General features: G+C 37.6%; 12 protein-coding genes, 1 non-coding gene and 1 pseudogene across 15 annotated transcripts; 7 read left to right on the top strand and 7 right to left on the bottom strand.

Moving 5' to 3' along the window:
• Nucleotides 1–12,897: 12,897 nt before the first annotated feature.
• On the bottom strand, nt 12,898–14,302 carry LOC132188591 (protein JINGUBANG-like). The gene has a single exon (XM_059603091.2). The coding sequence runs from the start codon at nt 14,281–14,283 to the stop codon at nt 12,931–12,933; it is 1,353 nt and encodes a 450-aa protein (XP_059459074.2). The 5' UTR covers nt 14,284–14,302; the 3' UTR covers nt 12,898–12,930.
• Nucleotides 14,303–18,523: 4,221 nt separating this feature from the next.
• Nucleotides 18,524–19,821, top strand: DELTA-TIP (delta tonoplast integral protein). The gene is made up of 3 exons (XM_059600759.2): nt 18,524–18,790; nt 18,909–19,156; nt 19,234–19,821. The coding sequence occupies exons 1-3, from the start codon at nt 18,664–18,666 to the stop codon at nt 19,600–19,602; spliced, it is 744 nt and encodes a 247-aa protein (XP_059456742.1). The 5' UTR covers nt 18,524–18,663; the 3' UTR covers nt 19,603–19,821.
• A 1,062-nt stretch (nt 19,822–20,883) lies between these two features.
• Nucleotides 20,884–24,065, bottom strand: PNSB3 (NDH-dependent cyclic electron flow 1). Its single transcript, XM_059601880.2, has 6 exons — nt 23,807–24,065; nt 23,597–23,707; nt 23,455–23,511; nt 23,264–23,329; nt 21,218–21,280; nt 20,884–21,100 (listed from the first exon to the last, which is right to left on the bottom strand). The coding sequence occupies exons 1-6, from the start codon at nt 24,008–24,010 to the stop codon at nt 20,987–20,989; spliced, it is 615 nt and encodes a 204-aa protein (XP_059457863.1). The 5' UTR covers nt 24,011–24,065; the 3' UTR covers nt 20,884–20,986.
• A 19,291-nt stretch (nt 24,066–43,356) lies between these two features.
• Nucleotides 43,357–49,824, top strand: TRZ4 (tRNAse Z4). 2 transcript variants are annotated; one of them, XM_088517836.1, is made up of 13 exons: nt 43,357–43,832; nt 44,520–44,609; nt 44,897–44,941; nt 45,317–45,371; nt 45,562–45,605; nt 45,734–45,869; nt 46,104–46,219; nt 46,335–46,603; nt 46,689–46,836; nt 46,944–46,994; nt 47,760–48,163; nt 48,258–48,939; nt 49,452–49,824. In XM_088517836.1, exons 1-13 carry the CDS (start codon nt 43,482–43,484, stop codon nt 49,767–49,769), a joined length of 2,709 nt encoding a protein of 902 aa, XP_088373962.1. In that variant the 5' UTR covers nt 43,357–43,481; the 3' UTR covers nt 49,770–49,824. The 2 variants fall into 2 exon arrangements, with proteins under 2 accessions (XP_088373962.1, XP_059457193.1); XM_059601210.2 differs by having other exon boundaries at nt 45,734–46,219.
• A 2,580-nt stretch (nt 49,825–52,404) lies between these two features.
• LOC148584959 (uncharacterized) lies at nt 52,405–56,590 on the bottom strand. Its single transcript, XM_088517610.1, has 3 exons — nt 56,482–56,590; nt 55,104–56,347; nt 52,405–54,618 (listed from the first exon to the last, which is right to left on the bottom strand). The coding sequence occupies exons 1-3, from the start codon at nt 56,588–56,590 to the stop codon at nt 52,405–52,407; spliced, it is 3,567 nt and encodes a 1,188-aa protein (XP_088373736.1).
• A 2,103-nt stretch (nt 56,591–58,693) lies between these two features.
• On the top strand, nt 58,694–65,332 carry LOC132186707 (ENTH/VHS family protein). Its single transcript, XM_059600724.2, has 5 exons — nt 58,694–59,432; nt 60,188–60,937; nt 61,152–61,307; nt 63,024–63,986; nt 64,863–65,332. Exons 1-5 carry the CDS (start codon nt 59,226–59,228, stop codon nt 64,902–64,904), a joined length of 2,118 nt encoding a protein of 705 aa, XP_059456707.2. The 5' UTR covers nt 58,694–59,225; the 3' UTR covers nt 64,905–65,332.
• A 2,194-nt stretch (nt 65,333–67,526) lies between these two features.
• On the bottom strand, nt 67,527–72,274 carry LOC132186038 (uncharacterized). Its single transcript, XM_059599817.2, has 13 exons — nt 72,056–72,274; nt 71,859–71,953; nt 71,162–71,320; nt 70,694–70,991; nt 70,338–70,456; nt 70,199–70,271; nt 69,890–70,113; nt 69,733–69,789; nt 69,230–69,380; nt 68,865–68,978; nt 68,612–68,782; nt 68,196–68,255; nt 67,527–68,097 (listed from the first exon to the last, which is right to left on the bottom strand). Exons 1-13 carry the CDS (start codon nt 72,272–72,274, stop codon nt 67,969–67,971), a joined length of 1,869 nt encoding a protein of 622 aa, XP_059455800.2. The 3' UTR covers nt 67,527–67,968.
• A 2,008-nt stretch (nt 72,275–74,282) lies between these two features.
• Nucleotides 74,283–78,042, bottom strand: LOC132188804 (uncharacterized). Its single transcript, XM_059603355.2, has 5 exons — nt 77,854–78,042; nt 77,289–77,354; nt 75,816–75,904; nt 75,568–75,665; nt 74,283–74,568 (listed from the first exon to the last, which is right to left on the bottom strand). Exons 2-5 carry the CDS (start codon nt 77,296–77,298, stop codon nt 74,469–74,471), a joined length of 297 nt encoding a protein of 98 aa, XP_059459338.2. The 5' UTR covers nt 77,299–77,354; nt 77,854–78,042; the 3' UTR covers nt 74,283–74,468.
• A 7,949-nt stretch (nt 78,043–85,991) lies between these two features.
• LOC148584958 (uncharacterized) lies at nt 85,992–87,176 on the bottom strand. Its single transcript, XM_088517609.1, has 3 exons — nt 86,973–87,176; nt 86,655–86,852; nt 85,992–86,498 (listed from the first exon to the last, which is right to left on the bottom strand). Exons 1-3 carry the CDS (start codon nt 87,174–87,176, stop codon nt 85,992–85,994), a joined length of 909 nt encoding a protein of 302 aa, XP_088373735.1.
• Nucleotides 87,177–90,841: 3,665 nt separating this feature from the next.
• Nucleotides 90,842–91,441, bottom strand: LOC148584957 (uncharacterized). The gene has a single exon (XM_088517608.1). The coding sequence runs from the start codon at nt 91,439–91,441 to the stop codon at nt 90,842–90,844; it is 600 nt and encodes a 199-aa protein (XP_088373734.1).
• Nucleotides 91,442–91,636: 195 nt separating this feature from the next.
• LOC148584956 (small nucleolar RNA snoR27) lies at nt 91,637–91,726 on the top strand. Its single transcript, XR_015912772.1, has one exon. It is a non-coding gene; the product is annotated as a small nucleolar RNA snoR27 (small nucleolar RNA).
• Nucleotides 91,727–92,193: 467 nt separating this feature from the next.
• Nucleotides 92,194–94,290, top strand: LOC148584955 (uncharacterized; annotated as a pseudogene).
• Nucleotides 94,291–107,634: 13,344 nt separating this feature from the next.
• LOC132188240 (uncharacterized) lies at nt 107,635–111,890 on the top strand. Of its 2 annotated transcripts, none has more exons than XM_059602656.2 (9): nt 107,635–107,846; nt 108,536–108,612; nt 109,103–109,124; nt 109,472–109,626; nt 109,789–109,834; nt 109,919–110,010; nt 110,223–110,319; nt 110,876–110,932; nt 111,452–111,890. In XM_059602656.2, the coding sequence occupies exons 1-9, from the start codon at nt 107,697–107,699 to the stop codon at nt 111,599–111,601; spliced, it is 846 nt and encodes a 281-aa protein (XP_059458639.1). In that variant the 5' UTR covers nt 107,635–107,696; the 3' UTR covers nt 111,602–111,890. The 2 variants fall into 2 exon arrangements, with proteins under 2 accessions (XP_059458639.1, XP_059458638.1); XM_059602655.2 differs by having other exon boundaries at nt 109,103–109,331.
• A 15,117-nt stretch (nt 111,891–127,007) lies between these two features.
• Nucleotides 127,008–129,780, top strand: LOC148584954 (uncharacterized). Its single transcript, XM_088517607.1, has 6 exons — nt 127,008–127,224; nt 127,570–127,632; nt 127,714–127,836; nt 128,002–128,337; nt 128,432–128,669; nt 129,144–129,780. Exons 1-6 carry the CDS (start codon nt 127,008–127,010, stop codon nt 129,778–129,780), a joined length of 1,614 nt encoding a protein of 537 aa, XP_088373733.1.
• Nucleotides 129,781–141,810: the final 12,030 nt, after the last annotated feature.

Genomic DNA, 141,810 nt, shown 5'->3' with positions numbered 1-141,810 from the left:
GAAATCCTTGCATGGGAATCACACATATGATTTGGTGGAACTGCCTAAGGGCAAGAGAGCACTCAAGAATAAATGGGTGTTCAGATGCAAGATTGAACCAAACAGATCACAGCCAAGGTACAAGGCGTGACTAGTTGTAAAGGGGTTCGGTCAAAAGAAGGGCATTGATTTTGATGAAATTTTCTCACCCGTAGTAAAGATGTCTTCTATTAAAGTTGTTTTGAGTTTGGCTACCAAAATATATTTGGAGATCAAATAACTTGATGTGAAGATTGCTTTCCTTCATGGTGACTTGGAGGAGGAAATTTATATGGAGGAACCAGAAGGGTTCACAGCTAAAGGCAAAGAACAATTAGTGTGTCGGTTGAAAAAGAGCATGTATAGACTCAAGCAGACACCGAGACAGTGATATAAGAAGTTTGATTCCTTTTTGGTTGATCATAGGTATGAGAGAACTATAGCAGATCATTGTGTATTTGTGAAGAAATTCTCTGATGGGGAATTTATTATTGAACATGCTATATGTGAACAACATGTTGATTGTTTGTCGTGACTATAGTAAAATTGACAAATTGAAGAAAGAGTTGAGTAAGTCCTTTAATGTGAAGGACTTGGGACCCGCAAAGCAGATCCTTGGTATGAAGATCTCTCGTGATAGGAAGAAAGGAAAATTGTGGCTATCACAAGAGAGTTATATCGAGAAGGTATTGGACAAGTTCAACATTAGCAAGGCAAAACTAGTGAGCTCTACACTTGCAAGTCATTTGAAGTTGAGTTCAAAGCAAAGTCCTACAAGTGAGAAAGAAAAAGATGAAATAAATAAAATGCCTTACGCATTAGCCGTGGGTAGTTTAATGTACGCCATGGTGTGTACAAGGCCTGACATCGCTCATGCAATTGGAGTTGTCAGTCGGTTCCTTCCTAATACTGGCAAAGAACATTGGGCAGCTGTGAAATGGATTCTCAATCTCAGAGGTACTTTAAGAGTATGTTTGTGCTTTAGCAGTGGTCAACAGGTGCTTAATGGGTTTACAGATGCAGATATGGTTGGGGATATTGATTCTAGAAAATATACTTCAAGGTACTTGAAAACTTATTCAGGGGGAGTAGTGTCATGGCAATCTAGATTGCAGAAGTGTGTTGCTTTATCTACCACAAAGGCATAATACATTGTTATCACTGAAGCGGCCAAAGAAGTATTATGAATAAAAAAGTTCTTACAAGAACTGGGTCTATAGCAAGAAAGGTATGTTCTTTATTGTGACAGTCAAAGTGCCATCCATCTTGATAAGTGCCAAAATATTCATATTTTAGCCCTTAATTTACACTTGTTAATTTCTTAGTCTTGTTATGTTGTGCTATTTTATTTTCTTTTTGTGTTTTCTGTGTTTTTGTAGGTAATGGATGAAAAGAAAGCGTTTCCGGAAAAGTTCTAAGCTTAAAGTGAAAATTGGGAAGACCTAGAGGATATGGTTAAGCTTAACTAATCATAATAGAGGACCTATATGATGTGGTTAAATTTAATCAAATAAAGGAAATGATTAAATCGAAATTTCTCAAATTGGAGTCAAAATCGGATTGGATTCAAATTTGGATTATGCACACGTCTCGGTATTTTGACCATAACTTTCTGCTCAAATAACAGATTGAGTTTTCTACAAATCATTGTGAAATAGTATTTGCCTAATTCGGAATGTTGATATGCCAAAATCACCTCAAACGATAGGAACACAATTCTAGACGAATCCTATTCCGATTTCGACTTAGGTTTTCTTTATCCTAATTGGACTAGGACTTAAATCTCCAAATTTTATAGGATTAAAAGGCCTTCTAGGACTCTCCTAAGCCCTATAAATAGACCTCTAAGCCTCACAATTCAACACACAATTTCAATGAGACAACTTTGGGAAGAGGAATTGGAGGCTACTTCAAGGAGTCATTTTTGGTTCTTTCTCTCCCTTTTCTTTTTAGTTTTATTTTAATTATGTGTAACTAAATCTTTAGTATGGCTAGATTGAAGCCCTAATTATGTTTATTTAATATTTCAATATTGGCGCCTTTGCAATAATCATATTGTGATGCTTAACTTGATTAATTTTTGTTTTATTGAATTCCTCATATGTATGTGATTGGCCATTATATGCATGTAGTATGGATTAGTTATTTAAATCAATTTAGATGATCGAGTCCTTGGTTTAATAGAGTAACAAAAGAATCTCACCCTGAGTTCTTGGGTTAATCAACATGGGGAACCGGGAGTAGACACACATGCCCTAAGCCTCATGTGTTTGTCGATTTTCATAGATTTATGCTTTCTTGAAGAACAACTTAGTAGAAACTCATGTTAAATCTTTTAAGAAATAAAAGAATTAGAATAGACACTCATGCCTAATTCGTTGCTTAGGGAGATCAATAGCTTAAGAAGTAGACATTCATACCCTTAGGTTGGCAAACATTAGATATTCATAATATGATTAGAGCATTAACATATTGTTATATTATTTGAACATGATTAGTGGTGGATATCAAAGCCCTACCTTTGTCTTTATCTTTATTCATTTTCATAATATCAATTTCGTGACAAAGTTGATATTTTAATTAATTCTAAGCGAAATCAACAATCTCCATGGGAACGATTTCGTACTTGCTGCACTATATTACTGTTTTGATCTTGTGCACTTGCGAGTTAAAACATAACAATTATTATCTATTAATTTAAGTAATATTTGGCACAACAAGTTTTTGGTGCCGTTACCAGGGATTGTTTGATTTTGTTTGGAATTTATTTTCCTTAATTTTTTTTTTTTTTTCTAATTTTTTCACAGTTCCTGTTCTGCCTCCGGAGGTGCGCTCGAGCGCCCATTCCAGGGCGATCAAGCGCATTAGCAAGTGCAATCGATCACACATCTGGACAATAGCACAGAAACTGTTTTAATTATAGATCTAATTTTTTTTTTCTTTTGTTTCATGCAGGGTCGTTCGAGTCTGCATTTTCGTAAGTTTTAATTTTGTTTTTATTTCCCTTTTAATTTTAACTTCTTTTTGTTATTTTATTTTTGTTTTCACACATGTGGGGAAATATTCCGACACCCCATGGACCATGTTCATTTTGCCATGACCCTTATCACCATGTTAGAAATTGTCCCTCAATAAGACAAATTTCTAACGATTTTTTTGGTCATATGAACGCATCGGGGAATGACAGCTATTTTTATTCTTATAACCCGTCATGGAGCCAACAGTCTAATCTCTCGTGGCAAGCTCAAGCTCCTGGAATTCAAGCACCACAACTTCATGAAGAGGAGCCATCTCCACAGTTATATGGTCAATCATATTCTTGTCTTAACCCTAGTCTGAGGCAATCCATTTTCAAGATAGTAGCTCATGAAGAGGAACCATTTCCCATATATGACTATTCATATTCCTCTCCACCTCAACAATACCAAGAAGAGATTCCTCCTCTGAAGAATTCTGCGTTAGAAGAAGCGCATTCTAGTTTAGAAGAAACAATGTCAGCTTTTCTTAGCCATAATAAGGCCTATAATCAACGGTTGCAATCCACCATGGCCAAGACATAGGATCACTTTAAGCAAATATCATATATACTTAAAGAAGAAGAAGAAGAGTGTCAAAGTCAGTTGGTGGCCAATCCTAATGAGCACTACAAGGAGGATAAGTGCACTTACTATTATGAGCAAACAACCACCACATCTGGGAATGAAGAAATTGTTGAGGAGAGTTTTTGTGAGCCAAGTCTTGAGGATCTGATGGGAGAGCGTTTTGATCAAATTGGAGGTGACCTAGACCTGGAAAAGCTACTTGAGGATGCTGAAACTTCTAATGAGCCAAGTCTTGAGGATCCTTTGAGAGAGTGCTTTGATGAATTTGGAGGTGACCTAGACCTGGACAAGCTACTTGAGTATGCTGAGACTTCTAATGAGCCAAGTCTTGAGAATCCATTGAATGAGCATTTTGATCAATTTGAATTTGACCTGGATCTTAACAAGTTCCTCAAGCAAGCTGAGATGTATAGTGAGCCAAGTCTGGAGGATCCATTGGAAGAGCACTTTGCTCAATATGAATTTGATCTGGACCTTGACATGATACGTGAGCAAGCTGAGGCCTTATTGGATTCCACACCTGAGAACAACAAGGTGGAAGAAGAAGATAGCAAACTGAGGTTCTAGAGGAGCTACATCCGGAAAAGGAATAGAGCACTGAGACTTCTTCAACATCAGCTCCTATTCTCGAATTACCAAGAATCCAAGAGAGAATTCTGCTGGGGTTATGTGATGAGCAAATTGAGGACATCAAGATAGATGAATTCCCTGAGTATTATCCAGTTCATGATTTCCTCTCAGATGAGAAACTGTTGGAGAAAACTCAAAGTGGTTCTCCTCGATCTATAAACATTTGGAATCACCTTGCAATAGAAAAAATTCATTTCCTTTGGTGCAAGAGAAAGAAAGACTGGTGCTTCAAGTTTAAAGTGTCACAGTCTAGCTGAAGACATTAAACTTAGCACTCATGGGAGGCACCCCATAGCATATCATTTTGATTTCATGTTTGTTTTATTTTTCTGTTGGTTATTTTTATTTTGTTTTTGTTTTCCTTTGTTACTATAATGTTTTGTTTTGCAGGGACAAGTGTGCTTCAATTCAAGTTTGGGGGTATGTTATGAGCTATGCTATTCCAGACTGTTTCGTCCATCTCAAGGGTAAGATCTTTCCATGTTATACACACATTGGGGACAATGTGTAATTTAAGTTTGGGGGTATGAGAGACACTTTACACACACTTTGTCCAATTTTTTAAAAAAGAAAAAAATATGCATATTCATGTTGTCTTAAAATTTTGGTTGATCTTAAAAATTGTGATTTGATTCTAATTGGTGAGCTTAAAATTTTGAACACATAATCTGATGATAGGATTTTTCAATTGGTTAGTTGCTTTTGGCAGTTGGGAATTCATATGTTTGATCTGATCTACACAAGCACATTAGCATATAATTTGTAGGGTATGACATGAAAGTCTGATGTGTGTGTTTCTATGTCTTGGGTGAAACTGAGTGACTTATTAGATGGATACTTTGGCATATTCATATATATAAAAAGAGAAAAAGAGTATAGAAAAAAAAAATGATGATCATTGATAAGCTTTTTACTAAGTAACTGGTCCTCTTGCCTCAAAGCATTGAGTGTTCACGTCAAAAGGTGAAGAATTTTGATTTGGTTAATGTCATGGTTAAGTTGGTTTCGTATCCTTTTTTACTCAAGTTAGTAAGTCCTTATGGGTGTTTTACACCAAATGCCCTAAAACCACCTGGTTTGGGAGTCATTGGCCTAACACTCGCTACATTGGTCAATTAGAAAGCTTAAGGGAACCAAACATTGCACAACCTGACCAAAAAGAAAAGAAAAAAAAAATAGAGAGAAAGAAAAAGAAAAGTTATGCCATAGTTATTCATTCTAATGGGAATTTTAGTGAACTTTGAGTGACTTGAGATATTGAGGCAGTGCACATTGAAAATAATTGGAAGCTTTATATTGTGTGCTAGTCCACTTTACACTATTTCGAACTTGTGATGCCTTAATCTGTCTTTGAAAGTGATTAGACTTTAAAATTTCAATTCATTGTGAAGATGAAGTTTATCTTTTTAAGTTTGCTAATGAATGAAAATCATGGTTTTGAGTGACACTCAATTTTTGGATAACATGAATTCTTGCATAATGTTTGTGGGTAACATTCCTAGAAAACCCTCACGAGACTTCACTCGTCCACTAGGGAATGCCTAGAGGTTTAAAAGGCTTGTTACATACGCTAAATGCAATCGTACATCCTATAAAAGATGGATTTATCTTTTTGTTTTTTGTTTTTCATTTTGTTTTTAGTTTCGTATTGCTAAGGGACTAGCAATATGTAAGTTTGGAAGTGTGACAAGTGCCAAAATATTCATATTTTAGCCCTTAATTTACACTTGTTAATTTCTTAGTCTTGTTATGTTGTGCTATTTTATTTCTTTTCTGTGTTTTCTGTGTTTTTGTTGATAATGGAAGAAAAGAAAGCGTTTCAGGAAAAGTTCCATGCTTAAAGGGAAAATTCAGAAGACCTAGAAGATATGGTTAAGCTTAACTAATCATAATAGAGAACCTATATGATGTGTTAAGTTTAATCATTAAATCGAAATTTCTCAAATTGGAGTCAAAATCGGATTGGATTCAAATTTGAATTATGCACACGTCTCAGTATTTTGACCATAACTTTCAGCTCAAATAATCGATTGAGATGATTTAAGTGGTACTAGAAAGCTAACTCAAAATGCTAGAAATCATTGTGAACTAGCATTTTCCTAATTCGGATTGCTGCTATTCCAAAATTACCCTGTAAGATAGGAACGCAATTCTAGACGAATCTTATTCCGATTTGGACTTAGGTTTTATTTATCCTAATTGGACTAGCACTTAAATCTCCGAATTTCCTAGGATTACTAGGGCTTCTAGGACTCTCCTAAGCCCTATAAATAGACCTCTAAGCCTCATAATTCAATACACAATTTCAAGGAGACAACTTTGAGGAGACGAATTGGATGCTACTTTAAGGAGTCGTTTTTTGTTCTTTCTTTCCCTTTTCTTTTTAGTTTTATTTTAATTATGTGTAACTAACTCTTTAATAGGGATAGATTGAAGCCCTAATTATGTTTATTTAATATTTTAATACCGGCGCTTTGTGATAATCATATTGTGATGCTTAACTTGATTAATTTCTGCTTTATTGAATTCCTTATATGTGTGTGATTGACCATTATATGCATGTGGTATGGATTAGTTATTTAAATCAATTTGGATGATCGAGTCCTTGGTTTAATAGAGTAACAAAAGAATCTCACCCCGAGTTCTTGGGTTAATCAACATTGAGAATCGGGAGTAGACACCCATGCCCTAGGCTTTATGTATTTGTCGATTTTTATAGATTTATGATTTCTTGAAGAACAACTTAGTAGACACCCATACTAAATCATTTAAGAAAGAAAATAATTAAAGTAGACACTTATGCCTAATTCGTTGCTTAGGGAGATCAATAGCTTAAGGAGTAGACACCTATACCCTTAGGTTGGCAAACATTAGGTATTCATAATATAATTAGAGCATTGACATATTGTTATATTATTTGAGCATGATTAGTGGTGGATATCAAAGCCCTACCTTTATCTTTAGCTTTATTCATTTTCATAATATCAATTTCGTGACAAAGTTGATATTTTAATTAATTTTAAGCGAAATCAACAATCTTCATGGAAACGATCTCATACTTGCTGTATTATTTTGATCTTGTGCGCTTGCGAGTTAAAACATACAAATTATTATCTATTAATTTAGGTAGTATTTGGCACAACACATCTCAGTAAGAATTCAACTTTTCATTCAAGATCAAAATATATCGATGTTAAGTGTCATTGGATTTATGATGCACTGGCGGATAAGCTATTACAGATTGAGAAAATCCATACTAATGACAATGGGTCAGATATGATGACAAAACCATTGCCTATGCAAAAGCTTGAAATTTGCAGAAGTGCGGCGGGTTTGGTGGAGCCTCCCACATAGTCGGGAGGGGGAGATTTGTTGGGGTGGTCCCTCTTATGTGGGGACCAACCCACGTGGCAAGCAAAGGGTAAAAACCCTTTTGTTTGTAGTATAAAAGAAACCACTATGCGTGTGTGTTTCTTGAGTGAGACAAAAGAAGAGAAAAATAAGAAGAAAGAAAGAGTGCGGCGCAAGGAGAAAAAGAAAAGGAAGAAAAAGGGTTTCGCCTTTTTCACATCCGTTAGAGTTTGGAATGTCGTTTGTGGTCCGATCTTGATGCAATTTTAGTATGTTGCTCCTGATGATGAGTGCTACGTATTGACTGGTGTCAATCATTGGAATTCCTCTCCGGTCACTTGGTTGCTAATACCTACTTGGTGAGATATTTTTTTATTCTTGTTGGAATCCATTTTAGGGTGATGAATTTATGTTTCATCCAAGAATGCATGTATTCTTGATGTAGTGATAACCTCTAGATATTTCTCTAGGGAAGACAATTGTAAACTCATTATTGTTGATAGTAGAAGATTTAACTGGACTAGGTCTCGTGGTTTTTACCTTTGCATTGGAGGGTTTTTCATGTAAAAATCTTGGTGTCTTGCTTGTGGGTTTGCTTGATTATTATTTTACTACTGTGTGACTATTTAATTTGCACAAAGAATGGTAGATTAATTTCATTGAGCAGCTGAAATTGGTGTTCACCTCTAACACCAATTGATCTATTAATGTAATTGAGCAGAGAAGAATCTATTATTGCTGTTCTTGACTTGTGATAGTTGAGTTTTTTTTTTTTTTTTTTTGTAGGTTCTGTCTTTAGAGGCATTGTTGTAGTGTTTTGTAAAGATTTTGTTGTCCTTTACTCTTGATTCTTTTCTAGTTTCTGGTTGTGTTTTGTAACACGAACTGGGATCCTGGAAGGTGTTTTGTATTCTTGTTTAGTATATGAAATTCTTATTCATCCAAAAAAAAAAAAAAGAAGCGTGGTTCTTAGATAAAACTGCTTCTCATGATGCAACTAATTCAGATCTAGATTTGCATTCATTTTGGGTAGTTGTGAAAGCTTATTTTAGTTAGACATTAGCTTGATTGTTCTAACCCCAATTCATGTCATAGGGACAATGTGTTTATCATGGCTTAAGCTATAATTTGAAAATTGGTGGTGGAAAGGATAAGCAAAGTGCTATGGATGAGAACAAAAAGCGCAAAACAGTCACTCCTATATGGAGACCAATTTGTACTCAAGCCATTTCTAGTGAAGGTTATCTTCATGTACCATCAAAATATCGTCTAGCAGCTGGAATGATTGACCCAAAGAATTTGTCTGGTTCTATTTCCTTTTCTTTTCTTTTTTTTTTTCTTTTTTTTGTGGTCTTTATATTTGTAAACCCTTTGTTTTTTGTTTGCATAACAAGCTCAGAACAAAGATCATCCACTGCTTTTGATCTGATTATACAACGTTTCTCCAGTGGTGGAGTTTATTTATGTCATCACATCTTAATTAATCTATGGATTTTTAAAATTAAAATTATAATGGTTTGCATGTAGTTTAAATGGCATCTCCTCCCTTGTAAGAGCTGGGTGGAGGGTGAGATCCTGAGTTAACCAACCCATTAAGTGCATGTGCAACTTATTATGGAAAAAAAAAAAAAAAAAGCCATAAAAAAACCACGGGATTTCTCTCTGTTTTTGAATCATCAAGAGTAATAGAAGCATGGTATTATCCACTTTTTGTCAACTTGATGTTGACGATTGACTTTGACAATATCATAAAGCAGTCGCTTTGAGATTGTTAGAAGATATATTAGGGTTTGAGACATTAGGGTTTCAAGGGTAGTTTGGTCTTTATGTCAGTCGGATTTAGCCTATATATTTGGTTGTTTGTATTAAGTTTAATAAGTTGAATAATATTATAGTCTCCGCCTTTTGTGTGTAAACCGTTCATACAAACTATAACATGGTATCAAAGCCTTAGGGTTTGAATCCTTTGTAGTAGTGTTTTTTTCGCTATATTTATTTTGTTTTGTTTTTGTTTTTGTTTTTTTTTTCTCCGGTTGGTAGGATTGCCCATGTGGGCTTAATACCCAGACGGGCAGTACCTTCATAGAGCTCTCCAAAGCACTTTTTTTTTTCTTTTTTTTTTTTTTTTGTTTATGGTGACCGGAACTCTTCCGATGAGAAAAAAAAAAAGTGTTTAGTTTGTTTTTAGTGTTCTGTGATGTTGGTCAGCCTGTTCTGTGGTTGCTAGTGTCGTCTGTAGTGGTTGGTGTAAGGTGGCCGGCGTGGTACAGCAGCCATTGAAAAAAAAAAAAAGAAAAAAAAAAACCAGCATTGTAGTCGCTTCTGGGGTGCGAGTTTTTGTTGCTGGGTATGATGGTCAGCATGTTCTGTAGAGGCCGGAGTTTTATGTCTTCTCCGGCGATACCCCGGCAAAGGTCCGGCGTGCTTCAATTCCAGTGATTGTTTATGTTCTGTTTTCAGTGTTTTTCTTTTGTTTTTTGGTACTACCGGCCTGTTTTTTGAGTGTTTCCTGCCTGTTTTGAAGCTCTGACGAATTTCTGATGAAGTTCCGACGAAGTTTTTTGTTTTTCCAGTATCTGTTTTCCGGTGAAACTTGTTGGTTAATCATATGAAATATAATTGTTGTTAGTTGTTGGTTGTTGTTGGTGATCAATGTATCCGACTAGCCTAGGTGTTTTGTGGCGAGAACCGATCCATTGTTGTGATCGATGTATCCGACCGGCCTTGGTGTTTTGCGACAAGAACCGATCTCAAGTTGTTATTGATCGATGTATCCGACCGGCCTTAGATTCTCTGGCAAGAACCGATCCAATGTTGTGATCGATTTATCCAATCGGCCTTGGTGTTTTGCGGCGAGATCCAATCAAATCATGGTTGTTCAAGTTTCCGACATGTTTTCGACCGGCGTTGAAGTTTTATTTAATTATCTTATTTGTATTGTGTACTCCAAGCTGTTCCAGCTTGAGGGGTAATGTTAGAGTATGTTTTTCTAGTTGTTTTTATCATTTGCTTGTTTCTTCCAAGCTGGATTCATATGATGTATATGCTCCAGCTTGAGGGAGAGTGTTAGAAGAGATATTAGGGTTTGAGTCATTAGGGTTTCAAGGGTAATTTGGTCTTTGTGTCAGTAGAGTTTAGCCTATATATTTAGTTGTTTGTATTAAGTTTAATAAGTTGAATAATATAATAGCTTCCGTCTTTTATGTCTAAGCCGTTCATACAAGCTATAACAGAGATCATGATACTCTTTCGGTAACAATAGGCTTTTGTCAAAGGAATATTTGATGGTTTATTACCTCTACTGTGAATTTGCAGACTGCTTGGAAAAGGATGTAATAGCTGAATCAGAAGATAGAAGTCAAGTTCAAGAAGTTCTGTGTGGCACATCTAGCGATATTTCTAATGTCCAGCATGTCATAAAGGCATCAGATAGAGTGACTGAAATAACTAACTCGACTATCAGTTCTAGCATATTTCAGGATAATGGTGAATAGATAGTCTTTTAGGGAGAATCAGAGCTTTCTACAGAAAAGCATTCAATTTCAGTGGAGATGAGATGTTAAAGTTCCCATTTTTGTTTCTTCTTCTTCTCCTTCATATTTCATCTATCTATATGCACTTATGTTTATCAGAGTCATTTGTTAAATATAGTTATGCAGAAAAATAAAAACACAATTATGCAAAAAAATAAGATTTGAAAATTCTGCAGCAGTTAATCACAATCTAACCAAAAGATTATCAATCATCATTCTATCACCGCAAAGATTTGTTGATGACGTGGAAACCATTTGATCAGTACATTAAAGGTAAAACACTTTAGGGTAGTCAAACTCAGGATTTTAATTTTTTTCTATTACCCCGTTCCGTTAAATTTTGTCAAAAGTTACAAAATATCCCTTTTTTATATATATAAAAAATAAAATTAAAAATATAAACAAAAATAAAATAAAAAACAGGTATTTCGAGAATTTTGAGCATATTAATGGCAATGGGTGCAAGTCTTAATAATATTGCAGTGAAATAAAAGAAAATGAAAATTGTAGGTAAGCTATCAGTGAGCCACATGTACCTTGTTTGAATGTGATGAGTTACGACATGGACATCTTTTCTAATTACAAGAGTTGTTCCTAAATTTATGGACCCCTTCAGGCACAGGTCTGCCCCATTAATGTCCCCATTCAAGATTTAGCTAAGTTGGGTGAATCAACTTTCTTTCTTTGGGTTAAATAAAGGATGACGTCAAACTTCAAAATAGACAATTGCTAACAACTTTTATGGGGCAATTAAGTGGAGTGGGTAATTATTTTCAAAACAAAGAGCATTCACATTCAGCTCAGTAAACTAGTCAAGAGTTTGTTTTGAAGTTATAGTACTCAACAACTTTGTTGAGCGCTATAGCTTAACAATGTATAATTTTATTAATAAAAAAACCATTTAATCATCTCTCCTCTAATTAAAAATTATTTAAACTTCTCTCTCATTCCTCGTAGAACTACATAAAGAATAAAAAATAATAAAAATATTAAATATTAAATAAAATATTAAAATTTGATAGTTAAAATGTTGAGCCGGATGTAGGTACTTTAAAAAAGTTGATAGCTAAAATAGAAAAAAAAAAAAAGATATTTTGACTAAATTTAGTTAAACTTTTATTGAGCCGGATATGAATACTTAATACTAAAAGATTATCTCATTTTGTTACACTTTATTAAAGTGAGGGAATCTATGGTCCGCTGGACAATGGACTTGGAAGGTAATTTTTGGTTTGGAATTGATTGATGTTATATAAAGTAGATAAAAATTTAGAATTTTTTGTATGAAAAAAGTGAAAAAGTTATGTTTTGTGGTGAGTTTTTTATTTGAATAGTAATAAAAAGTGATTAATTTGATATGAAAAATAAGAATGTGAGGAAGTTGAAAAAAAGTGAGTCTTGGGAAAGTTCATTGCTAAACAGAACCTAATTACTCAAGAAAATATGAATTGCTAGATATGTTGAGAGAGTGAGAATTCACATTCCCTTACACTTGGAGAGTTTTCATCTTTTTGTAAATGATAAAAATGGTCACATTCCTTCTAAGCAAGTTTTATTTTGAAATTTTAAATGTTAATAATTTCTTATTTTCAGTGCAAAAGAAAAAATAATAATAATAAACTACATGAAATATTTAATTTAGGAAGATATGTTCACGGTTTAAAAAAAAAAAAAAAAAAAAAATTGAAGTTTTTCAGTTGAAAAAATATATATATAATGTAAAAACAAATTATAAACTAGGTCATTTTATTAACCACAAAAATTAAGCATACTAAAACTAAAGCTTACATTACAAGCTACTGAAAATGATCTCCTTGAAGCTTCTTTTCCACCCACGATGGCGACAAAACTGGACTCATCTCGAACTCCACAGTTTCTCTATGCTGCTGATCTGATTTCAATGGCTCCTCCAAGTTATCCTTGTCAGCAGGATATATCTTGACCCGCCATACCTTCAATGTTTGATCAAAGCTTGCACTGTAAATCAGCAAACACTTGACCAAATTATCAGACTCCAAAGAAGCAGCCAAGCATCTCACTGGCCCATGATGTCCTTCCACGACAGAAAGACACGAATGCAAGCAGTTTCCTTCCTCTCTCCTCCAAATCCTGATGGTTGAATCCTCTGAGCCACTAAACACTATGTCTCCTACGGCTACCAAGCAAAGCACAGCAAAATGGTGGCCTTGAAGAAACCCTCCATGGTTATATCTACCCGACAGCTTTTCCTTCTCCCAGAAGTTTATCAGCCCATCCGACGACCCAGAGTAGAGCAAGCAGGTGCCTGCTGACATGTTCAACGCCAGAGCATTAACAGGGGAGAGTTGAAACTTGAGGGTCATGGTGAGAATGTGGGAGTTTTCTCCAAATACCCTTCTCCAGATCTTCACTGAGCCGTCGGATGAGCAAGTGAAAACGCAGCCATCCTGCTCGTTGATGACAATTGCATTGACATGGCCGTCGTGGGCAACAAAGGAATCCACACATTGCCTGTCGGAGACATTCCACGCCTTGACGGTTTTGTCCCAGGAACCTGTGTACAGAAGCTTTTCTTCATGGTTGTAAGCAAGACATGAGATGATGTTCTTGTGCTGAGAGTTGCTCTTTCTTGAAAACATGTAAAATGGGTTTCTTTGAGGCAATGTCGTAATCTTCTTGGGTCTGAAATTTTCAGTGATGGACACATTCCATATGCGGATTTTGCAGTCACTGTGTGTGGTGAAGAGCATTCTCCCGTAGGACAGGAGGGCGCGAACTTGGCCGGAACTAGCCCTTATGTAGCCGATTTCGGTGCAGTCCGGCTGCTTCCAGACGTGGATGCGGCGGCTCTCGGAGCCGGTGAAAAGAAAATCTTTAGTGAGTGCGATGGAGAAGATGTTACCTTCACGGCGGTGGAGAGAGGCGATGCAATGGTAAAGAAGGGGTTGAGAGGGAGATGTGCGGATGGGGGAGAGCGCCCAGGGTGTCTCGGGGCTCATAGGGTGAAGTGGGATTGATGTTGCTGAAGCAGAAGATGGCCTTGGAGAAGAAAACTGGATGATGTTCGGCTCAGATGAATTCGAATGAGCGCCGCCGCCGCTATAGGAGACTACTCTTCTTGGTATATTGATGTTCTTCCTTTCTTCATCTGTGAAGCTTCTTAGGTCCATGACCAAAGAGAAGGGTGCAGATAATTGTGCTGTAAAAACTGATGGATCAATGGCTCTTTTGCTTTGTATCAACTTCAATGTTCGGGGCTGTCTAAACTCTAAAGGGACCAGTTAATTAAGGCTCTTTACAAAGGCATTCAAATTTACATAACTAATTTACTTTCATCTATTAAAATAAAAAAATAAGTAATAAACATTAATTAATTAATATGATGTTGGTGAATGTTGCTTAGCTCACAATTTTCATTCTTCTTTTCTTTACAAGAAATCTATGCTTAATTAATTAATGAGATGGTTGTTGGCTACCATTCTTACTTTTGCATACTAGTATATGTATACAGTTTCGGGTATGGTGTGAACACTTTCTTCTAAGCCTCTTCACTCCAGGTTTTTTGCGCTTCCCAATGCGTCTGCAACACAACGAACAATTAAGAGAACTTGCCAGAATGTTCCGGCAAATTTTTCTCCAATGCCTAAATTAGTTCATTTGATTCAAGCATATGCTCAAAACCCAAATTATCTATTCTATCCTTTCTACATGGTGTAAGGGCCAATTTGTAGGCTGGGTTGTAGAGTTAGACTTGAACTAGGTCTCTTTCTTCAAATTGATGTAAGAATGCTTCTTTCTAATTCGGCTACAACCATAGTCAGATTCTCAGCGTTGTCCTGATGGCCACATCCTCACCGGTTATCTTTCTAGTATTTCTCCCGCTGAGAGTTATCTTTGTGATTCCCCCCCTCTTGACGACCATGACCATTTGAGCGATTACTTAATTTAGAGTCATGATTGAGAGAACGCGGCGTGCTTAGCACGCTGTGAAGGAAAATTTTTTTTTTTAATATTTTAATGCAAAAAAAAAAATAAATAAATAAATTTGCACTGGCGTGCTTTGCACGCCTCGTGCCCTTTTGTTTCACCCCTTAATTTATCAACCTTCTTCTCCCATATGTATGTCCCGGTTGACCTCCGAATGAGATTGCGCCAAGATCTGACATAAAAGATCCTCGTTCCATGGGGTCAAATTGGCTATTTGAGCTTCCAACGCCGCTATGCGTTCTTGATCTTCGCCGCCTTGTTGAGACGGGGGGTGTTGTTGATTGGCTTGGAGTACCGACTCCCCCTGAGTGCCCCTCTACTAGTTGCTGTAATTTTGTAGGTGTTTGCTGCAATTTTGTTGCACTTTTGCAAAAGTTGTTTTCTAGGTTTCTATTTGATCGTTTGTTAAAGATAGAAAGAGATGGTTTTAATTGTTTAATCAATACTTTAGCAATTTATTCATTAAAAAAAAAAAAAAAAATTGTTAGATACTTTTATACATTGCCTACACAACTTTTTCCTTGTCATACTTAAATATTAAGTATGGAGTAATTTAGTATAGGTTCTTAGAGGAAATCTCGAACTCTTGATTTAAATAAACTTAAAAACGTCGCAAAACAACTCAAAAGACCCCTAAATTCTTAGTGGCCGAAAGACCCCAAAGTACAAAACAACTTACATGCGATTAAATATTAGTAAGACTTAAGAGCTGCCTCTGCCCACCACATCAATTTTCTCCTTTCCTTGCCAAACCCAACATGCTTCAAAAGTCCTTGAGTTTTTGTTGGTTAAAATTCTTCTGTTTTTTTTTTTTTTTTTTTTCTTTCTCTATTTGAAGCAAAAATATTAACAAATAATTTAAGTAAATACTATTTTGAAAATTATAAAAAATAATTTTCACCTGTATATAGTATCAAAACCTTTTTTAAAAGAAAAGTAAAAAATACTTTTCAAAACACATTAACCTTAGCTCTGAAAATTGCTTTCACTATTAAAGCTATATGTATATATGTTGCTGCAACACAATCCAAGAAGGGCCCGATCGAGCACTAGAATCCCATGGAAATGATGGGACAAGGCATTGCATTTAATTGGATCACTCAAACCCACAACAACTACATAGCCATACTGGTATTATTCCTGATGCCCGTACTAGGGATTAAGCTTTTCCACTTGTGTCTCCATCGACAGGTGGGTTTTCTGGGTCTCCACTCCTGCCTTTTCCAATTCACAATCAAATGTTTGAGAACAAAAACAATCTTAATTGCCTCCTCTAAACCCATACTGGGACCTTTCCGTTTTTTTGCCAACCCCAACCATATTGAAACTACAATAAATGTAGGAAATTTACGTCTACAACTACAAAACTAACCAAACCAATGCTCATCTCAGACTCTTCATCCAGGCCATAAAGGAGAGAAGAAAAAAAAAACAAAACAAAACAAAGATTTAATTTAAGGACTCCTTCCTACTCCTAACCTACCCTTACTTCTACTCGATCAACAAGCCATTATTAATTGGGCTTCATCAACAGGCCCAAGCTAGCTATTAAGCTGCTGTCTCTTTTGTTTTTTGTTTTTTTTTTTTTTTTTTTCTTACTAATTTTAGATACCCTTTTAGGTGGCGAGATCAATCCAAAAAAAAAAAAAATCACAATTGGAGTTGTCTCTTTTTCATTGAAACTGAACCAACAGATTCACTTGAAAGCCCAATAATCACTGCTGAGGGCTAGTTTTTAATACTATTGGCCCACGAGGTACGAGCCCATCGAGCCGAAAGAGCCCAACCTTAGTGATGCAACAGTCTTGCCCCAACCCAAGATATCAACAAAACGGTCCACCATGTTATATGTTATATATGGTTGGAAGATTGCAACCCAGCTGAAATGGTACTTCTGAAAGTCTTCGATGCAGGCACCACTGCTAAAAACTCTTGGACTCTGAGTCCATCCTTTATTATCTCTGGAAGGTTGCCGATAGGCCAGGGTCGATCACCTATCTCATATCTTATTGAAGAGTCGATGACTCACTTTGAGTAGGCAAGATCGATCGCCCATCTTATATTATCTTGAGAGAAAGTCAGACAACCGGGCCAAGGTCAATCATCTACCCATGTAACAGATCTAATAATTTGTATATGAAATGGAATTGAACTATCATAAATGAAAATTGGGATGAAAGAACTGAAATTATTGTATTAACAAAATAGACATTCGAGGTGCCTGGCCTCCATTGAGTATTCGAGAACTCCTCATCCTTTTACCAAATAAGCTGATTACATCTTCCATGCCTAAAAGCATTAGCCTATGGATCATACCAACTATAATATGGTAAGACCCATTACAACTCAAAGGTCGAAGGCCCACTAACCTTCCAAGGCCAAAAGCCCATTAACCTAATATACCCATTACAATCCCATATCTCTTCGGAAGGTCCCTCACCGACCCTGAGCAGTGAGCACACCTACACAACCAGCCAACTTTACTCTGACACACACATAATGCTAATTCACTGAACAAAGTCCTACACAACCAGGCAACTTTCCTCAGTCCCAAGAGGACAGAAGAATGATCATACACACAAACAGTGGATATCTAAAATCACCCTTTACTCAAAAAAATAAAATAAAAAAAAGAAGCACACATAATTACAAAGTGGTCAAACAATATTTAAGAGGATTAATTAATGAACCAACAGGCCAAAAGATTATTATTAGGGAAAAATTATAGTTTATCTCCTTGAAGTTTCAGAAATTTTTCAATTTTAATTTCAAAGTTCAAAAATTGACAATTTAAACCTTCCGTTACTAATTTCCGTTAAATTGGACCGAAATTTTTTTAAAAAAAAAGTCTGAGGATAATGATGTAATTTTATAAATTTCCGTTCATTTAGACGAAAAAATTATACGAAGGATTTAAATTGCCAATTTTTAAAACTTTAGAGAGTAGATTACAAATTTTTGACTTTAAAGTTAAAATTAAAAAATTCCTAAAATTTGAGAGGATAAACTCCATTTTCTCCTTATTATTAAGTTTCCTCTTCATGCCTTACAAAGGAAAAGTCATCAATCCTATCCACTGATTTTTCAAAATGCCACAACTTCTTGACAATATGGTCGGTGGCGTTTGTGGCCCATTGAGAGCAATCTTATTGCCGCCCAGGTCCCTTTCCTTTATCCATTATAATTTCCACCTCTTTCTCATGTCACTCACTCAAGCTACTCACATGCTGGAATCATTGATGAGCTTCCCGACAATTCTATTAAAGCATGTTACTGATGACAGCTAAGGGTATCTGATTGGCCTCATATGGGTCTACATTTTCCATTCCATAATTTATATATATTCCAAACAAATATATACTACGACAATAACATTACAATATGAACCACCCCATAATAATTATAAAAAACCACCTCAAATAAACCATATATTATCACATCTCTCTTACTCAACTATATATATAGTCTCTATATATATATATGATGGGAATATATGAGAGCTAGCTAGAAAGGGCATTTGTGTTATCTCAACTCCCAAGCACTACCTACTTAATTACTTCTCAATGGCCAGGATCGCCTTTGGAAGATTTGATGATTCCTTTAGTTTGGGCTCTTTCAAGGCTTATCTTGCAGAGTTCATCTCAACCTTGCTCTTTGTTTTTGCTGGTGTTGGCTCCGCCATATCTTACAGTTACTCCTCCTCTCTGTTTTTTTCCATTTTTTATTTTAGTTATTACCCTTATGCCAATAAAGCTATGGCCTTACAAATTTAATTAATATTTCTCTTTTTTGTGTGTGGGGGTGACAGATAAGTTGACATCGAATGCGGCACTTGATCCATCGGGGCTAGTAGCCATTGCAATATGCCATGGTTTTGCTCTGTTTGTTGCAGTCTCTGTGGGTGCCAACATCTCCGGTGGCCATGTCAACCCAGCTGTCACCTTCGGATTGGCTCTTGGTGGCCAAATCACACTCCTTACTAGCCTCTTCTACTGGATTGCCCAGCTTCTTGGCTCCATTGCCGCATGCTTCCTCCTCAAGGCTGTCACTGGCCTGGTAACTTCAATATATATATGATTTAACCTTTTTTTTTTTCTAAAAAATGTAAAATTAATTAATTGTGCATTTTTCAGGCAATTCCCACCCATAGCGTGGCGGCAGGAGTGGGAGCCATTGAAGGAGTGGTGATGGAGATAATCATCACCTTCGCCTTGGTTTACACGGTGTATGCAACGGCAGCCGACCCCAAGAAGGGTTCACTTGGCACAATAGCCCCAATCGCCATTGGTTTCATTGTCGGTGCAAACATCCTGGCCGCCGGCCCATTCTCCGGCGGATCCATGAACCCGGCCCGGTCATTTGGGCCTGCTGTGGCCAGCGGTGACTTCCATGACAACTGGATCTACTGGGTTGGGCCTCTCGTTGGTGGTGGGCTTGCTGGGCTTATATATGCCAATGTCTTCATGTTCTCTCACCATGCACCTCTGCCCAATGACTTCTGATCATTTCCTTCTAAATCCTTTGTCTTCTCTATCTCACTCCATATGTCTTTCTATTCTAATAAAGGGGGATAAGCAATTTTTGCTCTTCTTTCCTTTTTCTTTTTCTTTTTTTTTTTAGTTTTTATTTATTTTAGGTTGGTCTTGTTTAATTTGTCCTTGTAAAACCTTTGTTGGGTTCAAATGTTGCTTTATGGAAATGGATGAACTTGGTTGATGTTACGTGTATCAATGGTTTTCTCCTTATCGTCTTGTATGTGTTGTGGAGGGGAAGGGAGGGGAGGATGGCCCATCTTTGCAATAATGCAACCACTCCTTTGGACACACGTAAATGATGGCTTCCACTTCTTTTATTTTTTTTTTTAAAAATGAAAATAATTCTTTTACCAACTTTTTTCTTTTGTGTAATTGTGTGTGTTTTATTGTATTGTCTTATTTACACGGCAATGGTAGCCTTTTACATAGCATTATTGATAAGGAAAAGGAATGAAAATACGGTTAAATGCCTTTGAGGTACTTGTGATAAAACATAATATCAAACAATTACTTCGGTTTCAAAAAATATCATATGCCCTTTCAAAATTGTCCATAAAAAATATAATGACAATTTTATCCCTAAAAAAGCGGGCTCCTCTCCATTTCAATTGAGCCATCTCACAAGTAGTACCTATATACATCCAATAAATGCCGAAGATACGTCAAACCAATCAGCAGCAACTGTGCCATTATCCAAAAACTTCGCCATTATCCAAAAACTTCGCACAAATAGTACCTCCCGGTTTAGTTTCCCCCACCTTTATTCTCCTGTATTTACTCAAAAAAAAAAAAAACATATTTCCAAATTAAATGGTGAAGATTTTTCTATATCTTTATTTATTACATCATTATTTTCGAATCAATACCACCCTAAACTACCCAATAATGTCAATGTCCCTAATTTCTATCATTTACTTTGAAAACAATGGTTCAAATCTAAAGAAATTTATTCAGCAGAATATCCAAAGAATTCTAGAGAATTCTGATGTTAAGAAATGTCAATTAAATACACGTTGTTATAGACTTATAGTGTGAACAAAAGATGGTTGGATTCAATGGTGAAATTTCTCTTCAAGAAAGTCACAATAATATTTCCTATTTTATCTGCTTTATAACCATCTTTAATGTGATTTAATGATTTATCATGTAAAATATATAATTGCGCTAATGTTGGGAAAATTCATAATAACGTAAATTTACTTGATTGCAATAAAAAATAAAAATAAAAATAAAAAGGTCTTAGAAAGCTCCTTGAAGGCAGTATTTTTATATCATCTCCTAATGATTTTTTATATATGCACAATGGTTCCAAAACTTAACATTAATGATTAATAGACAAAAAAAAAAAGTTTTATGAGGACTCTGATCCAAACTCTAACTCCAACTCTGACTTGAGATCTGATGGCGATACTCTTTCATAATTCCATTCATGCCCTTTCCATTCAGGTAGCTGTTGGACCACAACCTGCACCAGAGGAAAAAAGAACCCATATTTCATATTTGATAACAAAAATTCTCTAATTAATTTAATTAATGTCTAATTTTCTGGACCATAAAAAGATGTGAAAGAAAGATCACAAACCAGCCCTGTAGAATCTGGTTTACCCACTGTAGTTTGGCAAGCAAGTCTCCAGTTCTTTCGTTTCTGCATGCAAAATTACCCAATGAATATATATATATATATATATATATATATATATATATATATATATAATGTTAGGCCTTGACAACATTAATAACCTGAATAAGCAATAATCGTCAAAAGAAGTAATGTAATAGTCCTAAGAATTATAAAGCATTTCAATTAAACATAATCTGTTAACCCCGCGAAGAGAAAAAACACAGAGGTGTCTTCTTTATAGTTTCTTACGGTCTCCAGTTTGGTGGTTTTGTTTTAGATCTAGTTCTTCATACTCATATCTACTTGTTCCGGCCGGCATCTCCGCTTCCATTGTTTCTACGCCAATTTACCAACGGAGTCTTGCATGCCGAAGCGTGTTTCTCACGCGCCAAAATGTGGATCTCACATGCCAAATCATGTCTTCTCGGGGATGTCTACAATGTCATGTTCCTCTACTACTGCTTCTGGTGGGTTTTGTTGTTTTTAGTTTTTTGCTTTAATTTATTTTTCGTTCTTTTTGTCCTTTCTTTTGAGCTGAGGACGTGAGTTGACTCCTAACCTTTGGACTGAGGAGGATTAGATAGGTGTGGGAGATTATTTTTTCACGGCCGAAAAATAAGTTTTGAAAATTTTGGTTACCCATGTCTTAAATCTAGTATGTCTAGAGCATATATGTTTTATAACTGAAGTTGTACATGGGTTAGCGGAAGCTGATGTCATAGATAGGATTTGATTATAAGAATTTTCTGATTGTATCTATGACTTTGTAATTTCATAACATTTAGTTATGTTTTATCAAAGCTTTATACTCTGTGATGTAAAAGTTTTTTATGCTCTTGATTTTTTATCAAAGAATTTTGAAAATTTCCCTTTTTTTTTTTTTAAAAAAAAAAGGCATTTCAATTATGATTATACTTAGGGTTGTAATTGAATCGAGCCGAGTTGAACTTTAGGATTTTAAGACTGGCTTGTTGACGAAGATGCTTATTCGAGCTGAGTTATGAAATGCGTGTTCAAGACTAGCTCGTTAGACGCTTGGGCAGGCGAGCTCGAGCTCATTGAGAATGCTATTCAAGTCGAGTTGGGCTTAACTCGACCTTGAGTTAAGATATTAAATATTAAGTAACTAGATAATATATTAGTTTATGAACTAACTAGATAGTATGTTAACTAATACACACATATATAGAAATATTAAGTAAGCTATATAACATATATTACTTAATTACTAATCTGCATACTTAAATTTATATAACTAATTTTTAGTATATATATATATATATATATATATATATATGCTATTGAGTTTTCTCGAGCAAGTTAAGTATATATCATTTACTAATCGAGTGGGTTTCTATAGTAACGAGTGAGTTTGTATAGCATCAAGCTAGAATTCGGGTCAAGCTAAACTGAGTGGGTTGTCGAACGAACTAGTTTATTTACAGCCATAATTACACTGATGGTAATTTTGTTAAGAGTGTATTGATTATCTTATATTATGAGATTTGATATTGTAATCAGATTAATTTCATGGTATCAAATATATGATATTACAAGATTTGATTGTAATCTTCTACCTTTTAATTAGATTGTAATATTGTATGAGTAATGCTACAAGTCTCTCATGTGTCTATTCAAGAATGATGCGGCTCTTAAAATCACTATTTAGCTTGTAATTGATAATTATTAAATTTTGATTAAATGATGATTTTAAAAGTCACCTCATTTTAAAGTGGTACAAGAGTGACTTTTCCAATTACTTCATCTACCTTAGTTCTCCTATAAATAGGAGGAGATTGTTATATTGTAAAGGACACCAAAAAAAAAACAAAAAAACAAAATGTAACCCTTTGGGTTTGGGCTTTATCCGATAGACGTAAGTCATAGACCAAACCTATTTTATTTTATTCGGCATTATATTTTTTTTCTTTCAAATTTTTTTATTGTATTAATAATATTGTAAACATAGATAAAATGTTACTAGGCACTAGTACCTTATCTACGTACCTTCTTAGTTAGTTTTTCCTTCTCTTTGTCCGTGCGAGGGTTTAGAAGCTCCTCCCCTTGAATAATCTAAAAATACACCAGAAATCAATCACAATAATATATACATTTGTAAATATAACCAACTGTTTTTTTTTTTTTAATAAAAAAATAATAATAATAATAAATATGGAGATTATGGAAATTAAGCTCACCTCCACCATACACGTCGCACAGGTTCCACCTCCCGCACAATTCAACAGAGGTCTAGCCTGATCAACATATATATTATATATGTAATTATAAATATTAATAAAATAAGATAAATTTAATTAAAGATTATAAAATGAAACTTACGTATGGTCCATACAAATCAATATTAGAATCCAACATTATGTTCCTAAGTTTCTGGCCACCGCATGCTTTTCGAAAATGTACGTCAGGCGTTCCATCCGGTAGCAACACAGACTAAAAAACATTAAGGAATTAACACAAATAATACACGATTTAATTAATTAATTAATCAAAGGTTTGATGTAATTATAATTATTTATTATTTGAACTTACACTGACAAAAGCGAAAGCCACCGCAGGTGGTTCCTCTGCCTCTATGCCTTGGGATTCACCTCCGGTGACTGTGCCGACAGCTCTTATTTTTGAGGTTTTGAAGGTTTTGTGGGAGTTGTTGGTCGTAATGTATTTGATGTTGTTGTTAAAAGAGGCTGAGAAAGAAGATAATGCATAACAAGAAGCAAGTTGGAAAGTTCCCATTTCTGATATTTCAAAGATAAAAAAAAAAAAAAAGAAAAAGAAAAAGAAAAAAAAGAAGCTTCTGTACAAGAAATCCTTCCTTGGTAGTATTATAATGGTGGGTGGTGGTGCTTCTCATTTGTTATCTTATCTGATCTGATCTCCAGAGTCTAGTGTACAAGTTTCAGTGGGCCTATTAACCTCAAAGTCCAGCCAGCACGAGCACTCTATATAAAAACATGGCCCAACTATTATACTAAGACGTTAGAGATCCCTTCTAAAAAAGGAAAAATATATTATAAACCCTATAGAGAAGGGCCCTTGATCCGAAAGAGGAGCGGTTAAGGATCAGGATCGCCCCGGCTATTGGTAGAAAATTGCCAGCCAAATTTTCTTGAAATCCTGGCCTTCAGTATCATCCTGGCCCTTCTTTAATATTTTATTTTATTCTTTTGTTTATATTTTCTTTTTAAACTTTAAATAATATTTTATTATTTGTGAGACACGTAGTGGCTTGTAGACCCTTAGATGATATTGAAGGGTCAGGATTTCAAAAAAATTTGGTTGGCAATTTTCTCCCCATTGCTTGGAATCCTAATCCGTTAGACAAAAGGATGGAACAAAATTGTCTTAATTTTTACACCTTTTTTGCCAAAATAGCTCCTCTAATCCATTTTCCCCTTAATCAGCCTTCCACCTTATGGTTTACGACCCCATGCACCTTCATGATTTTTCACTCTTTAACCCTCATGCATGTGTATAATATGGCATACACATCTATATAATGATGAGAATAACTTTAATCATGATGTGGTATAAATCTATTAATTTATAGCATCCAATACAACTTTGACAGATCAGCTTATTTCACTAAATAGAATAAACACAAAACACTAGGAGCTTGTTTGGCAAACTACAACGCAGCTCCCAACATGCCAACGCACTGTTCCTATTTCAGACCTCATGCAGTGCCATCCTGCAACCAAAGCCCAGCTTTTGACTTGAAACACCTGCAGCCTTGATAAACAAAACATGCAAAATGACCCAAAAGCCCTCAGGTCAGAAATATCCAAAGTGGCTTGACCTTTCTTCTATTCCTCCTCTCCTCTTATTCAACTAAACGGAAAGTCGCAACTTTCTCCCTCTTTTCACACAAGCGGTAGCAGAAACTTCTTGCACTAAAAAAAAAATGTCTTCTTCCTCCCTCGCAATGATACGTCTCCACCTATTTTTTGCTTAACACCATCACCATTTGTGTTTCACCCCCCTTCCTATTTTCGTTATTCTCTTTCTCCTTTCTTCTATTCTTCTTCCAGCACACATCTCGTCCCTGCTCCCTCATGAGAAGCTATGTTCAGATTTTGGTGGAGGGTTAGCCACGACGTACGACTACCACATATTCTTAAAAACATTCAAAAGCCAGTTATGGCTCAGGAGAGCTCCAGACAATCACTGAGGACATCTCCCCGACCAATATCGAAGAGCAAGGTTGGCTTAAAACCATTTCCCTGTCAATAATTTTGGGCTTTTTTATAGTGATTTGCTCTTCTTTGTTCTTATAGTTAATGTGCATGATAAAGATCTATAAAACTAGGCATTTTCAGCTGTGCTCTTTTCGAGAATTTTTTTTTTTTTTTTTTTTAATTAGGCTACTTGTAACATATTTAATGTAAATGTAAATCCAGGGGCGGAGGGAGGGGGTCGCGAGGGTTCAAATGCCTTCCTACACCTCCAAAAATTCCTCCAAGCCGACAATATGGGTCAGCTTGGAGGCATTTTCGAGGTCCCAGCATATATATATATATATTCATCATCCCCCTCCTTTGTTTTGGTATCAGAACCATAAGAGTTCCGATCTCTTTGTTGCCTTGATGTACACCCTGCTCTCTCTTGACCTCCCTGTGTCTCGTCTTGCTTTTGACCTTTCTGAGTATTTACTCCTTGTTAACCTTTCTCTGTGTAGAGCTCCTAGTTGTTGAACGGTAGTCCACCACCCCGCATTACAGTTTGCGAGGTATCTGTAAGTCCCATTGAAAGCCTGGGTTGGCGTGTTAGGGCATGAAGAAGGAACTATGGGTTAGGCCAAGGGTATGTGTGGATAGTTTTGCGTCTAGGAAGGACATGCTTAGGAAGTTTTCCTTGTGAGTGAGTACCTAGGATGAGATTCTGTAAGTTGATGCCCAGTGAATGATTTTGTGTGTAGATTGTGTGTCAAAATGTGGAGATCTAATTCTTCTGTTAGCTCTAGTTCTAGCTTACCACCTGACGTGGTTAATTTTGAACAATTTTTTGTTGAAGGTGATAATGATTTTAAATTTGATAAATGGAACATCCCCAAGCTTTCTGCTTCGGATGTTTACACTACTTCATGGTTGAAATCTTCTTTTAAAATTTCTTATTCTGTTAAAACTATTGAACAAACATTTGCTATATTGGGTAATAATCAAACTATTACCTTGTTTAACAAAAAATTTGTTAATGATTCTCTTGCTAAAGATTACAAATTCTTGCATATTGGTTCTGTTCAAGTTGCAGTCAAGCCATTGACTCGACTTGGTATCAATGCTTCTGTTTTATTATGTTTGCATGATGCTAGATTTGTTGATTTCCGTACCAATATTCTTGGTATGATTCAGTCTTCTCTGTTTAATGGTCCTGTCCATTTTGATGTTTTCCCTAACATTTCTCTTGCTTTAAATGATGTTCATATTCTTAAAGCTTTAACGTTGAATATTCTTACTTCTGGTTATAATATGGAAGAAGGTAGCAGACCTCTTGCTATCATCTACCGTATTTATTACAAATTGATGAAAACAAATCTAGATCCACAAGCTGTGATCAAGAATCCAGGTGAATCTACTTTGTTAATTCAAAGTTCTACTCAAAATGCTAATATTAAAACTCAGAAAATGATTCGATGGGATGAGATTGACCTCCCCAACGAATGGCTTTTGAAAAATGTTACAAAACCTTCTCGAGTAGTGAATGATGCCAGATTGACCTCCCCAACAAATGGCTTTTGGAAAATGTTACAAAACCTTCTCGAGTAGTGAATGATGCCTCTAATCTTGATTACATCCAACAATACATGGATGGATTTGTTAAAATCAATTTTTCTGATTTAGGACTTTCAAGCAGAATTGAAAGACCTCTTTTGTTTAACAAACAAATGAATTCTTTTGCTGGTTCCACAACCACAGAAGGACTCCGACGTTGTGATAAGGATGTTGATGAGTCACTTAACCCTGATTTGAAACTGAAAGAAATTTCTACCGATTCCCAAGTTTCCTCTGCTTATTACTCTACTAGAAATCATCCCCCAATGGATGATGAAGGTGGATCTGTTTCTCCTTCTGCTTCTGATTTTAATGCTCCTCTTCCCCCTGATCTTCCTCATCAGTGTAATGTTATTACTGCTCCTATCAAAGATTTATTTTCTGTTATTGATTGGCCAGCTTTGTCCAAGGATTTTAACTTAAAAGAAAATCGTGATTTACGGCATTCTTACCGTGCCAAATATTCTGAAAAGGAACAAAATCTCATTAAAGTCAAATGGACTAAGATGATGATTGAGTCCCAAACACATATTTTATTTTTTGATTAGCTTCAAAAACATTTCTCTGTCAATAATGTTTTGAATGTTGTCAAAAAGAATTTTGTTAAAGAAGATAAATCTGTTGTCAGATCTTCTCATCCTCCTCTTGAAAATACTCTTCTTGATTGTAATAAAGTTATTATTAAATGTTCCCCTTTCAAAACCCATGGTAAGGATCCTATTGATAACGATAGGAAAATTATCGAGCAAAATAATTTTGTTTCTCAATCTCTTCATATTATAGGACAACAATTAGATCATATTGAAGAGAAAATTCCCTCTCCCTCTACTGATTTAAAAATTTCTTCCATTCCTTCTAAGATTGAAAAACCCCTGATTTCTCTTCCTGATTTAAAGAAATCTTCTGGTTTGAAAACTACTTCTCAAATGAACCTTGAGAAAGTAGATCAATTACTTTCTGAGTTAAAAACCACTCATGCCAGTACCTCTGAACAGAATTTTGCTATTGAAAAAGCTTCTCCTTCTGATTCTGAAATTTCTCATGATTCTACTGATTCTGATATTAAAATTCTTGAAGAAAACTTTGGCAAGATTGACTTGGAGCCAAAACTCCAAAGGATCTTTGACGGATCCAGATCTTTCAATCCTACAAAGAATTTTTATGTGGAAACTTCACTAAGGACCCTCAAACTTTCACCCGTTTTGAAATACCTCCCATGAACTTCAAAATCTCTCAATTTAGTCCCCTGAATTTTCAATTGCTCTCAATTTGAACCCTTCCGTTAGTTTTAGCCGTTAAAAATTCAAAAAAAATACCAAAATATCCCTGATTTTTGTTTTTTTTTGTTTTAAATAAAAAAAACGTTTTAGAAGTTGGAATTTTATACAAAAGTCAGGGGTATAAACGTCATGTGACGTTTAAAATCTGACGGATGGGTCCAAATTGAAAGCAATTGAAAGTTCATGGGACTAAATTGAGAAATTTTGAAGTTCGGGGAGGGTATTTCAAAACGGGTGAAAGTTTGGGGGTCCTTAGTGAAGTTTCCCCAATTTTTATTCAAAACCTACTCCTCCTGATTTACAATTTGAAGAAAGATTTCCCCAACCTCAATCTTTTGTTCTTACTGATAGATTTGGTACTTGTTCTGTTTTGACTAAATCCGAAGAACAAGCTGATGCTAAAATCTCTCTTGAAAATACTTTAGAAAGAGTTTCAAAACAAAAATCCAAAGTATTTACCATCTCAGATTTGAAACTCGAGATTGGTAACATCAAGAAAGAAATAGTTGGCTTGAAAAAGGAAAAGTCCATACCTGTTTCTGATAATGTTAATTTTGTCAACTTAATTAACAAAATCGTTCCTCTCAAATGGTATTCTAAAGTGCATATTATTGTTTCCCCTGATTTTACCCTTGATGTCATCGCTTTGATTTCAACCCATTCAGCCATTTCACCATTGTGATGACGTTTTTGTTTTCTCAAATTCCATTGATGAACATTGGAAACATCGGAAATCGTTTCTAGAAACCATCAAACATAACAGGCTTGTTGTTTCAGCCAAAAAGATCAAACTTTTCCAGGATAAGATTAGATTTCTTGGATTTGATATCTCTAAAGGTCAAATTCGCCCTATTGACAGGGCTATGCAATTTGCTGACAAATTCCCTGATGTTATCTCTGATAGATCCCAACTCCAAAGATTTCTTGGTTCTCTGAATTATATTGCTGATTTCTACAAAGATTTACGGAAGCACTGCAAACCTTTGTTTGACAGGTTGCGGGATCATCCTCCCCCTTGGTCTGATATTCATACTTCTCTTATCAAAGAAATTAAGCTTCATGTCAAAACTCTCTCTTGCTTAGGTATCCCTTCTGATAATTCTTTCAAGATTGTTGATACTGATGCCTCTGAAATTGGATTTGGAGGTATTCTGAAACAGGTTGTCTCTCCAGGATCTCCCCCTGAATATCCTGAACAAATCATTCATTTTTATTCTGGATCCTGGAATAAAGCGCAAATTAATTATAGTACTATTAAAAAAGAAATTCTTTCAGTCGTTTTATGCATTACTAAATTTCAGTCTGATTTACTTAATCAAAAATTTCTTTTACGCATTGATTGGAAATCTGCTAAGTATATTTTGAAAAAGGATGTTGAAAATATTGATTCAAAACATATTTTTGCCAGATGGCAAGCCATTTTAAGCGTTTTTTATTTTGATATTGAATATATTAAAGGTTCTAATAATTCAATCATTGATTTCCTTACTCGTGAATTTTTGCAGAGCCACAATGGCCCGCAAAAAAGGCAAAGATTAACCCCGTTTTAAAACCTGAGCTTTCTATTCCTCATCCCCCTCCTCCTAATACTCCTATTGCTACTCAATTCTCAAGTCTTTCCCCTTTCTACTCTCAAATTTCTCAGTCAAATCCTTCTGCTTTTCGTCATTTCTCTAAACCTGAAACTATGGCTCCCTCTGAGGAACCTAGTCCCCCTTTTGCAAATATTACCATTCCCTTTATTACTCTCCCCTTTTCTCAGTATTTATTTTCTTCTGAAAATCATTCTAAGACTCCAGAGCAGTTGGCTCATTCTTATTTTCCCCCGAATTTTCACTGGATTCCTGAACATCCTTTGAAAGACTTATCATTTTATACTGATATTTTAATCCATACCAATTCTATTCGATTCAGACCACTTTTTAGCAAAACCAAGAATCCTAAAACGATTATTGGCACTATAGCATATTTTGTTAATTTCATCACTATCGATGATTGGAATTCCCATCCTTCCTCTCTAAAACCTTCCTCAAATTCCCACATTCCCTATTCTTATTATGATTATGTTAATGCTTGGTTCCAATTTTTGCTTTTTCCAAAATTCCGAATTTAAACATTTCTGGTTTATCAGTTTTGATAAGAATTTTCATGGTTTTCTCCCTGCCTGGTTTAACCAGTGGTGGAGTCAATTTGGCCTTACTTTAAATGTTCTCCCTCCACAGCTTGTTCATGCTTACCATCTATTTTCAGCCCATATCACCTGTGACGATTGTTGTAATGATTACAATCCCATTTTCCCTCCTATGCTTCATTTTGCTAAAAAATTCAGAATTCCTTGGTTTCTAAGATGGAGTTATGCCAAGAATGAAGAAAAAATTGAAAGACATTGGTTTCAAGCTAAAACCTAGGAAAAATCCCCTAGAATTGACCCAATTGTCAAAAATGTTGAGAATTTGGTTCAAAAGATTTCAACTACTTTGCCACCTTTGGCTCCTGTTCCACCTCCAGTTCCTCTCTTCTCCTCTTCAACTATTTCTAAGAAGAAACAATGGATTAAAACCTTTCTTGATTCCATCTCTGATGATGAAGATTGATTATTTTGGCTTTTAACAGCCTTTTTCTCTCCAGACTTCAAGAATGGCCTCATAACGGCTTTTGATTCTCAGATGGTTAAAACTGGCTCATAACAGCTGGTTTATTATTCAAATTTACAGACTAGCTCATAACGGCTGGTTTCCCCTCTTCTCAAGAATTTTCTCAAAGATTTTCTCCTGATTACTATTTGAAGATTACTGTGCCAAACTACTGTTCACTGTTACTGTTGCTGCCGACACACTGTGCAAGATTACTATTCATACTCACTATTTATGATTTGTTTGCCGACATTACAGTGCCGACAGTTACTATTTCAGATTGACAACTTTCACTGTTCCAGATTGGCGCCGACTCAACAGTGTGCATGCTTTCTACTGTTTACTTTTGACCGCGGACTACACAGTGCTGCGGAATCTACTTTTTACTATTTGCTTCATGATTGTATTTTGTTTTACTGATTGTCATTTGCCTATATAACGACACCTCTCTCCCCATTGTAAGGCAGAGGCTTTTGAACAAAGAAGCTTATAACTGAAGCTCTCTAGCCCTCCCCTTATTCCGATTTCCTCTTGTATCTCCTCCTCTTCTATCACTTACTTCAGTAAGTCCTATCACTTACTTTTGTAAGATATTTTATATATATATATTTGAATTGTATAAAGTATATAATAATAATTACCTGAAATTATGAATGAACAACAATAACGCTTTCTTTTAAATTTTAAGGGCTTGTTTCGGATTGCATTAGAGAGCTTCTACATCATTGCTTTAAAAAAAATATTGATTACTATTCTAGTGATAGAGATCATGTTTTCGAACGACACCGAAATTACCATACATTTACATTTTTTATTAGTACAATTATAAGAACTAATAGCATTATGTGTACATGTTAAAGAGTTTTGTTAAGGTTTGGCACGGGCGAACCGCAGTGCAGGTTTTTTGAATGGTTTGACGCCCTATTATGTGAAGGCTGTCGCGATCTTATGCCTGAGTTAACTACAAAAAATCAATTGTTGGGCGATGAACTTATGAACAGAGACGCAACCATCAGGCGATTATAGTTCATCGTGGTTGCATTATGTGCCTTACTCCTGGGGATTATGTTGGCCCCAAGCATACTTCCTAGCGGATCATCGGACGGTAGTTGTAAACATATGTTGCCATTCTAGATATGTTAATATCTTCCAGATATGAGCTTACTTACTGTAATTTAGTTGGAATTAGTATCTACGTTGTGGCAGACCAATTTTCGTTTGAAACTTGCTACTGTCTGTTCAAATTATATGGGACTTAATTTGTTAACAATATACCTTTAACATACTCTAATACGTTGATGTCCTAATACATTCTTGCCAGTGGCAGAGCTAGGAGTTCATCTTTGGAGGTACCGTTGACAGCATTGTTTTTTTTTTTTTTTTGGTTTTTTTCTTTTTCTTTTTCTATATATATTATATGTGATAAAAACAATTTAAAATAGAAATGAAAAGTTTTATTACATCATGTTTAAGAAAAGTTATATCAGAGAAACTTAATAAATATGTATCAATATTGATATATTAGTAAGATAACACATAGGTACTAATAAAAAGAAAACATACGGTTAAAGTCGTGCAAAGCCTAAAAACATATGGTGATATATATTTGGCGTAAAAGCCCTTTAACAATTCAACCCATTTAAAAAACTAGCAATTTTCCAACTAAAAACGCACAACTGTGAATGCAAAGCATAAAAACACATGACAGCTATTTCCCCATTAGCTTGTTTGGATTGCCATCACTTGACACGTGGTCATGGAAATATGAGCTTTTCAAGGCTTTTGTTACCATTCCACTTTCCCGAATTCAATCTTCCAGCAACTTCTATACCAATTCATAGCCGTTGGCTATGTTGTATACCTCTTATAGAAAGTACGAGGAAAATAAAGATGATAAAGAGAAGTTGATGGAGAGGAGAAGAAGACTTTTTTTTTTTTTATTATTATTATTTTAATGTTTGGGGGTGCCGTGTCACCCCCAAACACTAATGTGGCCCTGCCACTGATTCTTGCCTATACGTTCGACTCGTTGTTGTTTCGATCATTTGTTATCAAGACAATTAAATCTCATCTAATCCAATTGCATCGACACGAATGTTTTTTTTTTTTTTTAATTAATTGACATGTCCGCCCAAGAGGCTTGGTTGCAGATAATGATTGTGCATAATAGACATCGATCCACTGTTGAATATATAACATAGTTGTAGCAATTCTACTATTACAACCAAAAAAGTAGTAGGCTAAGGCGCGAAGTCTATAACATATTATAACTTAAACATCAAGCCCAACATTAATGATAGTAATCAAAGAACATTGATAAACCGACTTACAAAAATATCTATATACAACACATATATATTATACCAAAAAAACAAACTAAAAGTTCGATGTAGCTCCAACATGAACCATTCAGACTGAACGGTACTCCACAAGTGTTCCGCCACCGCGGCTCGGTAAGCAAGCATGTATTCTTTACTTGTCTTCGTGCGGTCTGGTCGTAGTCCTGGCTCTACATATTGAATCCTTGGCATACGATCACGCAATGACATACCAACCCAATCTTGGTTATCTATCTGTTGTAGAGCTTCCTTAAATAATGAATCAGTTTTACCGCAATCCTTGCGAATAAAGTTGTGAACTGCGCAACACGCTACCACAAATAGTCGTTGGTTCTCAATCGGATACGGTGGCATATTTTCGAATATTTAAAATTGAGCCTTCCAAATACCGAACGTTCTTTCAACAACTGATCAAAGGGAGGAGTGCCTATAATTGAACAACTCCATCGCATTTCTAGGTTTGACCCCCGATTTACGAAAGGCTTCTAAATGGTATCGTTCGTTGCGGTGTGGAGGTAGAAACCCCTTGTAGCAACTATATCCAGAGTCCACCAAGTAATAATTTTCTACACAACAAAATACATTTTCGCAAGACATCAAAGGTACAATTGCGAATTAAGTCACACAGCTCATGCAAATTGCACAAAACAAACATAATTTTTTATATTGTACCTCCGACTGGGGTTGGAAAGCGGACTTTAGGATCGTTAATGCACTCCAAGAAAACGCGCGAGTCATATGTGCTGCCCTCCCAACCGGAGTAGACGTATGTAAAGCATAGATCGAAATCCACCACACACATGACATTCTGTGTTGTTGTTGACTTTCGACCTCGATAGGGCACACTATTCTTACCTCGCACCTTCGCTTTAATGTGAGTGCCATCAATAGCTCCAATGCAATCCTAAATTCGAATAACCAAAACTTATTTCAACATATAAATGTATAAAGTCAAAAGAAAATAAAAATAAAAATAAATACAAAGACAAAAGGTTTAAGAAAAAACATGTACGTGTAATAACAAAATAGCGGCTTACCGCGAACCACGGGTAGTATATGCTATTTTTCATGACGTATGGGTGAGGCACTTCTGCTGCAGTTGGTTGTATGATTTTCCCAAGGTAGCATAGCGATGTCGCAACCGCATTAACATACTTGCTTATTGTTTTCAACTAGCGTTGTAACCTATCAGCCACGTCCCTTTGCTTGTGGCCATGTGCCATTACTAAGCAAAATGCAGCTACTTGCTCCGTTATCTTAACATAACGACTGCTTCGTAGAAAATCATTCATTTTCAATGTGTTACACAAGTTCAAGAAGGTCCTTGGTGACATCCGAAATCGCTCGTAGCATGTTGTTTCATTATGGTGTGTAAGCACCCAGTGTACCCATATAGGACCAGTTAACTTTGAATCCCTTTGTCGTCTGCCTGCCACCCTAACTACCTCCGGGTGCGCTAAGTGTTTGTAGTATTCTTCCACCAGCTCCAATATGCGAAGGAGCAGCATCTCCAACTCTTCAATAAGTTGTGGATCCGTATCGACGTCATCGTCACCTCCAAATTCTAAGCTATCCGAACTTGAATCAGGTAATGGATCGAGGGTATCTTCTCAGTGTGTAAACCCAGCATAACCAGCCGATGTTCCAGCTTCATTCATGGTTATAAACCTACACTTTAAACCAGTGTATAATGTCACATTGCTATTCAATATTCATCACATGCCACGTTAAAATAAACAACTTCAATATACGAATTGTGTAAATATAATTAAAATTTATCACCCAACACAGTTTAAGGGAGTAAGTAACTTGCTACGATATGATTAACTAAACACAGTCATAGTTAACATACAAATAGTCATTAAGCCATGATAGTATAATTGAACACACATTAAAACAAGTAGTACGCCCGAAAATGTTGACGTCCCAATAATCAACAAGACGGAGAAGGTGAACAAAATATACACTAGAAATAGTGTTTATAGTCATGTGCACAGTCATAGTCAGGCGAAATGCAACACAACAACCAACCACGTTGCCTCTCATCAGTCATTTTAAGGCCTATCTTAGCCCAATTTTCATTCTCGATGGCCCTACACGCCTTAAGATATGCAGAAATGGGTAATGACATCTCCTTCGCTAATACGTTAATTTTGTCTATGACATCTTCTGAAGGACATTGGGTAGGGGGGCCCCTTGAGAAAGAGCATCCCCAGGTAAAGCTACGCCATCGCTTAGATTCATTTTCTTCTCATATTGATGCTGTAAGAAGTTTAATTAATCCATGCAAAGCCTAAAAATTCCAGTGCCCACTAAGCTTGAACGCTTGCTGCCCCACGATGACTGTGTCGGGGATGCGTGCCTCTTTGCCTTCCCTTTTGCTTTTGACCTTGATGGGGAACATGAATTGGGCTGAGTTAGATCTACGATTGCGGGTGAAAGATTCAGATCGACTCCCCATTTATGACGTTCAAAACCTAGAGGGGATTGTGTGCTAGCATACCCCAACTGTCCAGTGGCTGTTGACCCCTCAAAGACGTAGCACAGTCTATCCCAATTCGCAGGTGGCCCAAGTCGAAATTTGTAGTATTTACACAACCCCGGTGTCTACAAAAAACCAAAGAATGAACAATCAATCACGTATATAATAATCAAAAGTCAATGTGCATACCAATAAATTTGAATGTCAATTGTACGGACTTACCGTTCAAAAATGCTCCCATTGATCTGGACTCAGTACAATCGTCCCCAGCTCGTCAACCCACCCATACCTCGTACCATGCTGCTAATTTTTCAGTTGGGTGTAATCCCTATGCAAATATTTCAGATAACCGATCTTTCGAGATACCTAGGTTGATATGTAGCTACTGCCATCCGACAGACGTTTGTTTAGCTTGTTGGTTATACGAGGTATTAGCTCTTTCCCATAAGGTGGTCAAACACCTTCTTCTTGGAGAGTAATAAGAACTGCTAGCAATGTGTCCTCATGCTCTGGTTACCATTTTTGATTCTTGGGAGGTGAATGGACCTGTGAAGGGGATGAGGTACCCTTGCCCGCCTTCCTTGGGGACTTGCGTGGTGTAGTAAAGTAGGACATCTGCGAATACAGTTATAAAATATTGGACATATTGCTTAAAATAGTATACGTTACAAGTGTAAGCCATTATCATCAAACTAATAAACAGAATGCTGAAATTATATATGAACACAAACAAATGCAATCAAAGAAACATGATGGTTTAAGAAGATTGCACAACCTACCTGTGGTTGTTTCACTTGGAATGGTCGTAGATTATACCCATCGTACTGCAAAATAAATGATATCCATATTAGTGCTTTACAATTATTATTTCATAATCCCGCCGTATAGGTAAAGGAACAACAAAAGAGGTGGTCAGACCTTCAAGGCCCAAGTTTTATTGGCATTTTCATTTAGAAGTTAATTTGTCTAACACTTGGTACACGATTTGAAATAATAGAAATGAAATGTTTAGATGCACAAAGATGTCCGCCAATAATCATGTACAAGTTATATTTATACCACACCCTACACGATACCTAACCCTTCTTTTAAAATATAATAGCTTTTATATGTCCAATTCTTCAACTAATGGTTTAGACTTGTAAAAAGTAACTGGTTGTTTCTGATTAACTAAAAAATGTTATTGAATGTTCAAATTATAAAATAACAATTAATAAATATTGTAATTTGTAATCAAATGATTATCTGAAACTCAATTGATGTTCTTTCTTTTTTCTTGTATTAACTCATGTACCTCCTAGTTAAGCAAATATTTGACAACATTGTTTGACCCAATCCACTAAAATTATACCTACAGAGAGACGAAGAGATGAAAGAGAAAATTACAACTTAACACTTAGCACTTACCGTTCTCTTAGTGCTAAGTGAATATTATTTTCTATTTGAATTGTGAAAGAAATAAGAGTCACTTTCTTTTTTGCATTTGACTAAAAATCACATCTCCTTAAAACCAAGTCACTTCATTGACTCTCCTTTTGTTTCCATAAGTTGTTACTTTGGTTCGTGAAAGGATACACATTCTTTGCATATTACGAGCTTATACTAATTAAATATGTTCGACAACAAATTGTCCGAATCAAAATAGCATGTTAATAGAATATGCCTTTCATTTTTCATTGCACTGGCTCAACACAAGTGTAAAAGGGTAAATTGTCCTATAAGGCGTAAGTTCTATGTAAAAATAAAGGTAAATTTCATAAATTTAACAACTCTTGAGGAGTAATGTGAACTTGACTATCCCATTTACAAAAAGAGAACTTTACAAACGTAAAATTTGTAAAAAAAAGACCAATATCCTAGCATTTAAAAATTATCTTTCTTCTCTAAAGACAATCACACCAACACCACTTCTCTTATACCTTCTCACTTATGCAAATTGGTTTGTACAACAAATGCTACACACAACACAGGAGCATTCTTATACAATGTAAAATCAAAAAATTCAAAAGAGTTGGTACTAAACCCTTCATAAAAATACTGCACGTTTAGAGGGAAGACGAAGGAATTGTGCAGTGCTGGATAATGCTCTCATTTCCAAACTCAACCAGTAAAATGACAATATGCAGTAAACACATGCATGAAAAAACTAAGGAAGTTTAACCCACTCACCTTGGTCGTCGATCTAGTCTAGGGAGGTATCTTTGCGTGTCTCATACTGTCCTGATGCATATTACAGAAATAGAGAGCAGTGGGTTTTTTCAGCCAGGGATTACAGCCTATTGGAGCGAGAAGAATAGAGAGTAGTAGGTTTTTCCAACTATATATATATATATTCTGTCTATTCTAATGAGGTAGTGAAACACCGATTCGCAAGAGATCAACTCACCGGCTGCACACAGGTTCAGAGAGAGAACCCAGTCACCAAGCCAATGAAGGTGCGGTTGATTCCCTTTCCCATTTGATCGTCACATATGCTGGGACAGAGAATGGGGAAAGGGCAAAGAGAATGACGAAAATAGGAAGGAGGGTGAAACACAAATGGTGATGGTGTTAAGCAAATAATAGGTGAAGACGAATTAGTGCGAGGGAGGAAGAAGACATTTTTTTTTAGTGCAAGAAGTTTCTGCTACCGCTTGTGTGAAAAGAGGGAGAAAGTTGCGACTTTCCATTTAGTTGAATAAGAGGAGAGGAGGAATAGAAGAAAGGTCAAGCTACTTTGGATATTTATGACCTAAGGGCTTTTGGGTCATTTTGCATGTTTTGTTTATCAAGGCTGTAGGTGTTTCAAGTCAAAGCTGGGCTTTGGTTGCAGGATAGCACTGCACGAGGTCTGAAATAGGAACAGTGCATTGGCGTGTTGGGAGCTGCGTTATAGTTTGCCAAACAAGCTGTAGATCATCTCACCCAAAACTAGACTCTCAGTGCGTTAAGGACAGCAATACCACAAGAGAGTTGCTGGTGTGTGGTCGTTGCACAAAAGCCAACTTTTGTGCAAACCACTCAGCATCTAACACATCATCTATTTCAGAAAATTGCAAAAAAAAAAAAAAAAAAAAGCATGTTTGCAAAGTATAGGATTAATTCCCCACATAGCCATTTAGCCACCATCAGCCTCCGTCAATCGCCGCCAACCTCCGCCAATCGCCGCCGATCGAATAGAACCGCCGCCCACCACCCAATCAGATCTCTCTCCCTCTTTGACTCCACTGGCATGGGTGGCCGCCAGTGGTGGCTAGGTGGTTGCGTGCCACCCTAAGGGGTTGGCTCGCGGCCACCCCCTAGGCGAGACCACCCTAGATGGCCTCGGGTTGCTCGCGCGGCTACTACGCGGCCATTTAGGGTGGCTGGTGGCTCGCGGCCACCCCCAGGCCATAGGGGGTGGCTCACAGCCACCCCCCAGGCCACAGGGGTGGCTCGCGGCCACCCCCAAGCCATAAAGGGGTTGTTCGAAGCCACCCCCAGCCAATGGAGGTGGTGGTGAACCGCCCCCACCTCCCTATCCCACCCTCTACATTTTTTTTTTAAAAAAAAATTTAATAAAACCTGATATAATCATGTGTGCGTGTTTATTTGTTCTTAGAGTGTTCTAGCTGATGTGGCAACCAATGAATGGTTTGCACAAAACCCTTGTTTTATACACAGACCACATAGAAGTTATTTCCATACCACAAACCTATGTTAAAGCAACCAAAACCAGATTTTCCATAGCTTCTCCCTTTCTTGCAATACACAAAATACCCATCTCTCTCTCTGCCAACGACGGCATCAACGGTGCCACAAAACCCAACGACTTCATCAAAATATCAAGCCTTGCCTACCTCTTCCTCTTCAAAACCATAGCCAAAACCAGATCTTCCATAGCCTTTCTACCCCTTCTTGCAGTACACAAAATGCCCATCTCCCTCTCTGCCTGCTACAGCGTCATCGAAGCCACAAAACCCAACGACGCCATCTGAATAGCAAGTCTTGCCGCCCTCTTCCTCTTCAGAACAGTATGTCGTTAGGAAGAAAGAAAATTTTCTCCCTCTGATGTGTGATAAAGCCAGAGGTTTTGTGTTTGTGATAAAGACGATGGTTTTGGCTCCCGTCGGTGGAAAAGGAGGGAGGAGGGTGTAGGTGGATCTGGTGATGTTGATGGGAAACCAATGGGTTTGCTAATCCTATGTTTTTTGTTTTATTTTGTGTTTTAATTCGATGTGTCTAGGGCTGTAAACGAGTTGAGCCGAGTTTTAGCAATCCTGGATCGGCTCGTTTTAGAGGGCATATAATCGAGCCGGTCTTAAGCTCGAGCTGAGTTGGGAAACTCTTGCTCGAACTCAACTCGTTGGGCAATTATATTGGCTCGGGATCGAGCTTGGGTTCACTAGAATGGAATATTCGAGCCAAGTTGAGTACTCGAGTGGCTCGACTCGACTCGAGCTCGAGCCCAGTTAACAAGTCATGTTGATTAATCTACGAACCCGTGGTGAGGCTCTTTTGTTACTTTATTAAGCCCAAGACTCGATCATCTAAATTGGCTACAAGACTCGTTGGCGCCGGGGAAGAAGGTGTAATGACACGTATAGGACTTGGACCGGCAGCAAAAATGTAAATCTGCTTCGGAAAAAGCCGATCTAAGAACCCTTGCAAAAACCAACAAAGCCAAAAGATCAGGGAGGAAAACGAACAGAGATGTGGAGTAGACGGCCAAAGCGGTGGAGGAGGCTGGGCACTGCTACTGGATTCTAAGCAAAATCTAAAGCAAAAGCAAGAAAAAATGGGAAGAAACCATCCTTCCTCCCTTTTGGATCGCACTAGAAGGGGGCTAGGGTTTTTTTCTTTGTAATTACTTATATCATACATTTCTAGTCCTATGTTTTGTAATTTAGTATATATTAAGTAATACTAATAAGTATTAGCTAAGTTATTAAATTATAAAATTATAACTACGATTAATAACATAGTACATATAATGTTAGTTATTTATACCCTTAATTAGTTAATTGTATATACATTAAATCAATAATTAATAACATAGTCCATATAATGTTAATTATACCCTTAATTAGTTAATTGTATACACATTAAATCTATGATTAGTAACATAGTCCACAAACATAGTTACATTGTTGTGTAGGTCGGGTCGGGTGATAAACGCGTCGAGCTAGCGAGCCCTAAACGGCGATAAATGGGTCGAGCTTGCAAGCCCTAAATGAGCTAGGTGATTCTTGAGTTAAACGAGTCGAGCTCGTGATCCCTAAACGAGCCAGGCGATTCGCGAGTTAAACAAGTCGAACTTGCGAGCCCCCGTCAACTTTAGTCGAGTGAGTTAGGTATGTATCATTTTATTCATTTGCTTATCGAGTCAGTTTCAACAGTAACAAGTGAACTTGTACAATGTCGAGCTCGAGTTTAACCGAGCGGGTATCAAGCGAGTTGTTGAGTGTATCGGCTTGTTTACAACCCTAGATTTGTCCAATTTGTATTGGATGCTGTAAATAAGTGAATTTACACCACAACCTGATAATAGGAGTTTCTACAATGATATGCCTAATGTAAAAAATTAGATTATGATTAGAATAAAATATATTTTAAAAATGGAACAATAAAACTTGATTTTGCAAAGATTAATAGCCTTTGGATTAACCTTTATTAAAAAATAAATAAATTAAAGGTTAATAGCGTAATATATTATTTTAATGATAAATTCAATGGGAATGCTTTGTAACTATACGAGAATGATCAGACAAATGATTATTGGAGTGATTACCGTAAGAATTTGATAAGTAATTTTCTAAAAGGGTAGGAAAATATTGAAAACATTGTCTTAGAATGGAAAACAATCCCAAAATGGCAATCAAATACACCATCCACAACCTTCTTGGCCACTCAATTTTGACAAATAAATAATAATAAAAAAAGGTTGTTAGGCCTTCTCTCCCAAACCCTAGCTCTTTCTCTAGAGCGCCGCAAATGCAAGGTAAACCCAGGTTTGGGGAGGAGGGACGGCCATTGGATGCCTCCCTCCTCCCCTTGCCCCTTCCGCATGGTGAGCTAGCCTATTTACTTGATGCTCCTAGCTCCATTGCCTCCTCCCTCCCCCTTCGACTTGTGAGGTTTTCCTCCTTTTGTGCCGTCCCTTTTCTTTTTTGTTTCGTTCTCTAGCATTTTGCCCTACTCCCTTTGCCGCTGTGCTTGCATAGCTGTTCTCCACCATGCCGTCTTTTTCCACTGCCATCTGTCTCTGCTGCGTCTTGTCTAGGTCGGGCTTGGCTTTGGATCAGCTTGCCTTGGCTCAATCTCCCTTCCTTCGTCTGATCCACCTCGACGCGTGCCACGCCTTCCTACTCTCCGAATCCATCAGTGTCCATCTCACCTTTCGCATCGGATTTGCCTTTTCGGCTGTGGTTTGTTTTTGTTTTGTTTTTCTGGCTTTTTACCTTTCCTGTTTTTGCCTGTTATTTGTCATTTGCTTCTCGTTGTGTTTGTGTTTGTTTCTTGTTGTTTTTGCTTGTTTGGCACACTTTGGGGGTGCCGCTCTTGGGGGATTCACTTAAACTCTCCCTATAGTTTCTTTGAGTGTGCCGCCAATCTCCTCTACACCTGCTTTGTCGTTCACCGTCCGCTGTTGGGTCTTTTCACACTTCCCCCCGCGATGAGCTTCTAACTCTACCCTCTGCGTCGGTTTTCAGCTAGCATGCGATCGTTCTTCTTCCGGCTGTTGTCATCCGCTTTGTGTGCTTCTCTTGTTATTTTCCTTGTATTGTGGGCTTCCTTTTGTTGTATTTTCATTTTCCATGTATGTGTTATTTACTTTCCTGTTTTATATCCCCGTACGTTTTTTCTTTCCTATTTTTTTGTTTGTAATAAGGCTTTGTCCTCCCTTTATGATTTGCTCGTTTTGCTTTTGGTTCAGACCATTGGGTTGTCGATGTGAATGCTATCTTGGTTGTCAGGTCAAGGAGGATGATTTGCCCGTTTTGCTTTTGGTCCACAATCACACTTGCAGACATGCCTAAAATATGTCTTAATAAATCAAATAAGTTATAATATTAATTAAAATAATCAAAATCATATTTTTCTTATCAGTTTAATGTTTTGAGATGACAGATGATTTAATATGATATCAAACCTTTGTTTTGAGTTCAAACTCTAACATTGTAACCCATTTTCATTTCAATTAAATATTTTCTAAAGATAAAAAAAAAAATACAAGTAATGCAACGAAAAATATGTAGAGTTGTGGGTACGTTTGTGTTTACGATTTTAAAAAATACAATTTAAAAATGTGCGATTTGAAAACGTAATTTTTAAAAACACAGTTAAGCGTTTGACAAAATCGCGGTTTGACATTTAAAATTGCAATTTTCCGTGCCTTTTCAAAAAAAGTATCTCTTCACTTGGAATTTGAAAACAGAATTTTTTTGCGATTTAGTTTAATTACACTTTTTACCTATGAAATTGCATTTTTTTTTTCTTTCACCGTGGTAAACTGTATTTTTCTAAAATAGCAAATATTCCCCGGAAGGGTTTAAAAAAAAAAAAAAAGGTGCAAGGGAAAAGGCCAAAGGCCCAAAAAGGGTGAGTGGAGGGGTTTGAAACTTTGAACTTTGAAGTGCCAATCTTTAAGAATTGAGCGCAAATGACAGAGGCTTTCATCTCTCTCTTCTCAATTCTAGAACCCTTGCAAGAAATACAAATACACCAATGAATTGAAAGCAAAATGCCACAAGTCACAGCCCTCCGCCTCCTCTTCCTCTCTTCATTCCCTCTTCTCTCCCCCCTTAAACCCTCTCTCTCTCTCTCTGTCCTCTCCAATCCCAGACCCCGCCGCTCTCTCTTCACTGTTCTCGCCTCTAAACGGCACCGAAGGGATCCTACCCAGTCTCCAAATCTTGCTCGCAGAAACAGCAGCACTCTTAGGGAGAGCAAAGAGGTTCCGATGGACGAAACTGAGCGTGTTGGATTCAATAAGAGAAGGGCCGAGGGCAAAGACAAGAGTGATAGGCCCCGGAAGAGCCTGCAGCTGAAAGTGCGCGAACTCAACCCTGCCAATACCATAGCTTATGCGCAGGTATATTGGTTTTGGCTTTCCTGGGTTTTCTTTGTTTGGCATATTGTGAATTTGGGTCTCTTTTAATATTTTTCATGGAGTGGGGTATAATTCAATCTTTTTGGGTTTTGTCTAATAGTGGTTTTTGTAAATTAGATTTGTTTGAGCTTTTCGTTTGAGTGGAGGATAGCCAGAAATTTTACTCAAAATTTGTTTGTCACTTTAGGTTGTGGTGTTCATTTGACAACGGCAATCTGAGATATATGGATTTTGGATAAGCTCATGCTGTTTTATAGTTAATTTGGGTTCCTAGTGTTAGTTGTGGAAAATTATGTGAACTGGGATTGTTGCCAATGAAAGAAGAACCAGGTTTGTTGGAATTTTTTTTTTTTTGGGGGGGTGGGGGGTAGCAAAACGTGAGTGGAAGTGTAACATTTTGCTAGCTGATTTGAATTGTGGGATTTGATCAACTGGGCTACTATGAACTAATTTTGTGGTTACTTGTTTTTGGGTTTCATTCTCTCTACAAATTTGATTTTCCGGCCTTTTCATTTGAGTAGACAGTACTGAAGATATTATCTCATTTGTATTTGTGGGGATTAATCAATGCCATTTCTTGAAAGTAATTGTTGGATTGATGAGATATATTTGTAATAAATTCAGTTGTCTCATTGGCTTGTGATTCTGGCGTCTTTTTATTTATTACAGATATTGGGGACAGGAATGGATACTCAAGATACATCTCCTTCAGTCTTGCTTTTTTTTGACAGGCAAAGGTTTATATTCAATGCCGGAGAGGTAAGCCTGGAGTGACATTTTCCTTAGGAACTCATTGTTATATATTTTTCTCTGTTGGTGTTATGGACTTAATTTTTGCTGCTTTAGTATACGTTTATATATGGTTCATGACTACCGAAAATGAGTTCATGGATTCTGAAATAGTGTTAGGTTATTGTTTGGTGTTCTATGAAATTGAAATTAAGGTGGTGCTTGTACCTATATTTTTAAGATATAACTCTTCAAAAAAAGTTATTACATGTAAATGTGTGGAATTTTATTCTCTTGATTTATAATTCTCATTGCAGGGATTGCAACGGTTCTGTACAGAGCATAAGATTAAATTATCAAAGGTATGAGATGTCTGGAAATTTCATTCTTTTCTTCTTTTGTTATAAATCTATATATAACGTTGTGGCGTCCCACATTGCCTGGGTATGGAGATGTAGATGTGCTTATATGTATATTTACACCCTTCATGACAACAACGCGTTTTAAAGCTATGATGGTCACGATCCCCTCAGAACTCCGCAGTTAAGCAAGCTTATGCGAGAGTAGTACCAAGATGGGTGACCTCTTGGGAAGTTTGGTTTGGGGGAGCCAAAAGCTAACAATATTGTGTCATTTGGGGTGGGGCATTACAAACGCGTTCTTCAATTTCAGTTGATGAAAATGATAAATTACATCTTTTAGTAGAAATACATTTAATGTTTTGAGTTTTTCTGCAGATAGACCACATATTTCTCTCTCGCGTTTGCTCAGAGACTGCAGGTGGACTTCCAGGTTTGTATCTTCATATATCAGCAACAATGTTCTATCTATAGTCATTAACTGTAATTCAAATGCATATTAAAACCGAAGAAAGTGTTTTACTTGATACTATAATGCCTTCAAGCATTAGTAAACGCAAGGTAGTGCAAAGAGATGTTTCGGTTGGCCCCCTGATTGCTCAAGTTTTACTTGAACTTTGCAGGTTTGCTGTTGACTTTGGCTGGCATGGGAGAAGAAGGAATGTCTGTGGGTATCGGACTCACTTATACATACACACTCGCACACACGCATCCCTATCTTTCCAGTTAATATTATTAAATTGTGCTCTGCAATGCCAGCTTATTCTATTTTAAAGAATAGTTGTTGTTCTGAAGGTCAATGTTTGGGGTCCATCAGATCTCAAGTATTTAGTTGATGCCATGAGGTCTTTCATCCCAAATGCTGCTATGGTTAACACTCGGAGCTTTGGGCCTGAACTAAGTTCTGTTGTTGCCGCTATGCCCGATTCAAGTAAGTCTCTAGATCCCATTGTTCTCATCAATGATGAGGTTGTCAAAATATCAGCCATTCTCCTACAACCAAATTGCGGGGAAGGGCGGCAACTCTTGAATGAAGAGCCCATCTCAGAAAAGGGTCTGGAAGAGACGATGGATCATATCACAAAACCACTTAGTCCAGACAGTAGAACTGGGTCTGCTATAAAGCCTGGTGATATGTCTGTAATATATGTCTGTGAATTGCCAGAGATCAAGGGGAAATTTGACCCGGCCAAAGCTATTGCTCTTGGTCTTAAACCAGGCCCTAAGTATCGTGAACTGCAACTTGGCAACTCAGTGAAGTCAGATCACCAAAATATCATGGTGGGTTCCAAATGCCATGAAGTCGATTGATTAGAAGGCTCTTGTCTATCTTTAAGTTTATCTTAAATCTGTTATTTGCTCTATAATTTGTAGATTTATTTGCCTTTTTGTTTAGGTTCATCCAAGTGATGTAATGGGTGCTTCTGTTCCCGGTCCCATTGTATTCCTTGTCGACTGCCCGACAGAGTCTCATTTGGAGAAGTTATTGTCTATACAATCTCTCAGTAGTTATTATGCAGATCACTCAGGCAACCCGCCAGATGGTTCTAAGACTGTTACTTGTATCATTCATTTAAGTCCTGCGTCTGTCATAAGTAGTTGCAATTATCAGAAATGGATGAAAAGATTCGGTTCAGCCCAACATATCCTGGCTGGACATGAAAAGTGAGTCTTTTCTTATTCAAAGTCTTTGTGGTATGTGCTTTCATACTTTGATTGACAGTTCTCTTCGGTACTCGTGCATTTGCAGGAAGAATGTGGAGATTCCAATTCTAAAATCAAGTGCAAGAATTGCAGCACGACTTAATTATTTGTGTCCTCAGTTTTTTCCAGCTCCAGGTTTTTGGTCTCTTCAGCAGCTTAATTCCTCAGCACCAGACTCCATTGCTTCAAGTGAGGTTTGTTGCAATATATTAAGAGGCTAATGATCATTATAAACTCTACCTTTTAGGAGTTGATAAGTAATTGGGCCCACTGAGTAGTTGATTTGGTTTCCTTTTATCAGGGTCCAGTTTTGGAGCTACAGGAAACAATTTCTGCTGAAAATCTCCTCAAGGTATTAAATATTGATTTTAGTTGGCTTTTGTAAGAAAGAAAAAAAAAAAAAATTACTAGGCTAAACTTAGTAACCTATTCGTTGATATTGCAAATCCCTCCTCTTTCTTCCTGCTTATATGCAGTCCATTCTTTTTTCTTCTTCTGAAATTTTATTGTTTTATTTTTCCCCAATCTTCTATTCAAATTGAGTAGTTTTTCTATATAATGTTACAAAGTTATACATTTTCTTTCTTTCTTAAATGCTGTTTGAAGCTTTACGAGGAAAGAGGACTACCGCTGACTGCTTATGCTGTGTATATTGAACTTCTGGCCCCATCTAATTTTTATACTAGAAAGATCTGATGTAGTTTAACCTTTTTTTTTTTTTTACAAACTAGACTGCATATACAAGCATAACTCCAAAAGTTGTCTCACATTGAGGTAGGAAAGGAATGTCAATTGAGATAGTCAAGAGAGAATTTTGAGGGTTATTAGGAAATTGGTTATGCTCTCAAGAAGTTGAGATCATTTACATAAATTCTCTCGTGTATCCATTTATCAAAATTTCCTCAATCTATTCTCTTTATGTATGCTTGGGTATAGAATGTTAAGCCTTCTTTTTGAATTCTTTTATTTATTTATTTTTCATTTTTGTCATCCCAATTATGCCAGGCTCGGCTTGTTCTGCAATGTGGGCTGATCTGCAAATACTTTTGTGAGAGTGTCTCAATGTTTCTGATCCCATATAGAATAATAATTTTTTTTTTTTTTTTGTATTGAACAGTTCACTTTGCGTCCTTTTGCTCATCTTGGGTTGGATAGATCTGGTATTCCAAGTTCAATGTCTCCCTCAGAAGTCATCAATGAGTTACTGGCAGAGGTTCCAGAAATTGCGGATGCTGCCCAACATGTTAGTCAGTTGTGGCATGCGTTGAGAGAGACAGAGGGAACATATCCTATGCAAGATAATCAAGTTATGATGGTTGAAGAGCCATGGTTGAATGAGAATACTCTTCCTAGTTGTTTGGAGAATATAAAGAGAGATGACTTAGAGATTATTCTTCTTGGGACCGGTTCATCCCAGCCGTCTAAATATCGAAATGTTAGTTCAATCTACATTAATCTTTTCTCAAAAGGAGGTGTGCTCTTAGATTGTGGTGAAGGAAGCCTGGGACAGTTGAAAAGAAGGTAATGCCATACAAATCTTGATATGCATGTTACTTTTACTAAAAGAGCTTTCAGATTCCCTTCTAACACATTGGTTGATATGCCTGGAGAACAGATTTGGTGTAGAGGGTGCTGACTATGTTGTGAGAGGTCTACGGTGTATTTGGATTTCTCATATCCATGCCGACCATCACACTGGCTTGGCAAGAATACTTGCTCTGCGACGTGATTTATTGAAGGAAGTGCCCCATGAACCGTTACTGGTTATAGGGCCAAGGCAGCTTAAGAAATACTTAGATGCATACCAACGACTTGAAGACTTAGATATGCAGTTCCTTGATTGTAAGCACACTACAGAGGCTTCATTGGATGCTTTGGAAAGCACTACCAGATCAAGGACGGGTCACTTTTCTCCAGGAAGTCCAATTAATGTTGAGGATATGAACGATAAAAATTCAGATGGGTCAACTGGACAGGGTATAGATTGTACTCTCTTTGCTAGAGGATCCCGTATGCAGAGCTATTGGAAGAGACCGGGTAGTCCAGTTGACAATGGCATGGCTTTGCCAATCCTAATGAGGTTGAAGAAAGTTCTTAGTGAAGCCGGTTTGGAGGCCTTGATTAGTTTCCCTGTTGTGCACTGTCCACACGCATTTGGTGTTGTGTTGAAAGCGGCAGAGAGAACCAATAGTGTTGGAAAAGCGATACCAGGGTGGAAGATTGTGTACTCAGGTGACACTAGGCCCTGCCCAGAACTGATAGAAGCATCTCGTGGTGCAACAGTTCTTATACACGAGGCAAGTTATCACACAAATCCCTGCTTCTTTTCTGTTTAATTGATATAGATTACAGAATTTATTTTCTTCCAGATAACATGATGCAGTGTTTAAGATAGGTATGTACATTTTCGGACATGTCTAACTGATAGTTGTAGACATTTTGATGCTTAAATCGAGATAGAAAAAGGATTGAAGGAACTTTTTACAATAATTGGGATCATGGTTGGTTGCAGAGTTAACTTCATTAAAGGATTGAAGGCACTTTTTCTATAATTAATGTAATTATACGATGTTGCTTTAGGCCCTAGTGGCATTTCAGCTGGTTGCAGAGTTAACTTCTTTAAAACTTTTAATGGTTGTTTAGGCTATTTCATAATGGGGGGCTTTCATCACATGATGCTAACAAAAAGGATTATATGTTATTCATGCTTATTTCAAAATGTATTGTGGGTGCTGATTCAGCTTGTTCAATTGGGTAAAATTAGGATAAGATGACAACAATTGACCGGTTCTTCTCGTGAACGTTGCAGGCAACTTTTGAGGACGGCATGGTGGAAGAGGCTATTGCAAGAAACCATAGCACAACAATGGAAGCTGTAGAGGTTGGGAACTCTGCTGGTGCTTATCGCATTATCCTTACCCACTTCAGCCAGAGATATCCGAAAATTCCAGTATTCGATGAGACACACATGCATAAGACATGCATTGCTTTTGACATGATGAGTGTTAATGTAGCAGATTTGCCAGTACTTCCAAAGGTTCTTCCATACTTGAAACTGCTTTTTAAAAACCAGATGATAGGTGATGAGTCAAATGATGTTCTAGATGCTGTAAGTGCAGCATCATAACATTTTTTTTTTTTTTTTTTTGATATTATAAAATTGGCTTTCCTCTTTTCTTTCAGTAATTTGCAATCTCTTATTTTTTGGAAATCTATATCTCTTGCCGATTGAGTGGGATTTCTGTAAATTGATTATGCATACACTTGCTAGTTGATCCCTTCCTACTAGGATCCATAATCAATTAGACTGTTGAACATATTTTTGTGTTAAGTGGGTCGATCTGATAAGGATGTTCTATTGCCAATTTTTGCTTGACATGGGCCGATTATGTCTTATGACTGATTCTCAAGCCAAGACCACTAGGATTGCACTTATAGCGGATGCATTGAGAAAAATGAGAAGATATAAAAGAAGGGAAGGAGGGATAATAATCAGCTTGAGAAGGGATTTAAAGGGAAAATAAAACTAGTTTAATTACAATTTATTTCACTAAATAATTGTAATTGTACTTGAGTAAGTTGGGAAATTTCTTAGGTTTTTTTTTTTGGAAATTTAGTCATTGGGTCACTCGAAACTAGTAGAAAACTCCTTACCGTCAATTTTTGTTAACTTCTGTTAGTCTACTCAAAACTCACCGTTTTATTTGATTAAAATATTATTTTTTATTAATTTAATTTAAAAAATTCGATCTTAAAAAAATAAAAAATAAAAAAATTTGAAGGGTGGCCTGGGGTGGCCGCAAGCCACGCCAGGGGTGGTTCGCCCCTGGCGTGGCTTGCGGCCACCCCCAGGTGGTTTGGGGTGGCCTGCGGGCCACCCCAAACCACCCATGGGGTGGCTCGAGCCACCCCTTGGGTGGCTTGGGGTGGGTCGCGGCCACCCCTTTCCACCAAAGGGGTGGGTCGCGGCCACCCCATGGGTGGAGGGGTGGCCTGCGGGCCACCCCAAACCCCCAAGGGGTGGCCGCGAGCCACCCCAAGCCACCCAAGGGGTGGCTCGAGCCACCCATGGGTGGGCGAACCACCCCTGGGGTGGCTTACGGCCACCCCATAGGGGTTGGGGGGGTGGCCAGAGGTGGCACCGCCACCCTTGGCCACCCTTCAAATTTTATTTTATTTTATTTTTTTATTTTATTTTATTTTTTTTAAGATTGAATTTTTTTAATTAAATTAATAAAAAAATAATATTTTAATCAGATAAAACGGTGAGTTTTGAGTAGACTAACGGAAGTTAACAAAAATTGACGGTAGGGAGTTTTCTAGTAGTTTCGAGTGACCCAGAGATTAAATTTCCAAAAAAAAATACTCAGGAAGTTTTTAATAAAAGCGCGTTTACCTAAGAATTTTAAATATAATTTCCCTATTTATTTTGATTAATCAAAACTCCATTTATTTCTTATAATTGCAATTGACCTAGTGAAATTAAAGTCATACAATTTACTGTAATTCACTATCTCTTGATTTTTGAGTTCCCAACTTAATTTAGTACATTTAATTTTAGTAATTCCTTACTAAAATATTTTGGCCAAAGGTTCAGAATAACCGATTCCCATTAAATTTATCTCAAGTGAATATTTCATATCTTTTTGATAAAAAATGATTATGAATTTCATCTTAAGGAGTAGTGTTTCCACAATATTATATGTAATCACTTAATACACTGAGATAAAAGATATCACTAGAAAAATGTATTGAAGTGTCATCCACTTTACGTTTTATTTCACATTTCTCTCATAATTGAGAGTCAATATCATAAACAATGGCTAATTCAAGTTATTCATATTGATAGTAGTTCATACAATAACAACTCACATGATCCAGTTCAGTGCATTGTAATCAATCAAAAGTCTCAATTCCATGATCAAAAGAGATCATAATGATTGATATGTTAGTCTTATGAAATGGAATACCAAATTCTATTATCGACTACAAACTATAGTTTATACGTTTCAAGGATCCCTTAGCTAGACATTTTGTGTGATCTACTAAGGCTCCATTTGGGAGTGCGTTTTTTAAAAAATAATTTGTGTTTTTAAACCAAATCGTAATTTTGGAGTATTTGGGATTTCGATTTTAAAAACGCAAATTTTAAAATCGTGGAAAAATCTGCGATTTTTATAAGCTGACTAGAATGTGCTTATTTGAAAAAGTGCGAATTTAAACCAAAATCACGATTTCACTTAAAAAAATATTTGGGGCAATATTTATCTATTTGATCATGAAACCGCAATTATACACTAATGTTATCAAAACACTCAATTGATAAAAAAATACTTATTAACATGTTTTACCAAATTTTAAAAAGTAGTGATTTCAAAAACGAAAATTTTAAAAACGCAATTTTTAAATTCGCACTTATTGAAATTGGATTCCCAAACGGACCTTAAGGTGTGCGGGTTTCAAAATTTTCCCCATTTTTTTTAAATACCTCTATAATTCTTTTAAAATCAAATTTTTACTGCCTTCATTTTTTTTTTCTTCTTAATTTCACCCCTCCATCTAAAATCATAGTTCTATTTGTGTGATAATTTCATTAACACACTTAAAACACATTCAATATAACTTACGAACTATATATATATATCCTACGAGGGCCTTATTGAGATGCTGAGGTTATTATTATTATTATTATTATTTTTTTGAACCAACAAATTCATCTTCATTCAAATGGAACATGTCAATAAATTGACAGAGCCGAAGCTCTACAAACATAGAGCACTAAGCTCTAAAGTAATTACATTAGAAATACTATCTAGGACTTCCTCAAACCAGATTTTATCTTCCTCCTTTTTGGTAGCAGCTTTTGCAAGCCCATGAGCTGCACGGTTTGCTTCTCTTGGAACATGGTGGATAGTCCAACTCCTCAAAGTTCTCAGAACTTCTTTTATATCTTCCACTATATGCCCATAACTCGCTCCATTCAACTCCATACTTGTAATGACCTTAACAATTATCATTGAGTCACCCTCCAACTCTACTGAAGGTAGCCCAAGATCTTTACATAAATCCACTGCATGACAGGCCGCAATAGCTTCTGCTGTAGTAGGCTCAAAGGCCCCTTTAATACTTTTGCTTTGCGCTGCACACACCTGTCCTAAATGATCCCTGATAACCACACCAACTCCCATACATGGTAGTCTAGGATTAATCCCTGCATCCCAATTCACCTTGTAAGCTCCCAACATTGGTGGTCTCCACCATTGCCTAGATACTTCACATATCACCTCATCAGATTGGGACTTCTTATTTGCCAGTTGATACTGTTGGAGTAAATCTCCAGCTGCATAAACAATTTTATTTGGGTGTGAAAACTCCTTCCCATATAGCACATCATTCCTCCTTTGCCATATACCCTTTGCTATTAAAGCAAACACCTCCAGATTCTCTTCTTTGCACCGTTCCATTAAGTATTCCATCAGAGCCATAAAATTGTCCCCCACACACCGGCTCTTTTGTATTTTCCTATCCCCAGCACCCCATACATCCTGCGCAGCTGGACAGTCCCATAAAGCATGAGTCACAGTTTCCACCTCTTGTTTGCAGAACTCGCACATATCTTCCAAAAGGACACCTCGTTTTTTCAGATTTGCGTTTGTAGGAAGAATCTCATTACATGCCCGCCACAAGAAAACTTTTGCATTGTTTGGTATCCCTAAACTCCAGATTATCTTCCAAACAGAACCACAACCAGACATATTCGAACTCTCCCCCTTCACTGAAAGTTGTCTCCCCTTCTCCAAGTGGTAAGCGGACTTCATAGTAAATTCCCCTATTGTTGTTGCTTGCCAAATTAATTTGTCTTGTCTTTGATAACGACTAAGAGGTAGACCACTGATAATTGCTGCTTCCTCCTTCTCAAATACTCTATTAATAAGTCCCAAGTCCCATGTACCTGAGTTAGAATCTATTAAAATTCTTACCTTAGCATCTTCTGGTAATATACGGCATTGGGATTGGAGTTTGAACGAACTTGGGCATGGGATCCACTTATCCCTCCATACAGACACCTCCTTCCCATCACCAATTCTCCATAGTAAACCAGCTTGTAACAGATCCTTTGCTGACAGAAGACTCCTCCAAGCATAAGATGGCCTACCACCTAGTTTAGCTTCCAAAAATGACCCCTGGTGATAGTATTTATCCTTAATGATACTGGCAGCCAAACTGTCCGGATTTTTCAGCAGTTGCCAACACTGTTTTGCAAGGAGGGCTTTATTGAAACAAGTGAGATCTCTAAACCCCATTCCTCCTCTTGATTTAGCTAGCCCCTTTTTTTCCCAGCTCATCCAGTGGATCTTCCTCTCATTCTCCTTATGTCTCCACCAAAACATTTGCATCATCTTGTTTATCTCCTTACAAATCTCTTTTGGGAGGAGAAAAATACTCATGCTATATCTAGGAATAGCTTGGACCACCGCCTTCAATAGTATTACCTTTCCGGCCTTCGATAAGAATTTTACCTTCCAATCAGTGACTCTTTTCTTCACTCGATCTATTATGCCATGAAACTCCCGAATGCGAGACTTTCCCACCAATGCCGGAAGCCCGAGATATGTGTCATATCGTTGTGTAACTGGGACCCCTGACACATGTAGAATCCAATCCCGATCCACCTGAGGAGTATTTCTACTGAAGAAGATAGTTGTTTTGTCTTTGTTTAATCTCTGACCAGATGCTTTTTCATAAATACCCAATACCTCAACCAGATTATGCCACTCATTTCTGTTGACCTTACAAAATATCAAGCTATCGTCTGCAAAGAATAAGTGGTTGAGTCTCATCCCCTTAAAGGAGGTAGGAACTCCCCTTAATAGACCTTGTATCTTCGCCTGTTGAAATTGGGCACTTAACACCTCTGTACACAATATGAAAAGATACAGAGAAATAGGATCCCCTTGTCGAATTCCCCTTGCAGGCTAAAAATTTCCAGTAGGTGTTCCATTCACAATAATAGAATAACTGACACTTGTGACACATTTCATAATCAACTCTACCCATTTATTAGCAAATCCCAATTTTTGCATCACCTCTCAAGAAAAACCCACTCCACCCGGTCGTAGGCTTTACTCATATCAAGCTTCAATGCCATATAACCCTCTTCTCCCCACATCCTAGAATGCATAGTATGAAGAGTTTCGTATGCTGCTAAAACATTATCTGATATAAGTCTACCTGGGATAAAAGTAGATTGGTTTCTCGAAATAATTAAAGGTAATACCACCTTCAACCGGCTCACTAAAACCTTTGAAATAATTTTGCACAGCACATTGCATAAGCTAATTGGTCGAAACTCCGTAACTTTAGAAGGCATTTTTTTTTTTGGAACAAGCACAATATGTGTAGCATTAACCATAGGTTCAATATAGCCACACTGGAATTTTTTTTTGACTATTGAACATACCTCAGTGCCAACCACAGCCCATTGTTCTTGATAAAAACAAGCCGAAAAACCATCCGGTCCAGGTGACTTTAGCGGCGCCATTTGGGTTAGAGCCTGACTTACTTCTTCTGACCGTATATCTTGCAAGAGTTGCTGGTTCATTTCTGGAGTCACCTTCGCAGCTACTGCATTCAAACATTCCTCAAAACCCGAAGGAGATGAGGTTTGAAACATGTCCTGGAAATAGCTCAAACAAGCCCCTTCAATTGCTTCTGGCGTAGAATGCACAGTCCCCTCTACATCAGTAATTCTTTCTATCGTATTTACCCTCTGTCGCAAATTAGCACACTCATGGAAAAATTTAGAATTTTTATCCCCATGCTCCAACCAAGCCTCCTTAGCCCTTTGACGCCATTTTGTTTCATCTTGTTCCATAAGCTCATTTACTTCCCCTTGAATCCCTCTAATCAGCCCCAGATCCTGTACCCCCTCTTCTCTTTGGAGACCATGAAGTTGCTTTCTTTTACGGTCAATGAGCTCATCATTAGGATTTCGATTTTCTTTGGCCCACTCAGTTAGGGACTGTCTACTACTTTCCAGCTTCTCCAGAACATTCCTCCAATCATCCACCGGTTTATCTTTCACCCTCCATACTCTTCTTATAATTTCCTTTTGAGCTGTATTCTTTTGCCATGCAGCCTCATATCTGAAACGTTTTCTCCTACTCCTTCTCCTCATGGTTTGACAATGAAAAGAGAAAAATAATGGGGCATGATCAGAATTTCGTGATGCTAAAACCTCCATCAGCTTTGCTGGATACCGATTCTGCCATTCCACATTTGTCATAGCGCGATCAAGCCTCTCCATTATAAACTGGGCACCCTCCCTTTTATTACACCAAGTGAACTTTGGCCTAGTAAAACCAAGGTCCATTAACCTACAGTACTCCACTGTTTCTTGAAACTCTTCCATTTGTCTTCTTGATTTTCTACTTTCCCCAAATTTTTCAGATTCCTCCAGTATATCATTAAAATCCCCCATACAAAGCCATGCAGAGGGTGAGAAAGACCTGAGATACCGTAACAAGTTCCAAGATTCCTTTCTTTTACACACATCCGAATGCCCATAAAATCCAGTAAAAGTCCACTCTTGCCCATTTTGCTCAGTAACTACAGTAGCATTTATATGCCTTCTACTATAGTTTTTGAATGGTAACCACGATATCTTCCTTCCATAACAACGCCAAGCCACCACTTCGTCCCACACTATTCACCACAAACACATTCCCAAATCCTAACCTTGCCTTTAAAATCTCCATTCGATAAGCTTGTAATTTAGTTTCCATTAAAAAAACTAAATTGGGTCTCTTTTCCTTTACCAATCGGCAAAGATCACGAACTGTCCGTTGGTTCCCAATCCCCCGGCAATTCTAGTTCAGTATACTCATAATTCCTGGCGGGGCTGTACATCAGCCACCGCCTGTTCAGATGTGATAGCAATCTCCCCATTCACCTTCCCTTTTTTCGCATAACTCCTCTTCCCTGCTCCCTTCTCCCTATATTCAAATTTTCACTTCCCCAGAACTAACTCTGGCCGTAAACTTTGTTGCTGAGTCACTTTCGCATTAAGTCTAACACGTTTCTTCCAAGTTGGGGTATTCTGGTCCTTCCTTATATTTTTATTTTCTGCTCCTTCAACCTTTCCTATATTGTCCCTCCCAGTTACATCAACAAACCCACTATGCTCAACCAACCCACTGTATGGTTCCATATTCATAGAAACCGGCCCAGATATTGTTCCAAAATATTTAGGTGAGTAATCCATCAGGATATTCTCCTCATTCAAACCACGTGTAATATCTCCTTCCTTTACACCCTCTGTTTTTTTTGAACTGCCCCCACGGTTATTTTCTTCATCCCCCATCAGCACTATTTCCGCATCTTTAGCACGTACAACACATGTTGGACCATCCTGCATGGATTCTCCTTGATTCGTGCGACGTGTTTCAGTTTCGGAACAGTTCCCTTTGCTAGAGTCCTCTGATTTCTCCGGCGATCTATGCCCTACATGGCCAAAGAACTCCCTATCTACGGAGTCTGTAGGGAATTCCTCCGCCTTAGAGTTCCTCCGGGGCTCTTCTGCACGAAGCAACACCCCCCACGGTTTCATCTCCCCTTCCGTGCTCATCCTCCTAGGCCTTGCTTCTGGACACCCTTTATCTCCATGCACTATCCGCCCACAATTAAAGCAAAATATTGGAAGCTTTTCATATTTGAATGACACCCAAGATGACTTCCCTGATAATTCCAGCACCCTCCCTCGCTCAAGTGGCTTTGTTAAGTCAATGGATACCCGTACTCGGAGACATCTACCCCACCCAGCACCCTCGCCCGCCACATCAACATCCTCTAATGCACCAAGAGATTCGCCTATTTTCTTCCCCACTCCTTTAGTCATACAAAAAAGAGGCATGTCATGTACTTGCACCCAAAAAGGTGAGTGTTGAAAGGCCATCAGAGATGGGGAGATGCTGCCATCAAACTCATTAAGCACCAATATTTGACAATCAAACGACCATGGCCTCCCTTCCATCACCCTCCTTTTGTCTGCTTCGATCTCAAATTCAAACAACCATATATTTTCCAGTATTTCCTTAAAAACCACTCTTCTCACTGTACGCCAAATGCGAGATAGTACAGATTTAAAAGCTTCCTTATTCACCCTCTTTCCTGTCCACACCCTCCCTATTAAATAGTTTTTTCCTTTGATCTTTGTTTCATCAATCTCTCCCTTCGAAATTTTTATGCCTATCTTCTCTCCCTCCAGTAGAGAAATCTTACCACACAGTGTTTCCAACTCATCTGTCATACTCCTTCGTGAACCTCTCGCTGTTTTCCTACCTCTCCTCCTCACTCGGAAACCGATGGGAGACTAAACTCTCAAACCTAGTTGCAATTCCTAACGAAACTCTAGAGAGAGACTCAATGAACATAAAATCAATAACAGTTAATATGTGTCATACGTATGCCGAGGTTATTATTTATCGCCAAAGCTTTATCATTTCTTTTCTCTTTTGTCTATGGCATTAGCCAAAGATCAATATACCTATTGGCTATGAATCATGCCTAATAAAGCAGAGGTTATTAGTTTAAATCTCACATTCTCTTGTGTGGACATGTCAATATATATTGTATTTCAATTTTAAAAGAAAAAAATTTCATTAAAAATAAAAAAATAAAAGACAAACAATTTAAATTATTTTTTCTACCAATCGTTAAAATAATAAAACATAAAAAAAAAAGAAGAAGAGAAAAATACAATTAATCTCTTAGATGACATTTAGTCTCTTCAAATTACAATTACGTTCCAAGTTTTATCCTCCATTAGCATCTGGTAAGGTGCACATCATCACGTGTGATATTTTTTATTTTAATGTAATACGCAAAGGGAAAGGTGTAATTTATAATGGAATAATAAATTGAAAGCATAATCTAGATATTCCAACAGAAGTGGGCCAATGTGAGGATGTGGTTCAACCCGGAATAACCATACCCGGTGACCCATATAAGTGCCCCGACAATGGTGCGTGACTTGGCGCACAGGCACAGCAAACTTTCAACGTATACCACACGGGTCACCTGCGGACACGTCTCTGTTTTTCTCTCTTCCTTCCTTGCCCGTAGCCTGTCCGTACTCTCTGTTCCTCTTCCACGTTTCCAAGCCTCCTCCCAAATCTCTCTCCCCCCCTCTCTCTGTCTCTGTAACCGAAAAGCCCTAATTTTGAGCAATTCTAATTTCTTCAATTCCATGCACAAATTCACACCAAGCTAAAAATTCGGTGATTTAAGTTATCAAATCGCTACGTATTCTGTGGGAAAGTTCTCCGACTTTGAACAGCTTTGATTAAATCAGTCTTGCTGATTTAGAAACTTGGGACCCTCTGGTTCCCGAATTGGGCAATTCCAATTCTACGGTTCTCAATTGAATTGAAATTGAATCGGATCGCCTTGGAGCTAGAGCAATTTTGTAAAAATTAAGGGGGGGTTTTCTGAACGATTCTACGGCTTTTGAATTGAATTTGATCGGTTTGGAGCTCAGTTTTTTTTTGTGAAAGTTAGGGTTTTCTTTGTGAACTGGGGGGAGATGGATTCGAGCCGGAGAGCGGTGGAGTCGTACTGGAGGTCTCGGATGGTCGACGGGGCCACGTCGGACGAGGACAAGGTCGCGCCGGTGTATAAGTTGGAGGAGATCTGCGAGCTGCTGCGATCGTCGCATGTCAGTATTGTGAAGGAGGTCTCGGAGTTTATTCTGAAGCGGCTTGAGCACAAGAGTCCGATTGTTAAACAGAAGGTATGAATTGTGTGTGTGTGTGTGTGTTTTTTTTTTTGTTCTTTTTGATTGGTGCTTTTGGATTTGGGATTGGGTAGATCTGGGCCTTGAAATTTGATGATTTTTGTTTTGTTGCTTTGAAAATGTGGGAAATGGAGAACAAGTTGTTGAGGATGTGTGGGGGATAGAAGGGGAATTGGGATTTTGAGCGTTGGGTTTTGGGTTGATTTTTTGGTCACTTAAAAATGAAGGTGTCATGGCAAGTAATGCAAAATATGCAGTTTTAGATCTCTCTCTCTCTCTCTCTCTCTCTCTCTCTTGCTATAATCTAATCTGCATAAGATATGTACAGTAATGTAGGAATCTTGTTCTACTATATATTGTGGGAATCGTATGAATTAAAGCGTTTTTTATGGGTATGTGTGTTCTGCTTGTAATAATTGCATGCAAGTTCATTATTGCAAATGAGGCAGCAATCCTTAGAAGGTCGAAGTGGGGTGGATGAAATCCCGTAACTATCTTATAGCTTTTCTTAATTGCTTGTGATTAATAGGCTTCCATTTTTATTAGTGACTCCAATTTGCAGAAGGGCCGTTAGTTTGATAGCTTTTGGCCCCCTTTTTTTTTGCTTAGGTTGTGAAGTTTAGTAGGGGTTCCTAGACTAGAAAGATACATAGATTTAGATGGATGACTCTGGTTATAATGGTTGCAGATTGTTACGGAGAATTATGATTTTGTAAGAAGTATTGATACTATTAGGCTGAATTAATGTGCAGGCTCTAAGATTGATAAAATACGCAGTGGGGAAATCTGGTGTAGAGTTCAGGAGAGAAATGCAGAGACATTCAGTGGCTATTCGCCAGTTATTTCACTACAAGGGACAATTGGATCCTTTGAAAAGTGATGCACTTAATAAGACTGTGCGGGACACTGCTCATGAAACTATATCTGCGATTTTCTCTGAGGAGAATGATAAGCCAGCTCCTGCTGAAGATCTTAACAAAAGAATACAGGGGTTTGGAAATACAAACTACGAAATTCCATCGGAAGAAAAGAAATCATTTCTTAGTGAGGTAGTAGGTCTTGGAAGTGCATCTATCAAGCAGGGACTTAGTAATTTCACGCAAGGTCATCTATCAAAAAAGAATGAAAATGGAAGTTACAAGAGTCCAAATCTTCGGAGGTCATTGACTATAGAATCTGAGTATGCAGATAGATACGAACCTGTTGATTATCGGAATGAGACTCAGGGTAGTTTTGGTATTTCAAAGAATGTGGCTAGTGGTCCTTGGAACCAGGATTCAAGAGTAACTAAGGTGGAAATAACCAATGGGGATTCCGGTTCAAGTTATAAAGAAAGTAAGACTCGTGAAGAGAGGTTATTGGAGACCATTGTAACTTCAGGCGGTGTACGTCTACAACCTACTCGGGATGCTATTCAGGTTTTCCTTGTTGAGGCTGCAAAGTTGGATGCTGTGGCTTTAAGTCGTGCCCTCGAGTCAAAGCTCCAATCTCCCCAGTGGCAGGCATGTCAATTTTCTTCATATACTCATAGAAGTCAAGGTTTATTTATTTATTTATTTTTCACTTCTATACTCATTCTCCTTTAATATGCTTTGGTTTCTTTATACGTGGCATGAGCAATAACATGTTTTGTGTTTTTTAAGGAAAACTTGGGAGGCATATTATATGATTATGTATGAAATATCTTATGGTTTTTATGGAATTATCATTGATCAGGTTCGCATGAAAGCTGTCTGTGTCCTTGAGTCAATACTGAGGAAAAAGGATGATGACCATTTTTCCACAGTGGAATCTTATTTTAGTGAAAATAAAGATGCAGTTGTGAGATGTTCTGACTCTCCTCAAGCTTCTCTGAGGGAAAAGGCTAACAAGGTAAACTTTTATTTATTTATTTATCAAGTCCTTTATTTGTATCTCTTTTACTTATCAAAAAAAAAATTTATCAAGTCCTGACTGAATGTATTTGAGCTTTGCTGATTTGTGCTTAATTTGCTTGCATGGCAAATTTTATTATAGGCATCAGTCTAAGTGGTCCTTTCGTCTGTGGTTAGTAATTAACATTAATCGTAACCTGGATTTGGTGGGCTTATTTCTTTGCAACTGAGAAATGGAGTATTGTAATGACTGGGAAGTGTTTTTGAGTCTATTTATCTTTCTCCTTGAACCAAGCCAAACAAAAATGAGGCAGGACTTTGAGTATTCTTGAGGATAAGCAACTTACATGAAGGAGCTCTATTACATTCTGCTCTCTGTTATGAAAGGCTGCTCCTTAAGAATTATTGGATTTTTCTTATGTGGCAAACAAAACGCAGAATAACCTGATTCTTCTTAAACAGAATTGTTATTAGGAGGGCGTGGATAAATTTATTATGAGTGGTAAATTGTGCCTTTTGCGCTGTCTTTGGAGGAAAAGAAATGATAAAAGTTTTGAAAACTGTGAGTGGATGGTGGTGTAACTTGATGTCTTTCTTCTTTAGTACTTTTTGTCTGGCCAGCTGCTTTAGACTTTTATAATGTGCTTGATTTTCATGCTTTTCTTGATCTTTTTTTCTCTTTTTAGATGTTTCTCTTGTATACTTCATGTGTACTTGTGTTACACTTTTAATAAAATTTTGATTGCTTATCAATTTTTTTTTTTTTTTTTTTTTTGCTTCACTCATATGAAAAGTCAATTTTTGAGTTTTATCTTCTTGTTACCATGCACAATAATTGATGAACAATATAGAATTGAAAAGAGAGAGATTAAGAGGGAGAAAGAGTCGAGACACGGATTTAACGTGGTTTGGCAATTTGCCTACGTCCACAGAGAGGCGGCTATATTTTTCTCTTAAAGATCTAGGGTTACTACATAACATATATATATAGGAAATCCCATAAACCCTACTTCTACAGATGTATTTAGGAAAACCCTAAACCCTAAACCCTGCCCACTCTATGTGGGCTTTTTCTCATCTTTCCAATATGGGACCGGAGTGTTACACATGTAGTACTGGAGCACTGCATGACGTGGCCTTGACGAGGACGTCAGGAATTTAAGAGGGGGAGTTTGTAACACCTCGGTTCCATATTGGAAAGATAAGAAGAAGTCCACATAGAGTGGGTAGGGTTTAGGGGATAGGGTTTGTCCTAAATACATCTATAGAGGTAGGGTTTAGGGGATTTCCTATATATATATGTTATGTGGTAACCCTATTTTATTTGGAAAAGTGTTGCAATATCTTGAATATTTTTAGTAATAGTTTATTGCAGCTCTCCACCTTCTATATAAGCGATAGTAAGCCCACTTTTTATTGGTCAATAGAACTAACTCCATTTAGAACTTCTTGACCAATTCTTCCGATGTGGAGATACATATATGTAATGGAATGGTTCTGGCAAGATGTTGCTTCATGCTTCATCTCAGTTCCTGTTTGTATTTTGTGAATCAAAATTTAAACATGTACATAAATTGGCCAGCTTTGTGTACATTTGATGACATTTTACTGTAGAGATGTGAACTTCCAATTTATAGCTTGGACTGAAATTCTATTCTTTGATTACTTGGGGAATATTTGTGAGTTGAAATAACAATCGGCACTTTATGGTCAGGTTTTAAGCCTTTTGGGTGGAGAACAGACAGACAGCGTGGCAACTTATACAGAAAAGACTCTGAAGGTTGAGACAACTACTGTTGTTCAAATGCCTGACTTAATAGACACTGGTGACTCAGATGATTGCCATGATGGTTCTACTAAGGATCAAAGTGATCAAAATCTCACCAATCTGTCAATTCCAGCCCCTCTGATTGATGATTTATTTGGAGGTGGTCTAGTGACTGGTGTAAGTAGTAGTGAACCAAATAATGTTGACGACCCCTTTGCAGATGTGTCATTTCATGCTGGTGATGGTGGGGAACATGCAGATGACCTCTTTTCTGGGATGACTGTTGATAGACAGGGTTCTAATGAACTTCTTATAGAAGGGAAGAAAAATGGAACTGAACTATTAGATATTTTTGGATCCAATCTTGAACTTCCTCAGGGGCAGGAAACTCCAAAAAAAGATGTTAATGATTTGATGTCAGGTTTGTCCATTAATGAAAATGCCTCAAACATGCAGAAGAAAGGAACCTCTGTCGGAGCTTTTTCTGAAACTATGTTCTCAGATTCAAATAGTCATTCTAGCCATCAGGTTACTAATGACGCTTTGAGTGGCATGTTGAGTTCTCAAACGGCTGTGACAAATGCAAATGCTATGTTTCCCTTTGGTGCTATGCCATACAATATACCTTCGGGCTTCATGTTCAACCCCGCTTTTTCGTCTCAGCCAATGAATTATGCTGCCATGGGTAGTCTCTTTGCTCAACAGCAATTGCTTGCAAAAATGTCTGAGCTCCAACCCCTTGGGGACATGAATGGCCAAAATGTTGGTGTCGGTCATTTTAGTGGAACTGATGTAGCATATGCTTCGGGCCTTCCAGATATATTCAAACCAAACTTTACAACTCAAACTCCTAGTTCATTGATGAACAGTTCAAAGAAAGAGGAAACCAGAGCATTTGACTTTATCTCGGTAAGCTCCAGTTCAGACACTTGTGTTTTGACTGTTTTAATTTTTTGTATCATGGTTTACTTATTCTTAAGTTGTTAATGATAGTCATAGCAATTGAGTGTGCCCTTGGTTGAAATTTTTTTAGAATTCTTAAGTGGTTTTGGACGGGTTTATCATATAGTGATTGGTTTATTATATAAAAAAAATTCAAAATCAGTCTTTATGGTTTAATTTATTTGCAATAAGCTTACTGTGGTTTTAAAATGTCACGAGAGCTTCCTGTGGTATGCAACAATAACATATTAGTCCATACTATCAAATTTCATAAAAAAACTTGACGGATTCCATTAGTGTACCATGTCAGATCTGATAAAATTACGACATGTGTCAGCCAAAATATAAATTATAAATATATAAAAACTAAACACAAAATAAAAAATAAAAATGAATAAACTTAAAAACTGAAAATTAAAAAAAAGAAAAAAAGAAAAAAAGGAGAGGTGGGGTGTGAAGAGAGGGGGTGCCCTGCGAGCCACCCCCAGCCACACAAAATAACATTCCAATTTCTGAGATGAATCAGCGTCTACCAATGATAGTTAACAATATAGGGATAATCTCTTAATCCTTGGCGGAATCACATTGCATTTGTGTATGGATTCTACATATTTTAGTGGGAAATGAAACCAATTCATTAGATGGGGGGGTCTTGAACATTTTTGTCATCCTTGTCATTGAATTATCTCTTTCTTTACTACAGTTGATTTATGAATTGCTACTAAAATGGATATGGAATTGGACTAGGTTGACATCTTTAGCTTCCAACCTGCAGTAATCTAATGAATGGATCATTTCATGATGTCTTCCTTGATTATGTTGTATCTTGTGTCTGTCTTGTAGGACCATGTTGCCGCAGCTCGTGATCAGAAGAGGGTGCTTTGAATCTTTTGAGCTTATGCTTCATTATAAAAGGACTGCTTTGGGACTTGGATTATGGCTTTACAGCAAGTAGATTGAAGCAGGATATACAATTACAAGAGAGAACGTATTCTTTTCGAATAATGGAACATATGCAAATATTACTCAGACGTGTTTCTGTTCGACTAGGAAGAGGAGCGAGTGGAGAGCATACAGGGATTTTCTGGTAGGAATGGAAGAATGAGAAAATGTTGTGGCCAATTAGTTTTTGAATCTGATTTGGATTGGATAGATGTCTTTCTCCTTAGTAATGTACTTTGCATACTGTTCTGTTATATTCCCCCCTGCCTTCTATTGTTTTTTTTTTTTTTTTCCTCCTAGAGATTACTTGTGGGGGTGCATGCTTTTGAACCCAGAAAGTCAATAAAAAGCACTAGTGTTGTTTAGCTTCAGTAGGCGAGTGGTTTTCAGATTGATTAGTTGGGTCTCGGTGTAGCAAATAAAGGAGAAGGCCAGTAGAATTGTCTCATAGATAATGAATTTGACCTCTGAAAGGAACTTCAATTCCACAGCTATCCAAGCTTTTGTAGGAGGGACCTTGAGTTAAAGAGGTTTGGCGTGATTTGTAGTCGAAGATAAATACAGGTGCGGCGCGGAACGGAATTCGGTCACTCGACTTCTGACTGCTTTTTCTTTGTGGAGAAAACTTTATGATATGAATTACGCATGATATTATAGATACAAGTTAGCACAACTTGAGAACCATACAACAGAGGAGAACCAATGAAACACAAAATAACGAAGAAACTCCATCCCATTCTTCAATCTGACACGTATTACGAACCTCAGCATACTATTAACTAAGTAGTGTCGGTCTGGCAACCTGCAAAAACTCCTTGAAGCAGTTAACTTTATGTTTCATCATGCCCAGTAGATATTCTCATTTCTTGGTTGATTTATGTCTTACATAGAGAGAAGTGGGAAATTCTCAAAAACTCGGAGGGCAGCTTTACCTCCTAGGGTCAACCCTTCTTTCGTAATGAATACAAAAGGGTAGTAAGGTAATTTTCAATTATTTTAGATAGCAAAATGGTAGAAAATTGTAAAGGAGTTGTGATTAATAATAAATAATAATAATAAAAAAAGAAGAGAAAAAAAAAATACTTAAGCCCTTTGAGCTAACTTTTGTATTTAAGTTGGCTCCATAAACTGTTAATTGTGACATTAAGATACATCAAACTACCAATTTGTAACTAAAAAGTTCATCTGCGAGCATCAAGTATTAAAATGGATGGAAAAGTGGTGATATGCCGTGCACATGATCACTTTTGTATCTTTCTTCCTAAAATACTATTTTTGTTCTCCAAAAATTCAAAATAAAATAAAAAAGATTACAATAATATAAAAAAAAAAAAATCCAAACACCCGAAACAAAAAAGGAGGGGGTGACCAAACCACACCAACAGATTATAGAGGTAGTTTTGCCATCCTCTAAAAACCAAAAATGGTGGTTCGACTACCCCTACGATTGTTCTCAGTTTAGTTCTTTTTTTTTTTTTTTTTTTTTAATAACTATAATAAAGGGGCATTCATGGTATTTCAATTATCAAAGTAGAAGTATTTTGGGAAGAATTTGGTCAAATAGGTCATGTGCAAGTCACTTAATCACTTTTCCATCCATTCTAACATCTGATGCTGCAGATGGATGTATTTTCTTTTCATAAAATGATAATTTGGTGTATCTTAATGTCACAGTTGGCAGTTCACATAGCCAACTTAAAAACAGGTGTTAGTTAACGAGGTTTAAAGAAAAAAAAAAAAAAAGGCAGGACAAACAAATGGTCAAGGTGGTTTGGGGGTGAGGCCATAAGGTTGCATGGGGAAAGTTGAAACATTGATGAGCTGCTAGGTGAGTGAGAGGTGAACAAAAAATTGTCATTTTCCCTTACAGTTCATCATCTCCTTTACCTCAAAACCTTCTTTTCACCATTTCCATACACTCGATCACCCAAAAATGATAGGAAAACTTTACAAACAAAATTACACATTTACATTTGGTATTAGAGCCTATGATTTGGGAGTTTCACATCTTTTTGAATCAGTTGCAGGCATGGAAACAACAAGAAGAAAAGCATGAAAGAGTCTTGGAGAACTTGAGCTACCAGGTCCAAAAAATCAAGGAATTCATTAAATCTATTTTCATTTAATTCCAATAGAAATGAATCTGTGCATCATGGAACAGAATTGACGCTAAGCGGAACTAAGTTGTCCTGACAGCGTATAATAGCAGCAGAAACTAAGAATTGAAGGTTGAAAAGGAAATTCAAGAAGAGAGAAAATAACAAATAAGAAAGAGAGTCCCTAATTGCCCCAAATAAACAAACAGAGAAATAACTCTGAAAGACTTAAATTTAATAGATAATATAAACTGGATTAAAAAACAACAAAGACTAGATGCCTTTATATAGGCTAGACACCTCCTAAATTAACCAGGAAAAGGAAAAGTAAACCTAATTGGAAAAGGAAAACAAATCGAAAAGAAAAATAAATCCTATTAAGAAAGGAAAAACTCAATCCTTATTGAAAAAGGAAAACTAAAACACACATGCATAATTAAAATAATAATTTTCTAAAATTCCTCCTGCATCAAGAATGAAGTTGGAATTTCCAAGATTTGGAGTTGAAAATCCTTCAACCTAGATTTACAAGGCAAATCAATTTTTTTTGCTTCTTGTAGTGTACAAATCTCAGCGTGAGAGCTTATCAAATAGGCTCAAAGGCTTATTTGAGATCCACTTATTTCTGCACCTTACATTCCAATCTCAACATATGTTCTCTCCTCCATTGCAATTGCAGGGGCTTATTGAAGCACATGGTGATAATCATCAACAACAACCTCGACAACTCAAGGATTAAGACTGAAGACAAACAAGTTTGTTGATAATTTGTTGATAACGTGTACAAATACAATCTCAAACTTTCTACTATTTATCTTCACGGCAAATAATGTAAAGTAACAAGAACAGATGATGCAACACTGATTCAGAGAGTAGATCGAGAAAAGACAGCGGGATCCCCAAATAATTTCTTAAGATATTCTAGAGGAAGATGATGGATCTTCAAGGTTGGTCCATGAGTATGACTGGATTGGCATCTTTTTAGTTCTCTGTAGTTGTTTCACAACATCCAACCGCTCGGAAGAATATGGAGAAGGGATCTAAATGCAGTCAGTATAAGAGAAAGCAGGCCGGATTAGGGGAATGAATAGCAGGGGAATAAATGACAAACACAAAGAGAAGCAATTTAAGGAATTACCAAGAATGGCATGTACTTTTTGATTGCTGCTAGCATGGCTGCATGACCTACAACAGATACCTGTTCATAGAAAAAAATTAATCATCTCGGTTATGTAGTAAACTCTGCACTCTTGTGTAGGAAGCCAAATCCCATATTTTGTATACACATGAGAAAGAGCATGTAAATACTTTGTTAAAGCTGGCCTCATTATCACATTATGAACTAAACTTGTTAATTGGTACTCCAAATACCCAAGTCCACAAACTAATATATTAGAATAAAGGTGCTGCTATATAAAAGAATTTGGTTGATCCCATCCAACTTTTCAGAAAGCTAACTCATTAATGGTGATACATGCACAAGCAGCTACTTTGTTGGGTGAGTGATAAAAACAAAGGATATCGAAAGACAAATGATGAAATTCAAGTACTTACAGGAAGTAGCATTAGAATTGTAACTGGAATAAGTGATGCTATATCATTTAAAGTTCTTTTTAACCTCTTTCTTTCCCTCTCTGCCACCCTGTGACCGCGCAATTGATTTAGGAGTAGCTCTATAGCAACCATCAAGTCTGTGAAAAGCAACTGTGTACCCATCCATATATCCTTTAAAACAATTCAATTTGCAATATATATTAGCATCTAAAGGTTTAAAAAAAAAAAAAAAAAATTTATCCATCGGCCTTACACAACTTGTAGATGCCAACTTGATGCTGTATTTCCTCATCAAACTCTCATGCCGAGGAATTGATTTAGCAGCCACAAAGGTTGTCGTATCTGTCCTAGATAATCTAGTAGTGTGCTATTACAGGACAATAAATAAAATGGTTATTACAAGAAATACAGGCAGGCATGCATGCATTTAACTACAATGAAACAGACACAAACACAAGATTACATCCATGTTAATAATTGTTACCCATTTTTTACTTAGTAGTCATTAAAATGTTGTCATCTGATAGCCACACCCTTTTGTTTAGATCAATCTCAAGAATTATTATCCAATTTTTTCAGCTCAATCATCATGAAGATGCTATCATCTGATAGCCATACCATTTTCTGTTTAGATCCATGTCTTGTGTCACAAGAATTTCGTTGTGCTTCTGAGACTAGTGAGAAGTTAATCGTTCCGTTCGATCGCACAAATGACGAGGGGTCAAGGTCATAGCCATAGGGACCTGTTTCTGAAAACTTTAGCAATTCACTGCAAGTGAAAATCAAAATGAGCACAATTATTTACTCTCTCAAGGTAGTGTCATCAATGTTAAAGTGATTAAATTTACCTCTTCCTATTAGTTTAAGCTTTTGGAACAATTGATAATTTAATTTGGTATTAAAGCCAAATCATCTCGCATTTAAATTAAATATTCCACGTGTTGAGCATCACCTATTAAAAGGAAGTTTGAGCTTACACGTGAGGGGAGAGTGTTAAAGTGTTGATTAAGTGATTAAATTTATCTTTTCCTATCAGTTTAAGCTTTTGGAACAAGTAGTAAGTTTTAACTATCAATACCGGAGAAAACAATACTAAACAAAAGAATCCATCAGCCACATACCCCGATTTATCATAAGCAGCCCAATAGTCCTCCAAACAAATAGTTAGCAGGCTCTGACTGAAAAAGTTGACAACAAGATATCTTTCAGAGCCTATTTCTCACACATAATAGACAAATAAATTCTAAAAAAATGAAGCTCTGAGATGATGTAGACTACCTCCGAAGCAAGAACTCTAGCAAATCTGTATCTAATGGCTTTAGAGTGGAACGGCTGAAGTGAGCATACCCAGAGAAAACATCATAGCATACAGTAAAAACTGTGGTTAGAATAATTTCTGTCTCTGCTTGGATTGTAGAATGTTTGGACCTTCTTCTCTTGTGATTGCCTATGCAAGAAAATGCAGTGTAAAAATCAAGCCATCCAATTTCATCAGTTACAACCTGTAAAGATAATTTGTCTGCCTGCATTAGAATGATTATATTTTGGATATTCAACAAAAAAAGAAGAAGAAGAAGAAATGCTGACCTCCATGAAGAGTTGATACGATAATGTGGAAGAGAGGTCCGGGTAAATGAAAAGGCTACCACATTCCAAGTAGCTGCAGACAAAGTATTTTAAGGACTGAAATGTTTAGAATGGGACAAAAGTGGTAAGTAATCTATACCTCAGGAAGTCTTTAACCTGCTCATCAACATCACTTATGCCCATTTCTGACAAGAATATTCTAGTCCTCTTCCCAAGATATGCAAAGAGTCCTAAAGTAGCCAATTTATCTGCTTTAACCTGTCAAATTTTACAATGCCAGGCAAATTATTTAATGCTCCAGAGAAAGATTCTATGCATATCAAAACTCCAACCAAATCAACCATTGGGTGAGGTCTTTGAGATTTTATAACATGAAAAAGAATTTTTATTGGTATATTATACAACACAGGATTTGGATTTGGAATGATAAGAAGGTAAGGAACAGATCTTTGTAACTGCTATAGAAAAGATTTTGGAAATTATTTCAGAATCGACCTTATCATGAGAAAACAAATGTTCTTTGTAGAATGCTGCTTTGAGTTTCTTCTGAGCCAACCCAATCCAAAATTCTAGCTCTTCACTTCTCCTACTGGGGAAAATCTTTGTACCAAAATGGACTTCAGTAGCTAAGTGATGTAATTTGTCCACTGAAACAAGACTGTATGAGAGATCCATGAGCTCTAGTAATACATCCTTAACTGACAACTTAATAAAGAGACAGTAGGTGTCCTCAGAACCCAATTTCCCTACTGCAGCACAGCAGCTTATAGCCACAATAATCCCTGCAACACCACTGAATATTTCTGTGCTCAAGCTAGATTCTGAAATGAAGAATAATAGGTGAATTGAACAACAATATGCCTTCGAAATTCTTCAGCATAGGCAAATATAGTAATTGATAAGCTAAAGGATTATCAAAAGGGAGAAATCTTATGCCAAAAGTAGAGTGTTCTTTGAACTAACCTTCCTGCATATTCCATTGACCAATTCTTTAACAAAGGAAGAAAAAATCGGGCTATGCGTGGCAGTTCAACCTCTTGAAACCATTCTACCAATCCTGGCTGCCTTATGTTCAATTGATTTTCAATGTACTCCCCAACCAAGTTTACTTTTGGGGACAAGCTGACCAAATGAATGAACAAACAAAAGGTCAGAAGTAGGTGACACTTGTGTCATCAGTATATGTCAGATGTTAAACATTTAATTGGGCATGAACTCAACACACTGCAAATCAATCTATCATTCTTAATCAAAAATCAGTGGTCTTAGGTATAGTAGAGCAGTTAAAGAGTTAGTTGATTAGGAAATTCAAGTGCATATTCATAGTATGAAGTTTCTAGCAAAAGATTAGGGCTGAAGTAGCGAGCGGTTATTTAATTGCTTGCTAACAGTTAGCAATTTTAAGATTTGAAAAAATCGTTAACTGCCTATATACATGAAACAACATCACTTTGGTGTTTAAATATATAAAACTCTAGAAACGACTGCGTAGGTAATAGGGTATTATCGTAAAAACGACATCGTTTTAGGTTTTTTTTTTTTTTTTAAAAAAGATGTTAGCAGTTAATAACAGTTTTCTGTTATTTAAAAACCGCTAACCGCCAATAACCACTAACCGTAATCGCCTTTTCACAGTTACAAGAGACAATTGCATACTTACATCTCTCTGACTTGAGAAGATTCATTGCGACAACGTTCACGAGAAAGCAAGATCTCCACTTCAATCGCCATTTTCATCAAGACATAAATTACTACCTGCATGTGCAGCTACTCTAGTTAATGATTCTTGTTCCGACTTTCATTAAAATCTAATAATTTTATTAAAAAAGAAGAAGATATAAATAAATATATACAAACCTTATAAGCAATACGTTTATGCCATTCATGGACATCCTTCCCCACCCATGCCATTGCAAGTGCTGCACCTGTTCCTGACAACTCAAGTGACTCAACTGCATGGGAAAAGCTCCTTGCAGATTCATGCAATACCCATACAAGACAATTTACTCGATTAAATCTCATCCATTTAGCATTAGGATCACCATAATTCTCGCTACTTGTTTGATTAGAAGCCATGCATGATAATGCTAGTGAGGAATTTTTGTTTGAAACCCCATAAATTCCTTGCTCCTTGGCCTTGAAACTTAATGGGTGATGTCCTCCATTGTCTAGTACACCAAATTTTCTGTGACACAACATAGAGAGACAAGGAAATTATTAACTCATCATCATAGGTGGTCGTACTTCTGTCAAGAAACAATTCCAGTATTATGTTATTGGAATGTTTAAATGAATCAATATGTACTTTTTTTTTAATAATATTATCTTGATTAGAAAAAAAAAAAGAAGAAGAGGAAAATAATCAGGGGTGAGAGATGCATGGTTGTGAGCCACCACACAGATAGAAAGTTGATAAACAGGAGTAGCCACAAGCAACCCCTTCTACAACACAAGAGAGAGAGAGAGAGCGAGACAGAGAGAGAGACAGAGAGAGCTTACGAGTAGTGAAAAAGTTGTTGAAGTTGCAAAGACAAGTGGGAAGCCATGGGAAAAGAAGAAAGAGCAAAGAGGAGGGAATGGGAGTTCTTGAAGGTTTAAATAGAGAGGTTTCGAGTGAAGCCATCGAGGCACGATGAGAGAAAGGGTAAAAATGGGTATTATGTTTCATTGGGTTCATCTCCCGCCAGCCGTTTTGCCGTTGAAGCTTTTGGACTTTTGCAAACCGTTCGCTTAATTTTTAGGCCCTTGGTCGGGTATGCTTTGTTGTGGATAGGACAACTTAAAGAGCCGTATTTTCCATAAATCTCCTCTATCATTATGGGTTAATTTCCTAGGTAGGATCTATATTATATTACCCTGTAAATTGTATAGCAAGTCTTTCTTTTTATGCTTTGAAAAAATGAGAAAAAAATACTAAATACCCCTGGAGTTTCATTGCTTTATTTTTTCTCCCCTAGGGTTTGATTTTTATGGCATGAGGTCCCTGTGGTTTTGATAATAGACCAAACTAGTCATTCTGTCAGTTGAATGTTAGTTAACTTAACAGAAATCTACATGGACCAATCAAATGTTGACATATGGCACTTACTTATTTTTTTTTTAAATTAAAAAAAAAAGAAAAAAAAATTGGGGGTGGCCGAGCCACCCCCAGTACCCACTGGGGGTGGTTTCGGCCACCCCCTTGCTCCAAGGGGGTGGTCGAGCCACCCCCATCCGGCCAGATGGGGGTGGCCAGGCCACCCACATGGCCTCAGCCACCCCCAAATGGCCAAGAACCACCCCCAATTTTTTTTTTTTTTTAAAAAAAAAATTTAAAATAAGTGTCACATGTCAACATTTGATTGGTCCACGTGGATTTTCGTTAAATCAACTAATGGTCAACTAACAGAAGGACTAGTTTGGTCTATTATTAAAACCACAAGAACCTCCTGTGATAAAAATCAAACCCTAGGAGAAAAAAAAAATAAAGTAATAAAACTCCAAGGAATATTTAGTATTTAACCAAAAAAATAAAAAATAAAAAAATAAGCCTTTCCTTTTGAATGGAATATTATAATAAAGATTTCGGAGTTGGATTTGTTTAGAGGGTTCACATCCAACCTGCTGAAGGACAACGTTGACAGTTGCCCGGTAAAAGAATATTTGTTGCTCACCCACTACCACACCCATAAATGTTGCGAGAATTTCGTACTATCGGAGCACCCCCAACCGAAGGGTGCCACATGGACAGATGGTTATGCCAAGGAATCTCCCATCACTGTAAAGAAAGCAGCCATTGTAGCAAGTAATTATCAATTCTTTGCACTGTTTACACTTTTCATTGCATTCTTTCTTAGAAAACTTTACTAAAATAAGCATTTGACATATCCAGCAAGTCTCTTTTCTCATCCTCTATGCATTTTGTAGGCACTTTCAACAAACCTATTGGTGGCATGCTGTCAACCTGTACTAACAATTTGGCGGTGTCTCTGGAGAGGCGGGAAGAGGGTCTTCCCTTCCCAACTGTTGCGAGCAGCTAAATTAGCTATATATTACAGGACTCGACCGCTGGTAAAAAAAAGACTTATGCTAGTAAGGCTCACCCTGAGATAATGGGGTTATTTTTACCCAAAATCAATCCTCACTAACTACAATCACACCTGCAAAATTTATACTTTAACTTTTCTTTTTGATTGTTTTACATGTATTTCCAATTTCCATGATAATAGATACCAATCATGGAAAAGACACTGCCAAATAGAAAAGCTCTTCCTCCACTTGATTGTAAACCTCAGTTATCAATCCTCTCGTTGACATTCTCACCAGAAGCTTCCATGGCACCTTCCTTCCCAAATCCTAGTTCTGACATGTCTTGCTTTGCCATCAAGTTCCTGCAATATATGCCAATAAAAAAGCATGTAGCAACTCTTTTACATAAAAGAAACCTGAGAAAGCCAATGACATGATTTGTCGAATACTTTCAGTTTTGCGTTGCACAAAAAATGCTTTTATAATTTTTATATTAATTTTCTCACAACTTATCATACAGAATCAGTAGTCATAAAACAGAAGTCTAGTGATTTAAGGAAAATCATTTTGACCAATTTAAATCATGGTCTCTCAAATAGCATTGATTTCTTTGGTTGAGTTGACTTCTAGCTTTCACAATTGATCTTAATAGTTTAGCATTATAGCATGCAGTATGTGAGATCATGCCACATCATTCATAAGCCACCATTTAGATTATAAGCTCATATAGGATTTCCTACAAGCAAACGTAAAGCCCAACAAACAATACAGGAACTGATTACTGTGTTGTTTACTGGACGTTTGATGTAATATCACCAGGAATTACACATCACTGACTCGACACAAGTGCAAAATTTTTAACTTTCTTGAAAATAAGGACAAGCACTGAAAAGTATTGACCATGACAAAACACAAGTGCATAATTTTTATCATTATCTTCAAAATAACAACAAATTTTCTAACTCTACACAAGCTCCCTAAATGCAGCGTCTGTGTTTGTAGTCAGTTAACAGCTTTGTTACCCCTTAGAAACAAGTTCTGGCTTTTTTTCTAACATATGAACCATAAAGCATTCATCCTATATTCATTACGAAATCTTGAGATCAAACAAGTTCACATCAGTAAATTCTCTAACTCCATCCTGCATTAACCTTGCTAGAGAAAAATAAAGCACGCATCTAAGAGAGTTGGTGCTCTAATACAGCACTATATTGTATTACACATTTAGTACCTCTAAATTCCTACCCCATGGATAAATGTCTTTCTGAGTTTCAAAAACTATACAGTCTAAATAAAACTACGTTCACTCTGCTGTTTGCACAAAAATAAGAATAATGTGTAATAAAGTACAAAAAACTCACTTTTCCATACGACACTCTAGATACTTCTTTGAAAAGCGTCTGCATTTTTCAGATTGGTGACCCAAAGATTTTAGACAGCTGAGGTATTCTTTCTTTTCCTGAAATAAAGCCCATGTATAAACTAAGCAAGTATGAAACTGAGACATTATCATTTGGACATTCTCCAACATGTACAACTTAACTTAAGCATTCAAAGAAAAACAAAATCAAGAGTCAGTTTTGTAATGGAAACTCTAAAGCAACACTACCAGGTCACATAAATGCATGTGATCCAAAGGGAAGACTCCTTTTTCTGGAGGCACTGGTCTCAGTCCTCTATTCCCACCAAATGCACCACCTGCAAAACATTAACAACTTCGGAAATAGAAGGAAATGACATTTGCCCTACAGTGAGGCTTTTAATAATTCTTTCACAGGTTAAGCCTCACCAAAGGTTGGCAATGGCCAGAAAAGAAAAGGACTGTGCATGTGAGTTTCCATGCGCAATCCAGAACACAATAGTAAGTTCCACATTCACAATCAAAATTAATCCAGGTCCTGAAAGACATTGTTAATAATTTTCACTTTATAAAAGATCCAATAAGAAAGAAGTTTTGAGTTTTACATAATGAAAATATATAAAGTTCAGTTGCAATCTTAGAAACTCGCCAGCAAGTATTTTGGGGTGTATCAAAAATTGAATGCTTGGGACCTGGGGCATATCATTTGTCCTTACTTGATCAAACAAGAATTCATCTTGTTTTTCACGTATCAAAGCTCAAACGAATGGTTGGAAAATAAAGAGGTAATTTGCTTAGAGCTAACCTCAATGTCAAATGAAGGAGAGCCACAGAGTGAACATAGGTGGTGTTAGACTATCAACAAATATCGAGCGGCTCCAAAAGCATTATAGAGGCACTAGTGCATTGCTGCAACCTACCACTGGAAGATGCCACCTGGGAAGACATTGGCCAGCTGACTAAACAGTTTCCTACTTTGGACCTTGCTGTCGAAGGGGGAGGAATGATTGGGCACATAAGCCTATCCCAAAGATTTAGAACACATGCTCATGGTGGGGGGACTTTGTTATGCCTTGTTCGTGGAGGTTGAAATAGAGAAGGAAAAGAGTTGGTATGGGAACGAAAGATGAGAGCACTATGGGACGTGGTTAAAGGGCTTGTGCGTGTCATAGTGGGGAGTTGTTAGTGGTAGTGGTATTTGTCAATTGTAATTGTGCTATGTCTTGTATATAACTACTATAACGTTCTTCAAGCAGGTCCCTCTGGGTGGCTTGGCTAAATCTAAATTTGATTAAGGGGAGGTGTTTTTGGTGGCTTCAAAGTCCCTCAAGATTCTACTTGGAGTTGGAGAAAAATTCTCAAGCTCCGGGATATAGTCAAGAAGTTTTTGAAATTTCATGGCATCTGGATGGTATCTTATTTGATAAGTATGGTTATAGGGCATATATGATGCTAGAAATAAAATAGATGGAGCTGTCCAATGTTATATATGTTCAACCTATCCAATATCTTCTCTTTAACCTCCAAATCCAACAGCCAAATGAGAACCCCATTGCGTTATCAAAATTTTAGGGCAGCCAAAGAAACAAATTCAGTTAGTCAATCAGCTGAACTCACAACAATATAAGCTTACTCGAGTGAGTTCTTTCACTTATATTTTCTGCGAGAAGTAAAACAAAAAGAGTACTAAATAAGCAAACAAACAGAGAAGAGGCGGATTACCTGCACTCATTTGTAATAGCTTCTTGACTGCTTTCTGCGATGGATGAAACAGATTCTTTCAATTCACTGCGCAATGGAGGACAGAAAATTAGTCTAAATGAAAATAGTTTGAAAACAGGAAAACAATTGGGCGGCGGAGCCACCCCTCCTGGGCTGGGGAGAGGGTGGAAGTGGTGGATCCGGACCCCTCCGGTGACTCCAACCCCACCCCTCCCAGCAGTCGGGAGGGGTTCGATCTCTGCCCCATCCCCGTTTTGGAAGGGGGTGGATTCCGCCCCCTCCCGACGCAGGGAAAGGATGGAGCCACCCCCTCCTACTCATCCGCATCTTCCCCGTGCCGAATGACGGGTGATCGGGCATCGCAGAAGGGGTGCACCCCATTGGCCTGCTCTGTTGGATGATCTGTTTGGAGGGCTCAGCCGATCTCATACGCCGCAGCGACCAATTTTCTGGGAGTTGGGAGCTTTCAGAAGTTTGTTGATGAATCCAAATTGATTTCGGATGGATTGGGACGAAGGCAGAATGAAAGAACAAGGAAAAATGTGATAAAATATCTGTTGCTTACCAATTGTTTAATCAAATGCGTGAAAGAAAACGGTTCCAGTGAACAATTTGTGTTGGAATGAATGCGCAGTTGCAATTATTGCTTCTTATTGTTGTGTTAGCGGGAGGATGGACGAAGTGCGAGCAATGTGTCGAACTCAAGAATCAAAGATGACGAAGGCATGTATGTAGATTCACAAGCCCGTCCGACAATCCGGTCTCTAGCCGCTCTGAACTTACAGCTCGTTTGGGAGTGCGGTTTCAATAAGTGCAATTTTAAAAATTGCGTTTTTAAAATTGATACTTTTTAAAATCGCACAGGCGTTTGGTAAAGCATACTAAAAAGTATTTTTTTTATCAATTGAATGTTTGGATAACATTAACATATAATTGCGGTTTCATGACCAAATTACCAATAAGGATGAACAAGACAGAGATGATGAAGAAAAGAAGGATTTTAATATATTTTATGTGGGTATTCTTGGTATTTTTTTCATTCTCGTTCTAAAAAAGGTAACTATTGCGCCAAATATCTTTTTAATAAAAATCGTGATTTTGTTTTAAATTCGTACTTTTTCAAATAAGCACCCTCGAATCGGCTTATGGAAATCGCAGATTTTTTTACGATTTTAAAATTTGCGTTTTTAAAATCCCAATCCCAAACGCCCTAAAGTTGCGATTTGATTTAAAATCGCAGATTATTTTTTTAAAAACGCACTCCCAAACGCACCCTTAATTCGGTTGGTTTAATAAATGAGGTGATTTCATCAATACAAAATTAGTAAGATGCTCTCAATTTTAAATAAAATCAATATCAGAATTTGTGTATATCAAGTTAACTAGTTGGGATGGCCCGTTGAATGCACGTGCTTGGTTCCTTGTGTTATATATCTATTCAATTATCTATTATCATATCATATATCGTATATGTTGAAGCAGTTTCCGGTACGGTGAACTTGAGGGAATCCAAGTCTCCGAGCTACGCCTTTTGCTGTTTGCCTCTCTGTAAGACTTGCAAAACTAGAGCACACTTTAAGAGGATGCACTGGGTGTTGGCCAGCGGTTCCTCATCTAATGCTTAAGTTAGTGTGTATGTGAGCTTAGTATATCTCTTAGTCCCCCACGTACCTTTGGAGTGAGGCGTTTTATAGTTGATCATGCAGAGGTAGTTATGATGACCAGGTGGAGGATCCGGGATTTGGGCGCAATGGCTGGTAGAGTTAATATTTATATCTCCTTCCTTTATGATCGGTAAAAGGCTGTTACACATATTGACAGGATTCCGAGGATGGCATGTATCTGTCAGGAGTCTTTAAGAGCAGGATCGTAACCATTCCGGTGATCTTGCTATGTGCGAGTTGTCCATGTAGCCCAGTTGTTTCTTGATTATGTGGCCCAATATTTGGTCTTTGGTCGTCCGAGAGTGTAAGGGACGACGCCGTATCCATTGCTTTGTGCTTGGTCGCATTCAGTGAGCCCATTTGGATGTATCGGGCATTCTTGGGTCATTGGGCCTTCGACCTATGGGTTCGGGTGATGGGTTTATGTGTAACAGTTACCCCCCAAATTTTTTCTGCCGAGACTTCGGGAGGAGAGAATTCAAACTCTCGATCTTCTAATAGCGTTCTTTTCTCGAGGGTAGACCGTTCAAGTGCTTTTCCTTGCTCGGTTCCCTGTAGATGTTTTTCTTGGCGTCTTAACCATTTATGGAACCTGACATTTGCACACTCCGGATATTCCAAAATTTGTTGCAATCTTGCGATTTTCAAATCTTTTGTCTCTATCCACGTATATGTGCCGTTGTTTGTCCACGTGTTCTTCTGGACGTGGTCCGGAAATTGACAAAATAGGTGTCGATTTGTGAATGGTACCTTTGGTCGTGTCTTTTGAAGGGAAAGATGGCTCGAGTCTCTTTGGTTCAGGTGTGACTGCAGGCTCATGATGTCCTTGTATTAAATGCCCTGCGTCTTGTCCGAGGTTTCCCATTCTATAAAGATTTCGTCGTCGACCTTCATTGCTTAAGCCTTCTAGATCTCCATCCATTTTCCCAGAGTTTAGTGTATTTTGATCTTTCCAATGATCATGTCTTCTCAAAAACTTCCAGTACAGGTCAACGAGATCATCGAGGAGCAATCACCGAAGATTCCTCTGACTCGCCATTCAGGCGGCTCTTCCGCTAGAGTGCGTCCGGTTGGCGAAGCGTCTCCTTCATCCTTGCACCTGGACTTCCCACATCGGCAAAGATCTTACTTCTCGGTGGAGGATGAGAGGGTGCTCCGCCACAACTACGACATTCCCTCGTCGGTTTCTCTAAGTTTTCCAGATGGCTCTACCGGAATGGTCGGCGGTCCTAGAGATATATATGTCCATGAACGTATGTTCATGGCAGGGGTTTGCCTACCCTTCTTTCCCATAGTGAGAGAAATGTTATCTTTCTTGGGGGTGGCTCCTGTGCAATTGATGCCAAACGGTTGGCGTTATTTCATGGCCACGCTTCTGTTGTGGCCTTCTGTATTTTTGGGGAAGATCCTGTCGATCCCCAAATTTTTAAACATATATGGGCCTCATTTTTATCCGACTTCCAAGACGGTTACCTTCATGGTTCGTGGAAAGAACCAATTTATCGAGCTCGGGAAGACATACTCCAACAACAAGCATTGGGCGGAGAAGTTCTTTTACATATCCGGAGCTTGGGAGGCGTCGGCGTCCGAGGTTCTGCCTTTGCAACATTCTGTTCCCCGAGAGTGGGGAGTCTCCCGAGAGAGCTGTAAGTACTTTTGGTTCTTCCTTTCTTCTTCTTTGTCCTGCTTTACACGTCCTTATTTCCTTTTCCTTGGCAGGGAAGGAGTGCCCTGCTCTGAACCTGGACTAGCAAGGCCGAGTTGATTACATCCTGGAGTATTCTCAGCTTCCCGAGAATGCGAATCGGATGCTTTTTGGTAACATCGTTACTGACTCAGCTCTTCGTGAGTTTCTGGGGTACCAGATTCCTGAGGACAAGACTATTTGGGATCGTCAGGGGAATCCCAAGAGACCAAATCCAACCAATGACAAAAATGGTTCCGAAGTCGCCTGCTTGGCCCCCAAGCAAGAAGAGTTGAGCACACAAGAATGTCTCCTCTTCGGGCAAGGCGGCTACCGCCGCGGTGCTAGATTCAGCTTCTAAGTCATCGGAGCTTCATATTCAGGGCCAGGTTTCGTCAGCTCTTGTATCCGTGGTGGACCTGCCGGTGTCCAAGTGAAAGGCTAATAGAGGCAAAGCACCCTTGGAGCCGCTTTCAAAGAAAGGGCATGTGGACAAATCGAGGGATCTCCTGGACGTGCTGGCCTCTGTTCGGCCTGATTCCATACTGATAACTTTCGGTCCACCTCATGGCTCGGACGAGGCTTTAGAGCCCTTTTTTGCAGCGGAAGTTGCTCCTCTCCACATAGTTCCCTTGGATGCGCGACCTTGGGAATCAGGAGAGCCAGTGGCCACTCGACGTCAAACCCGTACTACATCTCCTCCCGAGGATAGGCCTGTAGACCCCCGGCTAAACCATCCGACCAGGTTCCCGTATACCGAGGACAACCGCTTAGAGGGCATTCCGGGAGGAGTTCGCCAATAATTAGGTCTTTGGCCTCGGGTTTGGTGGGAAACCCTTTATCAGCTGTTACCAAGTTGCTTCCAGCGGATTATACCCGAGAAGAGGGTTGGCTTACTCCAGAGATGTTTGTGGACAAGTTGATCCATTGTCATTATTCGGTAAGTTGCTTGCATTTCCCCCTTGTTTCCTTTTTTGAGTATCTTTGCTGTTTCTAACGTGATTTCCTTTCATGTAGTGCTCCACTCTCATCGCGAGTTGGTACAAAGAGTTTCAGGAAGGCCAGCGGGATTATGCTGATGAGAGAGCCACTCTTCGAGATTTGGTTCAGAAGATGAGCAATCGGCAAGAGGCCTCTGGTTCTTAGGATCCTAATTCCGAGGTGGAAAGTCTTCGCCGTTTGCTGGCAGAAAAGGAGAACGAGCTCTTTGAGAGTAAACTAAGACTCAGTGAGTCAAAGTTAGCTAATGCTCATCTTTAAACGCGCCTAGACATTGCCGACCGGAGGGGCCAGGAGTTGGCGGAACGTGTTACAGAGGCGTAGTCCACATCTGCCCGATTGGTTGCGAAAAATGCAAAAATCGTGGAGGAGCTTTCTGAGGTTCGGGTTTCTGAAGAGGGCTTTCGAAAACTTTTCGAGACGCTTGAGGCTCAATTATCCCAATCGGAAGACGCTCGTGAGAAGCTTGTAGGTGATTTGGGAGCTTCCCAGGCCAGGTGTGATCAATTTTGCCAAGGGTTTCACTACTGGAAAGCTAAAGCTGTTTGTTATTTTGCGGAGCTGTCGTTTGTTCCCAGGCTTTCTAGATTTACTGTGGGCCTGCGGATTTCATTGGGGTTTTGAGAATCATCGGTATTTGACCATCCGTAGAGATCAGTTTGGTATTGACCCTGCCACAGTGGAGTTAAACTTCTTGGAGGTGCCCGCTGCTGCTGTTGAAGAAATGGTTGATGCAGGTAGAGAATTGATTCCTGATATTTCGGAAGTCAATGTGCATGGGTTCCGCCCAGAAGCGAACTTACCCCACGAGCCTTTTGGTCTCAAGATTGTCATAGATGATGATGCTGATGATGTGGGAATGGCTCCCCATACTTAAACATTTTTTGTTTGTTTGTATAAGGATTTTTTGCTCTGTGCATATTTGAACTACTGTTGAATTTCTAATAGTTTTGGATGCTTTGAATGCTTTGATATTTCTGGGCACTTTTGAATGCCTTCGTTGTATTCTACGGTCGGGTGTCCTACCCCCCATGGCCGAGGATTAAAATGTATTTTAAACCTCGATCATTAAATTTTCCGCTATTTTTTTGGTATCTATCGTTTCAGATTTCGGAGATCATCATTATTATGCATGATCTTCCATGGCGGGACACGTGGTGCGTTGCAGTTTGGATTTCCTAGGCGACTCTGCATGGGATGTCTTTTCACATTTAAATGTGACCTTTCATTTTCCAAGGGCTTAAGTACTATAAATATCCCTTTGGATGTAAGGTATTTTCATTCAACTGACTTCGATTTTTCTTTTTCTTTGATTTCTTTCTTCATGGCTTCTGCTTCTTCATCTGGGAGTTTGGCAGAGATAGAGTCATCAGCTGCCTCCTTTTCTTTTCCTGGTGGTGTGGGTTCTTCATCCCGCTTACCAAGTGAGCGGCTTCGTCCTTGTGCCCCTTGTGATTTTGAGGCAGAGATTGCCGAACTACATTTGTTGTTGGAGGCACGGGAACAGTGCTTGGTGGACCGCTCTAATCAGTTGGTGAAGTTGACAACGGATATTGAAGTGAAGGACTATCAGATAGCCTAGAGAGATCGGCAGCTGAAGTCACGTGACCGGCGAATTGCGGATCTCGAGGCTTATCTCGTTAGCATTCACGAGAAAAGATGGGAGAAAGCCTCCGAGTTTTACTCCGCCACCCGGCTGTTTCTAAAGGAGGAAGAGAAGTGCCAGAGACTTCGCAGAAAATACTGGCTCTGGAAGGCTAGGGCTCTTAAGAAAAATGGTCCGTCCAGTGAAGGTCATCGACAGTAGCCTTTGATATAAACGGCAATGGCCCTTCCAGGGCCTTAAATTTCTTGTTCATCATATTCCTGGGTGATTGCTCAAATGTGACTCTTTGTACAACGTCACTTTGGACTTAGACCCGGATGTGATGCCTTTGATGTAGTTGGATACGCAAGTAGTAGAGTGTCTGTTGTTGCTCGATTTTTCATGTAACTATTTTGACTTGATCTTTTGTGGCTGTTGTAATTGAATCTTCCTGTAATGTAAAAATGTTCAATGAAACATTTACCTTAGATTCCTTTGTTGTGTTGTGCTTTGCTTTTTTGGAATGATTTTCACTTTTGTTGTGAGATGAATCCTCTTCTTGGTTTTGTTTGTTTGTTATGCTGTGCTTGAATGTCTGTGTTGATGAACCCTCGGTCTTCCCGGTTGGATTTTGCTAAGATTTTGTTCCCTTGTTTCCGGGACAAGGGATTTTTTTGTTAAGGGTTTAATCCCTTGTTCCCGAGGTGGGAGATTTTTTTTGCTAAGGGTTTACTCCCTTATTCCCGAGGCGGGAGATTTTTTTTTGCTAAGGGTTTACTCCATAATTCCCAAGGCGGGAGATTTTTTTTTGTTAAGGGTTTACTCCCTAGTTACCGAGGAGGGAGATTTTTTTTTTTTTGCTAAGGGTTTACTCCCTAGTTCCCAAGGTGGGAGATTTTTTTTGCTAAGGGTTTGCTCCTTTGTTCCCGAGGCGGGATATTTTTTTTGCTAAGGGTTTCCTCCCTAGTTCCCTAGGCGGGAGATTTTTTTTGCTAAGAGTTTACTCCTTAGTTCCTGAGGTGGGAGATTTTTTTTGCTAAGGGTTTACTCCCTAGTTCCCGAGGGGAGATTTTTTTTTGCTAAGGGTTTACTCCCTAGTTCTCGAGGCGAGAGATTTTTTTTGCTAAGGGTTTACTCCCTTGTTTCCGAGGTGACGGATTTTTTTTTTTTTTTTTTTTCATTAAGGGTTTATTCCTTCGTTTCCAAGGCGAGGGATTTTTTTTTTTTTTTGTTAAGGCTTTACTCCCTTGTTTTCGAGGCTACTGCAAGACAAGGAATTTATCGCCGGGCCCGATCGTCGTTTTGACCAAGGGTTCTCCGACACTCAAATGAGTCTTCATAAATAGATTTTTATATTGAAATAGTCAAGAATCACAAGAAATAGATGTAATGGGAAAATTACTGATAGTATTTTTTCAGATGATCGGCATTCTAGGGTCTCGGCAGTGGCTTTCCTTCTGCATCCTATAGGTAATAGGCTCCATGTCGGTGGCTTCGAATGACTTTGTATGGTCCTTCCCATGTTGGTTTGAGTTTTCCTACCGCTAGATCCCGGGTGGCTATGCTAACCTTCCGGAGGACCTAATCCCCAATCTTGAATTGTCTCGGCCTTACTTTTTTGTTGAAATTTCTAGCTGCCTTGTTGATAGGCTGTCATCATCGCCTGAGTATTATCCCTCTTCTCTTGGAGCAAATCCAAGCTTAACTTCATTCCTTCTTTGTTCATCTCGGGGTTGTAATGCTTTACTCGGAAGCTAATCGAACCGATTTCTACCGAGATGACTGCCTCGGATCCGAATGCCAGAGAGAAAGGGGTTTCTCCAGTCGGTGTTCGGATGGTCGTTCGGTATGACCATAGCACTTCTGGAAGGATTTCTACCCATGCTCCTTTTTGTCTTCGAGCTTCTTCTGTAGAGTTTTCATCAAAGTTTTGTTCATCGCTTCCACCTGATCATTGGCCTAAGGGTGTCCAGGAGACGAGAAGTAGTTTCTGATATGGAGTTTGGCACACCAACTTTGGAAAGGTTCACAATCGAATTGTTTCCCGTTGTCAGTTACAAAAGAATGCGGGATGCCGTATCGACAAACGATTGCTTTCCAGAGAAAATTCCTCATGTTTCCAGTGGTTATAGTGGCTAACACCTCGGCTTCTGCCCACTTAGTAAAATAATCAACAGCAACCATGACAAACCGACACCCTCCTTTTCCCATTGGAAGTGGGCCCACTAAGTCGACCCCCCATTGCGCGAAGGGCCATGTAGTCGAAACCGGGCTTAATTCTTCGGGCAAATTGGCTAGTACTCTATCAAATTGTTGGCATTTGTCGCAATGCTTTATCATTTCATGGGAATCTCGGTTCATTCCTGGCCAGTAATACCCTGCTCGGATAGCTTTGTGAGCTAACATTCTTCCTCCCGAGTGGCTGCCGCACACCCCCTCGTGAATTTCTCTGAGCACGTATGCGGCTTCATCCTTTGATAGGCACTTGAATAGAGAGAGGGTGTAACCCCTCCGATACAGGACACCATCAACTAGTGTGCAGCGTGCTGCTTGGATGGGAATCTTCTGTGCTAACTTGTTATCGGAAGACAACTTGCCCTCCTTGAGAAATTGTAAGTATCGTGGCCCCAATCTGGACATTGTTCTCTCTCTTCAATGCACGCCACTTGATTTGTTTGGTCAGTCGAGGGTTCAACTAGCTCCTGGATTAGGTGATCAACCGATATGATTTCTTCTTCGGTAACGGAGCCCATACGAGCTAAGGCATCTACCTACGAGTTTTCTTCTCTAGGTACTTTCGTAAAAGTTATTTTGTCGAAGAATTCTATGATCTCCTTTACCTTTGCCAAATATTTCTTCATCTTGCTTCCCCAAGCCTCGTATTCTCCCCGAACGTGTCCAACCACTACCTGGGAATCACTTCTAACCTCTAGGTTTTTTACTCCCATTTCCCTCACCATGTTCATTCCGAGGATCATGGCTTCATATTCAGCTTCGTTGTTGGTGGTGTTGAATTTCAACTGCACAGCTGCTTCACATTTTTTACCGTTGGGCCCTTCGAGCATAACCCCGATCCCGCTGCATTTTTGAGTTGAGGACCCATCCACAAACGCCACCCATGCTTCTCCCGGGTTCATTTCTTCTTCCTCGGAGACGTCGTAGAATTCGGCCAAAAAATCAGCTATTGCTTGCCCTTTTAAGGATGCTCTCGGATGGAATTCTATGTCGAACTCTCCGAGCTCTATGGCGTAGTTGACTAATCTGCCTGATAAATTTGGCTTTTGCAAGATTTTCCTCAAGGGATACTTAGTCAAAACCTTGATTGTATACGCTTGAAAATATGGCCTCAACCACCGGGCGGACGTGACTAAGGTGAATGCTAGTTTCTCGATCCATAGGTATCGTTCTTCGGCACCGTGCTAGGCTTTGCTGACAAAGTAGATGGACTTTTGCACTCCTTGCTCTTCTCGGATTAAGGCTGAGCTTATGGCTGATGGAGATACCGCCAAGTACAGGTACAAAGCTTCCCCTTCTACCAGTTGGCTGAGTAGCGGTGGGCTGACTAAATATTCCTTCAATTCCTGGATAGCTTTGTCACATTCCGGACTCCAGGAGAAAGCTTTCTTCAGGATCTTGAAGAAGAGAAGGCATTTATCAGTTGAGCGAGAGACAAACCGATTTAATGCCGCTATCCTGCCGGTTAATTGCTAAAGCTGCTTTGTGCTTTGAGGGGCTTGCGTGTCCACGATTGCCTTGATTTTCTTGGGGTTAGCTTCAATTCTCCTTCGGGAGACGATGAATCCAAGAAACTTGCCCAAAGCTACTCCGAACGCGCATTCGGAAGGATTGAGCTTCATCCCATAGTACCTTAGCATATCAAACGCCTCGGCTAGGTCCGCTATGTGGTTGACTGCTCGTATGCTTTTTACCAGCATATCATCAACATATACTTCCATGTTTCGCCCAATCTTCTGTCAGAACATCTTGTTGACTAATCGCTGGTATGTAGCTCTGACATTTTTCAGTCCGAACGGCATGACTTGATAGCAATACCGATCCGTGTCAGTTAAGAAGGCCGTTTTTTCTTGGTTGGACTCATGCATGGATATCTGGTTATACGCCGAGAATGCATCCATAAAGTTTAGTAGCTCATGTCCCGAAGTTGAGTCGACAAGCTGGTCTATTCGCGGCAAAGGGTAGTTGTTTTTGGGATATGCTTTGTTGAGATTTGTGGAGTTGACACACATTCTCCATTTTTCGTTTGACTTTTTTACTGGCAACACATTTGCCAACCAAGTGGTGTACTGGATCTCTTTGATGAACTCGGCTTCACGCAATTTTTCAACTTCTTCGGCAGCAGCTTTGCTTTTCTCAGCCGATTATCCCTTCCGCTTCTGCCGTATTGGCTTGAAACTAGGATCAGCATTCAACTTGTGCACCGTGACCGAAGGTGTTATTCCTAGCATATCTTTGTGACTCCAGGCAAATACATCACAGTTATTACGGAGGAAGGATTTGAGTTCTTCTTTCACAATTGGATCTAGTTGGGACCCAATTTTGATAACTCTGCCAGGTTCGCCGACTGAGAATTCCTCAAGATCTTCGACCGGTTCACCACCCTTTAATTGCTATCTTTCCTCATTACCAGTGCCCCTAGGGGCCGGGGTCTTCGGGCATTCTTTCATAGAGATGTTGTAACATTGTTGGGCAGCCCGTTGATCGCCTTTGGTTTCTCCAACTCCATGATCTGTTGGGAATTTCATCTTTAGATGCAGATTTGACGTGATGGCTCTTAGCTCATTGAGAGCCGTTTTCACGAGAATAGCATTGTAGGTGGAAGGTCGGTCGACCAACAAGAAACGTACCATTACCGTCGCCTACCTTGGGTATGACCCGGCTGTGACTGGCAGCTTGATTGATCCGATCGGTTGAACTTGTTCACCAGTGAATCCCATCAAGGGGCAGCTGGTTGGGACGATTTTCTCCTGTCCCAGATTTAGCTTTTTAAATGCAGACCAATATAGGATGTCTGCCGAGCTCCCATTATCCACTATGATGCGATGGACATTATGATTTGCCACTGTTAGGGTGACAACCAAAGCGTCTGTGTGTGGGTGCAAGATACCCACATAATCTGCATCCGAGAATCCAATTATCATCTCGCTCCTTCGGGACTAGTTCATGGGCCTCCCTACAGTGTAGACTTCGTGAGAGCCTTCTAGTTTATGGGCGTAGGCCTTCCTTGCCCTTCCTGACTCTCCTCCTTCGGCAAATCCACCAATTATGGTATGGATTTCTGGGAGGTTAGCTTGGTTCCAGGGCTCATAGGTTAGCCGAGCTGGCCTTCCTCTATGCTCCTCCCATCTTGCTCTCTCCTCTCTAGGATACTTATTTTGGTTCTTGTGGTTGGAACTTCTGCTTCGCTGCCGTTCCTGTGTTTGTTGATCCCTAGGAGGATGGTAGCTTATTTCTCGGACGTAGTTTTCCCGATGAGGGGCTGCTCTTCTTTGTTCTCACAAGAATCGCACAAGTTTACTATTTTTGATAAACTTTTCAATGAGATGCCGCAAGGCAATGCAGCCTTCTGTGTAATGCCCATTAACCTCATGGAACTCGCAATAGTGATCTGAGTTCTGATTTTGCGGGGCCCCGGGAGGTCTTCGATATTCCTGATCCTTCTTGATCTCCATCAAGACCACCTCGGCTTTAGCACATATAATAATTTTAAAGGACTAATTAAAAATTTGTATTGTTTGATTTTGTGTTTGTATTGTTAAACTGAATCAGCAGTATTCATACATTATTTCTTTTTTGTTGCAATAATATGAAAAAAAACTATATCTACTATGTATGCTACATTAACAATTATTGTTATTGTATATTTAAAAATTCTCACCAAGTGTCTTTAATATATCTCGATTCTGTTCAAACCCTTCTTTAGTGCTAATAAACCATATCCAACATTTCTGATATATATTTTTTTTTTTGAAAAATTGAGTATTCTCATTGATAAGACAATAGAAAGTGGAACATCAAGGCTCCACTAACAATCACAAGATAGAGCTAATTGCTCCATCAAAACGATATCCCTAATACAATTTGGAGTTGTATAACTCCATATTCTATCATTGACATCTGTTATAGCCGCTTTCGCCAGCCGGTATGTCACCTCATTTGCTTCTCTAAATACAAAACTACATCTCCATCTTGGAAAAGATAATAAAATGCGCTTTGTGTCATCTATTAAGTGTCCGAACCTATTCCATGTACTCGTGTGAGAGCTAACTACCTCCACAATCTGTTTCGCATCTCCTTCCAACCATAAATTTTGCAAACCCAGATCTTTACCTAGGCAGGCAGCAAGAAACATTGCATATGCTTCCCCCGTCGTCGGCTCCAATAATCCCAATCTAGTCTTGCTCATAGCCGCTATAACCCGTCCTTTCTCCTCTCGAATCCCAACACCTACCCCCACTCTTCCATGTAATTTGTCAATAGCCACATCCCAATTAACCTTGTGCCACCCTGGAGAAGGGGCCATCCACTTCTTATTATGGGCCCTATTTTCCTCGTCACTTTTATTCACCCCCTTCTCATTTATTTTTTTGAAAATCTCTACCTGCACTTCGGTCTTCTGGATGATGGCATTTGGGTTAATGAATATTCTTTCATATACCCATTTATTCCTCTTAAACCATACCTGACGTGCAACTTGCACAAAAAGGCCAAAATCATCTACTCCACTTCTTGAGAGAATATGTTCTGCCGTCTTCATAAAGTTCTCCCCCTCTATAGCACATTTCTGGAACGTTCTCTTACTGCTTCCCCACACGTCCATGGCTGCTGGGCAGCCCCACAAAGCATGGTAAACTGTTTCCGGCTCCTTTTCACATATTGGGCACCAAGGCTCATTCACAATCTTACGCTTAAGGAGATTATCCTTTGTTGGCAAAAGATTATTACAAGCCCTCCACAAAAAATTTTTTGCTGCGTTTGGAATTGCTAACTTCCATAGGGTCTTCCACAAAACACTCTCCTTGGTCCTCACAGATCCTTTCGGACTCCCCCTCATCTCCATCTCTTTTGCTAGGTGATAGGCACTCTTTACCGAAAACATTCAACTGTTTGTACACCTCCATATCTGGACGTCCTGTTGGTCTATTTGGCTTATAGGTATAGAAGCTATAGCAGCTATTTCCTCCTCTGTAAAGATGCTTGACAGTAAACTTTGGTTCCAGCCTCTCTTCTCTCCATCAAAAAGCTCATGAACCTTGCTACACGGAGATAACACCTTCGGAGGGGAATGGATACGATGAGTTGAAGGAATGGGGAGCCAATTATCACCCTATATATTTATTGATTGACCATTTCCAACTCTCCAAAACAGGCCCACTTCAAGAACGTCCCTTGTACCTAGAATACTTCTCCATACAAAAGACGGCTTCGTCCCCAATTTTGCGTCCATGAAAGAACATTGAGGATAGTATTTAGCCTTTAAAATTCTTGCTGTTAAACTCTCTGGGGATTTCAATAAATGCCAACACTGTTTCTCCAAAAGAGCTTTATTGAAGCTTACCAAATCTCTAAAGCCCATTCCACCACATTCTTTGGGCAGCCCCATTTAGCTCCATTTCATCCAATGTATTCGCGAGCCATTCTCTTGATTTCCCCACCAAAATTTCTGCATCATGGAATTAATCTCGGAGCATAGACCTTTAGGTAGAAGGAACATGCTCATAATGTATGTCGGAATAGCCTGGATTACGGCTTTTAGCAAAACCTCCCTCCCAGCTTGTGACAGCAATTTCAGTTTCCAATCACCAAGTCTCCTCCATACTCTCTCCTTTATGCTGTTAAAAGCCTGCCTTCGGGATTTGCCAACTAGAGCTGGCAGCCAAAGGTATTTGTCATATTTCTGCGTTGATGGAATCCCTGACAGTCTCAGGATTTCCTCCTGTGTATCACATGGCGTGTTGCGACTGAAAAATATAGAAGTTTTAGCTTGGTTTAGCCGCTGTCCCGATGCGTCCTCATATATTGTTAGGATTTTGGTCAGCTGTCGCCAGTGCAAGGGAGTGGCTTTGCAAAACAACAGGCTATCGTCAGCGAAGAAGAGGTGACTTAAACGTGGCCCTCGCTTTGAGGTTGGAGCACCGGGCAATTCACCATTGCTATCCGCCCATGTCAACATGGAGCTAAGGGCCTCTGCACACAATAACATTTTTGATTTGATGTACAACTAATAGCAATAAAGAATAAAGAGTCGAATAATAATTGAAGTAATTTAATCAACATTCAAACTCCTTACTAAGAGAACACTAATGTATCTGACTTATGATTTATGAGTATAAATGTATTAGTATTATACTTATCATTTATGTGGAATTTTAATATTATACTCATCTTTAATTTAGAATTTCGTAATTTGATACACGTTTATACAATACTGCGTTATCTATCTGAAAAATCATTTTAAAGGACTTGAAGATAACTAAAATTTACGAATATATACAAATATGTTTTTTTATTAAAAAAAAAAACAAAAATACTTCTGAATCTTTACAATTTTTATTCTTTTAATTTAAGAATAGGAATTATTAAAAAATTATGACAATATTTAACGAAAATTTCTAACAACATGGAATAATTGAAAGAATAAAAAAATAATATCTCCATATATATTACTGCTTTTCAAAGTCACACATCGAGAATTAAGATCCTCAAAAAAGTTAAATATTGTAGCAAAAAGACCTTAAAATGCACGTCACTTCAAACTAAAAATTGGATTAATATTTTTTTTAAAATTAATAAAAAATTGCCATGTCATTAAAAAATAAAAAATCTTCCAAAATTCAGAAAAGTGTTACTGTATATATATGATCAAATTACTATATATATAGTCAACAAATTTGCTCTTATAATAGTAAATTGAGGAGTATATATGATTTGTTCATGACATAAAATATATTGATAATGTACTTATATCAAGACCATAAGGTATTTTTTATTTGAAAAAATATTTTGATATGACATAAATATGAAAAATTATCTTCATGGGAGAGTTTTGGACAAAAAAGACTAAGAGCTTGAGCTTGACATGTGGCATTCTATTATGTTGACAAGTGGTCATTTCAAAAAGCACGTTTTAACTGTGTTTTGCTGACAAGTGGTCATTTCAAAAAACACATCTATTAGTGCTCAACCACCATCAAAAACTGCAAACTATATATACCCATTTCTGAAAGCTACTTGAGTAATTGGGTTGAAGAACAGTAAAAAAAAACAAAGATCGAGAATCCCTCATCGTCCTCCAAAATAACATTCCCTCACGGGAAATCCGAAATCCCCCGAAGATCCCCAATACAGACTCCCCTAAACCCGGCATAACAAACCCATCTCAGCCCACAATCATTTTCCCCAGAGCCGTGAAGCCATTAACATTTGAAGGCGAAATTGACGCTGCTCTTACCCATTTAAGCTGAGAAAATTTGCTCGAACAGTTTCAAGTAAGTTTTAATATACATTATAATATGCTGTTTTGTAAAATTACATTAACTGTGTTGTTTGTTGAACTATATTTTTGGTCCTTTGTTTTGCGCCCCATATTCTTGCTTATGAGCATATTCTATGCCGCAAGTTCCTTTGATTTCTCAGCCTAGGCTGAGGAAACCCATATTATTTTGTTGTTGAATAAATTTATGCTAAATGGGTCTTCGGCAAAAACAGAAAAATAAACATAATTGAAAACGATGTAATGAGATTAAGAACACAAAAAGTTTTAGACCATTTTGATAGATACTCATTTGGGATTTTTTTTCATTATCTCAAAACATTTAATTACTTATAGTTAAAAATTTTCCCTTCAAACCCGAATGTAGAAAAAAAATAATGTAGAAACAACTTACAGAAAAGAAATTGGGAAATAACTCTACCACTTAATCATATCCGTAACTCTAATTTTTCTAGGGAAAACCCCTTTTTAAAAAATTTTCATCTCTGTGAACATAGAGAAGTTTTTATTCAAATTGATTATTGAATATCCGTTGCTTCATTTTTTAATTTGATTATGTTGTTTCTGTATGGTCCATGATGTACTGTGATTATGAAAGGTTTAAATCATACTAATATAATTTCTTTTGCAGGTATTACTGAATGATAACAATATGAAATACACAAATCTAAATCAAATAACACCCGACAACGACACATGGAATGTAAAAGTTTGAAATATTAGGATGTGGGATGCACTAAACACAGCTCAAGGCAGTGATCTAATCAGTTTAGATCTGATTCTGGCTGATGAAACTGTAAGTTAACATTCATTTTTTACTAATTCTATTAGACATACAATTGTACAATTTTAAAAAAAAATTTGTGAGATTCCAATGTAAATTATCCATTGCATATGCAATTGTAAATATTTGAAATTTATGTCTTACAGGGAACAATACATGCAAGCATTAGGAAAAATTTGGCTCGAAAATTCAGGCCTCTGTTCATTGAAGGTTGTGTCTATTCTATAAAGGATTTTATAGTAGAAGAAAACAAATTGCAATACCGTCCGGTGCATCACAAATTGAAAATTATTTTTATGTCAACTACATCAGTGTCCAAGGTCAATGAAATAAATCATTGAATACCTCAGTATGGTTTTGAATTTACTGACTACGACACAATAATTAGTCGTTGCAATGACAAAACGTATTTGACAAGTATACTGAAACTTAATTTACATTCAATCTCAAACGTAGATTACAAATTATAGTGTAAATAATACAAATAATGGTGTAAATCTGTTTCATGTATATGCAGATGTGATTGGCAGATTGGAATGGGTTGGATTTATTCAAGAGGTGAAGGCAAAAGGTCACTCAACAAAAATATGCACAATCCAGATTTTTATTGGAAGAGTAAGAAAATATTTGAATTCCAAGTGTACAAATAGAAAATAAAGCCAAAGTGGAGAAAATCATTTTTTTTACTTATGTACTCTTTCAGGAACAAATTATTGCATACAACTTTGTGGGGATCTTTAGCCCATCAAATAGATGAGGAATTGGACAAAAAATATCCAAGGCCAGCCATTGTAGTTGTAACTTCAGTTACTGTAAAAACTTACAGAGGCAATTATTAAACTTAGACTATTCAAAAAAAAAAAAAAAAAAAAAAACAAACAAACAAAACAAAACAAACAAAAAAAGTAGAAAAGAAGAAAAAGTCTTTTGTACCAATAAAGCTAATGAATCTAACTTTAAACTTTTCATAGGTGATTACAACTTATCATCGACAAGTGCAACAAGAATGCATATCAAGCCTGACATTCCTGAAGTTAATAATGATTATCTCATATTCAATGATAATTTTAAAAGTCATGTCACATTTGAGAGGACTCTAGGAAGACTCTTGTTACTATAATTGTGATAGAAAAACATATGGCATCTTTTTGTTCTATTAACAACTCACCAAACTAACATTTTCAACATTTTAAAATGGACATGTTAGCAACTAGGAGAGTACATTATTACTTAGCACCAAGCTGGAAATCATTTTGAAATTGCAATAAGGTAGCCCGTATAAGGAATACCAGTAGCTAAGGGATCACCATTATTCAACACTAAAATTATTCCATAATGGCCGCAAAGAGCCAGCAAGTCTTTCTATTTATCCGTACACTCTGTAATAAGATAATAATACTCTACACAATTACCAAATCAAACCCTAAATTAAATGTTTGTCGAAACAAAAGAAACAAGCACAATGGATAAGCCAAATCAATAGCAACTACTTTGAGTTCTCGTATATTTAATCGAAATAATAATCAAGCCCACACTTTCAATTAAAGCTAGATCTAAGATTCACAATCACATTACAATAATCACATGTGAGAGAGAAATAAATGTGCAACATACATTAGGGCTCACAAATTATTGCAGATTTCATTGTAAATCTACTCCAATTGAGGGCTTATAGGCAAGTCACTCTCCTTTGTCGCCGAAGACTACCAAAACGATCATATATTTACATTTCACACAAAAGAGAGTGAGAGAGAAAAAAAAAAAATCAAACGGAGATCATAGCATAGATAAAATGGTTTGTAGAAAATTCAAGTTCAAACTAAAATGGCAAAAACAAGGATTACTAATTATAAAAGAGGCTTTAAGTAAATTTACCTTAAAAGGTAACAAAGCCAATGGAGATGATATGGCCGATAATGATTTGAGACTTAAAAAATTTATGTGAACCTAGAAAAAAAAAGTAGAATAAAACATATAAATAATACATTTATGACAAGGAGAATAAAAATAAAAAGATTATTATACATGAGAGTTGCTAAAGATGGTCTAATGTTAGGAAACAACCAAAAATCAAAATCGAAATAGCACAGACACAATTTGAACTCAACCCCTAACATATAATTATAAGAGAAATTAATAATAAAGAAACCCAACTGAGTAAGAGCGAATATTTAACACAAATGATTTTTTTTTATGATTGATATTGTTTTAATACTTATATTAAAAAATCAACAAGAACAGAAAATATTAGATTTTTTGTATCAAAATTAGTCCATATCAAGATATCATAGCTCACACAGACCATGAAGACGACTCATCTACAACGATATCAAACCAATGTGGGAAAGAATCAAGCCTAGCAAGGAAAGTGGAAGTTGATAAGTCAACAATCCAACAATTCATTCGCAGAAGAAAATTACTTACAAATAGAAACAAATTGAACGAATTGCATTTATCAAGCCACACACAAGTCAATGCACTATGACAATATAATTAAGAAATGAGTTACTTAACAGGAGTGCTTGACAAAGATAATAAAGTGCATGCCATAGCAATGCAATATGTCCATGAATGTTCCCTTCTTTTAAACATGCCCAGTGCATCGTTGGTTATATTAATAGGCTCAAAAACACCATGATAGTGTACTATCACCATGACATAAACCAAAACTAAATCATATAGGGTGTCAAACATATCCAAGTCAAAGAAAAAGGCTATAAAATAACAGCTATGTTGTTGGGATTATGCCCAAAATCCCAGTGATTTTATACCCATGTTGACTGTCAGATGTTTATAATGAATAAATGTTTTATTCACTAATAAACTTGTTTTTGGGCATATGACATATAAAATATCTTCACATGCTTATTACTAGAAATGTTCATCATATTATATTGTGCATGTGAAAGGTCCCTGGATGACATTGAATTTGGATATGGGTGTGAGTAACTTTGTTATCACACATGGTCATATTCCATAATCCTTGTATCTTTAAAATAGAATGTTCACAGTCAATAAATGGAATTGGGGCAATTCCATTTTGAGTAAGACTGTTACACATCGAATCTTGCTAATCTACCTTGATCAAGCAAAGCAACGTCTCCGGGATTGATGTGTTAGGTGTTGAGACCCTAAGGCACTAAACAGATCAATGAGTTGTCTTTTAGTAAAATACTGTCCACAAGGAAAGACTATAACGCCTTAAAGACTACTTACAACTTTGATTATAAATCGTAAGGGAATTGTAGACTCAGATGTTGTATGTAGGTTGCTTTGATGTGTCAAAGAGTAAGACCTATCATTGGTTAACAATGTCTTGATAAATTGGGCAACTGCATGTCTAGTATTTTATCTCTTAGTTTATTTTAATTAGTTTATGTTTGTCTTTTAATTTTTAAAACCAAAATTCAAAACCCTTTTGGAACTAGGTTAGGATTTAATTAGTTTAGATTTAAATTGCTCTTTCAAAAATACAAATCTCTGTGGGTTCGACCTCGCGCTTGCAATCCATTATATTGCGAACGATTCGTGCACTTGCGAGTATTAAAATTTGCACAACAAGTTTTTGGCGCCGTTGTTGGGGAATTATTCAATTTTTGAAACCAATTTATTTCTAAATTAGTTTTATGCTTCTACTAGTTATAATTAGAATTTTATTTTTCTGCAATTTGTTTCGTTTTATTTGTGTTACTAATAAAAAAAAAAGAAAAGATTTTTCTTGTTTTTTTTTGGCTTGTTTTACAGCACATGCCCCTGCTAGTGCGATCGATTGCAGCCCTGCTACGATAGAGCGCACTTGTGGCCAAGACAGCAAGTCAAGCGCACCTGTGCTCGTCACCTGTCGCATCTTCATTCTTACACTGACTTGAGTGTGATCGAGCGCACATCAGCACGATCGAACGCACTCATAGCAACGGCATCAACTGCAGCAGTTCTGTAGATTTTTGCAAAAAAAAAATTTTTTGGTCATTTTTGTGAGTTTTTAAATTTTAGTTTTATTTTATTTTTTGTTAGGTAGTCATTTTTTTTTAGTTTATTTAAAAAATGGTTAATGTTTTATGTGGGATATTTGCATGCTAAAAAGTGAGGGGGAAGCATGAATTTTCATTTTAATGATTTTAATGCATCTCCTAGTTATAGGACACCAGCTCCGACTAACTACCCTGAAAATTTGTACCCACATAAACCATGTTCATACTGCTCCAATCCTTATCATCATTATAGTGATTGTCCATCATGGGGACAAGTTTCTAACTTTCCATATGAGCAAATGAACACCAGTTTCTCTAGTCCAGGGTTTGATTCAAATTCTAATTATTACAATCCGGACTGGAGCAACCAATCTAATTTCTCATGGGTAGCTCACGCTACAGGAAATTACGCTCACCAATTTGATGAAGTGCACCACTCAGATTATCCGCAGTTCGATCACCAAGCTCAACCACCTATTTATCAGTCCATCACTCAAGTGCCATAGCCTGCACTACAATCATTACTGGAAGACATGATGAAATCATTAATAGAAGAGCTAAGGAATTCCAACATGGCTAAAAATAGAGACATACAAGAACTTAAGCAGGCTATGACCAAGATAGAAGTACATATCGGTCATCTAGTTGCTGACTTCCACATAATAGAGGAAGAAGAGCTTCAAAGTTAGCTGATGGCTGAAAGACACTACATGATTAATGAGGATGATTCTGAAAATTCCTATCATGAGCATGCCCAAGTCACCATCACACTTGAGAGTGAGGAAATTGTGGATAACAAAGAGGAGGAAGAGAAAAAGGAGCAAGTTGAGCACCATGAGAATAGTGAGTCCCTAACGGATCCTAATCTGCCTAGTGACACGGAAGTGAGTACTAAAGCTCCTGCATGCATCACTGTCCCTCTTGAGACACATCAAGAGCCCAACGCTTCATCGCCTGAATGTCTCAAAGAGCCATCTTATGTCAAGATACTCAAGGATTTGTGCACACAAGCACGCAAATCTAGGAATCACTTTCCTAAGAAAATCCTTCGAAGCAAGCAATTATACATAAGATGGCGAAACATCCTTTCAGATGGGTATAGAGTTTTGAAGAAGAAGGGGTCGAAGGGATTGGTTGGACATCCGCATGATAGGGGGAAAGCGCTGTAAAGCTTTCTCCTCTAGTTTATTTTCTGTACTTCACTCCACAAATTCTTTCTTTCCTTTTTCATTATATTGCATTTCTTTTTATTTGTTTTTGTTTCTAACAGCAATTAATCTCTTGATGTTTTTATTTTTATTTGTCATTTTGTGTTAACAAAAAATATTTTGAAAAAAAAAAAATTATGCTATGTTTTTGTCAAGTTTTAGTTAAACTGTGATGGTTTATATTTCATTAGCTTGCTTAAAGGGTTGAACACATCATTATGTCATTAGGAGTCTGAGTCATTTGACTTATTTTTGGGTAAAAGAGATTTCACTTGTTTTGAGTTAAATTTTTATGAGCGCATTAGCATGTTTTCTGTGAGGTATGATGTTTGAGCTTAAGCTGGTTCTCTTTGAGATTTGTTGGATGACCTATTGATAAATAACCATTGGCTTGCAAGATAAAAATAAAAAATAAAAAAGAAATGAAAAAAGAGAAGGAAAAAGAAAAGAAAGATCATGTTGAGTTTTCCGCTGACCAACCGGACCTCTTGCCTCATTAAGTATTGAGTGTTTGTGTCAAAATGTGTGAAATTCAGTGTTGATTTAAGATATGGTTAGTTTGCCTTCGTAGCCTTTTTGACTTAAGTTACTAAGCCCTTAGGGATGTTTTACATCTAATGCCCTAAAGCCACCTAGCTTGGGAGTCATTGGCCTAACACTTGTTACATGGGTCAATTAGAAAGCTTAAGGGAGTTAGACATTGTAGAGCCTGTAAAAAAAAATAAAAAAAAATAAAAAAATCACATATCTTGCCTTGGTTATTTCATTTGATTGAGATTTTCACAAATTTTATGGACCTTGTCTTGAGTTTAAACTGAAAGCTTCATGATTGTATGCTAATTACACGTTACACTTTTCAGAACATATGAGGTCTCAATTGTCCATTTATGAGTGATTTGATTATGAATTTCCTTTTGACTGTGATGATTGTGTTTGTCTTTTTAAGTTTGCCCATGAATAAGAACCATGGTTTATGTGAAATTTCTTCCTTGTTAACAACATAGTGCTACAATGTTTATGGGTATCATTCCTGTTAAGCCCTCACGAGACTTCATTCATCCACTACGGATGCCTAGGGGTTTAAAAGGCTTGTTGCATATGCTAAATGCAATCGTCTTTCCCACGAAAAAGGATTTATGTTTCTTGCCTTCATTTTATTTTTCATTTTGTTTTGCTAAGGGACTAGCAAAATGTAAGTTTGGGGGTGTTTGATAAGTGTCAAATATTCCATATTTGGACCCCTTTATTTACATTAGTTAATCCTTTAGTTGTGTCGTTATTTAATGTTTTGTGTTAGTTTTGTATTTTTAGTATTTTGTAGGTCATTGAAGAAAAACTATAGCTTTAAAGGAAAAAATGCAAAGTTTGGAAGAAAGCATACTTTGAGAGGACCTAGATGATGTGGTTAAGTTTAACCAAATCTAAGAAAAGGTTAAATCGGACTAAAGATCAGATTAGATAAAATTTCGGATTGGATTCAAATTCAGATTCTGCACATGTTTCAGTATTTTGATCATAACTTTCTGTTCAAACATCAGATTGAATTGATTCAAGGTGCATTGGAAATCTAACTCAAAATACTACAGTTCATTATGAAATAGGATTTTCCTAATTCGGACGGTTACTATGCCAAAATCTCCCCGCAGTAAAAGGACACAAATCTAGACGAATCCTACTCCGATTTCAAACTTCTATTTTGACTGGGAGATAGACCTCCAAATTATCTAGGTTTAGTAGGGCTTCTAGGACTTCCCTAAGCCTATAAATAGACTTTTTTACATTCAAGAAAAGATACAGAATTCTAGAGAGCAAAATTCTACAGTTTTTCTCTTTTTAGTTTAGGTTTTCTTTAGATTAGGTTTTATTTTTATGTGGAGCTAAATTCCCAACTAAGGTTGGGATGAAGCCTCACCGATGAAGAACATCAATACTTTCATGTAAGTCTTTATTTATCTGATTTTATTGGGTTTAATATTTCAATTGTTTTACTTTTTTTCAATTTGTGGAGTGATTCTTGGATATCTTTTGTGATTCAATGATACACTTGATGATTTAAGATAATTTCACATAATTGATTACTTGATTTTATTTGCCTAAATAATTGGATATCCCTTTTGATTTGTTCTACGGATACATTTGGTGTTTCAATTAAGATTGGATATCGTTTGTGATTTACAGATACATTTGATGATTTAATTGATATTGGATTCCTCTTGTGATTTGTGCAATGAATGGATACATAGAATGATTTGATTAATTGTTTGAATGCATAGTAAAATATATCTAAGATTTTAATTATGAGAACTTTAGATCAATATTGATAAACATGGAAGTATGTTGTTATGATTCGGTGAGTGTGAATTCTCAAACCTTAGTATTTTATCTCTTAGTTTATTTTAATTAGTTTATGTTTGTCTTTTAATTTTTAAAACCAAAATTCAAAACCCTTTTGGAATTCGGTTAGGATTTAATTAGTTTAGATTTAAATTGCTCTTTCAAAAATACAATTCTCCGTGAGTTCGACCTCGCACTTGCAATCCATTATATTGCAAACGATTTGTGCACTTACGAGTATTAAAATTTGCACAACAAGAATGCATCTCACATTGTACAGGTATAAGTTTCTGTATACCCATTGAAACACTTAGGCTTGAGTTTCAGGATAATCTTTCCCATTAAATCAAAAATAAGGAAAATATTTCATATCGCTTTTTTCAATGACAAAGGATTCTGATTCATTCTTGAAGCTAGTGTTCTCACAATGTTACATGTGATTACCCAATGTATCGAGATTCTTTCGGCCGATGATAGGTCTCACTCTTTGATACATCAAAGCAACCTACACTTCACATTTGAGTTCACGAACTCTTCAGGATTTAGAGTAAAAGCTATAAGCCATCGTGCATGTACATCATTTGTTATGATAGCATTTATAAACGAATGATGACGCATGTAGTCCGTTCAGTGTATGGCAGCATTTAGAAACGAATGATGACTCATGTCGTCCGTTCGGTGTATGGCACGACCTTGCCAATACCTCAACATATCAACCCGAAGCCAACCTACTTCTCTTAACCGAGATAGGTCGTGAAGATTCGATATGTTATAGTCTAGATGGAGTTCCCAGTTCCATTTATGACTATGAACAATTTATTTTATAAGTTGCAACGACCTTTTAGCATAATCTTCTATGTTACCCACACCATAGCTCAAATACAATGCATCTTAGGGATCTCATGTAACGCCTCAGAAATTAATAAACTCCACGGTTCGTCTCCTAGCCTTATTCCGTGAGGAACAAGACTCAAACATCTCTACTCCTCAAAAAAAGAGGATACTAAGGAGCGGAAACATTAAGATTCTATGAATATTAATCATTACAATCAGAGCATATACCAAGGATCGTCAAAGTAGCTGAAATCACGCTATACATATCATCTTTACAAGGGATCTATTCTATACCTTAATATGCAAGCATGCATGAAAGCTCTTAAGTCTACAGTATAACCCAAAAGTACTAGTTACCATAAACACTACCTAAGCTCGCAATAAGTCCTCAAGCATCTCCCAGATCAAATCCTCCAAGATAACTGGATGCTTTGCGGTATCCATATTCTGCTAAACTATCTATAATAGCGTAGATGTACATATGGAGAAAAAAAGGGAAAAGAATACAAGGGTAAGTCTGATGACTTAGTGAGTATAAATGCACATGAAGTACCCATCAATAAATGATGAACTCAGTTGTTTATAAAGGGCATGCAGCATTGTGAGGTGACAGTTTATCATGGATGCAATATAGATGTAACACCTCGGTCCCATATTGGGAAGATGAGAAGAAGCCCACATTGAGTGGATGGTTTATAAAGATAGTCATGGATGCTAAGTCCCACATTGTCTAGTTACTAGGTGAAACTGGACTTTATAATGAATTATAAGAAAGTTCTAAATTGACTAGTCATTTTGGGGTAATAGCATAGATGTGGCTAGCGTGACCCAGAAAAAAGCGCTCGCCACATCACCTAGTAACTAGGCAATGTGGGACTTAGCACCCATGACTATCTTTATAAACCACCCACTCTATGTGGGCTTCTTCTCATCTTCCCAGTGTGGGACCGGGGAGTAATAGCGCAGATGTGGCTAGTACTTTTTCTTGGGGTTGTTACAATAGATCTAATATATGTTGTAATATGAGAATCATGTCATAGTTCAACAATATGATCTACCCGAGATATTATCCATTCTCAGCAGGGTTGGCGCTGTCCTGAGGGACCTGTAATACAATGCCAGTGCCCCAACCATTGTACGCTACTGTCCATAATAGTAGTAGCCCGACCGAGTCCGACATCAGGTGGCCCACGCTACTAGTATGTACGTCCTGTAGTGACCAATCATTAGGCAATGGTTGTGCCGGTCACGAATAACCATTGGATCTAGGGCCCATATAAACACACACACATTTGACCATAAAGTTAACTTTCATAGTAAGCCTATGGCCGTTATCCTGCAAGTATTGGTGTACCATGTCATACGATACAATTATTCTTATCCGTCTTTTACATACATGCTTTTACAAGGCTCATCATTATCTTGTTAATCAACATACGTTTTTGCAAAAAAGAGTTCCCAGTGGTTCCAAAATGTATTTTAGGAGAGTTGTAAATATCTATGTTTGATATATATAAAATAGATGTGCAATGCGGGAAAATTAACAAGTATCCATGTGAGTTTGTACTCACTCGGGTTGTAAGGCTCCTCCATAAAATCCCCTTGAGGCTCAACAACCTTGAATACTGAGAAAAGACCTATCATTAGTTCTAAACCCAAGCTAAAACAAACCTAGAACATGAAAACAGGGGCTACAGAACGTTGGGCCAAGATGGCATTTCCTGGAGCCGTCTCTAGGCAAGCGCTCATCCCTTAGGTCGAGCGTTTGGCCAAAGAGGTTCAGGTGGAACCTCATTTGGTCCAACGATCTCTTATGCTTTCTCAACTGGTCCTCAGGCCACAAAAGGGTTTCTAACATTTCCTAACCCAAAACAACATCTCCAAGCATAAAGAAATATGCCCAGCAAGAATGAAACGCTAACTCATGCTTAAACCAAGATTAAGTCAAGATCAAAGACAACAACCTAACTAGAAGCTCAAACCAACAACTAAGCTAATTATGAAAAACCACTTAAACAACATAACAACTAAGTAATGAATAAACTAGGCTTAGAAGGTTACCTCCTTCAAGCAAAACCTCCAAGAAATTTCTCATTCTCCTTCAAGAACTCTCACAACTCACAAAATCACTCAAGCAGAGTTTCTAGAGGGCAATAGGGGTAGAATGAGGCTTAAAGGTCGAGCGGAGAGGGGTATTTATAGGGCTGGAAAGCCTGTGGGTGCTGCTAGAGAAATTCTGAAAAGGTGCGAGTGCTCGTGTATTGTTTATCCAGGGGTTTTTGAGTTGTAGGTCGCACGCGAGGGCAAAAACCAACGGTTAACAAAAAGTCAACGAGTGCTCGTGTACTGTTCACAGCGGGTTAAAACTGCTTTTCAGGTGTACGATTGGGTAAAAACCATAGGTCAACAAAAAGTCAACAAGCGTTCGGCCTGGTCCCCACATGAGCACTCGTGTACTGTTGCCAGGCGATCGCTTGTGTGGTCCCCCACACGAACGTTCGTTCACGCAGTTGACTTTTCAGCAGTTTGACCGATTGCTCAGTGTTCAGTAAAACGGGCATAACTCTTGCTATGGGTCTCGGAATTGCGCATGTGACCTCATTCTGGAAAGCTCTTTTCGAGTCGAACGTCATGGTATCAATTTCAATATTTTTAAGTGCTTTCCTGGGATTCGAAAATCTAAGATTTTCCTCTTAAGATGGTGTTTTTAATGCTTTCTCGTCCTTTAGGCATTATTCCTCAACCTTTACACCGTAATCGATCCCATACTCATTGGTTACCATGTATAAGCTGATTCTTCAGTACTACAGGCATTGGTACTTCTATTGAACGTTTGGTGCAATTCTTAAAAGTCCAAGGTCTTATATTTTACCAAATAAGAGCCAACCCTAGCATCATAATTAGGGTGTACTTAACCGTAATTTATTTTCGGGATATTACATCTCACATGCATATAATTGGATAATACACAATCACAAATATATGCCATGTAAGAATATGAATGTGTATGTCTATTGTTCCATAGTAATAATAAGAGAATAAATAATATTTATTAAAACATCATCCAATCAATTGGAGTTTTGGACACCATATCCAATAGTGATTTACCATTATTTTTACAAGTCCTAGTCCAAACATGATGAATTTATAATTTATTTCTCTAGAAAGTGGATAGTCTTCCAAAATGCTATAAACTTACTCTTATTTTCTAAGATTTATTACGTTAATATGGTTTAACATGTTTTTATTAAATTGTTACAAGCTTTGGTTGAAAATTGTTACGTGATTAGTAGAAATTTGGAGTTTTTCATGCATTATGGCATCTATCAAACTGTCCATGACATCTCATCGAATGTTCGATTATTGTTGATCGAATGTTCAATATCGAGACCGAACATTCGACAATGCCCAGAATGGATGATCATGGTTTTTAATGAGGGTAAGTACACATATATATATATATATATATATATATATATATATATATATATATATATATATATATATATAAATGAGCTTAACAAGTCGAATTGAGCATATGCGAGCCTAACTGTACTGAGCTGAGCTATTATACGAGTTTGACTCATTTAATAATCTAATGTAATTTTGTGTTCAAGCTCAATTCATTTATTAAATGAACCGAAACTGGGTTGAATATATTTGAATTGAGCTCAAGCCTATTTGTGAATGGCTCTATTCGTTTACTACATAAATTAGGGGAGAGATTTAGTTTATTAGGATAACTAAGAGTCAAAACAGGTAAATTCCTTTCTATAAGCAAATTCTAATGGAGGAATTATGGTGCCAAAAGTGGATAAAACAACCTAAGCAAGCTATTTTTCAGCCAATTTTTGCCGATTATGATTAATTGCTTATGACTTTGAGTGATGAGTTTTAGTTTTGAGGTTTGTGGATAATGTCTCCATTTTTATAAAGAGAGATTTGTTCACCTAATCTCACATTTATTTGGATGTCTACAACTATTACATCTAAATCACAGCTGCCCATATTTTCTTATGAATGCTTCTCTTAAACGCTTTATTCATCATTCAAGATGGTCAATGGCAGTTGTCTAATAATACTCAGTGATTGGTCATTCACCCATATAAAATAACCTGCTTCCCTAGGTTGTTTTGGTGACAGATATCATTTAAAATGTTGGTGTCCCAAAGCATTGATAGATATCATTCAAAAGGCAATGACAAATGCAAACATATGTTTATTTCATTTTTAATCACAATAGCTGCCCTAAAATTAATATCATATATAGTGCTTTATTCAATTTAATTGTTTGTTTTCATTATATATTGCCTTACAATAGTTGTAATAAAATGCTTATTTATTTATTTTAAGAGAAAATATACTTTAGCCTTCCAAATTATCACTCATTTTTGTAATTATGCCTCTAAAATTTAAAACCTCCACGTTTTACAATTGCGTGTCAAATTAGATACTTTTGCATTTTCTCCCCAAAATACCCTTGATGCTATTAAAAATATATATAAAAATAACCATCTTGAAATTTAAGGGAGCTAATATGAAAATGGCCACCCTTTTCTAGTGTTTTTATTTATTTTTTGTTTAATTATTAATAATTTTAATTTTTTTTTTCAAATGGTTATTTTTTAATAAATTTAAGGATATTTGGAAAAAAAAATTGAAAAAAATGTCTAATTTGATACATAGTGGTAGTATGGGAGGCCTAATGTGACTTTTTAAAGTTTGAATGTGTAAATACAAAAAGTTTAAGAAGGTAAAATGTATTTTTCCCTTTATCAATTTAGAAATTGAGAATGAATTGGTGGTTAATTGGCTGCATATCACTAACATGCTTTAAGTGCCATTACTTTACCAACTTCACAAATGCCCCCCCATCATGTGGAATTATCCCAACATGAAATATTTGTGATTTTCATGAGATGAAATGGAAAAATACATTACCTTTTATATCTTAAATATTCACATATTTCTCAACCCCTAGCAAGGAATGCTGCTTTTGGATTTAAAAAAATAATATAATATAAAATAAACATGTATTATAATATCCATGGAAATAATCTTTCGATGGTTTAGTAAATCCTCAAAAATTTAGCCGTAAAAAGAGTAGCGTTTCTGTTGTATGACTCAAATCAAGAATAAACAAAACTGTAGAAATATGATTTTACTATCTTAACCCTCTTTTGATTTTTTTTTTTTTCTTTTCCTTGTGCACCTTACTAGAATGCCCCTTTCAAACTCTATTACTTCTCACAATTTTCCTTTTAACTTAAAAGAGAAATTTGTCTTTCACATTAATTCAGACGATGGTTCACTCGAACTTGAAAGAACATCTACAAATTTTCTATTTTAGACTTTTATTATGCAGCTCCGAACGGATAGGTACTTTTATGGTCACGTCCCACAGTTTGGTCGAGTAATTCTAAGTGGCCTACTTGTGTCCTATTAAGAATGATGTGTCTATTCAAATCACTATTTGATCAAAATTTAATAATAATCAATCAAAAGACCAATAGTAATTTTAATAGCCACATCATTCTTAATAGGATACAAGTAGGCTAGCTATAATAATTGCATGAATTCTAAAGTTGCATCCCTAAATGAACACAAAAGAATAATATGTAAATTCATAGACTTAACCGTAATTTAATCTCATGTCCCCACTTTATAATTCTTCTAACAAAATAACAAAAATAGGAAGCAAAAAGACACGTGCCTGGGCGTATAAATTGGGCAACAGAATGAGCCCAAAGAATACTACGCCATAAACATAAACTAAAACTAAAACTCCGAATCAGAAGCTGCTAATCCGTTTAAAAGGCTTTGTTTCGTTCGAAATGGACGTGCCGCCTAGTTCCGGAGCGTATCGTATCGGACTGGATGAATCGTATCGGCCTCTGCCTTCTCTGTACTTGGCCTTCTTGTCCATTTGGTTGGTCTCCGCTTGTTCTTGGACAGTGAACACCTACAAAAACCGCCATTTTCAGGTCATTTAAAAAAAAAAAAAAATGTTTTTGTTTAGTTGCTCAATTAGTTTCGTTATGTATGAATTTTGAACGTTTTTCTTGATGGATAGGTTTGATTTGTTAAAGTTTGGGTTTTTACGGTGTAGTTTGGAATCTGAGAATTTATGAGAAGGCTCCTTCATGCTCTGTTTCTGTTTGGATGATGAGGAAGTAGTTGGGAGGGAGAGAGAATTTTACTTGTTAAAATTTGGATTCGTTTTAGGATTTTTTTTTTTTTTTTTTTTGATATTCTCCTCTGTTTCGTTTATGTATGAGAAAATTAAGTTCTATAAAGGAAAATAAAAATTCGATCCACTAATTTTAAGGTGATTTTTTTTTCTTTCTATAAATGAAATTTTTTTTCATATGAAGCTAAATAACTAAGTGATGATAGATTCAATGTGAAATTATGCTGTCCTAGGCCCCGGTCAATGAATTAAGCTTTAAAGATATTTAATCGGTAGCTTTTCAACCAAATGGGGCAATAAAGTAATAAATTTCATGATTTTGTTTTGTCTTCTTTTTTTTTTTTTCTTTTTTTTAAGAAAAAATAATTTGTTGGTCTGTTGAGTATAATCACTAAGAAAGGTATGCTTCTATTTAAATTTGAAGATATTATTGGTTTGATGTAAAGGTTTTGTTTTGTGATGTTAATTTATGTACTAGAGCAGACGAATAATTTGCAGTGGATGCTCGCGTCTGTTCCGTTGATTAAAGCGTTGCAACTCACCTTGTCTTTTCTCTTCTGGTATGTTCTTATTGTTTGCAAAAGGTGAACTGTAGCTTAAATTTATTGGGAAAAAAACGAAAAACAAATAGGTAGTTCAAATTTCATTATTGTGAACACAAAATTTGGATTTTTGCACTTGTACATCATTAATTTCTACATCATTGATGGCACTGAAGTGCTAGTAGATTCCAATAGAGATGGATTAAAGCTATATTATGTCAAGGAAGGTAATTTCATTTATCAATAGGGGTCTGCTAAAATGTATGAAAATGGAGCTTATGTACTGTTGTATATGTAAGATAATATGTTTGAAATACCTTTCTAATTTATATGACTCTATTGTTGTTTAGAGCATTATATATATATGACTGACTGCTATACTAGCGATGGAGACAATTTCTTAAGTAGGTGTTGGCTAAGTTTTAAAATCGTTAGGCACATTTTGGTGGCTGCAAAATAATTATAGTCACTTCAAATTGTCTTCACATTTGGTGGCATTGCTTTGCAGGTATTCATGCTTTAATCTTCAGGTATGCTCTTTGTGGATGTCATTTGGGGTCTATGTAACTGGAGTGTTCTTTCAGACAGCTTGTTTTGTGTCCTTTTTGCTCATTTCTCATGGTTACTGCATCATGTGTGAGCATCTTTCTATAACTGAGCGTCGTACTACAGCTGCTCTTGGGTGTGTCTTTTACTTGACTCTTGTTGGTTACAGAGCTTCTGTACCTTACTTCACAGTGAGTTTCTTGGCTGGTTAATGCATTATGTTCTTAAATTGTCAGCATCTGCCACCTAATGCTGATTTGGAGTGAGAAGATAATTTATGCACAAGATACTAAGTCTCTTTTTTTTAATTTTTTAACTCACTGTGGCCCAGGTGCTTCTGCTGCTTAATTATTTTACATCATTCTATGTGATTTTCCACCATATATCCCAAAATCTCTCAGTATTGAGGGAACAATTGAGTTACATAGAGGATGAGGATGTTCATGCCCTGCATGATTCAGTGTATGCAAAGTACATGATGTTCAAGTAAGTATTGAACATAAAAAGATAAATAATTATAATTATAAGAAGAAAAGAAAAAAAGAAAATTTAAATGCATTTATGTTTCAAGGTTATAAACTGCCTGGCTTCAAAGAGAAAGGTACCGTATCTTAAACTTGGAGTGGTGTTTTCTTTTGTGCATTACAGGAAATTTCAAGCTGCAATGCAGGTGGTAGCTATGGCTGAAAGTGTGGTATGAATATTGTGATTTCATTTTCTAATTATTTATGATTTTGGATATATGGGAACATACCTTGAGAATAATTGTAATTCCCAGATATACATTAACATGGATGACTCATCAGAAACTTACTGGCTTCGCTTGCTAGTTCGAGAATGGGCACAATTCTCCATCTTTATGTACATTGGGTAAGTAGGATTTGCATGATTCTGCGAGTATGGAACATGCATATTCTTAGTGATTTATGAGTTTATCAGTTAATATTCCTCTATAATAACATGCTCATTCTTAGTGATTATTAATATATCAATCAAGCAACATTGAATCAGAAAACTCCATCCTTTGTCCTTCAGCCATGTCAATGTTGTAACTATTATTTATCTTTCCCTGTTTCCTATAGGTGGACTTTCAGGTCACAAGACTTGACACAACGTTTCTCTGTTATGCCAAGTTTGAAGTCTAAAGGGCAAAATGTGGTGCCTCCCATCTATAGTATTGTAAGTTATTTTTCATATTTGAACACACCATGGAGCTTATCTTCTGCCATAGACTAAGGGGAAAGTGATTTGCCCATCGAAATCATTAGTTCTTAATCACAGAGCATAAATTAATGGATATAGTCTTTTGAAGCTTTACGCCCTATTTTTCACATTTGAACATTCCAAGAAGCTTAGGTTCTTGTGATAGACTTTATCTTAATCACATACCATAATCTTTTAAGCCATTTGCTTAGTGTTTCATTCAGCATAAAAACCAATATTAGGATTTCAATAATTAACAATTATTATAACCTCCCAAATATAAAATAAAATATATAAGCAACTGCTCACCATTTGTTACTCATTTAAAGCTGACAAAAGTAACATATCATATGCTTTCAGACGCTAAGTGCATGTCTTAAATATCCGAACACCCACATCCACCAAGGCAGGGTAAAGTCCCATGAATCAGGAAAACATTAAAGAAATGAATGAAACAACCCATTCCTTTTAGAGATGGATTTTAAAATATTTTTTTATATCTCGTAATAATGTCGGGGTCATGTTACTGCAGGAAATGGATGCAGCAACTTTCAAAGATTTTAGCAGTCATCCATGGCACATTGGGGTGGTAAGTAGTGTAAACCTGTACGTGTGTGTGTCGACATATCTGTATAGACATTTATGCATTTATTTAATTTTTGGATAGTTTCTCAATCGTCCTTTCTTGTTAGCCTAGAACCTTTGTTCCTCTTACATCACACTTTATCCCAAAAATTTAAGTTGATAGGAAGAGGTAAATTTAATCATTTAATCAAATACTTTAATACAACATTTCACGTGTGAGCTCAAACTCCTTTTTAATAGGTGAGGCCTAACACGTAAAATATTTAATTGAAATAGAGGGTGAATGATGGAGTTAAGGTTCGAATTCAGGACCTTTGTCTCTGATACTATGTTAAATCATCATTTATCCAAAAAACTTAAACTGATAGGAAGAGATAACAGTTCAAACCCTTCAATCTTGATTTGTCCAATAATTGCAAGCTATACTTTCTTTAAAAGGGTTCATCTTTGGCTAACTTCTTCATTCAGCATTCAAAACTTTGGTTGGCATGTCTACTGAGAAGCATTTTTTGTGCTGATGCAGCCAACTTCTCCTTCATGCGATAGCTCTAAAGATGCGATTCTAGTAATAGTTCAATACCCCCATGCATATAGTCTGACAGCGCCTGATGCTTCTGCAAGCCGAGCTGGTGTTGTAACTTCTCTGACAGATCCATTTTCATGCAAGATATAACCAGCAAAATTATTCTATAGAATAGATAATAGCAGCATGCTAGCCGATGCCTATTCAAATGATATTGTAAGTGGTCTAGCGGAAGGTTTTATTTTTATTTTCAAGCTCTACACAGTTTTTTTTCTCTTTACAAAAATTCAAATGATATTGTAAGTGGTCTAGCAGAAGGGCTACAATTGCTGAAATTTTACTTCAACTTTGAGATGTATTATAATGCAATTTGAGGCGATAGAAAAATTTTGGAGTAGTTCTATGTAATATTGAATTTTCTATTCACCTTTTCATCCAAGCAGCAAATCTGTATATTTTTTTTTTTTTGTTTTGTTTTGTTTTTTTCAAATCAGTGAAGAGAAATTGAAAGAATAAGTCTTCAAATTGATTGAGTACGAAATTTGATATTTCAGTCTCTAGATTTTGTAAAGGTAAGTGAAAATTTAGAATTTCTTATGTTCTATATGAAGGAAGATTAAGTTTTCTTAATGTTTTATTGAACAAAAAATTTAAGAATTGTTTGAAAAAGGAAAAAATGAAGGGTAAATTACACTTTACTTCCACAAGTTGCATTCCATTTGCACTCATACCTCTAAATTATGCAAATTGTGACTTGGACTTTCGAACTACCAAAATATTTCAAATTACCTCTTGGGTTCGATTTAGCCATTAGTATTGACCGAAAATGTTGCATGTGAGCGGCACGTGCCGTAGAGGCATTTTTTGTGACAAATTTACCCCTGAATTGAAATGCACTGTTTTAAAATTACTTATAAAAAAATCTAGTGATGTGTGCATAAAAGTTAAAAAGAGTAGCTGATAGATAGGAAATAGTCACATTGACACCCCTTCTTTTGTAGGAGTGGGTGATTGCATCTAATTACGGGAGGGGATGACGATGTGACTATCACTTCCATTGTGAGAAAGGGTGAGCCATTCCCTTTGTTGTAAAAGAGGGGTGGCCATGGATGTAACCCCATGGAATACTGATATTATTTTATAATATTTACGTGGTGCTACTACTATTTTCTCATAAAAATTTGCATATAAAATGAATGATTATGTAGATTTTATGTTTTAGAGCTCTGATAATATATATATAGATTTTATGTTTTAGCCTCAACGATTTCCCCTCTTGGTATCAGAGCTGTAAGAGTTGTTGATTTGTGTTTCCATTAACTCCGATCTTTTACTTTCTTTGACTCATATCTCTTTCTATCAGTTATAAACCAACCACCCCGTTAGGTAACCTCGGTTGACCTATAAGTCCTGTCTTAATCCTGGGTTTAGCATCTTAGGGCATGGTGAATGATTGGTTTTAGCCAAGGGTATGTGTTGTGAGTTCTTGGAGAGGAGCCTATGATTAAAAGAGAGTTTTCGATTTTAGCTTTTGGAGATGTGGAGATCTAGTTCCTCCGCTAGCTCTAGGTCTTCGTTACCATCAGATGTTGTTAATACAGAACATTTCTCCGTTCAAGATGATAATTTTTTTAGCTTTAATAAATGGAATATTCCTAAGCTTTCTCCTAATGAAGTTTACACCACTTCTTGGATAAAATCCACTTTTAAGGCTGAATATGCTGTTAAAACCGTTGAATAGACGTTTGCTATTTCTAGTAATAATGAGAAATTTCAATTGTTTAATAAAAAGTTTGTCAATGACTTGCTTGCTAAAGGATTTAAGTTCTTGCATGTTCGATCCGTTCAAGTTGCTGTTAAACCTTTGACCAGATTAGGCATTAATGCCTCTGTTTTGTTATGTCTTCGTGATGCTAGATTCGTTAACTTTCAGACTAGTATTCTTGGTATGATACAATCTTCTTTGTTTAATGGTCCTATTCATTTTGATACATTCCGTAATTTAACTCTTGCTTTGAATGATATTGATATTCTTAAAGCTTTAACCTTGAATGTATTAACCTCTGGTTATGATATGGAAGAAGGTAGCAGACCTCTTGCTATCATCTACCGTATTTATTACAAATTATTGAAAACCAATCTAAATCCTCAAGCTGTTATTAAGAATTTTGGTAGCTCTACTGTTTTGATCCAAAGCTCTACTCAGGATGCTAATATACGAACTTCTAGAATGATTCGATGGGAAGAAATTGACCTTCCTAACGATTGGCTCTTGGAGAATGTATCTAAGCCTGCCAGAGTAGTAAACGATACCAATAATCTTGATTATATCCAGCAGTATTTAGATGGATCTGTAAAAATTAGTTTCTCCGATTTAAACCGTCCCAACAGAATTGAAAAGCCTTTATTAATCAATGAAATAAGAAATTCTTTCGCTGGCTCAACCACTTCAGAAGGTCTCCGACGAAGAGATTAAGACGTTGAAAGATTTCTTGCTCACCCTGATTTAAAACTAAAAGGTGTTTCTGATGATTTTCAAGTTTCTTCTGCTTTTTACACTACTAAGCAAACTCCTCCTCCCTCTCAAGCTGATGATGACGGAGGATCTCTTTCTCCTTCTGCCTCAGATTTTAATGCATCACTTCCTCCCCCTCATCAATTAAATGTCCTTCATGCTCCCGTTAAAGATTTCTTTTCCCAAATCGATTGGCCTGCTTGACAAAAATATTTTTCTTCAAAAGAAAACCAATTACTATGACATGCTTATCGCTCTAATTTTTCTGAAGAAGAAAGATCCATTATCAAAATCCGTTGGTCTGAAAAAATGATTGAAGCACAAAAGCATATTTTGTTTGTCAATTTTCTTCAAAACCATTGCCCCAACAATCATACCTTAAATGTTGTTAAAAAATCTTTTGTTAAAGAAAATAAAACCACTGTCAAAGCTTCTCACCCACCTCTTGAAAATCTACTAATCAAGACTTATGGAACTAACACAACTATTAAAGCCTCCCCTTTTAAAAATTATGACCCTGCTCCTGCTCATAATGAAACTAGAAAGATCATTGAGCAAAATAATTTTGTCAACCAATCCCTGCATATTATTGGCCAACAATTAGATCGTATTGAAAAGAAAAGCGACTATCCTAATACCTCTGGTGTAAAAACTGAAAAACCAATCATCTCTCTACCTGAAGAAAGAAAAAATCTCAGGCTGAGAACCACTAACCAAAAAAATGTTGACAGAATTAACAAAATGTTGAAAGATTTAAAACTAGTCAAGCTTCCAGTTTTGGACAAGCTTGTGTCCTCCAAAAAATTGATGAAACGTCTGATTCAGAAAATTTTGAATATTTTGAATATTCTCAATATCCTTCTGATTTCAACATTAAAATGATCGAAGAAAATTTCCATCTGGATCAAAGACTCCAAAGAATTTTTGATAAAACCAAACCTATTAATCTCACAAAAAATTGGTATTCAAAACCCACTCCTCCTAATTTACAGTTTGAAGAAAGATTCAATCTCAGTTTTCCGTTTCAGCTGATAAACTTTATGAATGGAACATTGATGGCTTGTCTGAACAAGAAGTGTTGAATAAAATGAATCACATGTCTATGGTCGCTACTGCTTATGTTACTAATCACAATTTAAGCCAATCAGAAGTTGTTGATTTGCTTTCTACGGGTTTTTCCGTAACGCTTCGGAATTGGTGGGATAAACACCTCACTGAAGAATCTCGAGAAACAATTAGAAAAGCTGTCAAGAAAGATGAAGATGGCTTACCAATATTTGTTGAACAACGTGGCACTGGTGAACCCAACAGTGTTAACACATTAATTTATACCATCATTAAACACTTTATTGAAACCCCTTCAAGCATCACTTCTCGCATATTTGATTTCCAGAATAATCTTCGTTGTCCTACTATGTCTGATTATAGATGGTATCAAGATGTTTTTCTTTCCCGAGTTATGGTTAGATCTAATAGTCAAAAACCCTATTGGAAAGAAAAGTTTATTGATGGATTACCTTCATTATTTGCTCACAAAGTTAAAGATGAACTCATTAACTCCAATACTGGATTGATTGAATATGAAAACTTAACTTATGGTGATTTGTTTTCTACTGTTAAAAAACTCGGTATCAAAATGTGTATTGATCAAAAAATGATAAGACAACAATTGAAGAACACTAAAAAAGCCAAATATGAAATGGATAATTTTTGTGAACAATTCGGGTTACCTCCTATGGCTCCATCAAGGAGAAATAGAAAGAAACCTGACAAAGTTTTCAAGAAAAGACCCACTCCATATTACAATAATTACAAGAAAAGAAACTTTAATAAACCCACTAAAAAATCTCCAGCTAATAAACCCAAAAAGAATACTTCCAAATTTAATAAATACTTTTTTAAAGGAAAATGTTTTAATTGCGGAAATCAGGACATTTTGCTGACAAGTGCCTTGAATCACCCAAAAAATTGAAAAAATAAATTAATGCTTTAAAAATGGATGACCATGAAATAGAAACTCTTTTTTGAATTTTGCAATCTGTAAATTCTTCTGATTCATCTGATTACGATTTTTCAGTAACTTCAAGTGACTCTGATTACCATTCTGCTAGTGAATTTTCTGATAATGATTTCAAAATTGGTTGTAATGATTATTGCTGCAAAAATGTTAAATCGTGCAATGTTCTCACAAAAACTGAAGAACAAGAAAATTTGCTAATTACTTTAATTTCAAGAATTGAAAATCCTGAACTCAAGGAAGACTACCTTAAAAAACTCAAGAACACAATGATTAAAAACGATCATAAACCTAACAATGCAAAAGTCTCTCTTAATGGAACTCTGGAACGATTTTCTAAAGAAAAATTGAAAGAAATTACTATCTCAGATTTGCAGCATGAGATTAGTAATATCAAAAAAGAAATTGTAGATTTGAAAACTGACCTCTTTACTGTTAAATCTGATAATAATGATTTAAAACAACAACTATTAATACTAAAAATTCAAAATTATTTTCAAGATCACAATTCCGATAATGAAAATGATAAGCAATCTGAGCATTCTGATGAAGCGGAATCCAGCAATAAAGTGATTTCCAATGAAGTCAAGATTATCAGTCTTATTAACAAGATTGTACCACCTAAATGGTATTCTAAAGTTCATATTGTCATTGCTCCTGATTATGCCTTTGATTCCATTACTTTAATTGATTCTGGTGCTGATTTAAATTGTATTCAAGAAGGAATAGTGCCCAGCAAATATTTTGAAAAATCCACTGAAAGGTTGAATTCTGCCAGTGGAAGCCGTTTGCAAATTAAATATGAATTAAATAGTATACATGTTTGTCAAGGTATTATTTGTTTTGATACTCTTGTTGTTGTTAGAAATATGACTGAAAAAGTTATTCTTGGTCTTCCTTTCATTTGAATGCTTTATCCTTTTTCGTTGACGAATGTGGTGTTTCAACTATTAAAATGGGTGTTGAAGTAAAATTTTATTTTGCTAACAAATTTGAAATTGATATTAGCCACCTTAACATTATCTCTGCTAAAACTAAACATTTAAATTTTTTAAAACAAGAAGTTAAATGCAAAAAGATTCTTGAACAACTTTCTGATAAATTATTGCAATTTAAAATTGCCTCTTTCAATACCCGCATCATTGATCTTGTTTGTTCTGACCTTCCTACTGCTTTTTGGCATGGGAAAAAACACATTGTTTCTTTACCTTATATTAAAATTTTTTCTGAGAATAAAATTCCCACTAAAGCCAGACCCATTCAAATGAATGCTGAAACTTTAGATTTTTACCAAAAGGAGATTGCTGATTTACTTGCCAAAGGTATCATTTGTAAGAGCAAGTTTCCTTGGTCTTGTGCTACTTTTTATGTAATGAAAAATGCTGAAGTTGAAAGAGGAACCCCTAGGCTTGTAATCAATTATAAACCACTCAATGACGTACTAGAATGGATCAGATACCCCATCCTTAATAGAAAGGATTTAGTTAGTCGCATCAGTGAGGCTATAGTTTTCTCTAAGTTCGATATGAAGTAAGGGTTTTGGCAAATCCAAATTGATGATAAAGATAGGTATAAGACTGCATTTACCACCCTGTTTGGGCATTATGAGTGGAATGTTATGCCTTTTGGTCTAAAAAATGCTCCTTGTGAATTCCAAAATATCATGAATGATATTTTCAATCCATTCAATCACTTTACTATCGTTTACATCGATGATGTTTTGATTTATTCTAAATCTGTTGATAAACACTGGAAACATTTGAATTCGTTTTTGGAAACAGTCAAACACAATGGACTTCTTGTTTCTGCTAAAAACATCAAGCTTTTCCAAACCAAAATTAGATTCCTTGGTTTTGATATTTCTGAAGGTCGGATAAGACCCATTGATAGAGCCATTCAATTTGCCGACAAATTTCCTGATATCATCATCGGTAAAAATCAGCTCGAAAGATTCTTAGGTTCTTTAAATTATATTGTAGACTTCTACAAAGATCTGAGAAAACATTGTAAACCTTTGTTCGACCGTTTGCTAAGCAATCCTCCCCCCTGGACTGACACTCACACTTCTCTTGTCAGAGAAATTAAAGCCCATGCCAAGGCTTTACCCTATCTAGGAATTCCTTCAAACAATGCTTTCAAAATTGTTGAAACTGATGCTTATGAAATTGGCTTCGGAGGTATTCTAAAACAAATTGTTTCTCTAGGATCTCCCGAACAAATTGTTTGATTCCATTCTGGATCTTGGAATAAGGCTCAAGCTAATTATAGTACCATTAAGAAAGAAATTCTTTATGTAGTTTTATGCATTACTGAATTTCAATCTGATTTGTTAAATCAAAAGTTTTTATTACGCATTGACTGTAAATCTGCTAAATATATTTTGCAAAAGGATATTGAAAATATCGCATCAAAACAAATTTTTGCCAGATGGCAAGCGATTTTAAGTGTTTTTGAAATTGATATTGAATACATTAAAGGCTCCAACAATTCTATTCCAGATTTTCTCACTCGTGAATTTTTGCAGTGCCAGCATGGCAAGCAAAAAGGACAAAGAGAAGATTGAATCCAAGCCTTTGGTCTTAAAACCAGAGACTGCCAGTTCTCCTCTGGCTACCAATTCATCTATTGCTCTAGCCAACTATTTCTCAGCTTTCAATCCCAGCCACTTACTCCAGTGCTCTCATCTCAGATTATGACCCTTTCGTCGGTTCCCAAAAAACCGCTGCTCCTTTTATTAAATACGATAAATCCTCAGTTTATATCATTCTTCCTCATTCTGAACATTTGTTTCATATTGAATTAAATCGTTCTCACATTAAATTCCCTGCTCAAATTGCTACTTCTTACTTCCCCCCTCAATTCCATTGGATTCCTGAACATCCTCAAAAAAATCTTTCTTATTACACCAAATATCCTACTCCAAACAAAATCTATCCATTTTAAACCCATTTATAGTAAGACTGAACCCCAAAAACTCATTTATCACAGTGTATATTTTGATAGAATCATTCTTGAAAAAGATTGGGGGGAACATCCCTCACAACCCAGAAAATTAGATGATTTCCCAATCCCTTTTTGCTATTACGATTATGTCAACGCCTGGTTCAAATTTATGCTCTTCCAAAATCCCAAATTTGACCACTCCTGGTTCTTAAGTTTTGATAAAGAATTCGGAGGCATTCTCCCTCTCTGGTTTTTGAACTGGTGGACAAAATTTGGTCTTATATATATAATCATTCAACTGGACCTTATTTCTCTCACCTGATTTTTGAAAAATAATATCCACTAGGACTAGGAGGACACTAGAAGAACACAGGAAAGCACCGAACATTTTCCATTATCTTTTGTTATAAGTGAAAAGTCTTCCGTTGTAGACTATCTTCAAAGATGATGAAATCTCTAAGTTTTGTTTCTTGTGGAATAAGACTGGGAGGCAAACCATTGAGTAAATTACCAATTAATTGATTTCATTGGGGCCTTATAACTAAAATAAATCAAAAGCAATTGAACCTTGAGCAAAAGTATTACTCTTGTATTTGATAAAACGTAACAGTGGTACAAGAAGAGTATATATACACTGTTTGTATAATCAGTAAAAAGGAGGGAATAACTATTCTAAGCAAATATAATTTATAGTGATACTATTGCAATCTCATACGATTGTGTGATTACATGAGAGATTATATACACATGAAATTCTTTCCATAGTAAGATCATATTTGCATATCTTTGGATTCTTCAATATCTTTTCCTTCATCTGCTTCACTGACTGCTGGAGATATGCAATCAGTGGGATGCTTGGCAGCTACAGGATCTTTGGCTTGATGAGTGTGATTTGTGCATACTTGGGAAGATTTGATTTGTATGGTTGTGTCCTCTTGGAGGGCTATGATATGGTGTTTAACATCCCCCTGCAAGCTAATGGGTGGGGAGCATACCCTTAGCTTGTCACGAAGAAACAAGAATTTGTTGGTAGTGAGACCTTTGGTGAATATGTTTGCAAGTTGATCAAGCGTGGGGAGATAGCAAGTGATCACATCTTTGTTGACAATGAGAGCCAAATATTGCATATTTGAGCCCCTTAATTTGCATTTGTTAATCCTTTAGCTATGTTATAATCTGATGTCTATTTTTATTGGGTTTAATATTTTAATTGTTTTACTTCTTTTCAATGTGTGGAGTGATTCTTGGATACCTTTTGTGATTCAAGGATACACTTGATGATTTAAGATAATTTCACATAATTGATTGCTTGATTTTATTTGCCTAAATAATTGGATATCCCTTGTGATTTGTTCTACGGATACATTTGGTGTTTAAATTAAGATTGGATATCTTTTGTGATTTACGGATACATTTGATGATTTAATTGATATTGGATTCCTCTTGTGATTTGTGCAATAAATGGATACATGGGATAATTTTGATTAATTGTTTGAAGCATAGTAAAACATATATAAGATTTTAATTGTGAGAGCTTCAGATTAATTTGATAAACATGGAAGTATGTTGTTATGATTCGGTGAGTGTGAATTCCCAAACCTTAGTGTTTTATCTCTTAGTTTATTTTATTTAGCTTATGTTTAGTCTTTTAAATTCTTAAAACCAAAATTCAAAACCTCTGTGGGTTCGACCTCGCACTTGCAATCTATTATATTGCAAACGATTCGTGCACTTGCGAGTATTAAAATTTGCACAACACCAACCTAAGGGTGTGGGTGTCTACTTAAGCTATTGATCTCCCTAAGCAACGAATTATGCATGGTGTCTACTCTAATTCTTTTATTTCTTAAAGGATTCAGCATGAGTGTCTACTAAGTTGTTCTTTAAGAAAGCATAAATCTGTGAAAATCGACAAATACATGAAACCTAGGGCATGGGTGTCTACTCTCGGTTTTCCATGTTGATTTGCCCAAGAACCCGTGAGGAATTCTTTTGTTACTCTATTAAGCACAGGACTCGATCATCCAAATTGACTTAAATAACTAATCCATACTGCATGCATATATTGATCAGGCATACACATATGAAGAATTCAATAAAACATGAATTAATCAAGTTAAACATCACAGTATGATTATTACAAAGGTGCCAATATTGAAATATTAAATAAACATAATTAGGGCTTCAATCTAGCCCTACTAAGAAGTTTAGTTACACATGAGCTTGATGTTAAACATCTTCATAAAATAAAATAGAAGGAAAAGAATAAACCCGAAACTTGAGCTTGAAGAGCCTCCAATTCTTCTCCTTGAAATTGTGTATATATTCTATAGGCTTAAGGGTCTATTTATAGGCCTCAGGAACACTCTAGAAACCCTAAGAATCGTAGCTTTTACGTCCTAGTTTGCCTAGGGTTTTGAAAACCCTAGTTGGGGTGAAAAAGGGCACTTTCCGGAATAGGGCTGTTGCTGCCTTGCTTTTCACGCGTGGGTGCGCTCTATCGCGGCCCGTTTGTGCTCGATCGCAAGTCTACGATCGAGCCTTCTTCTTGTGTGCACGAGCACAAGCTTGTGCTCCTCTTGGCTTGGACCTCTCTGGAAGTGTGCTCGAGCGCAGGTTTAGTGCGATTGATCGCACTATCAGAACTTTTAGTTTTTTCCAAAGTTGCTCTTTAAGCCCGATACTTCCAGAAATGCTTCATTTTCTTCCCAAAACCTATAAAACAAAGAAAACACATAAAACAAATAAAATAGCACAAACTAACAAAACTAAGGATTAACAAATATAAGTTAAGGGCTAAAATATGAATATTTTGGCACTTATCACACCCCCAAACTTACATATTGCTAGCCCCTTAGCAATATGAAACTAAAAACAAAATGAAAAACATAAAACAACAAGATAAATCCATCTTTCGTGGGATGTACGATTGCATTTAGCATATGCAACAAGCCTTTTAAACCCCTAGGAATTCCCTAGAGGACGAGTGAAGTTATTCGAGGGTGTTTCAGGAATGTTACCCACAAACATTATGCACAAGTTCATGTTATCCAAAACTCAAGTGTCACTCAAAACCATGATTTTTATTCACTAGCAAGCTTAAAAAGATAAACTCCATCTTCACAATGAATTGGAATTCTAAAGCCTAAATACTTACAAAAGATAGGCTAAGGCATCACAAGTTCGAAACAGTGCAAAGTGAACTAGCACACAAATATGAAGCTTCCAATTATTTCCAATGTGCAATGTCTCAATATCTCAAAGTTCACTGAAATCCTCATTAGAATGAATAACTATGGCATAACTTTTCTTTTTCTTCCTTTTTTTTTTTTTTTTTTTTTTTTTTTTTTTTGTTTAGTCAGGCTGTGCATGTTTGGTTCCCCTTAAGCTTTTTAATTGACCATTGTAACGAGTGTTAAGTCAATGACTCCCACACCAGGTGGTTTTAGGGCATTAGGTGTAAAACACCCCTAAGAACTTACTAACTCGAGTCAAAAGGCTACGAAACCAAACTAACCATGCATTAACCAAATCAAAATTCTTCACCTTTTGACGTAAACACTCAATGCTTTGAGGCAATAGGTCCAGTTAATTAGTGAAAAGCTTATTGATGATCATTTTTTTTTTTTTTTTATATATATGCCAAAGTATACATCTGATAAATCATCTAGTTTCACCCAAGACATAGAAAACACACACATTAGACTTTCATGTCATGCCCCATAAATTATGTGGTAATGTGCTTGTGTAAGATCAGATCAAAGATGTGAATTCTCAACTGCCTAAAGCAAGTTACCAAACTGAAAAACTTTATCATCAGATCATGTGTTCAAAATTGTAAGCTCACCAATGCAATCAAATCACAATTCTTTTAGATCAACCAAATTTTTAAGACAAACATGAACATGCATTTTTTATTTTTTATTTTTTTATTTTTTTAAAAATTAGGATCAAGTGTGTGTAAATGTGTCTCCCATAGCCCCAAACTTAAATTACACATTGTCCCTAATGTGTGTAAAACATGGAAAGATCTTACCTAGGAGATGGACGAAACTGTCTAGAATAGCATGGCTTGTACCACACCTCCAAACTTGGACATAAGCACACTTGTTCCTGAAAAGCAAAACACTCAACAAATATAAAGGAAACTATAAGAAACTAAAGATAATCATAAAAATAAACTGAAAAACAAATCAAAAAAATAACAAGATAAACTGTGGGGTGCCTTCCATGAGCGCTAAGTTTAACGTCTTCAGCCAGACTATTGTCCTCCTCTCACTGCTGTCCCGAAGAAGATGCCCCTAAAGGTTGTGGCAAACGGTTTAAAACGGATCGCTGTAGTTCTCCTTGTGTCTGTAGTAGCTCTCCTTGTTTTTGTAGCAGTTCTTCTTGTTTTGCTAATCTCTGATATGCCTGGACCTTCTCCTCCCGGGCCTCCCGTCTTTGATTCACCAGCTCAGGACGGAGTTCTGCCATCTCTTTAATGATGGAACGATATTGTGCAGCGCCCATAGTGACAGTCTCCTCCTCCTCTTCCGCTTCTTGCTTAGCTGCAGGGTCATCTACTTCCATAGGCTCCTCCTCAAACTCTTCCGCCTCGGCTGCTAGTGCTTGAGGTATCCTTGGCATGTGTAAACAACTTTCATTCCATTGTCTTATGCCAAACCACAGGGTCGTGGTGATTGGTCCATCTTCGGAGGTGCCCTTTATGCCCTTTTTCCGAAGTATGTGAGTGAGTAAAAATGGAAAGGGCAACCCCCATGAGTTGGTATTCACAGTTCCGCCTAAATGCACCCCACTCCCAAACTTGTGAATCTGGCTCCTGATGATCGTAGGAATGGAACACCGAAAACCTTTAAGAAAGGTGTAAAGTGTTCGGAGGAACAGATCTCGCCTTTGAGTTTTGTGTCTGATAAGTGCCGAATGTTGCATATTCAAGCCCTTTAATTTACATATGTTAATTCATTAGCATTGTTATTTGTTTGATTTTTTTTTGTTTTTATGTTTCAGGTCTCATTTGACAAACCATTGGAAATTGGGCTTAAAAGGACAAAAAGCTGAGCATTTTGGATTTAGGATCGAGCGCAGCACTCTTGGGATCAAGCGCACCTGCGCTCGAGCGTCTGCGGCCAAGGATTGAGCGCATGCCTGCGCTTGCGCGCATATCAGCTAGGCTCGAGCGCAGTACGCTCGAGCGCACATAATCTTGGATCGAGCGGACACGGGCATACAATGCACGGCAAGAATCCTTTTCCAGCTTGGACTTGGTTTTCAGTCTCCCAATTGGACTGAGAGACTGACTTCCGATTTTCTGGGGATTTCTAGGGTTTTAGGGTTTTCCAAATCCCTATAAATAGGGCTCTAAACATTGTAAACAAACACACCGCCTCTTAGAGCTAAAATTTCAGTAAATTGTTTGTGGAGCCTCGAAGATCATGAGCAGCTAAACCCATTGTGGGGTATTGATGTAGCCCTTTCCAAGCACAATGGTTTGATTGTATTTAATTTCTAGTTTTTTTTATTTATGCATGTTGATTGTATAACTCTAAGGATTGCTACAATTGATTTTTGTTCTTCATATTAAATGCAATTGTTCTTTAATTCCAATTCAATATTAGTAAAATCTTTATCTTGTCTTAGAAATTATTTTACTATTATTGAACTCAAATCATTCTTATTTTCTGTGATTGTAAGAATGATGGTTATACAATGGTTCTTAATTGGCATGCAATCAATAGGGATAGATAGACCATACCTAGGAAAGACGGATCGTACTACACCCTAGTTTAGTGTAATTTAGGTAGACGATCTGTGCCAACCGAAGATGGGTTATGCTATTCCGTTGAGTGTATGAATTTATTTTCATGTGTTTTTGTTGTTTAAATTATAACATGCATAGATTGAATTGCTAGAATTAAATATGGTTAACCATTGATATGCGGATTGTGGTGAAGTCAATACCCTGCTCTCTCTCTCATATATTTACTTCCTTTATTTTTGTTTATTTTATGCACTTTAAATTCACACAAACAAATCATTCTCTTTTAATTAAGTTAATCTTAATCTTTCAAATTTTGATAATTAAACCCCTGCAGTCCTTGAGGTTCGACACCCTCAATATAGCCTTATCCTACGGGATTCGTCCTATTGCGAGTGGTTATTTTTATTATTGATATTTTTGGTCACAAAAATACCACATTAATTTTTTGGCGCCGTTGCCCGGGACTGCTTAATGGTCTCATTATCTAAATTTAATGATTAATTTTAGCTTAATAATTTATTTTTCTGTTTTAAGTTGCTAATTTTAATTCTGTTGTGTTTGGTTATTATTTTTTTTAGAATTTTCAAACAGGTCCGTAGCTGCCTTCGCTGTGACTGCGATCGAGCACAGATCGTGTGCGATTGAGCGCACAGACGCACTCCAGCAGGATCCAAGCTAGCAGCGCTCGAGCCCCCTACTCCTGCGCTCGCACCCATCTGCGGCAGTACGCTCGAGCGCACCCTGCCGTGCGATCGAGCGCACTTGCGGCAACCTGCATCCAGTCCCTGAGTGCATTTAAGGCCATTTGTGAGCTTTGTTTGTTTTCTGTTTTAGCTTAATTTATTTTATTTTTTCTATTCTGTTTAGTTTCTGTTTAGTTTTTGCTAGGTCACCGTTCTTTGTCTTTTCCATTAATTTCTTGCGACCTTGAAATTGAACGCACTTTTTGACGAATTAGATCCCAAAGGACCCCTAATTTGCAAGAAGAGCGTTCCACTGAGAGCATAGGAGACGGTAATCATGTAGCTTTGCAAGATCATTACCTGCCTACCACTTACACTACTCCCACATGTCTCTGGTTGCCAGAAATTACGGCAACCCATTATGAAATTAAGCTCAGCACTATACGAAGTTTACCTTCTTTCCTAGGGCTTAGCATTGAAAATCCTTATGACTTCCTCAGTGATTTTGAAGGAATTTATGATACCACTAAAATGAATGGATTCAATGAGGATGCTCTAAGGATGCGTCTTTTTCCTTTCTCCCTCAAGGAAAAAGCCAAACATTGGTTCCAATCCTTAACACCTAACTCTATTACTTCTTGGGCTCAATTACAACAAGAATTTCTTAAAAAGTATTTTCCAATAGGAATGACCAATGATACTAGGAGAGCCATTACTACCTTCTCCTAGTATGAGGGAGAAGATTTCCATGAGACATGGGATAGACTGCAGAGCTTACTTAGATCTTGTCCACACCACGCTGTCCCAAAATGGCAGCTAGTGCAGTGTTTTTATGATGGCCTGACCGAGTCCAATAGAAAAAAGGTGAATGGATGATGTGGGGGAACATTCATGTTAAAAAGCAAAGATGAAGCATGGTCTATGTTTGAAAACTTGAGTAAGAATTCTCTTCAGCAGGTTTCCACCAGGCGGAGGGAACCAGCACCTAAAGCACTCAAGACAGAGAGTTTGTATGAAGCAGGCCATTCAGCAAACATGGCCAACCAAGTGGTCGAGGCTATCACTAAGAAGCTAGATCAAGTTCTATTGACTGCTAGTTTTGCTCCTAATGCTGCTCACACACACACACTGAATCATGCTCATTCTGTTCCAGTCCTATGCATCAGGTAAATAACTGCCCTGTTACTGGAAATTATACTGATATTGCAAATGAGTAGGTTAATGCAGCTTTCTCCAGATGGGGTAATGATCCATACTCCAATACCTACAACCCCGAGTGGAGAAATCATCTAAATTTCTCGTGGAAGAATTCAAATTCGGGCAACTCACCCCCAGTGCCACACAATCAAGCTCAATCCAACAGGTAGCCCTACCAACCTCATTCCACTTACTGGCCTCCACAGCAGCAGTACCAGTCTCCCTCAGAGTCTAATTTTGAGGATAAGATTATAAAAGCAGTGAATGAGCTGACCAGCGAGATAAAGCAGTCAGTCAAATCTCAAGAGGAAATAGTCAACTCACATTCCCAATCCATTGCCAAGCTAGAAGCTCAAGTCGGACAACTTGCCAACACCATCAACAGAAGGGACGAAGGAAAGCTTCCGAGTCAGCCGGTGGTAAACCCTAAGGGGCACTACATGGTAGATGAGGGCACTTTATACCATCAGCAAGCCATCACCACTTTGAGAAGCGGCAGAATAGTTGACAATCATGTAGAGGAGAAGAAGGAGGAGCACACGGAAGCTGCACAGAATCTGCAGAATGATAAATGCAGGCAAGTAAGCAAAGAGGCTTCGTCATCAACAGCACCCACTCTAGAGATCCCATATGAGCCACGGGCCCCCTTCCCAGAACGTCTCAAGGCACCTTCCCACTTTGGGAAACAAGGAGAGAAAATACAAGGAATGATGGAGATGTTCAAATAGGTAAAAATCAATCTTCCCCTTCTTGATGCCATTGCACAAGTGCCTGCCTATGCCAAGTTCCTTAAAGACTTGTGTACTCAAAAGAGGAAGACTAGAAATAACATCCCCAAGAAAGTCCTTCTGACTGAGCAAGTGAGTTCCCCGATTAAGCACAACACTCCTCCGAAGTTCAAGGACCCCGGGGCTCCTACAATTTCATGCGTCATCGAAAAAAGGGAGATTGATAAAGCACTCTTAGTTCTGGGAGCTGGTGTAAATTTACTTCCATATTCAGTATATCAGCAGCTCGGCCTAGGGGAGTTGAAGCCCACCACAGTGATTCTGCAACTAGCTGATCGTTCGATCAAGAAGCCTAGAGGGATTGTAGAAGATGTGATCATCCAGGTGGATAAATTTTTCTTCCCAGTTGACTTTTTAGTGCTTGATATTGAGCCTGTACCCAATCCTGAGAAGCTGGTTCCTGTCATCCTTGGGCGTCCGTTCTTAGCCACAGCAAACGCCTGTATCAACTGTCGAACTGGAGTCATGGAGATCTCATTTGGCAATATGAATGTTCATTTGAATATCTTTACTGCATTTCAGCATGCTCCTGATCAGAATGAGTGTTTCTTTTTGGACAGCATTGAAGAATATGTAGAAGATTCACTACCTAGTCTTCTGACAGAGGATCCAGTGTAAGCCTATTTGACTTACTTCGACTTTGAAGAGTTCAACACCGACCAGTACATCAAAGAGGTCCTTGAATTGCTAGAAACTGCTGCAAGTGCAGATTTCCATCCATGGAGAGTAGTAAAGGAGCCCCTCCCTGTGACATTAAGCACTCCTCATGTTCCTTCTCTACTGTCTCCACCAAAACTTGAGTTGAAACCCCTGCCAGAAAAGCTCAAGTATACATTTCTCGGATCTAACAACACTCTGCCGGTCATCATTGCTTCCGATCTTCAAAAGGACCAAGAGGATAGTCTGCTAGCAGTTTTAAAGGAGCATAAAGAGGCCATTGGATGGACCGTGGCAGATTTGAAAGGCATCAACCCCTCCATCTGTATGCACCGGATCCATTTGGAAGAAGATGAAGGAGGTAGTAATGAAAGAGGTAGTCAAGTTACTTGATGCAGGCATCATCTACCCTATCTCAGATAGCAAATGGGTGAACCCCACTCAAGTGGTTCCAAAGAAATCAGGCATCACCGTCGTTGAGAATTCTACTGGAGAATTGGTTCCACAGCGCACAACCACGGGATGGTGTGTCTACATTGACGACCGGAAGCTCAATTCCCATACCAAGAAGGATCACTTCCCCCTCCCATTCATTGATCAAATTTTGGAGCGTCTTGCTGGTCAAAGTTACTATTGCTTCCTTGATGGCTACTCTGGGTATAATTAGGTTGCAGTTGATCCCCAAGACCAAGAGAAGACGACATTCACATGTCCATTCGGCACCTTTGCTTACCGACGCATGCCCTTCGGGTTATGCAATGCACCTGCCACATTCCAAAGATGTATGATGTCTTTCTTCTCTGACATGGTGGAGAAATTCTTGGAGGTATTTATGGATGATTTTTCTGTTTTTGGATCTTCTTTTGATAAATGTCTCCATAATCTGTCACTTGTGCTTCAACGTTGCAAAGAAACTAACTTGATTTTAAGCTGGGAGAAGAGCCACTTCATGGTACAGGAAGGTATAGTTTTGGGCCATATAGTGTCCAAAAGAGGTATTGAGGTGGATTGGGCCAAAGTTGAGCTCATTGAAAATTTACCACCACCCACCTCAGTGAAGCAGATCCGTTCTTTCCTAGGGCACGCCGGCTTCTATCGTCATTGCATCAAAGACTTCGGTAAAATTTAAAGGCCCTTATGTAACTTGCTTGCTAAGGACGTCCCTTTTCACTTTGATGAAGCATGTCACAACGCATTCCAGCAGCTCCAGTCTCTATTATCTTCTGCTCCCATCATGCAGCCGCCTAACTGGTCTTTGCCCTTTGAGATTATGTGTGATGCATCTGACTATGCTGTGGGTGCAGCTTTGGGACAACGGGTAGGCAAGCTTCCTCATGTCATTTATTATGCTAGCAAGACTTTAATAGATGCTCAAGTCAATTACACAACCACTGAGAAAGAATTGCTAGCTGTGGTATTTGCTCTGAATAAATTCCGCTCATATCCTCTGGGATCAAAGGTTATAATTTTTTCTGATCATGCTGCTCTGCGACATCTGCTGGCCAAGAAGGAAACAAAGCCTCGGTTGATCCACTGGATACTACTTCTGCAAGAATTTGATATTGAGATTCAGGACAAGAAGGGTACTGAGAATGTTGTTGCTGACCATTTGTCACGAATTTTATTTGAGACACCCCAGCCGGTTCGTGTTCATGACTCTTTCCCAGATAAGCAACTATTGGAAATTACTCCGAGAAATCCGCCGTGGTATGCTGATATTGTAAATTATCTAGCTACAGGTCGGATTCCATCTCATTGGTCTAAGTAAGATAAGGACCGCTTCTTCAAGCAAGTTCAATTCTATTATTGGGAGGATCCGGAGTTGTTCATGTATTGTGCTGATCAGATCATCCGACGTTGTGTTCCTGAGAGTGAATTCTCCAGTATTCTCACATTCTGTCACTCTCTAGCATGTGGAGGACATTTCAGTGCCAAGAAGACAGCAGCCAAGGTTCTACAATGCGGATTCACATGGCCCACCTTGTTCAAAGATGCCTATGAATTTTGCCGAGCTTGTGAGAGATGTCAACGCCTGGGAGTTATGTCTCGGAGGGACATGATGCCATTGAACCCCATCCTCATTGTCGAGATTTTAGATGTCTGGGGTATCGACTTCATGGGACCCTTCCCACCCTTTTGTGGGTTTGTGTACATTTTGGTCGGGGTGGATTATGTCTCTAAGTGGGTAGAAGCCATTGCCATAAAGACCAATGATCATAAGGTTGTGGTAAAGTTCCTTCAAGCCAACATTTTTAGCAGATTTGGTACTCCTCGGGCCATCATCAGTGATGGAGGTAGACACTTTTGCAACCGGTTTTTCAAAGCTTTGCTTCTCAAGTACTCCGTCACACATAAGGTAGCCACTCTGTACCATCCTCAAACAAGTGGCCAAGTGGAAGTGTCTAACTGGGAGATTAAGCATATTCTGCAGAAGATGGTTAGGCCAGATCGCAAGGATTGGTCCTTGCGCCTCAATGATGCACTATGGGCCTACCGCACAGCTTACAAAACTCCAATTGGAATGTCTCCTTATAGACTGGTATATGGCAAGGCATGTCACCTTCCTGTGGAATTAGAACACAAGGCTTTGTGGGCAATCAAGCAGTTTAACTTCGACATGCAAGCAGTAGGTCCCCACCGGAAACTTCAGTTGATAGACTTGGAGGAGTTGCGGCAAGATGCATACGATAGTGCTCGCCTTTATAAGGAGCGGACTAAGGCTTTTCATGACCGACATATCTTGCCCAAGACGTTTGTACCGGACCAGAAAGTATGGCTCTTCAATTCCAGACTCTGGGTTTTCCCTAGAAAGCTTCGTTCAAGGTGGGACGGGCCTTTCATAGTCACCTCGGTGTCACCCCATGGCGCCGTCGAAGTACGGGACCCAAAGGATGGCACTCTGTTCAAGGTCAACGGTCAAAGGTTGAAGCCTTGCATCCAGAACTTCGAGCCAGGTACAGACGTGGAATCCGTCAATTTGACGGATCCCGTCTACTTTTTTTATTAAGGCACTGGCACCCTAGGCTTGAGCTCACTCACTATGCGCTCGATCCCAGAACACGGGCCTGCGCTCGAGGCCACTACGAGTGGGATCGAGCACAGACGCTCCTCATTGACTCACACACTTGCACACATGAGCTCGAGCGCACCTCTAGGAGTGCTCGAGCGTACTCCCGGCCATCCTTTTCACCCTCTGCGCAAGTGCGATCGAGCGCACGCTAGTGCCACTCGAGCGCACTCGTTCAGAGGTCTCAAGTGACCTTTTTAGGTCACATCCCCCCCTTTATTTCCCCATTTTCCCCCCTCTAGCGCCGAGTCCCCCACGCACCCACACACCTCCTACAACCATCGCACTGACATAGCCCCCACCAACTCTCCCCCCGCCACCAATCACCACTGCGCCACCACCGTCCTTCCCTACCACCGCCGAAACACCCAACGCCACCCCCACTTCCCTTTTTTTCCCCCCCATCCACTTTTCTCTCCCCCATCCCACTTTCCCCAAAACACCCATCGTGACCCATCTTTTTCATTTTTTTGTGACAATCACAGTCCGTGGGTACACAGACTGCTCTGTGTTGTGTTTGCTTCTTTTTACAAGGGGCTTGATAGCACCTCAAGGGAGATTTCCACATCTGCCTTTTTGGAGTGCCCACCAAGTGCTCGACGAATTGCCTCAACCAAGCAGCATGATGCTTTAGGCCCTTGCTTCCACATCCCGGTCTTCCCCCGTTCGGGATACCACCCCAGAGGCCCCATCCCAGCCATTACCTCGCCGTGGGAAGCAACGAAAGCTCATATTGGAGACATCCTTTGCCATTGATACTGTCTTCCAAAGCCTTCAAGCAACAAAGTGGGCAGTCAAAGAATGTAGACGACGCGGCCTCACCGCCCTGTTCCAGCCAGTCAGCCCCGTTGCTTACGAAGGGCTGGTCCGGGAATTTTATGCCCATCTCACCTTTGACTGTACTCGGCCAGGCATCCTCTCTTCATCAGTGGCGGGCATGGACGTTGAGCTGACCACTGAAGACATTGCTGCTGTTTTGTAATGTTCTCATGATTGCCCGTCTGATATTTTGGCTCAGGATGGCTCCCTTCGGTACTGTGACCTACCGACTGATCTCACACTGCAATTTATTGTGGATGACATCTACCGCGGCAGCTACACCGATGACCTCCGCAACTCTCCAAGGAAGGTCCTGCTACCTTCCCACCTGTGGTTCGTGGACTTCATTTTGCAGCGGAATGTGTGTCCCTTTGGACACAAGACTCAGAGGCGTGGCCCCTTTCTCGCGGCACTCTATGCCTTTTAGAGTGGCTTTTGGATTTCCATCCCCCAGCTCATTTGGGATTAGATACACAAGTTTTGGGACGGGGCGATTGTGAGGTGCACTCAGGGTTCGTCTTCATGGGGACTTTCCTTCCCTTTTCTCCTCACCCAGATCCTTCAGACCTGAGGCATAGAGGGTACACCCGCTGATGGGCCGATCTCTGTACACCCTCAGTTTGGCCTGATCCAGTGGAACCAGAGTTATTCCCACATGCCGAGACGACGTCGGGCACCTGCAGCAGCTAGGGTCGTTAGGGACGCCGATGGGCCTGTACACAATGAGCCACCTCCAGCTGAGCCAGTCGATAGAGCGGGAGCGGCATCGATCGTTACTATGACCGTGTCACAGTATGAGTCCTTCCACAAAGAACTGCAAGATCTCCGATCTGAGCTTGCTACCCAGAGAGCGGAGGATAGGAGCTGGCTGATGAAAGATTTGAAGCCCAGCAAGAACTGCTGCGTGCCATTGTAGCACAGCTTCCACCTGCTACAGGGGCATCTTCTTCTGCGCCACGGGGACAGGTTAGATGTTTTTAACCCTTGCACTGTTTTACTGTTGTTTTCCACACACTGAGGACATTATGCACTTTAAGTTGGGGGGTGTGGGCATATACATGATATTTCTGAGTATGTAATTGATTTTCCTGATGTGATTTGAAATTCATTGATGGGCTTAATATGACGAACACATGATCACTTGACTAAGGAATTAAAAGTGGGTTACTCTCATTGGCAGCATGAAATATTACTTGTTTCAATTTGATTTTCACAAGCACACTAGCATGTAGTTTGTGGGGCATAAAATATGGAATCAATAATGTCTGGTTTTAATTTTTGGAATGTAGTTGGGCAACTTATTGGGAAAACGACCTTGGCATAAATTTCCTTAAAAAAAAAAAAAAGAATGATCATTTTAAACTTTCCACCAAGTAACCGGACCTCTTGCCTCATTAAGCAGTGAGTGGTCGCGTCAAAAAGTGAGAAGTTTGGATTGATTGATAAAAAAAAAAAGAAAAAAGAATAGCTTAGCTTTGTAGCCTTTTTTACCCGAGTTAGTAAGTCCTCAGGGGTGTCTTTGCACCTAGTGCCCTAAAACCATCTGGTATGGGAGTCATTGGCTTAACACTTGATACATGGGTTAATTAGAAAGCTTAAGGGAGCTAAGTGATAAAAAAAATTAAAAAATAAAAATAAAAAAAAGAGGGAAAAAAGGGAAATTTTTGCCTTGGTTGTTTAGCTAATAGGAAGTCCAATGAATTTTGAGTATTAATCCATGCATGATTGAGATTAGTGTTGAAATCCCTTGACTATGTGTTGAGTTCACATACACTAGTTAAATCTTGTAATATCTCATAATTGCCATGATGGAAGCTAAGTTGTAATTGCCTGAAATTGTGAAGATAGTGTTTGTTTTATTAAGCCTATTAATGACTGAGAACCATGATGGCCATGATATTGCATTTTTGAGAACTACATGGTTATAAAATGTTTGTGGGTATCATTCCTGGAAAACCCTCACGAGACTTCACTCGTCCTCTAGGGAACTCCTCGGGGTTTAAAAGGCTTGTTGCATACGCTAAATGCAACCGTACATCCCACGAAAGTTGGATTTATCTTTTTAGCTTTCACTTTATTTTCTGTTTTGTTTGCTAAAGGACTAGCAATATGTAAGTTGGGGGGGTGTGATACCTTAATTTACATATGTTAATTCCTTAGCATTGTTATTTGTTTGATTTTGTTTTGTTTTTGTGTTTCAGATCTCATTTGACAAACCATTGGAAATTGGGCTTAAAAGGACAAAAAGCTAAACATTTTGGATCTAGGATCGAGCGCAGCACTCTTGGGATCGAGCGCACCTGCGCTCGAGCATCTGTGGCCAAGGATCGAGCGCATGACTGCGCTTGCACGCATATCATCTAGGCTTGAGCGCACAGCGCACAAAATCTTGGATCGAGCGCACACGGGCGTAGAGTGCACGGCAAGAATCCTTTTCCAGTTTGGACTTGGTTTTAGATCTCTCAATTGGACTGGGAGACTGACTCCCGATTTTCTGAGGATTTCTAGGGTTTTAGGGTTTTCCAAATCCCTATAAATAGGGCTTTAAACATTGTAAACACACACACCGCCTCTTAGAGCTAAAAATTTAGTAAATTGTCTGTGAAGCTTAGATGATCATGAGCAGCTACACCCAATTGTGGGGTATTGATGTAGCCTTTTCCAAGCACAATGGTTTGATTGTATTTAATTTCTAGTTCTTTTATTTATGCATGTTGATTGTATAACTCTGAGGATTGCTACAATTGATTTTTGTTCTTCATATTAAATGCAATTGTTCTTTAATTCCAATTCAATATTAGTAAAATCTTTATCTTGTCTTAGAAATTATTTTACTATTATTGAACTCAAATCATTCTTATTTTCTGTGATTATAAGAATGATGGTTATACAATGGTTCTTAATTGGCATGCAATCAATAGGGATAGATAGACCATACCTAGGAAAGACGGATCGTACTACACCCTAGTTTAGTGTAATTTAGGTAGATGATCCGTGCCAACCGAAGATGGGTTATGCTATTCTGTTGATTGTATGAAATTATTTTCATGTGTTTTCTTGTTTAAATTATAACATGCATAGATTGAATTGCTATAATTAAATATTGTTAACCATTGATGTGCGGATTGTGGTGAAGTCAATATCCTACTCTCTCTCTCATATATTTACTTTCTTTATTTTCGTTTATTTTATGCACTTTAAATTCACACAAACAAATCATTCTCTTTTAATTAAGTTAATTTTAAGCTTTCAAATTTTGATAATTAAACCCCTGCAGTCCTTGAGGTTCGGCACCCTCAATATAGCTGTATCCTACAAAGATTCATCCTATTGCGAGTGGGTATTTTTATAATTGATATTTTTGGTCACATAAATACCACATCAGTGTCCTAAGGGGAATGCATTGCGATGTAGAATATAGTCTACAAGCCAGAGTCATGGAGGCATCTTGGCTCTGCTGCAAGCATTGTTATGCTTGTCAGCAAACAACCCCTCACACATATTCGCAATGATTTCTGCAATGTAGAACCTGGGAGGTTGTGCCTCAAACGATACTTCTTCTAGAGGGTGCTCATCATTGCACTTGAGAGCAATGACAATGTCGGTTGAAGTCACCTCAATATCCTTGCCTTGAACTGTTGAGGACATGACACCCGGCTTGGTGTAGTCGTAAGAGAGGTGCTCATAGAACTGTGTGATTAATTTCTTGTAGGCAGTGGAGGTTACAGGCTTTGAACATTCTTTTCAACCCAAGGCATTGCCCAGCTAGTAGGTTCAAAGTTTTAGAAGTTTTCTTGAATTGCAAATGTCGTCTCGAGAGAAGGTTTCTCTTGTCAAAAGTGGGCCGGGAAGAGGTGGCTTGAGTTTCAGAGACCCGAGAAGATGAAGCTTGAGCTTTAGGCATTGTGCAGCTTGGTTCAGGATTTTTATTGAGCAGGTGGTGTGCACTTCCAAAACCAAGTGGTGTAAAACCACTTCAAAATGGCTTCAACACCTTGCAAAACAAGAGCAAACCAACATAGAAGAAGCAAGAGCACAATCGTACTCACGGATTGTGCTTAAACAACAAAAATTTTGGGGAAAGGGGAAATGGTAAAAATGGGTTAGGGGAGAAGAATGGGGGAAATAAAACGGGGCATTGAGATAGGGAGGTGCAGTGGGGGTGCTGTGTCGGAGTGGCAGTGTGCTGTGGTGCAACAGTGACCGGAGGTGGTGCTGTGTGTGCTTGGGTGGTGCTGTGAGAGAGTGGTGAGTGCAGATGAGAGGTTATGGCGCTGGGGAAAAATGATAGGGAGTGGGGTGAATGTGACTTAAAAATAGATCACGTGACTCTCTACCCGAGTGCATTCGATTGCACTCGCGCAAAGGTGTGCGTGTATGGTGGTGATGCGCTCAAGCGCACACAAGGTGCGCTCGTTTGCAGAAACAGAATGCCAATTTTTTTTTTTTTTTTTGGACAAAATTGAAGAACATTGTATCTAAGTAGACAAAATATAAATAAAAACACTAAAATTACTATGGAAAATAACAAAAAACTAAAAATAAAAATTGACACAAAGTAAAAGAAAAAATATGTATAAAAATGGATAGAGACTTTTACCGAACTCAGTGGCCTCAGTACCACTGATCTGAACAGATGTGCTTGAGCTCCTGGATTGCTCAAATGCTATTGATAGTATCTTTAGTGCTACTGTTTTGGGGAGATGCACTTGAATTCCACAGACTATGGCTCAAGTGTTCTTGGTGGTGTTGCATATTGGACAGACTAGAGTGCCAAATCTTATTGTGCCAAATCTTCATCTCTTGGTGTAGAGTTCATTTCAATGTATGGCTTCACTCTGTGTCCATTCACCTTGAATGCCTGATTTTTCTGTGGACTATGGACCTCTAAAGCTCCATGAGGGATCACTTAGGTGACAACACAAGAGCCAAACCATCTTGGCTTAAGCTTACCAAGACAGGTCTGAATTTCGAATTATAGGTCAACACTTTCTGTCCCACATAAAACTCCTTCTTGACACGTTTCTTATCATGATAAGCCTTGGGTCTTTTCTTGTAGAGCTTGGTATCTGCAACTGCTTCATGCCTCAATTCCTCAAGTTCATGCCACTGAAGCATCCTTTTAGCACTTGGATGTGGTGGAAAGGTCTCTAGGGGGTGCTCGGCTTCAATGATGTCCTTAGTAACATCTTCATCATCTGGCGTAATGTCCTACCTTATGAAATTGTGAGTGAGGGTGGCCTTCAATGGATCTCTATATTTTACCTGGAAAACTTTATCAACAGCACCTTGGATCATACAGACATTAAAGCATTCTAAATCATCTTGAGGTAATTTCAATGCAGCAAATATTTTTAATTCTATCTTCTCACCATTTACCTTCATACTCACAATACCCTTTTTCACGAATATTTTAGTATTAGCAATTCTCATAAAGGGTCTTCCTAAGATAATAGGTAAAGGCGATGGCATAGGGGATTCTTCCATATCCAATACAATGAAATCAGTAGGTAAAATAAATTCACCTACCTTTATCAAGACATCCTCAAGTATACCTCTTGGTCTTTTGATGCTTCTATTTGCCAATTGTAAGGTGATTGAAGTTGGTTGAAGCTCCCCCAAACCCAGCATCTCGTACATATTGTATGGTAGCAAATTTACACCCTCTCCTAGAACTAGCAATGCATGCTCAAATGGACGGTCACGAATCCTGCAAGGAATAGTAAAACTACCAGGATCTTTAAGCTTTGGTGGTAATTTCCTTAAGAACACCGCACTTACCTCTTTTGCTAAAGCCACTGTTTCATGCTCCTGAAATTTCCTTTTATGAGTGCAAAAATCCTTTAAAAATTTAGCATATGAAGGAATTTGTTGAATTGCTTCTAATAAAGGAATATTAATTTTTACTTTTCTCAAAATCTCAAAAATATCAAGGAGTTTCCTTTCTTTATTTGGCTTAACTAACCTCTGAAGGAAGGGTGGTGCATTCACCTTCTCCTTGTCACTTACCTTGGATGTTGAGGCTCCAGCTGAAGGTGCTTGTGCTGTCTCTTCAGTTCCTATGATCTTCCCATTTCTGAGAATTGTAACAACTTTCAATTGTTGGTGACCTCTTGGGTTGGGTATTGTTTGGGCTGGAAATTCACCCCGCTTTCTTTCACTCAACTCCTTGGCCATTTGCCCTATTTGTGCTTCCAATTTTTGTATAGATTGGCTGGTCTGTGCATTGACTTGTCTTTGATCAGTCCAGAATTGCGTTTGCTCTGCCACAAACTCTTCTTGTGAAGTCATCATTCATTGTTGTGAAGTCGCCAGTGTGATACTCTCCAGGTCATTGTTCTTTGACTCTTGAATTGGTTGGACTATTTGATGGTAGTTCCTCTATTGCCCTTGAGAGTTCAGCGCATTCTAATTGTTAGTCCATGAGAAGTTGGGGTGGTTTCGCCACCCTGGATTGTAAGTGTTGGAGTATGGATTGTTCTTGGGAGGGTAACAGTTTTGTCCCACATAATTTGCTTGCTCTTGATTTGTAAATGAATACAAAGGAAAAGTCTCAGTAGCATGATCAGAATGAGAACATATGGCACATACATGGAGTTGGGCAGCTTGTTGAATGGGGTAGATGTTTTGAGTAGTCATGGCATTTATAAGCATATTTAATGTCTTCTGCATGATAGTCGTCTGATTTTGCACTTCGCTATTTGTGTTTACTTCATTCGTGCCCTTGCTCTTTACTCCTTGCCTTCCTCTAGATGAGAATTGTTGGGAGTGCTCACTCACCTCCACAAGCTGAATCAACAATACCCTTGTTAATGTCATTTAAACCTTCATAAAAAGCTTGTACTTGATCATCTTGAGATAGGTTGTGATGTGGGCACTTGAGAAGCAGCTCATTGAAGTGTCTCCATGCTTGGAAGAAAAGGTCTCCATCGTTTTGTTGAAAAGATTGAATCTCCCTTCTAAGCTGCCTTGTCTTTTGAGCTGGAAAAGACTTCTTTATGAACTTACTGGACAACTCTTCCCAAGTATGAATGGAATCTGCAGGCAAGGAATTATACCACAACTTAGCATTATCTTTCAAGGAAAAAGGAAAGAGGCTAACCTAATTCCCTTAAGAGTTAGGCCCTAGATGTGCTGAAGCTTGCAGAGATCAAAGAACTACCTAAATTGTAAGTGTGGATCCTCAGTAGCTGTGCCCTTGAAGTGAGTCAAAGCATTGAGTATTTATGGGGATATATAGTAATTGCCTTCCGCCTCTAGTTGATAGGCGACGCATGACGGCTGGTTGAGGTTTTGTGGGATGAAAGACTGTTTCATGGGTCTTCGCACTGGTAGCGGGTTCTCTAGTAGATCTTCCATTGCTTCCCCAACTTCTTCTTCTTCTTCTATGTCGGAGTTGTCTCTAGGCCATTGTCGAATGCTCTGCTCAATTTCTGGATCGAGTGGAAGGATGGTTGAGGCCTGATATTGACAACCTTGCATAAGAGGATTTGCCTCTGCAGTCACAACAGCTTCACTACTGCTGTCTGTATGCCCTCTAGATCTGCGCTCGATCTTAGGGTTAGTGTGCTCGATCGCACTCGGTCTACGATCAATCGGAGTAACAGAATGTAGGATGCCGTAGAACTAAAACAGAACAGAAAACAGAGAAAAAAAACGAAAAAAAGATTTTAGATTTTTTTTAAAAAAAAATTAGAAACAACAAAATTAAAATAACAAAATTAAATGAAAATAATTCTAAACAAAATTTGACACAATCCTCGGCAACGGCGCCATAAACTTGTTGTGCAAATATCCACCCAAATTAATAGGCAAATAAATGTATGTTTAACTCGCACATGCACAAGATCAATATAGTAGTATAGGGTGAAAGTACGAGATCATTCCCACGAGGATTGTTGTAAATTATGCTTAAAATAAATTTCGTAATTAAAACATAACAGAGATTGATTTTGAGTTAATAAAGATAAAGGTACAGCTTTGATATCCACCACTAATCTTGCTCAAATAATATAACAATATGCCAATGCTTTAATCATATTATGAATACCTAATGTTTGACAACCTAAGGGTATGAGTGTTTACTCCTTAAGCTATTGATCTCCCTAAGCAACGAATTAGGCATTGGTGTTTACTCTAATTCTTTTCTTTCTTAAATGATTTAGCATGGGTGTCTACTAAGTTGTTCTTTAAGAAAGCATATATTTGTGGAAATCGTCAAATACATGGAATCTAGGGCATGAGTGTCTACTCCCGGTTTTTCATGTTGATTCACCCATGAACCCGTGAGGAATTATTTTGTTACTCTATTAAGCCAGGACTCGAAATTGAATAAAACAGGAATTAATCAAGTTAAGCATCACAGTATGATTATCATAAAGGCGCCAACATTGAAATATTAAATAAACATAATTAGGGCTTCAATCTAGCCCTACTAAGGAGTTTAGTTACACATGAGTTTGATGTTAAACATCTTCATAAAATAAAATTGGAGGAAAAGAAGAAACCCGAAACTTGAGCTTGAAGAGCCTCCAGTTCTTCTCCTTGAAATTGTGTATATATTCTATAGGCTTAAGGGTCTATTTATAAGCCTTAGGAACATTCTAGAAACCCTAAAAACTGTAGCTTTTGCGTCCTAGTTCGCCTAGGGTTTTAAAAACCCTAGTTGGGTTGAAAAATGGCACTTTTCGGAGTAGGGCAGTTGCTGCCTTGCTCTTCACGCACGGGTGTGCTCGATCGCGGCCTGTGTGCACTTGTTCGCGGGTCTGCAATCGAGCCTTCTTCTTGTGTGTACGAGTGCAGCCTGTGCTAGTCTTGGCTTGGACCTCTTTGGAAGTGCGCTCAAGCGCAGGTTTGGTGCGATTGATCGCACTATTAGAAACTTTAACTTTACCCAAATTTGCTCTTTAAGCTTGATACTTCCAAAAATGCTTCATTTTCTTTCAAAAACCTATAAAACGAAGAAAACGCATAAAAGAAATAAAATAGCACAAACAAACAAAACTAAGGAATGAACAAATATATGTTAAGGGCTAAAATATGAATATTTTGGCACTTATCAACGGATACATTTGATGATTTGATTTAAATTTGGTATCTTTTGTGGTTTGTGAATGAATTGACATTGGATGGCTTTGATTAATTCTTTGAAGCAAAGTAGAACATACATAAGACTTTTATTTTGAGAACTTATGAAATATATATATATATATATAGTGAGTACTTTGGAAATATTATTGATCATGAGAATATGTTGCTATGATTTTGTGAGCGCAGATTCCGAAACCTTAATGCTTCGTTACTTGATCACTTTCACTTTATTTTGCTTATGCTTTTGATTTCATATTCACAAACAATTCACTCATCTTTTGGAACTAGCTTATGATTTAATTGGTTTGGATATATTTAATTTTCAAAAACACAATTCTTTGTGGGTTCAACCTCGCACTTACATCCCTATATTGCAAAATGATTCTTGCACTTGCGAGTACATTAAAATTTCACAACAAGTTCTTGGCGCCGTTGCTGGGGAATTGATTGATTTTTGAAAATAATTTATGTCTAAATTGGTTTTATCTTTCTATCAGTTATAGCTTGGATTTTTAAAACTTGCAATTTGGTTTTTATTTTTTTATTTTTTATTCATGTCACATACAAAAAAAAAAAAAAAAAAAAAAAGATATTTTTTTTTTCGTATTTTATAGCTTTTGCCACAGCATTCTATCACACCAACGCAAGTGCGATCAAGCGCGCGCCTGTTACGCTCGAGCGCACTCGCGGTCAAGGCAGCAGTTGATTCAGCTTGCACGCACCTGCGCACTACCGATTCCTTCATCAGCTTGAGCGCACCTGCAGCACAGTAGCAGCACTTGCGGATTAGTGCACCCGCGCTCGTTCCCACTCAGCCTGTGC

The sequence above is a fragment of the Corylus avellana genome, chromosome 6, assembly GCF_965113065.1.
Source record: "Corylus avellana chromosome 6, dhCorAvel1.hap1.2, whole genome shotgun sequence".
Classification (NCBI taxonomy): Eukaryota; Viridiplantae; Streptophyta; class Magnoliopsida; order Fagales; family Betulaceae; genus Corylus; species Corylus avellana.
The sequence above is the reverse complement of the archived record's forward strand: the minus strand, read 5'-3'. Positions and strand labels throughout refer to the sequence as shown.

What these genes read in the sequence shown, in the direction of transcription:
- LOC148584957 (XM_088517608.1), bottom strand. Translation starts at nt 91,441, where the DNA reads ATGTTATTGTGTGCAGAGGCCCTTAGCTCCATGTTGACATGGGCGGAT.
- LOC132186038 (XM_059599817.2), bottom strand. Translation starts at nt 72,274, where the DNA reads ATGGCTTCTAATCAAACAAGTAGCGAGAATTATGGTGATCCTAATGCT. An exon ending in ATAAACGTATTGCTTATAAG is followed by an intron (nt 71,954 to 72,055) that starts GTTTGTATATAT and finishes CTGCACATGCAG; the next exon opens with GTAGTAATTTATGTCTTGAT. An exon ending in TCTTCTCAAGTCAGAGAGAT is followed by an intron (nt 71,321 to 71,858) that starts GTAAGTATGCAA and finishes TCATTTGGTCAG; the next exon opens with CTTGTCCCCAAAAGTAAACT.
- PNSB3 (XM_059601880.2), bottom strand. Translation starts at nt 24,010, where the DNA reads ATGGGAACTTTCCAACTTGCTTCTTGTTATGCATTATCTTCTTTCTCA. An exon ending in TGGCTTTCGCTTTTGTCAGT is followed by an intron (nt 23,708 to 23,806) that starts GTAAGTTCAAAT and finishes AATGTTTTTTAG; the next exon opens with TCTGTGTTGCTACCGGATGG. An exon ending in AACCAGATTCTACAGGGCTG is followed by an intron (nt 21,101 to 21,217) that starts GTTTGTGATCTT and finishes CCTCTGGTGCAG; the next exon opens with GTTGTGGTCCAACAGCTACC.
- LOC148584954 (XM_088517607.1), top strand. Translation starts at nt 127,008, where the DNA reads ATGGTAGATGAGGGCACTTTATACCATCAGCAAGCCATCACCACTTTG. An exon ending in GATTCTGCAACTAGCTGATC is followed by an intron (nt 127,633 to 127,713) that starts GTTCGATCAAGA and finishes TTGACTTTTTAG; the next exon opens with TGCTTGATATTGAGCCTGTA. An exon ending in AGTCATGGAGATCTCATTTG is followed by an intron (nt 127,837 to 128,001) that starts GCAATATGAATG and finishes TCGACTTTGAAG; the next exon opens with AGTTCAACACCGACCAGTAC.
- LOC132188240 (XM_059602655.2), top strand. Translation starts at nt 107,697, where the DNA reads ATGGACGTGCCGCCTAGTTCCGGAGCGTATCGTATCGGACTGGATGAA. An exon ending in ACAAAAACCGCCATTTTCAG is followed by an intron (nt 107,847 to 108,535) that starts GTCATTTAAAAA and finishes GTACTAGAGCAG; the next exon opens with ACGAATAATTTGCAGTGGAT. An exon ending in CTTCTGTACCTTACTTCACA is followed by an intron (nt 109,332 to 109,471) that starts GTGAGTTTCTTG and finishes ACTGTGGCCCAG; the next exon opens with GTGCTTCTGCTGCTTAATTA.
- DELTA-TIP (XM_059600759.2), top strand. Translation starts at nt 18,664, where the DNA reads ATGGCCAGGATCGCCTTTGGAAGATTTGATGATTCCTTTAGTTTGGGC. An exon ending in TGGCTCCGCCATATCTTACA is followed by an intron (nt 18,791 to 18,908) that starts GTTACTCCTCCT and finishes TGGGGGTGACAG; the next exon opens with ATAAGTTGACATCGAATGCG. An exon ending in TCAAGGCTGTCACTGGCCTG is followed by an intron (nt 19,157 to 19,233) that starts GTAACTTCAATA and finishes TGCATTTTTCAG; the next exon opens with GCAATTCCCACCCATAGCGT.
- LOC132188591 (XM_059603091.2), bottom strand. Translation starts at nt 14,283, where the DNA reads ATGGACCTAAGAAGCTTCACAGATGAAGAAAGGAAGAACATCAATATA.
- LOC132186707 (XM_059600724.2), top strand. Translation starts at nt 59,226, where the DNA reads ATGGATTCGAGCCGGAGAGCGGTGGAGTCGTACTGGAGGTCTCGGATG. An exon ending in TGAGGGAAAAGGCTAACAAG is followed by an intron (nt 61,308 to 63,023) that starts GTAAACTTTTAT and finishes CTTTATGGTCAG; the next exon opens with GTTTTAAGCCTTTTGGGTGG. An exon ending in GAGCATTTGACTTTATCTCG is followed by an intron (nt 63,987 to 64,862) that starts GTAAGCTCCAGT and finishes TCTGTCTTGTAG; the next exon opens with GACCATGTTGCCGCAGCTCG.
- LOC148584958 (XM_088517609.1), bottom strand. Translation starts at nt 87,176, where the DNA reads ATGGAAGTATATGTTGATGATATGCTGGTAAAAAGCATACGAGCAGTC. An exon ending in CTAACCCCAAGAAAATCAAG is followed by an intron (nt 86,853 to 86,972) that starts GCAATCGTGGAC and finishes CTCTTCTTCAAG; the next exon opens with ATCCTGAAGAAAGCTTTCTC. An exon ending in TGCAAAAGTCCATCTACTTT is followed by an intron (nt 86,499 to 86,654) that starts GTCAGCAAAGCC and finishes ATCTTGCAAAAG; the next exon opens with CCAAATTTATCAGGCAGATT.
- LOC148584959 (XM_088517610.1), bottom strand. Translation starts at nt 56,590, where the DNA reads ATGGGGAGATTGCTATCACATCTGAACAGGCGGTGGCTGATGTACAGC. An exon ending in GGATTGGGAACCAACGGACA is followed by an intron (nt 56,348 to 56,481) that starts GTTCGTGATCTT and finishes TGTGGTGAATAG; the next exon opens with TGTGGGACGAAGTGGTGGCT. An exon ending in GGGCTGTGGTTGGCACTGAG is followed by an intron (nt 54,619 to 55,103) that starts GTATGTTCAATA and finishes GGAAATTTTTAG; the next exon opens with CCTGCAAGGGGAATTCGACA.
- TRZ4 (XM_059601210.2), top strand. Translation starts at nt 43,482, where the DNA reads ATGCCACAAGTCACAGCCCTCCGCCTCCTCTTCCTCTCTTCATTCCCT. An exon ending in TTATATTCAATGCCGGAGAG is followed by an intron (nt 44,610 to 44,896) that starts GTAAGCCTGGAG and finishes TTCTCATTGCAG; the next exon opens with GGATTGCAACGGTTCTGTAC. An exon ending in CAGATCACCAAAATATCATG is followed by an intron (nt 46,220 to 46,334) that starts GTGGGTTCCAAA and finishes CTTTTTGTTTAG; the next exon opens with GTTCATCCAAGTGATGTAAT.
- LOC132188804 (XM_059603355.2), bottom strand. An exon ending in ACATGCATTTATGTGACCTG is followed by an intron (nt 75,666 to 75,815) that starts GTAGTGTTGCTT and finishes GCTTTATTTCAG; the next exon opens with GAAAAGAAAGAATACCTCAG. An exon ending in CTAGAGTGTCGTATGGAAAA is followed by an intron (nt 74,569 to 75,567) that starts GTGAGTTTTTTG and finishes CATATATTGCAG; the next exon opens with GAACTTGATGGCAAAGCAAG.